Here is a 144,179-nt window from a genome sequence, read left to right on the forward strand (position 1 = left end):
CTATCTCCCATAACATAAAAGCCACATCCATACAAATTCCAAGTTGGTGTGTTCTCTAGGCTGAATATTCATAAGTATTCATAGATAACTACATTATCCTAAGATTTGTGTATCCAGTGTGATATACTACAACCATCCCTGTAGTCTTTGAGGAATAAATAGAAAAGGCTTAATAAATAAGTTTTCTAATCAGAGTCAGGATTTATCCCACAGGAAATCACATGACATTATCTTCTCCCTTCCCCACAACTGTACAACTTGAAACTGCTCTTTGAATTGACTACTCTCTTGACAATGATAGGATTTAGACTGTATTTTTATTTATTGTTGACTGTAAGGAATGAGGAATAGAATTAAAAAATATAAATAGTATAAGATAGATATAAATGGTATAGGTTTTGCTTCCTTCTTGAATGCTATTATGAATTCATATGTTACATGGGGTCTTAAACCTGATTGGATTCCATCATTTCCATGCCTGAATATCCATGACTTGAATGACTCTGACAAGGGAATAAAATATTAGATTCATCAGCTAACTGGTAGTAGTATTTCATATGCTTCTGAAGAACTCTAATGATATCAGAAATGAAATAAACAATAAGGATCCTGAATTGCTGTGTAGCCACTGCAACAAAATATTTAATTAAAACCAAAAGTATCCATGCATCACCCCTCTCGATGGAAGGGATGTAATGATGTTACATAGGATGTGTCCCAAAAGTACCACAGAAGCATCCCTGCATTACTACTAATGGGGCAGGAATTTCTATAGTGTTACACACAGGAAATGTCCCTGAAGGGCTGTTTATGGGGAAGGGATATTTAATAGTGCTACACAGGAAGTACCTCTGCACTGCAACTGCTGAGACAATGTCAAAGCACTGCACGATGGGGAATGTTTTCAGCTTGGTGCCAGGCAAAAGATGACTCTTACTGCCAAAAAGAGACTGAAAATACCCTTCCTGCTGCCAGAGTGTGCATAGAATGCTCCAAAATGCAGAGAAAATGCTGACTCTGTCAAAAAGAATGTAAAGAGGAGGGAGCCCTCCTACATGAGAAGAGTTGCAGGGCCAAGCAAATAAACCAAAGTCATTTATGAGGCTAACATGTAAAGCAGGCAGCCAGCATTTTGGTGACCTAAATAAAAATCTCTGCAAAGGTTCAGTGTGAAGTGAACTTTAAGGTTCTGCATATTGGAAGCCTAGAACTATCAATAAGGACCCTGAAATAAGAAACCCACATCCATGTATACAGAAACAAGGCAGGGCATTTGTAGCAAACCAAAGAGGCTCCAAAAAACAGGAACAACAAAAGAGGAGAAGAGTTCAAAGTAAGCCAGCATAGATATCATCCCTCTTTCATGAGAGTTGAGAGATTTTAACAAATCCTTACTGAGGAGGGCATGAAGATGGAAATCTCAACACCACTGTTCTTGATGGTCATTCTATAGTAAAGGCAGTCTCATGGTAACTGAATAGTAAAATACATTTAGTTCCCATTCCAAAGAGTAGATTTAATCCCTCAACAGATCCTTCCATGGTCCTCAAAAACTCCTGGGTTTAAAATCTCCTCCAGGTATTGCAATTGATAGAAATTTAAATAGACTCTATCTGACTATTACAGTTAAGACTCTGTGGACAAAATCAGGCAATCTGCCCTCACCATCCTTTGCAACATAAATTTATCCATGAAAGCAACACAGAAAATGCAACAGGCCAAATGTTCCACTCTATTCAGTCACTGGAGGTTACCTGGACTTTCTTTTCATGGAAGGCAACAAGATTAGTATGAGTCAAGATATTGAATCTCTTGTCTCCTAAAAAGCCCTAGCACACATTTCTGTAGCCTGAAGGATCTATGGCCAGTGAGTCTCTATGATCAGAGGTTAGAAAGTAATTATTAATATTTCTTAAGTCATATGGAGTTGACCTAACAAATATTCTGACAGTAGGACAAATGGTGAGGCTAAATGAATGACTCCTCAGTCCCTCAGTACCCTCTGAATTCCTGATCATTCTTATGCTGCTATACATTTTTCTTTCTTTTACTAAATTTATCATCTTCTTATAAACTACATGATTATTTATTGTATCTATTATAGTTTGTTTGTCCCTGCTTATTGTTGGAATTGATGCCCCAGGCTTGTTCACTGATGCATCTCTACACCCAAAAATGTACCTGGTACAGAGTAATTACTCAAAATATATTTATTAAAAGTGTTGAATGAATAAATGTTATCAACCTCAATATTATATCTCATCCTCTTTGTAAGCCATTTTTATCTAGTTAATTACATTCACATGGACCTAAACCTAATGGATCAATAAATATCTCCTTTTCTTATCAAAACAAGAATGCTTCCCATATTTCTCTATTACATTCTTAGAACAACTCTTTGTAGTCCCTTAGGTTACTACACGTTCATTCATTTCCTGTTCCTCATTTTTCCTCATCCTCTATGTTCATGTCATTCTGTTAACATATCCTACATATTCCTGTTAGCATTCCCACATAATGGCCCCAGTTATGTCATTTCCACATATTATACCATAGTCTAAAACAGGAATAGCATTTAGGCGTCATCCAGCTTGCCAACTTAAATTGCTTGGTAGAGGCTTCCTGGAGAGCTGTGTTGAGAAGGATTCTGATGCCATTCTGAAAGTGTTCTGCTTTGGAATATGGATGCCTGTCATGGAGCAGGTAATGATGGCATATAATCCCTGGTCTAAGCTCTCATCAGCTCATACACTTAATGTAGCAAACTTCTTCACAGTGCCCAAGTTTTAGGTCTTTCCTCTGTAATATCTTTACTATAAAAGTTTTAAACCAATCTTCCTCAAAAATATTTTACCATGTTTCTGTCCCCTCACTCAATAATTTATAATGGTCCCCCCCCTGTTGTCATCAAGTCATATCTTTATATTAAATTCTAGACTTATCATATACTGAAACCCCCATTCTCAGAGATTTAATAATTTTCGATTTACCTACCCAGAATCCTTGCTCTAGCCATAGGATCTGCCTGTTTCCTTGCATGTCTTGCTTGGCACTGTCAAAGTCTACTTACACCATACTGCATGCTGCACCTAAAACGGTTGTTCCCCCTTTCCTTACCAAATACTTCCCTCATCTCTTGGAAAAATGACTTCTTCTAGGCAGTTTTCTATAATTAACCATACCTGACAGGTCACACCTCTACCCCTCCTCGAGACTCCTACATTGAGTTTTACTTTTTTTTTTTTTGACATGATTTTGTACATAAACACATACCTATATCTTAAACAGGCAGGGCTGAACTATACATATAATGTACCTGTGGTTCCTTCCTAGCACGAGGGTCAGGGTTTAGCGTTGAGGGAAATAGCCCACAGTGATTACAGACTAAGCCATACCACTTTCCCCTCTTGCTTGGAGCACTGCAGACATACTCAGTAATGGAGTTCAATGGATTTGCAAGCTGGAAGTAACTGGGGTTGGCAGTGGCCCAACTTCAGGGCCAGGTGTCTGGAAACTACAGTGGTTGTGGGTTAAAGGAGACTTGTATCCATCATTCTCAGATTCTTGGAAATAGTCATAGCCAGGCTGAGAAAAAGAACCATGGGAAATGTCCCAGTACAAATAGTTGGAGCTCAGGTGTCTAAAAATGCTTGAGTTTAAAACACTTGCTCCTTTCTAGAATCCATCCAAATTCTTTTCAAATCTGCCAAAGGTACTTACCCTCTTCATGTACTTGAGCACAGAGTTACTTTGTAGCTGTAAATGGGCCCAGCTGTGGAGTTCAAGATGACAAATCCTGAGCTGAACATAATTTTAGAACCTGAAAACTGGCAGTGTTTTGTGGCTGTTCACCTCAAAAAGGGCTCTCTACTCTTATCTAAAGTACCCTCATCTACTGTCTGCAGCCTTATCATGAAAGCTTCATGGATTTGAGCCCTGAAAGAGTCATTTGGAAAGTACTGAGCACCTACAATATAGTAGCTACGATGCTCAAGGCTCAGGTAATTTAATACTAGATAATTCCTTGGGGGGATTTTGAGTCTAATAGTGAAGACAGGCCTATAATTAGATAATTTCATTTTGATGATCTAGATCTAAGATGAAAATATGAATAAAAGACAAAGAAAAAACACAAAAGAGCACTTGAACAAGCCTTGAAGGTTTAAGAAGGACTTTCTTTAAGAGGTGTATTCAAACTGGGTCTTCCTAATTAAGCAGAAATTCACTAGGTGGAGGAAGGTAGCAGGGTTAGGGGAAGTGTGTTTATTTAGGTTTATTAGGTTTTCATTATGAAGACAGAATGAGAAGTAGGACAAAGGTCTACTTTGCCCTCCACAAGAATGTTAGGGTTATTATGGAGATGGCTGTATCTAGAAATAAATAAATACAAGCGAAAATGCTACAAATAAGAACCGTGGGAGGCAGAAGGGGTGGGGGATTAGGTAAGGGTGTGTCATTAGTGTGACATGTGAGGTAGGTCTTGAAATAAAGACAGAATTGCAGGGTGGAAAAATAGTTGGGGTAGCGTAAGCCAGGGAATGGAGGTAAGAAAGCTCAAGGAATGTATAGGACACATGAAGAGTGCTATTTATTTATTTCTTATTATTATTTCTTTTTGCAGTATGCGGGCCTCTCACTGTTGTGGCCTTTCCTGTTGCGGAACACAGGCTCCGGACACGCAGCCTCAGCGGCCATGGCTCACGGGCCCAGCCGCTCTGCAGCACGTGGGATCTTCCCGGACCAGGGCACGAACCCGTGTCCTCTGCATTGGCAGGCGGACTCTCAACCACTGCGCCACCAGGGAAGCCCAATGCTATTTAAATTGAAATTTAGGATGTCTGAAGGAGAGTAATAGGGGATCAGTTAAAAAAGGCAAGTTGGGCCCAGCTTGTGGGTAATTGTGACTGTCAGGATAAGGTGATTGGACTTTGTCATGTAGACCTCGGAGGACCAGTGAAGGTGTTTGAGCGGGAGAGCAACATGATCAGAGTTACCCATTAGATAGGAGAAACCCATTACACAGGAGAAGTACACCAAATACACTGGAGATAGGGAGAGATGGAATTAAGGAATATGCTTTGAAAGCATTATTTTCCTCTAGGTGAGAAATAACAAAGAGCATGGGCAGTGCAGTAACAATGATAAGAAAATAATGAATTTAAGAAATGTTGCAGTATTGCATTGGTCTCTAGATGGGTGTGTTAATTTAGGGAGGCAGGAGCCCTCTTCTTATCCCTGCACTCCTCTGATTGCACATGGCCCCTAGATCTACTATATAGCAATTATTCAGTTAATAATAAAAGAGCTTCTGATTTACTCATCCCAAAGGTCGGTTTCCAAGTTGCTACTCTACAATTTCAACTTATTTTACACAGACATGATAGAAATCAGATTCCCCCCACCTCCTGTGAGACAACCTCACAGAACTGTTCTGATGAGATAAGAATAAAGTGTGTAGTACATAAAAGACACCTGATACGTACGCATTTATTAGTATTGTCAGCGGACTTCTTGTGTCAGTGGCTACGTATAGGATTCATAAAAGGCCAGTCTCAATAACTGAGATAGGGCTCTTAGCATCATGCCTGCACTTAACTTGGCATACAGAAAAAGGTTGGGGATGGAGACGATGGATGGGCAATTCAGGACACTCCGACTCATCAAATGACACTCAGCTCTGTACTGAGCATGGCAGAACACAAGGAAGATTCCTAAAATGAGTTTGGTCCCCCAAGAGCTTATAACCCACTTGGCAATATAAAATTAATATATGCATGAAGTGACTTTTGACCAAGACCAACCAGGGCTGAAGAACGGGTTTCAGATTTGGAAGCACAAAGACTGATGGAGAAGAAAGTTCATCCTTCTTTGTTTGCCATCTGCTGTAGTTAATCTTTGCCAAAGCTCTGATAAAGCCACCCTCGTTCACAAAGCCTGTTTTGGTTCTAGTTCCCTTCCTTCCATCCCACACTACCCCAATATATTGCCCTTGGCCCTTGGCTTTTCCATTACAGACTCCATGGTGGCTTCACAGAGGTCTGATATTAGTCCGATTCTCCTGGCTAGCATCACTCTTTCTTTATGATATTTGTGAGACTAAAAGATGAACCAGACAGACAAGAACTTTAAACTCTGTTATTGCCCTTCCTTGACACTTCCAACAAGTTAATTGTCTGTTTGCCTTCCTGTAATTACTTTAATTACATGCCATTACTGACCATTAATAAATGCAAGTGTATTTGAGTTTTCACAAATCTTACTTTTCTTACTCTCTGCAGAACTGCATCAAAGCTTTCACATGTGGTCAAAATAGAAAGTGAGGCAACTAAGCACATTCACATTTAACCTTTGGGGCTAAAGTGAAAAATAAAGAATAATTCATGAATGGGCTAATTGTTTTTACCCCGCTTCTGACACTGGCCAGCTTTCTTTCTATAGTGGTTACATATATATGCAGTGTACTCATTTATAAGACAACAAAAGTTAAAAGGGGTTGAGAAATAAAAGCTGCCTAATTGCTGCTATTATCTCAACTCAAGGAGAGAACTGCTGGGTGATATTATGAGGATCGAAAAACCACTGAAGATTTTATTGATGGAACACTTGTGCTCTAACTTCAAGCCACAGAAAATGAAGGTCATAATTTCAGTTTTATGAGCACCTGATTGGGCATTTACATCGAAAGAGCTGAACTAAGAGGAGACTAAGACAATATTCTCTCTGCCACAGTTTACTAGATTACATCACAGTATCTAGTACAAAAACAGTTTCTCTAGTTTTATCTTTTGGTCAGTTTTACCAATGAAGCCAACTGCAAGCTTGAGAAAAATGAAATGTATAGAGAATGGTTAGTTAGATGCTCCTCACTGCATCATTCCATACACACACAAAAATCATTAGTAAAAATACTGAATTCTGTGACTGTTTGGATACTTCCAGCATAATTCGCTTGCTTATTAAAGCATTAAACAGACTAAATTTTTTCATATGATAGCAATATGCTCTTCTCCAAATATAAAATGATGATGTTAATCCCTAATTACTGTAATTTGTGATTTGAGTGTTTTTGTGGTGAAAATGGGTTATGCCAGGTCATTCGCAATCTTTCTCTGCTGTAGACTAATAGCAACACTTGAGAGGAGGCTGGCCAGGGCTGAGCCTGTGGTCTCTCTGTAGCTATGGAAAAGCAATTTAAATGTGTTATCTATTCAGGTGAACTCAAAAAGGTGGCGTCATTAGCACCCAGGTGTTCCTTATTGGATACTCTACCGAGGTTATTAGGACTGATAACATAATTTACATGCTGCTTCCTGTAGGAGTACATGTAGTATTTGAAAACATGCAACTTTTTGCAGAAATAAAAACCCAAACACTATAATTAATTCCAAAAAATGATATATTTTCCTGAAATTTGGGGCATATCTAGTTTGTGAATCTAGTCAGTAAATTTGGGTTAAATAAATTAGGGAAAATAAAATATATTCCACCTTATGAAACATCAGTTTTCTGATTCATCTACATTGTTCCCACACCATGAGCCTTTAATCATACAATATGATCTTTCTACAAGACTGCTTAGCAGCACTGTCTCCTCCTTCTTTGAGTGCCAACATCTTTTTGGATGAAAGATAGATTTGTACCTAAAGAAATCATCTGCCCAAGGCCTCTTGGTAAAGGAGGGAAGTGAGAGTGTGCTAAGAAAATAAATCGACTGGAGTTAGGAAAAAAATCTGAGAAATGGAGCAGGAGTTGTCTTAGGATGGGGTAAATGGGATGAGTTCATGGGCAAAAAATTAAACAACTGACTGAATTAGGTCAGACAGTTTGCTTGAGCACGTTAGCTCTAGTCTGTGTCCACATTTCCTCCATCCCTGTTCCCAGAGTTTGTTTCTAAAATGACTTCAGTTTTGGGGGATTTTTTGTTTTGTTTTGTTTTGTTTATTTAGTTTTTGGGGGAGACAGGAGCATGGGAAAGGTTGTAGATAGGGTAATAGGTAGGTGGAAGAAATACTACCTAACTCAAACTGTTTCTAAGCTCCACCATTGATTTATGTTTAATTGAACTTGAAAATAATGTGTATTGGACTTCCCTGGTGGCAAAGTGGTTAAGAATCTGCCTGCCATTGCAGGGAACACAGGTTCGAGACCTGGTCTGGTAAGATCCCACATGCCGCGTGGCAGCTAAGCCTGTGCACCACAACTACTGAAGCCTGGCGCACCTAGAGCCGCCCTGCGCAACAAGAGAAGCCACTGCAATGAGAAGCCCACACACCGTAACGAAGAGTAGCCCCTGCTCACAACTAGAGAAAGCCCACGCGCAGCAACAAAGACCCAATGGAGCCTCCCCCCAAAATAAAATAAAATTAAAAATTAAAATTAAAAAAAGAAAATAATGTGTATCAAATTCTCAGATTCTTCACATACATAAAATGAGTATAATAATTAAGTCCATCTCCTTTCATCAAATAAAAGCTTATATTTAAAGGTTGTAAACATCATTTAGAATTCTCCATAAATGGAATGAGATAAAGCCTCTCCCAACCTGATTTTAATAACTTTTATAGTTTATTTCTCTACCAATTCCTCTGTGAAATCTATGTTTAAACTAATCACCAGTCTTGAGAGTAGAGCTAAATGAATGAATGAATAAAGTGTCAAGATCTCAAATGTAGAACCTTTTTCTATCTGCCTTTGCTTAGAATGCCCTACCTATCTCCTCTGCTTGGAACATGCCCAGGTCTCCTTCACGACCTAGGATAAATGTCACCTCTTCTGTGGTACAGGTCTTCCCCCCAACAATTCTCTTTGTTCTACCATACTCTGCACAAACTCTCACTAGACCACTAGAGCCCCACCATTTAGCAGCATCACTGTGAACAACTTGAGGGAAGTGCTCACTACTGGCTTGGTACTTGTATTAGTCAGGACAAGCTCCATTATGCAAGTCACAAACTGACTGCCAAATCTCAGTGACTTAAAATGACAAAATCCTATTTCTTGCTCATATTTTATGTCCAATGTGGGGTCAGTAGAGACTCTATTCACATAGTCACTCAGGGATCCTAGTTGAAGGACACTCCATCATCCTGTAGCTATATCATCTAGAACACGTGTCTCCTTGATTGCCATAAAATCATACCATAAAATTATGAAAAACTGTATATGTGCTTTCATTTCCTCAGTCTGGAAGTGACACACTCATCACTTCCACTCATGGTCACAGCACCCTGCCTAATTGCAAAAGGATCAAGAAATATAGGGGAACAAAGGGAATATTTGCTGAGCATTACTGTCTTTCCCTCAATACTCTATTAAAGTATTGTTGAAATGTTCACACTCCCCAAAGCAATCTACAGATTAAATGCTATTCCTATCAAAATCCCAATGGCACTTTTTACATACATAAGAAAACCAATCTTAAAATTCATATAGAAACACAAAAGACCCAGAATAGCCAAAGCAATTTTAATAGAAAAGAATAAAGCTGGAGGTACCATGTCCTAATTTCAAAATATACTGCAAAGCTTTAGTAATTAAAACAGTATGGTACTGGTATCAATAAAGATATAAAGATTCAATGGAACAGAACAGAGTTCAGAAAGAAACCCACAAATATGTGGTCAACTGATTTTTGACAAGGGAAACAAGAAAACACAATGGGGAAAGAAATGTCTCATCAATAAACTGTGTTGGAAAAACTGGATATCTGCATACAAAAGAATGAAATTGGACCCTTATATTATACCATACTTAAACTCAAAATGGATTAAAGACTTAAATGTATGACCCAAAACTATAAAACCCTTAGAACAAACATAGGAAAAAAGCTTCATGGCACTGGTCTTGGCATTGATTTTTTTGGATATGACCAGAAGCATAGGCAACAAAAGCAAAAATAAACAAACATAAGCTACATCAAACTGAGAAACTTCTATGCAGCAAATGTAACAATCAACAGAGTGAAAAGTCACCTTATAGAACAGGAAAAAAATAATTGTAAGCTATATATCTGACAAAGGATTAATTTCCAAAACACATAAGGAGCTCCTACAACTCAATAGCAAACAAAAAAACAAAACAAACAAACAAACAAACAATCACCCAATTAGAAAATAGGCAAAGGATTTGCATAGACATTTCTCCAAAGAAGACATACAAATGGCCAACCAATATATGGAAAGATGCTCAAGATTACTAATCATCAGGGAAATGCACATCAAAAACACAATGAGATATCACTTCACACCTGTTAGAATGGCTGTCATCAAAAATAAATAAACAAACAAATAAATAAATAACAGGTGTTGGTGAGGTTCTGGAGAAATTGGAACCCTTGTTCACTTTTGGTGGGAATGTAAAATGGAGCAGCTGCTGTGAAAAACATTATGGAGTTTCCTCAAAAAATTAAAAATAGAACTATGATATGACCCAGCAATCCCACATCTAGGTATACAACCAAAAGAATTGAAATCAAGATCACAAAAAGATTTTCACTCCCTTGTTCACTGAAGCATTATTTACAATAGCCAAGATATGGGAGCAACCTAAATGTTCATCAACAGATGAATGGGTATAGAGAATGTGGTGTATTCACACACTGGAATATTATTCAGCCCTTAAAAAGAAAGAAATCTTACCATTTGTAATACTATGGATGGACCTGGAAGAGATTATGCTAAGTGGAATAAGTCAGTAACAGAATGACAGATACTGCATGATTCCACTTACATTAGTTAGTTACCTTAGTCAAATTTATAGAAGAAGAAAATAGAATGGTGGCTGCCAGGGGGGGTGGGGGGAGGAAATAGGCAATTGTTCAATGGGTATAAATTTATAGTTATACAAGGTGAATAAGTTCTACAGAGCTGCTGTACAACAGTGGCTATTGCTAACAATACAGTATTGCACACTTAAAAATTTAAGAGGGTAGATTTCTTGTTAAGTGTTCTTACTACGAAACAAAAACAGAAAATAAAAAACGAAGTGACACCAGATAACTTTTGGACGTGACAGATATTTGTATTACTTTGGTTGTGGTGATAGTATCACAGGTGCTTGAATATGTCCCAAATCATCAAACTGTATACATTAAAAACATGCAGTTTTTTGACTATCAGTTATATTTCAATAAAGCTGTAAATACTCTATCAAGCACTAGGGAAACAAAAATGATTAAGACTTAGTGCCTTCTTGCTTGTAGCACTTTGGCATAGATACTGAATGGTTTTAATAAAGCCAGTACCTACTAGAGTAATGTTGCATAAATGAGCATTTCATTGAGATCACACAGTCCCTTTGAGAAGAATCATATTTTAAGATGACTCTTTGGAGTCATGTAACAGTTGCTGCAAAAATATACTCAAAAGTTTAAGACTTAATGCCACGTACACTTTGATACATGCAATTAAGTTAGGGATGCTTAGAAATAAAAGTGTTTGTAATTTATGTTTATGGTAATTTCATGGGAAAATAGAAAAGATCCCCAATGTATTGAGCAAACATTCCACAACTAATTAGGCCATTTACTCCTCAATCCACTTCTCCTCTAAACTGAAAGGAGAGAGGCTTCTGGCTAAGAGATTCTGACCCCTGTGGCGACAGGGAGGGTCTGCCTTCCTCTAGGCTCAGTTGTAAGCCTGTCTCAGGCAGCTCTCAGGCTTCTTCCGGACTCAGTTCACTCCACAAGCCCACAAACAAGGCAACAAGCTGACAGGAACTAAGCCAGGATTCTTGGCCTTCTATTCTCCCTCATGTGCCAAAGGGAAAGGAGGCCACCTTCCAATATCCAGCCAGCTAGGAATTATGCCTCCTCCTCCTCCCCTCTTCCTTTACCCTCGCCAGACAGCCTGTGGACAGCCTTCTCAGGCTTCCGGCTCTCCTAGCCAACTGGGAAAGGAACGGCCTTTCCAGACCCTGTGAGCTCGCCAATAAACCCTTTTTTTCTACTCAAGAGCCAGAACTGGGAGATTACAAAGCCACTGTCACAAAATGGTCACTAATAGGGGTTTTAAGAGACCAAGGGAAAGAAAGAATTTCTGGGTCAAAGAAAAAGAAAGACAGTGGCGAGTTTCTAGCACTGCAGTCATGGTTTTCTATAGTTTGCTGATAAGCAGAGGAAACCTTTTCCTTCCAAGAGACCCCAGGCAGGCTGGAAGATGTATTTCTGAAATCTGTTCAAAGCCACATTTCATTAGTTTTATTTTATGAGAAGCTTTCTTTTTGCGCATTAACCCCAATTCTCTAATGCATGAGAAATTTTTGATACTTTATGAACAGACATAAATGTTGGTACCAGATCTCTGTTTCAGAGGTTGACTTCCTGGGGGCTTGGTGAGAAAGCAGCTAGAGACACCCATTCTTGCAGATTGCATTCCTGTGTGCCAACAGACTCAAGCATGACTACTGAACTGAACCTGTGGTGCAGATCTCCTCCAAGGTTAGCTCTAGTGTTTCCTGGCCCAGGAACTTCCCCAGCCCAGCCATAGACCTCTCTCAAGTGGTGCTGATTCTCTAACTTGGCCTGGTATTATCAGGGATCCACTGGGCTCTACAAATCACAAATCTTCTCCAGGGCCGGTTTTAGATGGGCACCAAAGCTACCTCTGAGGCAGCCAAGGAGAAAGGCCTAGTGAGTAGCAGGTACTGCAGGGCTGTGTGGCCAGTGTGAGACCACCTTACCTTTCTATGGAGGACTGACTGTCTGGCTCCTCTTCTAACCATTTTCCAGGCCACCAACAGTATTAGCAAAATATTTTTTCTCAAGCTGACCCTAAAGAAGAGGTACTGTCTGAATCTGTACTTCCTAGGAAGTTCCCATGATGCTTATGGGAAAAGAGCACTGTCTAACTCCATTTACTTAGTTTCTAATGTAGGTCCTAGACAAGGCAAAAATGTACTCTTAAGCTCTTCTTCCAGAAAAATGGCTTTCTCAGCCCTCTATGTCTACATAACTATTAGCCACCAGGCAAGTAGCTCTTGACAGAACAAAAGCACATTCAACCCTAAAAGTGAATGACCTTCTAACTTAGACAGCAGAAACCAGTTCCAATCATCACATGAACATTTTCCAGCATCAACAATTTAAAATCCACTCTTCGCCCAGCACTCCTTTGTATATATATGTCTCATTTAATCTTCAATACAACTTTACTATATTGATGTTACTCATATTTTTCAGATGAGGAAGATGAAGCTCAAGGAGAAATCAAGTAACAAGATCAGTGTCACACAGATTATAAAAGATGCAGGCAAGATTTGACTGCAGGTATCTTTGGCCACAAAGCTCCTTTTCTTCTATTACATCTAGGCATTCACATTCCTCCAAAACCGTCCTGGAGCCATTTTGGATGGAGTGGGATTGCATGATTGGGAAGCAGGTAACACTATATTCAAGCATTCTCATTATCTCTTCCAAACTTACTTTACCTGCTTTGCATATTGGGTTTTTATAAAAGATTTTCTTTGAAGATAAGAAAAGTTGGACCACAGAACAATACACCATCTGTCCTCCTATTTCAGGCTTTCTGCTTAGGAAAAAATAACAGCTAGAAGAGCAATATATGATTACTGAGGTAACTTGTAAGGATAAGATTTCTGAGAGATCTTATGGCACATTAATCAATTACCATGTTAACTTACTAGACAATCAGATGATACCGCATACTCCCTTGTGGCCCAAATTTTGTCTCATAGACAAAAACTGTAATTAAGGAAAATGAAAATGACTGAATTTCAGACTCATTTAATGTGTTTTAAGTTTGGGAGAAAATATCAAATTTCCCCAGCTCTTCTGATTTGGAAAGGATAGGCTATTGACAATTAGGACAAATGAATTTCTAAACCTAATACTGCCACTAGTTAACTAAGTGACCTTGGTCAAGACATGACACCTCCTGGGCTGCAGTTTTTGAAAATGCCATCCATCTTTAACATTTTCTGGTTTCTCTGTACAATAGGGGGTAAGAGAATGCACAGGATGTTAGAACCCACCCTAGTGTCTAGTATAGTGGCACTTTGGCCTCTTTAAAGAAGGAAGAGACAATGCCAAGACATGTGGCCTCAGAGCTGAGCTGTCATAAGTGGCTCCCCATCAGTCATAATTGCCTTCTGGCTTCTTGCTGATCTCAGTTAGCCTTGCTTTCCAATGATAAAACATGTTTATCCTCTTCTCTTTTCTTGTCTCTTCTCTACTCTTCTCTCCCCTTCTCTTTTTTCGTGTGTGTGTGTGTGTGTGTGTGTGTGTGTGTGTGTGTGTGTGGCAGTCCAGCAGAACTCTGATCATCTGAGGTTGGTATATTTCAGGAACTATCTCCCTTTCTCCTGATTTCTCAACCTCAGATGTTACTATCAGGACTTTACTTAACAGCTGTGCTGAGCACCTACTTCAGAGAGGCACTCCCAGATAGAAACAAAGAACAAAGTCAAAAGCCGCTTACCTTGGTAGTCTAGCTCCTCCCACTAGGCCCAGTCCCCAATCTGGCCCCCAAACCAAGTAATCTGGGCCTGTGTGTCAGGCTGCTCTCTACTGCCATCTCATGGTGAGCCAGCCTTTTTCTGAGAATTAACCTTTCCATTCGTACAGGGCCTCATGGACAAAGCAGACATAAAAATTAGGAAAGGTCCTGTCCACAAGAGCAGCAGTCTTTATTACAGATAGCGTAGGACATGAAGGTTGGAAATAATTAGAGAATGACTGAATGGGTTGTAGTTTAAGCAAGGAGTATATCAGCACTGATTCAAGAAATAAGAAAAAGTTACTTAGAAGAAAAGGGAATCCTGAATATTCTGAGTCCCATCATTTTTTCATGGGAGTGGGAACTTTAAAAATACTAGAATCTTGGAGACCAATTTATAGGGATTAACAGACTTAAAACTGTACCAAGAGTCAACAATGGTTTCAACACCATCACTATTAACAGTCTATCAGTGTCTCCCAGGGTCTGTACAGATGTTCACAGTTACCATGATACTCACTTAGTCACCCTATAACACTGTCACTGTTTGAATAGAACGGCTTACTGCCCTAATCCTGCTCCCTCAAATATTCAGGAGGCAAAATGGTCACATTTCCCAGTCAATTAACAGTCTTTCTTTGGTACTTGATTGCTTCTTCTTGTGTCACTTGGTCATAATCAGGAGTACGTCCCTCTATATACACCACACAACTTGCCCTGCTCCGTCAACTGTCTGACTGACATGGCTGTTACAGTATATACATTTGGTTGTGAAAAGAAAATACTTGACGTTGATTTAAATTTGGAAACGCCCCCGTAAGGCATGTTTGGTGTATGGCATGCAGCAAACTGACCTAGATTATTATTCAAATGGTGTGCTCTGAAGCAGTGCCTCTATTATTTATCTTTATTCTCCTCCTTTTGTGTTTTTCTAAATTGTCAATGCAGGTTTAAAAAATCATGGTAAAACTTGAATTTTGATCTATACTAAATCAAGAATCCAATCTGAAGAGCTAACCCAACCTGACAACTTAGCACTAGTCCAGTGCTAGTATTGAAGCACAAATCCATATTAGATGATAGATATTTCCTTAAGTAGAATAAATCTTCCAAGTTCAAACTTAAATCAAAGAGCAGTATACACATGTGGAAGAGACATAATTACAAAAGACCCATGTCTTACCGTTAGGAGTCTTGGTCTTCCTCAGGATTCCAGGCTGTCAATCTGTGGCCAAGAGATCCAAGGCTCTGCATTCTATAGGAAATAGGAAAAAAAAAAAAAGAAAAGAAAAGAAAAGAAAAGAAAAACAGACATTAAAATAGCTAAAAATGCAGTGAAAATGCATTGCCTGAAGTTTACTAAACAAAGAGAAAATAAATTGGGATTAGGTTTATAATCCCAGTTTATCTAAGCAATTCAAGGCCTTCAACCAAAAAGATTTCTCCATACAGAACCAATATGTGAGCCAACAGCCTTGTACAGGGCCTTAGAAAGCATGCAATGTGGTTACTATAGGTAATAAGACCGTGTTAGGTAGAATAAGGACACGGATGAAATAACACCAAGGCACATATGACAATGTTAATTCCTTTTCAATTAATTCTGCTGAGTTCAAGGAAAAAGTCTTATTTTGATTAAAGTATGTCTCTCATTTTGCTAATCTCTCTTTTAACTAACATAGGTCTTCGCAGACGACAAGATTTAGCTAGTATTTATTAATCATGCTTGCTTGTATTGTATTTATATTTTTCACAAGCCATAGGAGTTTTCATTTACCTACTTGTGGTAGAGATAAAGTGTTTCCTTTTAAGGTGGTTATAAGTTTAAGAGTGAGTCAATTAAAAAAAAAACTTAAGAAAATAATAGTACTTCTGATATACCAATATGGGAAAAATCATGAAGGCAATAAGTAGGCGACTACATTTGTGTACTATTTATTTAAATAAGAGAGGTAAGCATACATGGGAGATCGGAAGCTACATTAAGACAGAGTCAAGTATTTCTTTGTTAACCTTATCTCCAATATCTAGCACAGTACAAGGCATATAGTAGATACTTGATAAATGTTTTTTAAATAAATGAACAAATAGACAAATAGCTTTTGGAGAACGTGGAATACGTTTAGATATCTGAGCTGCTGATGGACATGGAACAGGGCTTGTCTATTAGTATTGTAATTCTAATATCTAGTACGGGTACTTGATCTAACAATACTCTGTGAACCCTTGTTGAATGTATAATTGAACAGGCTTAAGTGTCTTAAGAAAATTCTTCAGAACGAAAAAAACAGTGAACACCATTTTGATGTCCCACTCCCCTCCCCCGCAAAAACAAACAAACAAAAACAACCTTAGAGCAATAGTTCCAAAAGTTGCTGTGTTTAGATGATGGCATTCCAAAGTTCAGGCAATAAGGGGTGCACTGCTCTAAAGAATTTAAAAGCAATAATACATCTACCTAAAAGCATATCTGACTTTTATCATCACCATGCACTGATAATCCTCAACCATATCAATGATAAAATACTCCTCACCAGGCAGGTCGCTCCCATTGTCCCCCACTTCGTATACCACTGGCTTCAGAAAAGATAGGCTATTTACCTAAACTAAGTAAGAAATTATGCTAAGGAATCTGGCAGTGACAGATTTTCTGTATCCAGAGACCTTAAGAGTTCAAGGGTCAATGGTAAGAGGAATCTAGGAAAAGTTTTCTATAGAGAAAATTCTAAGGGATCCTGGACAGGGTGGAGTAGAAAAGGACTTTGTCTTAGGAATCATCCTGAATGGTTTCCCAGTGTGTTGTGAAGGTAAGTGAATATAGCCCAGAGGCAGGACTACTTTGGGTTTGAGTATTACCAGTTGGGGACAATTTCATCTGTGCCATTCAAACCTGGATATTGGATATTGGCAATTGATCTGTGCTTTCTTGATTGCTGTAGAAGATAACCAGAGTGTTGCTTTAATATCTGGACAGCCTATCAACAGCGATAATATAAACTAAGGGGCTGTGATCAGCAGATGGTCTTATGGAAGGTCTTGAAACAGATGCTCTTGATACCTCTCTCTTTGCTCTGAAATTGCTTTCCATAATGTAGCTCACTTCATATCTAGTGTTACCTCTTTCAGGATTATCACCTTAGCTGACCGTGGGCCTTGCTGACTTGTCCTCCTTCTCAGATCCCAGCATTCATTCCCTTAAACTAAGGTTATGAGTCAGATGATTCTTGCTTCTCATTGCCTGCCTCCTAGCTGAGCTAGTGCTCAGGGTTTAAGCCATTTGTCTCTAGACCATTTTATTCCCTGTTCAGTCACAATGGTTGAAGCAGTCTCAACTTCTACTAATGCTGTTAATTCAAGCCAAATCTGCTATCATGAGAGAACTCCAATGATAGAAATCACTGTCAGCTGCACCTGATTTTCAACAAGGAAGAAACACAGATATGAATATATATATGTGTATACACACACACACACACACACACACATACAAATACGTATGTGTATCGGTATACATATATAACTGTATATAGTATCACATATTATTTAAATTAGAAAGGTTGAAATTGCTGATTGCCTTGACTGTATTCTATTTCCAACAAGAATGCAGTGAGATATAATGCAGCAAGTGACAAACAGTGGCACGAGCCTGTTATTTACATAACATGTATACAGGTCTATGCTTCACCAAGCACTGTTATGTAAACTGCCTCATCTGAACCTCAAAACAACCCTGTTGATTTATTTTCCCATACGACAGATGAGAGAAAACTAGGGCACACAGAAACAGAGAAACTTTTTGCAGATCACGTCGCTAATAGAGGATGGGTTTCAAATTTGTCTTCTTTCTACTTGCTGCTCTAGCAGCCACATCTACTAAATGGCATCAATTCTGCTGGGTTAGGTCCTACAGAAACCCATGATGGTAAAGAACTGTATCAATTTTCCCTTAGCATCCTGTTAGAGAAAGCATAGAGACAATACCCTCAGACCAAGCAAAATGCCATGATATGGAAAAGGAATGTGATAACTAGAGCAACAATCCCACCCATTTCCTACAAATCTAGATTGACTCTTACAAGTTTATCCCTAATTAAACAGCCCTCTAAATTCCTCCACCCCTTCCTTTACTTCTAAATCTACCATTTAGCTAACATTTTCAAGTTATTTTTTCCTACAAATTTGCTGGCCTTCTTGCATTGCCAGCCTTCAAACGTTTAATGAGAACACACTGGGCATAAGGCCTTGAGTCAACTCACCTTCGAGGTTGTATTTTCTAGCAAGCATTAGCATAAATACCAGCATATTTACATCATAATTACTTTAATTCCCTTGGCCCCAACAGACCTAGAGTACTGTCAATCCACAATGATTTCAGGGGTAAGGGATGAGTACTGGTCCATGAAAGATAAATTACAATAAATGCTTGGAAACTTGGCACACCACTTCTAAAAGGATCCCAACTTTGCATCAGGAGGCAACAGGGCTTTCTCACTGATGTGAGCAAATCACGATTTTCTAGGTGTTCAGGTTTTCATTTATAAAACAAGGATCAAAATTCTCATCTTTACATTTTCTCCATGAAAATTAAAAATATGAACATTTTGGCATCTGAAAAGTATGTCAAAAGAAAAGCATGTCAGAAAAGTATGTGTCTCCCTGGAGAAAACCACTAAGTAAATATCACTATAAAATTGGCAAGACCCTTTCCTTTCTCTTTTCATAAAAGAGTTTAGCACCACTAGCAATGGTGCAAAGCAAGTGTCTAAGAAGTAAGAATTTTAAATGGCATGTGGACAATTATTTACACACACATGAATGTACAGAGATCTATATTTAGGGACTTATTATTAATAACCAGACAATTAACAGTGGTAGAGGCTAAAGGTAAAGGCCCAGTTTAAGTGATTACAGCTTTATGAGGGATATTTCCCTTTTTTTAATACAATAAAGATCCATATATCATTAGTCAAAGCATATTTATTGATTATTTAACATGTGCAAAGCACTGGGGATATAGGACTGAAGAAGTTCTTGTGTTTATTGAGCACATACCATATTCTACGTGCTGTGCAGGAGCATTTGCTTGTGTACTTGTGAGTAGTGAGGGTTGGCGGGTAGGGACGAAAAAGAAGTATGGGAGAGAGGAACGGAGAATTCTAGCTCGAGTCTCAGTTCTATTCATCACTGGGATTCACACATATCTTGTGGAATTATTTTTCTATTTGCACAAGGGACTTAGGAACTTCTTAAGAGAGTGCTAATTCAGACAAAACCACTTGGTCCATGACAAGACCTCATTTATCAGTGAGATAAGGCAATCCATGGGACTGTCACTTTGTGTTCTGACCTAATTGTGCATGGACCCATGTATGTGGCACTTGTCTATTAAAGAGGTATTTAAATTAAATGTGGGAAAGAGAGAAGAGAGAGTTTTCATTTTGGCAAGGGTGCAGGTTGTTTGTACATATGGAGGACTGCAAAGTATACAATATAACTTTGGCATCTTGAGAGTCTACCATGGCAGCATACCAGTAGCCCCTCAAACAAATAATCTCAGAAAAGTGAAAAGCAGACCTGGCCGTGCAATATACTGCAGGCAGGTCTGGGGGTATCAGGAAGCTTGGCCCTTGGCATGAACCTGGGCATTGGTAGCAGTGGTTTGATATGAAGCAGAGAACACAGGTATATCACCAAAGGCACCTGAAGCAGGAGGGGGTGGGAGGTGCAATGTCTAATGTCATACAATACTGAATGCATACCTTAATGAGTACATATGAGACACCTCTAGGGACACCATGCTACAGGGGCTGAATTTATTAGAATAGCAGTGAGTGGTCTACCTGCACTAATACTTTTTAGTATTTATTATTTATATGACTCTGGAAAACATGTTTTACATGGAAAGTATATTTAACAGCAATAACAATGAAAGCTCATTGTCCTCATCTTACTGATAAAGAATTCTAACCCTCCAAAATGAAATCTCTTGTTAGGGTCACTATATAGGTTGAATGGTGGCCCTTAAAAAGATATGTCCATGTCCTAACCCCTGGAATCTCTGAATATTACCTTATATAGCAACAGATGTGATTAAGTTTAGGATCTTGAGAGGAGGAGTTTATTCTGGATTATTTAGGTGGCTCTTAAATGCAATCGCATGTACCCTTATAAGAGAGAGGCGGAGGGAGTTTTGGAACAGACACACAGAGAAGAAGACACATAGGAGAGAAGGAGGCAATGTGACCACAGAGGTGAAGATTGGAGTGATGCAGTCTCAAGCCTGGAGCCACCAGAAGCTGGAAGAGGCAAGGAACAGGTTCTCCCTAAAACCTCCAGAGGAGTCAGGCTTTGCTGACACCTTGATTTCAGACTTCCACCTTCCACAACTGTGTGTGAGAGAATACATTTCTGTTTTAAGCCACCCAGCCTATGAGAATTTGTTAACAACCGCTACAGGACTAAATACATAGTCACACAATTAACTAGCAAGAGGAAGCAAGATGTTTCAGATCTAAGTTTGTCTGACTTGAAAATCTGTCTCTTTGGGCCCCACTGGGATGCCTCCCTTATGCCACCAACATCTGCTGTGGCCATACGGTTCTTGGGCCTTTCAAGATACTTACTTACCATCTACTTTAGTCAAAACCACTCTCTATCTGGAAATCACTAAAAATTGCTGTATATGTTACGATTTAAACAAAATGTATACGCAGTAAAGGCTGCAGCAGTTGAGACAAGAGAACTTGTTATGGGCAGAGATTATCAGGAAAAATTGTATGAAGGAGAAGGTTTTGAATTATGAGGAAAAGGACACACATAATTGCATAATTGTGAAGGACCAGGTAGAACATTGTGGGGTCTCTGAAGAACAGCTTGAGCAGTATTTCAAGGGGAAAATTACGAGCCCCATTCAGAGTACACTGTGTAAGCCAGCTTGCAATTGAAAGTCTTGTGCTTAAATGAAAAACTAATTAGATTTACATCCTGGTTGTTTCTGTTATTTCTATAATGGGTTGTTACTACCCTTTCTGGAATCTGAGATATTCTTATTTACTTACTGAAGATCCTTCTCTTAAAAAACAATCCTTCCCACATCTGAGGTCATTATTGAATTGGCTTTGTATCTACATCTCTTTATGGTCAGGCATTTTCTTTCTGTCCATGTGCCTCTTTCAATGCCATCTGTTTTGCTAGGGGATTTAGTGAATTACAAGCCAGACCAGCAAAATACAGACCATAAATGCTGGGTTCTTGAAAAACAAGTTTTAGCTTTACTTCAGCCCTTCACCCCCTCCACCAATGGTGAATTAAGTCATCTTCATGAGAGATAAAATTACTTATATTCCTGCCTAACCTTAATAACCAAAAAACGCCTTTTATCTATTAATTGTAAATGAGCAATCACAATTTGCTATGGCTCACAGAAACAGGAAAAACCAGTAACAACAAGCCACCACAACTAATGTGTTTTTCATTTTCCCTGTGAACCTGAACAACTTGGTAGTCTTAACTCTAGTTCATTACTGCCAATGATTTAATCTCTATGGCAGAGAAGCAAGAAATATGTTCACGTCCAGGGTAGTAACAGCGTCACTAAGATCAATACTCACAGGTACTGTAGGAAACAGGTTTAGTTTTTGCAAAAACACCTATATGCTTCCCACCTGAGAAGACCAAGGCTGAGATGGGGCATTTGGGGTGTGGCTTTCACCCTCTAGAGCTATTGGTCAGGCAACATACAGTAGCACTTTCTTGCTACATAAGGCACAGAGCTAGGGAATGTGGGGAATAAAAAAGGTTTAAAGTGTCATCTCTGCCCTAAAATTCTAGTTGGGGAGATGAGAAACAATGTCTTATTATTTTAACAGTCCCAAACAATCAAAACCAAAAGAACCTCAAATAAGAGTTCAAGACAACAAAAATAGCACAAGATGGGACACATTTAATTATCAATAATTGCTACAGGATGTCAGAGAGAGAGAACATATCATACTGGAGTGGTCTGGAAAAACTCCATGGCAGTACCAAGATTCAAAATGAATTATGCTCGATGGATATAAAAGGCCACAAACAATCAATATCTAGAATCACCAAATGGTACCTTTATGAATATTCAATATACTCTGGTAATGCACGAGGAATGTGTTTCTCATGTTGGCAGGGTCAAATCTGCTGTGAACTAACTTGAACCAGTGCACATCTGTAGCCTTTTTCTTCTAACACAGTATAAATATGAGTATGCAAATAGACACATACATTGCCTTTACCTATTATACAAATGTGTCCTGCAAGTGGAAGTTCTAATCTTATGGATTTTATCCCTTTGGAACTATGTGTGTGTTTGTATTGACCTTAGTTCATCCTTCTTAAATTAACATAGGAGGACCAGATTTTCCATTCCAAATAGAATGACTCATCTAAGTAGACAAAGCAATAAAATTTCCAAGAAGGAGCCTCTTCCTAACATCCTGTACGCCTCACTTCATCAATAAGAATTTACTTGGAGATATTAGGAGTGGTAGTAGTAGCACTACTACTACTAATTTTAATGATGGAAAGATTCTGGTCCCATGCCATCTATTATATTTTCATACAATTATCAAGTCAGACAGACAAACCTCAGATTCTTGTTCTACCAGATTCAACTTAACTATTTATCTGACAAATATTACAGAATGCCTTCTTTATACTAAGCAATGTTTCAGGAACGGCAGTTACAATGGTAGTGGCGGGGAAGGTAAAAGGTCTGCGTGTTCGTGGAGTTTACATTCAAGTGTGTGTGTGTGTGTGTGTGTGTGTGTGTGTGTGTGTTGGGGGGGGAGACAGACAATAAACAAGTGGTACAGTCACTAAAGGTAATTCAGATTGTGAAGTATCTGCTATGTGGAAATAACGGTGATGTGATGAGATGGTGAGTGACTGTTGGGGGAGGTGGAAGTGGGAGTGCAGTTACTTTAGATGGTGTAGTCACCAAAGGCCTCTCCGAGAAGGTCACATTCAAATTAATAACTGAATGAAGGGAAGAGTGGTCCAGGTAGGGAAAAGAGCAAGTACGAAGGCCCTAGGGTGGAAGTGAGCTTGTTCAAGGATAAGCAAGAAGATCAGCAGGGCTGAAGCAGGGTGAGAGAGGGGGAGTGCTGGGAAGAAGCAGGAAGAGGAAGTAGGCAGGAGTTAGACCAGATGGGGCCTTGTGGACCATGGAAAGGATTCAATATGCCTTCTTAGGGCAAATACTAATAGTAATTTCATAAGATCAAGGCAAATTTAGTTGAATTCACTTCTAAGTTATTATATCTGCTGTTGTATATTAAGATACTCATTGGTAACAAACATTTTAGATATTTATTTGAACATTTACTAAAAACATAACATTTACCAAAACTGAGATTTGTTGTTTACATAGTTTGATGACCCTATTTCAGCTTAAATAAAAATTATGGGATTTTTGCAATACATTTCAGTGCTCCCCATCCTCATCTCACAAAATTATATACATAAAAGGATAACGTAACACTAACAAATCACCTATTTTCAGTTGTCTTTGCTCCTTCTTATACTCTGTCTTCAAGCATACACCATCATGATGTAGTTTTTGGGTTTTTTGGGGTTTTTTTACATCTTTATTGGAGTATAATTGCTTTACAATGGTGTCTTAGTTTCTGCTTTATAACAAAGTGAATCAATTATACATATACATCTGTTCCCATATCTCTTCCCTCTTGCATCTCCCTCCCTCCCACCCTCCCTATCCCACCCCTCTAGGTGGTCACAAAGCACCGAGTTGATCTCCCTGTGCTATGCGGCTGCTTCCCAGTAGCTATCTATTTTACGTTTGGTAGTGTATATATGTCCATGCCACTCTCTCGCTTTGTCACAGCTTACCCTTCCCCCTCCGCATATCCTCAAGTCCATTCTCTAGTAGGTCTGTGTCTTTATTCCTGTCTTACCCCTATGTTCTTCATGACATTTTTTTTTCTTAAATTCCATATATATGTGTTAGTATTCGGTATTTGTCTTTCTCTTTCTGACTTACTTCACTCTGTATGACAGACTCTAGGCCCATCCACCTCATTACAAATAGCTCAATTTCATTTCTTTTTATGGCTGAGTAATATTCCATTGTATATATGTGCCACATCTTCTTTATCCATTCATCCGATGATGGACACTTAGGTTGTTTCCATCACCGGGCTATTGTAAATAGAGCTGCAATGAACATTTTGGTACATGACTATTTTTGAATTATGGTTTTCTCAGGGTATATGCCCAGTAGTGGGATTGCTGGGTCATATGGTAGTTCTATTTGTAGTTTTTTAAGGAACTTCCATGCTGTTCTCCATAGTGGCTGTACCAATGGCCATGGCCGCTGAGCCTGCACGTCCGGAGCCTGTGCTCCGCAACGGGAGAGGCCACAACAGTGAGAGGCCCGCGTACCGCAAATTATGCCATGATGTAGTTTTAATCACAACAGATATATGATTTTCCTCCAGTGCTTTCAAAGCACATTTAGATTAGGGTACTTATTATTTTGTAAGATTTGGTCATTGGCAAGAAGATTTCTCAGCAACTCTAAATAAGCTTGGTTAACTGGACTTCATTGATCACTCCTTGCAATGATTTTTCCCCTCTCTTTGATGCAAATCTTCACTTCTTATCAAAATTGCTATTTCAGGGTAAAAAAGCACTTCAGACGAAAAGTAATTTCTGATAAGCAGTAATAAGTCTGACTTCCTCCTACTAGGCTCCCTGGGTATAAAAATTAGATTCTAAGTAATTTCTAAATAATTTCTAAGAATTCACAGGAGGAGAATTCCTCCTTTTAGCTGAGTGCCATTTGTTTGCAAATGAGAAGACACAGCTGTGGGATGGCTAATTAGAAGACTTTAACCTCACCTAACTATGTCTTAACAAAACCTAGAAAATAGACTTTTTTCTTAGTCTCTGTGTAAGATTTTTAAACTCTCTGACTTGGGGATTTGAATATAGGGATCTAGAGAGCTTGAAAAGTCAATGGAGGAATTAGTGGAATTGATTTTTAGGAATGGATTTTATTTCATAAATTCATGTGTTACCTAGAAAATTGAAGTAAAAGGACCAAATACAGTATATTCTATACTACTCCACATTTTCCCTCAGATAGTTATCTCTGGTATTGCCACAAAGATGAAATCCTTTTCAATAGAATTTAAGAGTTTTCTCTATTGCTAATAAAATCTAGTATTGGTTTAAGTAAAAGGCTATAGGGAAAAATAAGAAAATCTCTCATTTGTTTTGTGGTTATTTTACAAGTTTTAATTTCCCTTTCAGGTATCACAGGTATCTCAAACTTAATATAGTCAATACAGAAATCTTGATTCCCATACTCACTATCCCATCTATTAGTCCATGGTCTTTCCTACTAGTCACCATACGCCCAGTGCCAAATCAAGCTAGGTTGTTCTTCATTCTCTTCTTTCTCAGACCCTCCTTCAACTCCATCCACGTCCAGTTCATCTGCAAGTTCTATTAACATAGTCCACAAAATATATCACAAGGCTTCAATCAAGGAATTGCTGGGCTGTGTTCTTATCTGGGGGCTCAACTGAAAAGAATCTGGTTTCAAGCTTATTCAGGTTATTGGCAGAATTCAGTTTCTTACAACTGTTTAACTGAGGGGACTGGCTTTTTGCTGGAGGTTGGCTAAGACTGCTTTCACGTCACTGTGGCCACAAGAAGTTCCTAAAGGCTGTCTATATGTCCTTTCCACATGGGTTTCTCCAACATAGCCACTTACTCCATCGAGCCTATGAGAAGAGTCTCTGGTTTGAGTAGGCTAAGACAGAGTTTTATATAATGTAACATTATGATGAGAGTTGTTCCCTATCATCTTTGCCATATAATATAACCTTATTACAGGAGTGATATACCAACACCTTTACCATATTTAATTGGTTAGAAACAAGTCACAGCTTCCACCTACACTCAAGGGGAGGAGGATACACAAAGGCTTGAACACAAGAAGGTGGGAATCACTGGGGCTTACCTTAAGGTCTTCCTGCCAGATTATAACTGATATTATTTATTACAGTTTTAAAATTTTATTGTTCTTGGCTCATGTTCTTACTATTTCCTTTCTTTTGCTTACTTTGGTTTAAATTGCTTTTCAGTTCAAAGTGCATTCTGATTTTCTTTTTGATCTTTTCTTTGATACACAGGTTAATTAGCAGTGTGTTAGTTTCCAAATACTTGGGTATTTTCAAGATATCTTTCTGTTATTGATTTCTAACTTAACTCCCTTGTGGTCAGGGAATATACTTTAAATATCTAGAATCCTTTTTAAATTCACGAGACTTGTTTTATGGTCAGAATATTGTCTATCTTGGTAAATGTTCCATGAGTGCTTGAAAAACAATACGTATCCTTTTATAATTGGGTACAGTCTTCCATAAATGTCAATTAGGGAAAATTGGTTGATAGTGTTAAGTCTTCTATAGCTTTATTTAATGTACATTTTCTATTGCTATTGAAAGAAGGTTGTTGAAATCTCCAACTATGATTGTCAATTTGTCTAATTCTCCTTTTACTGCTATCAGTTTTTGCTTCATGCATTTGGAAGCTTTGTTTTAAGTGCATAAATATTAAGAATTGTTATATTCTCTTGATGAATTGACTTCTTTATCATTATGAAATGATGCTCTTTATCTCTGGTCATATTCTTTTTCTGTTATCAATATAGCTACTCAACTTTCTTTTAAATAGTGTTATGGTATAATTTCTTGTATCATTTTACTTTTAACCAATTTTTATATTTCAAGTTAGTTTCTTGTGAGCAACATATCTTGGTTCTTAGTTTTTTATTCAGTCTGACAATCTCTCATTTTTAATTTGGTGTTTAAACCATTTACATTTAAAGTAATTATTGGCATCAGTCCCCAACCTTGTTGGCACCAGGGACCGGTTTCGTGGAAGACAATTTTTCCATGGATGGGACGGGTGGGGGGAGGGATGGTTCAGGCAGTAATGTGAGTGATAGGGAGCGAATGGGAGGTAGCAGATGAAGCTTTGCTTGGTAGCCCACCACTCACTTCCGGCTGTGCAGCCCAGTTCCTAACAGGCTGCAGACTGCTACCAGTCCGCGGCCTGGGGGGTTAGGAGCCCTTGATTATTGGTATCATTGTATTTAAATCTGCCAGGCTGGTCATTGTTTTATACGTGTCTCATCTCTTCCTTATTCCCTTTCTCCCTTTATTACAGATTGAATGTGCACCCCCCACCCCCACAATTCAGATGTTGAAGCCTTAACCTACAATGTGATGTATTTGTAGATGGGGCCTTCGGAAAGTAATTAGAGTTAGATTACGTCATGAGGGTGGGGCTCTCATGATGGGATTGGTGGCCTTTTAAGATGAAGAAGAGTGATCTCCCTCCCTCTCTCCACATGTACACACCAAGGAAAGGATATCTGAAGATATAACATTAACGTGGCCATCTTCAAGCCAGGAAGAGAGCTCTCAACAGGAACTGAATCAATCAGCTGGCACTTTGGTTTTGAGTTTCCCAGCTTCCAGAACTGTGAGAAGTAAGTTTCTGTTGTTTAAGGCACCCAGTCTATGGTATTTTATCATGGCACCCTGAGCAGACCAAGACATCCTTTTATTCCTGTTTTCTTTTGAATTAGTGGAATGTATTTTTAAATTATTCTACTTTATATCCTTTGTTAGCCTATTACCTATGTCTCTTTTATATAGTGTTGCTTTAGGTTTTATAGTGCATACATCTTTAAAACAGATCATTTACTTCAAGTAATATTATGTCACTTCATGTAGAGTATGAGACCGTTACAACATCCATTTCTCCTTTCCCATTTTTTTGCTGTTCTTATCATCATGCATTTTACTACTACATATATAATAAATCCCCTCAATATGCTAATATTATTTGTTTTAAATAATCAATTGTATTTTAAAAATAAGAAAAAGTATTTTAATATACACCACATGTTTATCATTTCCAGTGCTTTTCATTCCTTTGTGTAAATTTAGATTTCAGATTTTGTCTGTTTGAAAATATTTTTATTTTGGTTTTCATTTTTGAGAGATATTTCTGCTGAGTATAGATTCTAGGTTGACAATTTTGCTCTTTCAGTACTTTAAAGATGTTGCTTCTCTATCTTCTGGCTTGCATTGTTTTTAATGAGAAGCCTGCAATCGTTCTTATCTTTCTTCCCCTCTATGTACTTTGTCTTTCCTTCTTTGGCTACTTAAAAATTTTTCTTTTTATTACTGGTTTTGGCAATTTATGTTTATGATATGCCTTGATGAAGTTTTCTTCATGTTCTTAGCCTGTTATTCATTGAAATAGTTTCTTGGATCTCTGGGTTTATATTTTTCATCAAATTTATAAAATTTTCACCCTTTATTTCCTCAAATATTTTTTTCTGTAACTCCCTCCCTTTTGAGGACTCCAATAACAAATATATTAGGCTGCTTGAAATTTTCCTGTACCTCACTGATGCTCTCTTCATTTTTTAATTTTTCAGTCTTTTTTTCCTCTGTGTGTTTCATTATGATTATTTTCTATTGCCATGTCTTCAAATTCACTAATCTTTTCTTCTGTAGTGTGCAATCTCATTCTATGTATTTTTAAATCTCAGTTCTTTTTTCATCTCTGTGCTTTATTTGGGTATTTTCAAATATCTTCCATGTCTCTCCTTAACATGCTCATGCTTTCTTTTACTTTTCTGAACACTGGAATATACTTATAATATTATTTTAATATCCTTGTGTGCTAATTCTTTCATTGGTATCATTTCTGAGTCTTTTGTGTTGATTGATCTTTTTTCCTAATAATGGGTGTATTTTACTTCTTTGCAGTAAATTTTTATTGGATGCTTGACACACGAATTTTACTTTTTTGGATGGTGGATATTTTCATATTCTTTTAAATATGTTTGAGTTTTGTTCTGTGACTCAAATAAATTACCTGGTACGCTTTTCCAGGCTTGCCTCCAAGCTTTTTTTTATGGGGGACCAGAGCAGCCTTTTGTTTAAGGCTAATTTTTCAGTGCTACTAAAGCAATACAATTCTGCGTACTCTACCCAAAGCCCTGTGTATTACAAGGTTTTTCCACTCAGGCTGCTAGGAACAAAAATTATTACAAGTGTTGTGTGATCTCTTGGGACTGTTTCACCTGTCCTTTATAAGTCCTTTCTCCGCATATGGTGGTTTCATCACATCCTTGTGCTGAGCAGAATCAAGGAGAACACTTAAGGAGGAAGCTTCAGAGATCTCAGAAGTCCTCCCTGTGTACAGCTCTGTCCTCTCCAGTACTCTGTCCTACAAATTCTAACCTTTTAGGCTTCCCTGAATTCTCAACTCCATCTCTTCAGTTCAGGGAGACTACTGGGATCTGTTTGAGGTCCCCTTTCCTGGAAATTCTTGGGGCAGTAAGCTGAAACAATCACAGGGCTTGCCTCATTTTTTTTTTTTTTTCTTTACATAAGGTATCAATGTATTATACTGTCTATTATCCAATATCTGAAAACTGTTGTTTTGTATATGTTGCCCATTTCTTGTTGTTGAAGGGAGGTGAATAAATGTGGTCTCTGGTCCTCATTCTTACCAGAAGTGGAAGTGAGCAGGTATCCTCAGTCTTTCCATTTTGTGCCATGACCTCTATTAGCAGTCCTGTGGCATCGACTCACTCTTCTCAGAATATTGTTTTACATACATATATACAACTAAAGCATAGGATAACAAAATAAATGAATTATGCTGAAACACATTTATAAAAATATTTTAAAAAATAATTGCATTAAACTAACACACCATTGTAAAGCAATTATACTCCAATAAAGATGTTAAAAAAATAATTGCATTACTGTAATATATGTGCTTCTACATTAAGACATTTAAAAATTCTAGCAGCTGGTCTAATAATTACCAAAATTTGAAGCAGTGTTGAGCATAAATAATATTTCCAGATATCTGCAACTGCGGTATGCCTTATGAAAATATTTTTAATTTCTATTGGTGACAAAATCACAAGAACTGCTAATACTACTGAGGTTTGGATACTGCATCCATAATTGAAGGAATGTTAAATTTCAGTTAGAGGTTAGCGAAAATAAAGATGTATTTTTTTCTTAGCTAAGTTCATGGACTCCTGCATTGTCCATGAATATCATGGAAATCTATGGACCCCATGTTAAGAAATACTGTTGTAGAGAAACCTTCCTGAATCTTTGATCTTGGGGATTAAGTCATGGTTCATAGAATTTGCTGCCTCTAACACCTTGGTTTCTCAAACTTCCTGCTAGTTCTATATCCTCATTGTTAGTGAGAGCCTGAAGAACAGTAGGATTAAATTGGATAGTAGGGGAAGCATTTACCATTGTGTTTGGCACCCAATAAGCCTACATAACATAGCTAGTAATCATCATCACCATCATTATCATGGGGGGACCATTTTTGTTGGGGGGTAGGCTGAAACATATAATATGAGGGCTCTCTTTTAAGGAAACTTAATTAAATATCTTCCTTTTGCCAATTTTATGAAACCTTATGACTATAAGAACCTATTATTAAGGTCTCTCCGAGGGCCTCAAAGTCTCCTGGCCAAGTAAGGATTCTTGAAACTTAAACTTCATTAATTTCATGGTAAGTCTACTTCCAATTGACATTCTCCTTTTCCTCATCTTCATAATTCTTCAGTTATTCATGATGACAGAGTAATCTCTTTGCCCTTGTTAATGAAGAGGTAATGGTATGCGGAAATGTGGAGGGGTGGGGAAGACAGGAGAGAACCACTACCGGGCCTACCCTCGATCTTTGGAGCCCTAGCCTGAGTGTTTGACTCCGGGAAGAATTTATTTTCCATGTTCCCAACAACAGGTGTATTAGAGTGGACCAGTGACAGAGAATATACGGAAGGGAGCACCCCACCTAATTTACTTCTTACTCCATTGCCATCACCTAGCAAAGTAATAGCACATAGTGGATGCTCCATGCAAATGTATCAAAGCAATGAATGAACGTTGTTTTCTTTTCTAAGAATCTTTTGAAAATAAAAATGAAGTAAAAAGGAAGAAGGAAAGAAAATACTAAATCCAGATATTGCTACAAATTTTTAAATTTTAACCATTGAATCAAATACTTCTCATGCTGGGATGTAGGTAAGTGAAGTGTATTGGGGTGAAGAGGGAAACTGATCTGTTTAGTTTTTCTTTAGTGCCTTTCCAACTGCCCTACCAACCGCTGTCACCCTTTCTCTAAGCATGTCTTCCTAACCCTCTCTACTTCTAGTGTGTTATTTCTACTAATCTCTGGTTCCAACTGAGATGCGTATGGATAATTAATGATGATGATAATGATGATGATGATGTTGATGATTATAATAATAATAACTAACAATAATGATAACATGTATTGAGTAGTACTATGTGCCGGGTTCTGGGCTGTTTTTTAACAGTATCATCTCAATCAACCCTTACACAATCACAATAAAAGTATTATCATCACCCCCATTTCACAAATTGGGAAACTGATGTTCACAGGTAATGTGTTCAGTGTCACACAATTAGTGAGTAGTGAAGCCAAGACTCAAACTTGGGCATTCTGACTCCAGAGCTTGGGCTTAAAACCATTTACTCATCATGCCACCCTACTGTAGTAGGAATAAAATTCACGGGTGATTCATTCAGCGAGCATCTGCATTTTAGAAAGCGTCACTGTATAGTGAAAAGCCTTCAACAATCAAAGAAATATAAATAAAAGGGCATATTAAGTGGTTGAGGTAAACAAAAATCATATCATACAAACATCAGCATGTCCTGTGTGTAAATAATAGAATAAAAAGCTGTGTGTGTGTGTGTGTGAAAGAGAGAGAGTATGCAGGCATGGTGAACTCTCTTAAGGCATAGCCCTCAAAGTCCCACCATTGCTTTCTTGCTGGTTAGTCTTCACAGCACAACAGGCAGTCTTCTGGGGCAGGGATCTATCTATTGCCCCCAAATTATTGGAATGAAGAAATTGTATTCTGGTACCAGAGAAACTGAACCAGAGAACATCAAATGACAAGTGCAAAATTACCTTAGAAATTAAGCTACATTCAGGGAAAAAGAGCTGCTTTACTCTAGGATCATTAATGGGCAAGAATTCAGTTACCAAAACTAGACCCTAAGTTCTTGAAGTGTATTATAAAACTCTATGAAGGCAGGGATTCATAGCCTGTGATTTATGTTTGAATCTTACTAGCACAGCCTAGTATATAACCACCAGCCTCTCTATTTATGCTCACTAAGTGCATGAAAAAACTGCACTGTTTTAAACTATACGTTCTCCCCTTGATTGCAGCACAGGCCTTGTATTACTTAGAACAGTAGTTGGGTAGCAGCATGCTTTTTGTTCACTTGTTGTTTAGTCCTATGAAGTCCTGGTTGCCACAGTCACTGGGCTGTCAGATACTCATGGCCAAAGAGATCATTAATAGGGAATAAGCTTTATAAAGAGCATGGCTCTCTGGGCCTCATTCAGGAGGGCTCCTATTTCCAACAGGTGTTTGTTTGGGATCACTCTACCTTGCAGCTTCATCTGCAATAGCTTTCAAACTTGTGTGTGGCGTGTCAGAAATTCTGGCCATAGGATGGGACTTCCATGAATTCCTGATTCCCCTTCCTATGTCATCTTTTTGAAAAGAATTGTTAGAAGCAAGATGTGTTGAAATAGATCAAACCAGTGACATTTGATTCTGCCTCTTTGTGGAGCAGGGCTGTTTGTTTTAGTTCACGGAATAAAACTGAAAACTTACAGATGTGCTCTTACTACTTAAAACTGAACTCTTCTCTGAACATGAAATACAGATAGACCCTAAGTACCATTCCCAGCTCTTTCCTCTCAGTAGGATACAAAGCTTTTGTACACATAATGAACTCAGACATTTTAATAGCCGATTTGTACCCTTCAGGCTGCTGTTGTCATAACCTCTACTGACTCACTGAGGATTATGATGTGGGGCTTATCATTGTTGATTTACTTTTTTTCGCATCTGTTCCTAAAGCAATAGATATTGTCACTTCCGTTTAAAACACATTTGTTGAAATGGTGCTTTTTTCTAAAGGGTGCTGAAGTCATTTTTATTTAAAATAAATTAATTAAATTTATCTTCCTCATTTGCCTCTACACAACCTTTTGGGAACTTGGAAATTAAATTTTCTCCTAATATTTTACTTTCCAACTTGGCAAACACTGGCGTTGTTTTAGTTTCTGAACAAAGTTGAAAAAGCACAGATTTCTTTTCAAAAAACACTTCAACTTTGAAACAAGAAATGATAATGATTCTGGAAATTTATCTGCTATGGTATGAGCTTTACTTTTCCTTTTTAAATGAATTACAAAGGAGAAGGTAATGTTTAAGAAATAATGAGATCATTAAAAAATCAACTAAAACAAACAAAAAGCACCCAGGGGGGTGATTTCAACTGTAAATATTTTCATTTAAAAATATAAAAGAGTTCATGTTGCCATTTAATAAATACTATTATTTGATGTTGATAAACATAAGTCACTGACCAGAAACTGAAATACACATTTTTTGAGTAGGCCAAATTAAAACTTTACTAATGGTAATAACACTAAGATCTCCCAAATATGCCAAAATGAAGAAAGAGATCAAACAGAATTTGCTATTTATAACTTAAAATACTTTTTCATGCTATAAAAGTATTCCTGTAGCTTTAGGAAATATTTTTTAAAAAACTGCCACATTAAAGTTCAATAACAGATCCCTTTTCCTTAAATATATCAGTATTTTTAAATGAAAAAATAAAAGATTATTATTAGTAGCTAATTACACACTAGAAAAACACGAATTGCATACAGCCTTATAATTTGTGGAGGTATCTCCATATATATATCTTGAAGAGGTAGATAAGACAAGTATTTGTTATTCCTACATTTAAAGATAGATATGAAATAGAACTCAGAGAAATTAAGTAATTTTCCCCAAAACACAGATTAAGTGTCAAAGCTGGGGCATGACCACAAGTCATTTGCCTTTGAACCCACTTTTTGGTTAATCAAGAAACACACCCTTCTTTAATTTCTGCAAAAACAATGAAGACAGTTTTCTATGTGATTTAGTGACACTGAAGGACTTCCGTCTTTCATTTGCCTCATCATTATTAACAGATATGGGTAATTCCTTAGTGTAGTGCTTACAGCTATGGGCAACCCAGAGAAGAAAGAGTGAGAAGGGCAAGCTGTAGGCCGGGCCCTAAGGAATTCAGAGGCTTATAGCGGAGCAAGCCAGGAAAGAAGTAGTGACAGAAGATCTATGTGTGAACAAGACAAAGTACCAATTCTAAGCACGAGTGGGCTTCACAGAAAGAAGTGATCACCTGGGGACTGAGGTGAACAAGAAACAATTCAATTTTGGGTTTTTGTCCTAAGTCAACCACATTGAGGTATAATTTGCATATAATAAAATGTATCCATTTTCAGTGTGCTGTTCAGTGAACACCACAATCAAGTCCAAGAACATTTTAATCATCTTTAAAGTTCCCTCCAGCCTTTCTGCAATCCCTCCTCCACCCTTGGCCTCATACAACCACCGATCTAGTAAGTTTTTTAAAATTTGGGAAGAGAAGAAAATAAGGGAAACAGTAAGGATAAAGGGAAGACTGAAATCAGATGAAATTTCCCAATTGTTAGAATTCCAGGTTATATGTCTAAGTAAAATTTCCAGGCAAGGAAAGAAAAATGAGCCAGGTTTGTCAGGGAGGGACAGCCACCTGCTCTCCCATGTAACCTTCCTCCTTTCCAACAGTCATTTCCTGGTTTCTCTCTTCCTGTCCCATCACCAACCCCAGGCTCATCCATTGCTTATATTTATAGGATGAAAATGACACCTGCAGAACCCTGCTGTATCGGGAAGCTGCAAACTCCAATCACCATCCCAAATGTCCACAAATCCTAACCAAGATTCTACTCAAGTAGTTCTTAAACTTCTGGGGGATCACAGGTCTCTTTGAAGAAGGTTTTGATCCTCTCCTCAAAAACATGCACCTCAACAAACAATTTTGCATTCAATTTCAGGTGGTCCACAGGGCCCGCAGAATCCATCTGTGGTATCCAAAGAGTGTCCTTGGTGTTCAGGGTAAAAGCTTCCCATTATCTTGCATTTTTCTGCATCTTCCTGCACTGGGCATACCAGGGAGAAATATCTCACACTGTGCAAAAGGAACCAGGAAAGCCTCTGCATCACCAATTTTAAGTCCTACATTAGCACTTTCTCTGCAAAACATTTTAGGAACTTTTGTAATACCTTATGGTTCCTTGTGCTGGACTTGGAGATTTTCCACCACGTTACACATGGAAATAAGGTTCAGAAGAAAGACATGTGGGGAATGGAGTGATGTGTGGTCTGTTGAGAAGCAATGCAGCAAAGGGTGGAGAGAACACAAGACATGCTAGGGTTCCCCTTAGTCCTGTTTTTGCCCCAGTAGCTATGGGTATTATGTTGAGAAAGTCAAAAAACCTCTCTGGGTAGTCCCAATATGCCCATCTTTCAAATGAGAAGGGACTGGATTGGATAGTGCTTTAAGGTCTAGGATTTCATATCCCATACCTTCTTCCCTTAAGTCAAACTACCCTTTCCCTTTTATAATTGAAATTAAAATATGCTGGACACTGAGGTCACCATATAAGATATCCAGCATACACACACAAAACATCCAGACATTTGAAAAGCCCATAAAACTGAGAAGTTATCTGGAATGGCCAGGAGGACCCAATTTCTGAGAAGAGAATCCACTACATTTAAGCCATTTCCTCACAGACGACCCCTTCCTCAGGGGCTCACAGAAAAGCAGTGCTCTGCTTTAGACTGTAAACACACTAACAAGGTGACTCACAAGCACAGTGACATCCATGACCATCATACTTAGGTGGGTGGTGGGGGCTATGCTGAGGAGCATCATACCCAATATCATCTAGCACATTCTAGGGAATCAGTAAATAAACGTGGCTTGAATGAATACATGAAGAGAGGGAAATTCTGTTACATGAACTGGAAACAGAAGGCAGAACAGGGAGTGAATGAGTTAAATATTTTGGTTCATTTTAACTGGGATTATCTGGTTTATTAAACGTGTTTTTAAGGTAAGCTTGCCTTGGGAGGTTCTTATCCTGTGCAATGGGCACCAAATTTGTTTTATTTGCCTTATTTCTAACCCTATTTTTTAAAAGACAATTAAAATGGTGCCAAATAGTCCCTTATGCGCCAAGAGATCAGCCATTCTCAAAACAGCTTTCTCTGGCTTCCTAGTTGTGGAGCCTGTGATATGTCTCTGGGAGTTTCCCTAATTCTTTGTAACATTTTAAAATAAGTACTCTGGGACAGCTAAACATAGAACTTGTCATCTAAATATGCATTTAGAGACTTCTAATACATATTATAAATATGTATTTAGGGATTTTCTTACAAGGAATAAAGAGCTTTATAATAACTCCTTTGGAAGGATTGTGCTCAATTGCATTATATGTGTTCAGTCTCTTAAAAAATTCATGATATTTTCCTGATAGACCAGGATGTCTGATAAGAAATGGTAATGAGACACTGTCAGTGAGGCATGGAGAATCTCAAATTCCACATATGATGAGAAGCCTCATTCTTCATAAAGACAAGGTATGTGGTGAGGAGCTCAGGATACTTTGTTTTTTCTAATAAATAATGCAATACACTTTCTCACATGTCAGCCCATAAATGGGCAAACACAATCTACATGAACTGGGTCATCCAGGTTCAAGGCAATTTGTGAGAGAAAGGCTTCCCACAATTCTAAGTGGGAGATGGAACCTGCTTTTAGATGTAGATGGATGAATGCACCAAATTCCTACATAAGATCCTGCAGTCCCTTCCCCAGTCAGATCCTTTTGGGTCCGCACACATACACCTCACTACTATCTAGAACAGTGGACATTTTTGTTCTGTTTTTGATCATACGCTCCATTAATAAAATATTTTTGTATTTTACTCCAGTATATGTATATTCATCAACTCATAAACTATATATCTTGAATATAAGTAAAGCTTAATTTATGTTTTTTTTTTAAGTAAAACATTGAATATACGTGCTAATATTTTTCCCCACACCTCAATAAATCTCCAGGTTCCTGGTTTTGGAGAAGCCAGCCCAGACTGGGAAGCATGCTCACTCACTATGTCCTGTCTAGGACCTTTCTTGCTTCACAACAGTCTCTTTAAAATATGCATAGGGCTTCCCTGGTGGCGCAGTGGTCGAGAGTCCGCCTGCCGATGCAGGGGACACAGGTTCGTGCCCTGGTCCGGGAAGATCCCACATGCTGCGGAGCGGCTGGGCCCGTGAGCCATGGACGTTGAGCCTGTGCGTCCGGAGCCTGTGCTCCTCAATGGGAGAGGCCACAACAGTGAGAGGCCCACATACCAGAAAAAAAAAAAAAATGCATAGAAGGGAGTCAAAGCCTGTAGCCATAGCAGCACACAGTAGCAATTGTCTGACTACAAGTGAAGGTATGAATGGGGCAGAGGGTGAGTTTTCATCTGTTTGTTTGCTAGAATGAGATTCTGGATGGACAAAGCACCATGACCCTCAGAAAGATTTGGACAGAGTGGAAGGATGAAGAGGATTTGTCACGCCCTCCTTGCTTGAGTCACTGGCAGGGGCTGTTTCAGAACAAAGGTAAAGACTCCAGTCCTCTCACTGGAGGAAGGTGTCAACCTCGGTTGCTTCTGCAGGCAGAACAGGTCCTTTTACCACAAGCAGCCTCTTGTGAACGGAACAAAACGCTAAAGCAGGGCTCTTCCTTCAGCCCTATTTGCTTCTTTCTCTTCCCCTCTCTGTTCACCACATTAAGTCCCCGTGGCCCTCTTTCGCCAGTGAGGCCCTGCTACCAGGAAAATACAGTGATAAAGATTCATCCATCCTTTCATGTGACAAATGTTATTGAGCTCCATCAATGTGCCAGGTTGAGAAACAAGTGATTGACCAGGCATTACTCCTTGGAGGGCTATCTGCTTAAAGAGTGTGCCCTACTGCTAACAGTTCAGGTGCCAGTAACCAGACCTCCAAGCACTGCCAAGGCCATGCCACAGGCCACTGAGGCCTCCCAGCATAGCCTCCACCCACAGCCTGGCCCATCAGCTGAGTCCAGATCGTACTCAGGTTATTTTCCTGGAAAATAGCCAGCTCTTCTCCATTCAGTTGTCACACAGACATGAACAAAGATCCTGGCCCAAGGTTCATGATACACTGGGATTTCTTCCTGGGTTGAGGATATGTAGAAAGGAGTGCAGAATCATAGGAGGGGGCAGGTGTGTACAGAGCAGCACAGTAAGACAATATCAGCAAGGCGGGCTTCATGAAGCTAATGTTGATACCTCTACAACACGGATAGCTTCTGTGTCCCTCAAAAGCACAGCGTAGCTGGGTTGATTTCTTGGTTTCTCTGAAAGTGTCTTATAGTTTTACCCCCACCTCGAGAGGACATTGGTCACACTCTTTTGGAGAAGGAAGTGTTCCATGTAGCTTGGAAAGGGTGGGTGTGGGGGTCATTCTACCTAAGTGGCCATTGGCTTTAAGATTCAGCTAAGTTGCCAGGTCATTCATTCATTCATCAAACATTCATTAGGGGATTCTATGAACCATGAACAGCACCAGAGGCCTGCAGCAAATAAGGTACAGGTTCTGCCTACAAGAAGTTTGCAATAATTGAAGGGTGATAGAAGTTTAAATTCATAATAATAGAGAAGTGCAAAAGCAGATGTATGCCATGTTCAGTAGAGGTACGTGTGAAAAAGGGGTCAATTCTGCTGGATGAGAAGGCTTCAAAAAGGAAATGCTGACAGAGCTGAGAGGGCCTTGAAGGATGAATGGCAGTGCCAGCACATGAAAGGAGGTGAGACACTCCAGTAGAGGAAACAACATGTCAAATCTCATGGCAGAAATGGAGACCTGGGTGTTGTTCAGTACGGTTGTAGCAAGGGGTGTCTGTGGGGATACAGCTGGAGAAAGAGGTCAGGCATGTAGGCAAGGAAAAGACCATGGAAGGCCTTGTGCGTCATGCTGAGATTTCTGGGCTTTACCCTGTATGCAAGTGGAAATTTCTGAAAGTTTTTAAGAAGTGAAATGTATTTTAGAATGGACTAGGCCTGTTGAACTCCTTATCACTTTGCTTGGTATTTCAAAACAGGAGTTCTCAAAATCTCTACAACACACATGACATATGATATTCCCACTTGCAGCATGCTTCCATGGAACATTGTTATAAGTAAGGTAGGGATGTTATGTTTAATTTGGCACACCGGCTGCAACTCCATTGCTTTCTCTCTCTTTCAGGAGGAAGCTTGCTGGATTTCAAGCAAAGGAGAGTGGATTTATTTATAAAGATAATATTGAAAAGAAAAATGAACTGTGTGTAAAGTTCATTACTAAATTACTTATGAGTAACTAAACACCTGTTCTACAATAGATTGAGGCTTGTCAGCGAGTTATGACAATGAGTGACCACCACTGTTTTAAACAGATATTTGCATTAGTAATTCCTATCTTAAAAAAGCCTAAACACCCATTTTGTTAATTGAAGAATTGAAGTGTATGCATAATTTATCTATATAGTGTACACATACAACTTAGCAATGCAATTACAGTAATTGAAGAATTGAAGTGTGTGCATAATTTATCTATATAGTGTACACATACAACTTAGCAATGCAATTACAGACCATAAGAATATGTATACTAACACAAATACACTCATGTTCACCCCTGGGACCCACAAAGAACAAATCATCCCATGGACACCCCCAGTGGTACAGGCTGGCATCCCCTGAGGCCAGTGAGCTCTTTCTCTCAGATCACCCTCAGATCACAGGGGCCAAGGAGGAGTCCTTCCTCTCCTGGAAATTATCAGTGCCTCCCTGTTCCACTTAGCAGGGATTAGGGAGGACAGGCTGTCAGGGAGAAGGAGACCATTAAGGCTGATCACCCAGGGGCACGTGGAGAGTATGAGTAGCAGAGGATGGGTGAGGAATGGAGAAAATTTTCATGTAGGAAAGAAAACATTTGTGCACAGATATTTTCTCTTGCACAAGGATTACCTATTTTCCTTTGGGGGAGGGAAGAGGGAGGTGATCACTGTGCATTCTTTGTGAGTCTAAACTACTTTTATGTTTAACGCTCATCTCCCAAGTCTGTATCGTGTTGCCAGATATTCTTGATGTAACTTGTGTCAGAGGTGAGCCGTCTCACCCTTTGAACATAACCTTTTGAAACTGATATTTGTCAAGTATATGGAGCTTGAATGGGGGACATGAACGTATGCCAAAGGGGAGGAGGACATTCCTTGACTTCTGAAATGCCATCTGTTTTTTCTTTTTAAGTTGTAAATTTGAATCAGAAGAGTAAAAATTAAAAAGTGAAAAAAATAACCCTCTGACTAAACTGGAAACAATGTAAACATCCTACAAAAGAGAAATGGCTCAATAATAGGTAACACATAGAAAGAAGGAATATTATGCAGATACTAAATTAGTACTAAGAGATTAAGTACTATGCTAAATTAACAAGTATAGAAGACAAACGGGTATATACCATAATTACCAACATGAAAAACAGAGCCAAGAATGGGTATGCCCTGAGCAGAGAGGGACATGAAAGAGTTGACATATAACTGTGGTGGAAGATGAGTGAGTTTTACTTACTTTCTCTTTTTCCTATTTTCCACAAGTTTTCTTTGATGACAGTATAGAAACATAATGATAATATGACCATAGCGCAACATAAAAATTTAAATATTTTAAAAATCTGAGATACAAATAAGAATTTTGTCTGACTCTGGTAATTTTGTACTTCTCCCAACAAATAAACTAGTCCAGCTCATTCTGGAGGCAACTGAGCATCTACCCCATTGTCTCTGTGATGACATGTACTTCTGACACTTAAAGGACAGAGATTGGAGAAGCAGCCTTCCAATCTTGACAGCTTATCCTGGAGTCATGGGAATTATCTTAGTTTAGTTAAAGGAAATCAGCTAACCGTACACTCTCAGCTGTTCTTCATTCGCCAGCACTTTATTGAAGGCTTATATATTCCACCTCCACTGACAAGCCATCCTTACTCATTCTAGCTAACACGAACCTTCTCCTTTTTGAACATCCATAGCCTAACTATCAATACTACTTATTTGGGAATCATAATGTGTATTGCTGGTAACTCCGTTTGTGTATGTGTGTGTGTGTGTGTGTGTGTGTGTGTGTGTGTGTGTGTGTGTGTGTGTGTGTGTGTGTTGATTATAAATTCCATGAGAGTTTGTTATTCTCCTGCACATAGCAAGTAGGCATGGGGGAAAGTTCCAAGATACAATCACTGGTGAGCAAGACAGCAGCACACTCAGTCACATCTCAGCCAGGTGCAGATCACATCCAGAATGGGGGTTGTAGATGACTCTAAAAGGTAAGTGAGCCTCTCTACTCTGTTCTCTGTATCTATGTGTTAGTTTGCATTTGGTTTGGTTTGAGGTGGTGGGGAGGGTGTAATGGGTAAAGGGGATCAAAGGTATGGTGGCAGATGGAAACAAAATTTTTGGTGGTTAGCACACTATAGGGTATACAGAAGTAGAAATATAATATTGTATACATAAAACCTATATACTTTATAAACCAATGCCACCTCAATAAAAAAATAAATTAAAATAAAGTGAGCCTTCAAAACTGGGATTCTGCCACATCCCAAAGACACTGTGATTTTCTAGATCATTCTTTTGTTTGTCATCCTTATTTACTCTGTTTGCACTAACTGTGGTCTAGAAACAGTGGGCTATTAGTAAAGATAACGTTCTTAGATGTCCTGAGAAGACAAATATCAATGGTAGGTAGCCATACTAATTAATTTCCTAAAACCACCAGATGTGTGAATGTACCCCTTTACCTTAAAAAAACTGCAGGACTTCCAAAGTTGCTAACGAAGTTTCCTTTAAGGTTTTAACCAAAAAATTAGCATAAATGTTAATATCTTCCCAGTGTCTTCTAGTTATTTATTACTGCAAAAAATCACCCCAAAATTTAGAGGTTTAAAACAATAACAATTTTATTATCTCCCATGGATTTGGAAAAGGCTCAGCTGGTTGGTTTGGCTGGGTCTCTTGTGAGGTTGCAGTCAGATGGTGACTGGAGCTGGGACAACAGATGCTAGAGCAGCTAGGAGCTGGTGGGGCATCATTCTGTTCATGGAGTCTCAGGACCTCTCCATGTGGTCACTCCATGTGGGCTAGTTTGGGCTTCCTCACAGCATGGCAGCTTTAGAGCCAGACTGTTTGAATGGTAGCCAAAGGCTCTAAAAGAATTACTTCCACTGAGCTAAGTGGAAGCTACATTGCCTTTTACAACTTGGCTTCAAAGGTCATTTTAACTGTTCTCTCTTGGCCAACACAGTCATGACAGCTTGCCAAGTTTCAAGGGGAGGGGGCACAACATAGACCCCACCTCTCAATGGGAGGACGGTTGGGATGGGAGATATGGTTGTGACAATCTCTGGAAATGCCATCTGCCACAAGGTGACATATCTGTCATTGCATTCCATGCAATTAGCAATCACCTTAATTTGCTGAATTGGAACGCAGTTTTCTACCATCACTGGCAGAAGAAAGCTAATTTTCTAGTCATTGAACTCTCGTAAAAATCAGAAACTACACTTAGTTAGAGTAGGATTAGCCTACCTGTTTCAGTTTTGGAGAATGTTATTCTATCTGGTACACTCACAAAAGGCTTAGAGGAAAGGGACGATAAATAATAACTCTAGTCCATTTGGAATTCTTAGAGATTTATAGGTTTTAGGGTTCTGCTGTATAAAAGCAGCATTTTCCCTATTTTATAGCAAAGCTTTTTCTATACAAAGAATCAACATCCAGAAAAAGTGGCTCTGTCACGTTGCAGCAGAGGACCAAGGCAAATGCACTGCTAGTCCTGGCATTTCTGATCTAGCTGATAACAGTAATGTAGACTTATATAGCACTTTCCTCCCTGGAAGGTGGCTAAAACAATGTCAACTTTTAACATTTAAAACTTTAAACTTTTCGTAGCACTTTCACAGATTTTTAAAATAATCTGTGGGCAGATTTACTCTCATTTGAATGATGAGAAAACAGAGAGGCACACGGAGATCAAGCGGCACAGGTCACATGGCTAACTGGTGGCAGACAGCAGAAATATGAATTCAGGACCACCAAATTCAGGTTAGGGTTTCTTCCTGCTCAGGGTTGTGGGGTAGGACAGGTATAAAATTTTCTGTGGCTAAAGAGACATAAGAGGAAGTCACTGAGTCTCCCTTTTCTGTACATCATAAAGGGTATCCTTTGAAAGTGTGGCTATAGCCCACTCCTCTGATAGGAAGAGGAAGGGAAGGGGAAATCTTGGGTTTCTAAGTGTTTCAAAGAATGTCAGGAAGGTCACAAACCTTGGAAACGTTGTTGATTCTCAGATTTTGATGTGTACTATATATAAAATGCTACTAATTGGTTGTAACCAAACTTCAGTGGAAATATTGTCAATGTATTGTGAATACAAGGTTTGCTAGTCATTCAGGATCTCTTTCCAAGCTATTTACTCTAATTATAATATACTGTATGAAATTAGGAGGAATTTTAGCTGCTTTCATAATGCTAGAAATTGTACATGAGAGAGGCGTGTAAACTTGCTAGAAAGTGCTCATAATTTATGAGTTAAAAACTTGGTTAGTTATCTTATTTAGTTATATTAATATCAATAATAAACTAAGGAATTCGTGGTCGTAAGTGATCTCTCAGTGTAGAGATGTAGCAGTCCCACTCCTGTATTCCATCCCTCCCAACCAAAAGAACCATACAGAAATCAGCCTTACACAGGCTTCAAATGCTTTCTCTCCTTCTTTCTTTGAATTGAAAAGTTTTGTATTAACAGATATTCATAATATATCATGGTTTGGAATACATTCAAGTCAATTTATTAAAATATAACGTGTATTGGCTGTGCTTCCGTAAAACAATTCAGCATATGTACTCTTCTAAGGCCAGTTTTGTTCAGTCAACTGGGATCTGCTGTTGCCAAAAACCATGCAACATCTAAGGTTGAAAAGGCAGCTATGTATTTTGAAACTCCTGCCCCTAAACATTTAAAAGACAAATGGTATATCAAGCTATTAAATAAATGACATTGTGTCTACATTCTTTTACAGTAATAAACATATCATTTATCTTGCTTGTTGCAACAAGAACATTCCATTTTGTTTTTGCATTGGTCATTTCGCACTATACCTTGCTCCCATCCTCCCCATCTGCATATTACAATTTTTTTTTTTTTACGTCTGACTTTTGTCCACTCTAGTTTATTTCCAGCATTATTTGCTCGGTATTTCCCTTCTCTGTTTAACTTGTCTTTCACTTTCCAGATTATTATTTTTTCATTACATGTTAATTACAAGGTAAAAAACGTATTTTGGGGATTAGTAATGATTGCCCCAAAAATAGAGACATTTGTCTTGAAGAGCATGTGATCTACTTAGGTGACATCACTCATTTATACATAAGAAGGACCAAAAGAGACTTGTAAAGAGATACAAAGTAGCGTTATGTAAAGTGAATGTCTAAAAGCTAACAGGAGATTATTTATGATTAACCTCACAAGGCTGTCATGAAAAGGTAAGTGTCAAGCAGAGTGTCAGAGGATGGTGGCATTTTAAAGGCAAAAGGAAGAAGGAACAAGTAACATACAAGATGATGACAAATAGATAGCCTGGTTGTCATGTTTGGTCTCCTAAAGGTCAACAAAAGAATTATAAATGGGAGTGCCAGGTTCTCCTGAAGTTTCCATAAAAATTTGTCACAATTCTCACCTTCTTTTTCTTTTTTCTTTTTATATGTTAAGCTATCCAAATGCATATGCTCTAAATTGCCTTCATGTCCTCACCACTAATGTCTTTCATCCCAGACAGTCTGGCTGCATTTCAGTTTGATTAACAAAAAGTTCACAGAGGTCCCCGATGACCTGACCTATTTGCCTATTCTGTTTTTGAGCTAAGCCCCTCTTATCTTAGACATCATTCAACACCATCTCCTTGACTTTATCTTCAGAAACATTGTACCATTGCTTTCCCTTCCAATTTGATGCCTGCCAAAGTCATTCTTACAAAGTGGTCCTTCCATCTCCCTCATGCACGAATGGCTGTTCTCTTCTCAAGTTTAGTTTCCGTCTTGTACTTTTTCCTCAGTGCTCTGTTCCTTTCCAGCCAACAATTCCCACAATCCCACCCAATACATGTTTGCATCTGACTCTCCCAATGAAACCCTCAGCCCAGTATTTCTTATTGGCTATAGTTTGTCGTCACACAGATTTCTTGCCAATAACAAGTGAGATGTAACCACGGCCAAGTTCGTTATAAAATCCCTATTCCCTACAGCAAACACCCACTTTCACGTCTTTGGCTTTATTGATGATGAGGATAATCTCTTGCCTCTCTGTGTCCTTACTCATGGGAGGCCATCTTTAAGTTCTCATTTTCATTTCTCCATTCTGCCAAGTCTCTATATTTTTATCTCCCTCCTAGGTCTTAGACATGTTCCCTTCTCTATTTCTGAAACCACTGTCTTCATCCAATCTCTAACAAACTCACAACTATTCTACCATATTGACCACTGCCCTGGTTTCCACCCCTCCTTTTGTTCTCCCAAGTTCAGCTTACTCACATCTCAGCAACTTGCTTTTATGTAACTCTCCAGACTGGTCATAAAGTGTGTGCTCAATAAATGTTGGAGGCTGACATTTCCTGTCACTTGAGACTACATCTTGGATGCACTGTATTTTTTCCCTCTTTTTCATTAGTGCCTGGAATGCTTTTTTCAAATGAAACTGCCATCCTCTTTGTATTGAAATTCCTCTTGGCAACTGAGATCTTTTGGGAAAAAAAAATTTTAGTAGTATCTTGGTAAAGAAATTTTAGAGATTTAAGTGAGTCTGTTTTTTTTGAGACCTCACAGTTACCTTTTATCTGGTTTTTATTGTCTGTTTAACTTGGCCTCTAAACCCACAGGGCAGAAATTAGGTATAAGGTGTTCAGTTGTGTGAACAGCACTGGCGCTTAGTCAATAATGCACTGTCTACTTTTAGCTCTGCCTTTGCAAAGTGAATGAGAAATCCCGCATGGAAAAGCCTGTAATGAAAAGATACACCATGGCCAAGAGGATATTGTGCAGATTGTATCATCACTTAGGTCACATGATAAATTCTCTCTGCAAAGGAGAGTTCACACATTCAGAGAAGAAAGTACAGCCAAAATTGTAGTGTTGGCACAGCTCAGGCCTAATTCTATTGGTTGTTTCTAGTAACTATATAAACAGAAGCACAGAATCTTGAGCAGCTTATAATTAAAGACTTCTAAAGAACTGATCTGTATAAATACAGAGACTGTAAGTGTTCAGTTTATATAGATTTTTAAAATAGAAGTGAGCTGACTCACAAACATCATTAAATGTGTACACAAACTACTCACTTCTTGATATGTAGCTATTATTTGATTACAAAAATAAAACACTGCTAATGCAATACTTTCCAGAGTATATGCTCAAATTAATTGACACAGTGCTTTAACTATACCATGCAAAGAATACAACGTGATTCCCCTCTTTCATTGCAAAAAAATCAGAAATTAAAAATTTGCAACAGCTCTAGCTTTCAGGTGACTTTTCAGCTTCTCTCTTCAAATTGGTAGACTCAAATGTTTTTATTCTCTCCCCTTCCACTCTTCCCTAAAATGTCACCCTACTGCTCTCACTGCTTACCTACTGCAAAGTACTGCTGGGCAACAGTCCCATATCAAACGCATTCACTAAATATTACTGCACATCTACTGTGTAACAGGTAATGTACTAGGCATTTGAGATACAACAGTGAGACAAATCAACAAAAATCCTCTCCCACGTGGAGTTTACGCTCTAGAGGAGGAACGCTAACAACAAATGAAAAGAAGGAGAAAATTAAGTGGATAAGCAGAATTAGGGACTCTCAGGGTGAGGACAATGGCAAACGATCACAGTGGGCCTCATGAAGGCGATATCTGAGCAGGCTTGAAGAAGGTGAAGGACTTAGCCCTCTGTAGAAAGAACATACCTGGTAGAAGAACAGCAAGTACGAAGGACTGGGGGCAGGAGCATGTAAAGAGGGTTTCAGGAACAGGAAGGAGACCAGTGTGGCTGGAGCACCATGAGCAAGGACATAGAGGAGATTTTATGAGAGGAGAGGAGAGATGTAAGAAAGAGTCAAATCCCATAAGAAGTCATAGGCTATTATAAGGATTTTGGCTTTGACTGTGTGTGAGATGAAAATCTATTATGGCATTTTGAGCAGAGGAGTGACAGGGTCTTAACTACATTTTAAAAGATCACTCTTACTGCTGTGTTGAGATAGGATCTAAGAAATCAAGAGAGGAAGCAGAGAGACCAGTCAGGAGGCTACTGCAGTCAAGAGATGATGGAAGTTTGTACCACAGTGGTAGCAATGAAGGTAGTGAGAAGGGTAGGATTAAGGATATATTCTGAATATAGAGTCAACAGGATTTTCTGAAAGATTATATGTACAAGAGAGAAGGACAGGATAACCCCAAGATGCTTTGGTCTGAGCAACTGACATGGGGAAGACTGCAAGTTGAATGAATTTGGGAGTAAAGATTGGAAATTCACTTTAGGATATGTGATGTCAGACAATTCATTCACACTATCCAAATTTGGTAGCAGTCATACATTAGAAGTCCCAAGAATGAGACAGCTTTTACAAGCCACCCCCTAACTCATCCCAGATTTTGGTAGAAGCTTAAGTCACAACAAGGGCACAGAGAGAGAAAGAGAACTACAGTAGGCTCATGAGTCAAAGAGATTTTTAGGGTGTTATTTTTGGTGGCTTCAAGGCAAACAGTAGAAAGGTGGAAATGTTGAAAAAAAACCAAAACAGGCCCAAGGTTTTTATTTTGTCTCACCTCTAAGAAAAAAGAAAATTTGTAATTATAGCAAAGTGGCGGGATCATTTGCATTGGACTCTGACTCAGACAAATCAGTGCTGTACAGGCCTCTTGAAGATAGCTCTCCTTTAGTCAGAGGGAATGAAAGTGATTAAGAGCCAGCCTGTCAGCGAGGTTGGTATCCAACGTGGGAGATCACTTCTTTTTCCATTTAAACTACTAGACACGGCTTAGTTCCTTTGTTAATTTCAGACTGTGTGGGTGGGGAATAATTTAGAATGAAGGAATAGAATTAATATTATGTAGGCAAATGTGCAAAGGGAAGCTTGTACAATCTATTTTCAGTTAGGCTGGAACTGATTATTCAACAATTTTTCTGACATGCTTGTAGATAACTAATAATTTGGACACGTTGATTCATTCAACAGTAAACATTTAATATTGCTCCCTAGGACCATGGATTGTATTAGTGGTGGGGGTAAAAACATAGTAAGGCATGATCTTGCCCTCAAGATCACTGTAGGCCTTCCAAGCCTATAAGAAGGCTAGATTTTCCTTACAATAATCTGAATGAGCACAGGACACAATTTGGAATGGCCACGAGGCAGCAGTTGGCTAACTAGGTGTTTGACTAAAGGAACCACTGAAAATTCCTCTTTTAGGGTGAGGAAAGGAATACTCTTTTAAGTGTTAGTGAGGGACAGACAACCAAACCAACCATTTTTAATGCTGGTTCCAAGCAATCATTTTTCCACAGCATTTTTCTACATCATAGGATTGAAAAGATTACATTTCCACTTTAGATAAATATTTTAAAAATATATTAATCATTTAGAGTATTTTAAAGCATCACAAATGGTTATTATCTGTATTAGTCAGGTCAGGCTAACAATGATATGGTAACAAACAGCCCCCAAACTCAGTGCCTTAATGTAGGAAATGAAGTTTTTATTTGCACTACTCTCTAATATGGTGGAGGCTCTCCTCTCTAGAGTTAATCAGAGACCAAAGTGCTGGAATACTCAGCCTAGGCCCTCAGGGGATGAAAGACTGGTTAATTGAGCATGGGTTTCTCAATGACTCATGCCACTCCCTTCACAGCCCTTAGGCCAAAGCTAATCATATCATTTCTACTAAATTGCAAGGATACATACTGGGAAATATAAAGAGTATTTGGTGAGTTCTTTTCTTTTCCATCCCTCCTTTTTTTTAAAAGTTGTTTGTTATTATTATTATTATTATTATTATTATTATTATTATTGGCCATGCCACACGGCTTGTGGGATCTTAGTTTCCCAACCACGGATTGAACCTGGGCCCTTGGCAGTGAGAGCACAGAGTCCTAACCTGTAGACCACCAGGGAATTCCCCCCATGCCGTCTTCCTGTTTATTTGAAAAACCCAGAGCATGATTCTTCTCTAAGATGTACATAGAAGTTGGTTGAAAACTATTTTTAAAAACCTTTCAAATTTCTTAACAAAAATCAGATGAAGGGATCAATTTATTCCAGTCAGTAGTGCTTCTATCTAGAAAGAGCTCAGTATGAATCTTGCCTCTCTCAAGAGGCAGGTCAGAACAAGGCAAACTGAGCCAGAGCATTCTGAGGGTCCAGCAGACACCAGCCTCAGCACTTCCCTTAGCTAAAGTGCTCAGAAGGAATGAATCTGGCCCAACTGAAGAGGGAGCCACGTATCTTCATACTTGCCATATGCAGTTCATTGTTTCTCATCAGGGCCTTTTAGTGTGTATATTACAGGACACAAGGTACATGTGGTAAACAGAGCTTCTACCATACAGCCAAATTTTTATCATGAAAGATGGAGACAGAGTAGAGGGAGAAAATCTATGTTACTAATGGTTTGAAGGGTTATGGAATCAAAGACAGGGACTGATTGTTTTATAAACCAGGCTGCCTCTACTGTAGGAATCTCACAGAAACTTCAGACTGCTGTTTAGAATATCTTCTTCCTCATTCGGGAAAACAGTCTTTCCAAGTATAACCTTCTAAGAAGCCCCGCTTCCTTACCACGTACAGCTAACCACAAAATCTGCGAAGAATAAGGCGAAGTATAAAAAGGGACTGAAACTTGAACATGGTGTTTCCAAAACAGTTAAGTTTAAAATCTGGCCATTCTCCACTAACTTGCAAGCCAGTGGTTTATTTTTAACATTTATTATCTTTCTTTGGAATCAAGATAAAGCTGTCGAAGAACTGTAGTCTATGTGTGTATCTCGGTGTGTGTGTTGTTTCTGATGACCAGCTGTGTTTAGTCCCTCTTAAAGGTCAAAGGAAGGCTCCTTTTTCTTCCCATCTGGCATATTTCTTACAAAGAACACACTGATATAAACACACATACTCCTCTTGTGCACTAGGTCTTGCCCTTGGATTGATTCCGGGTTAGTCAATGGACCCTCACATATGATTCAGAGGGAGTTATGACATGTGGGACCACACTATCCATTTGTAGAATGAATTCTATATGCCAGACACTATTTATGTGCTGTATAGGATACAAAGTTGGATCAAACAGAGATTTGACTCATGAATTAGCTTCAATCCAACAGTCTGTCACCTGCTTTTAGTTAATCTTTCTGAAGACTGAGGAAAACGAAGTTGTATTTCTATATCACTCGCTCATGGAGGCAGTCAAAATAAGAAAAACAGCAGAAAATTATCAGGATGGCATGTAGCAAGAAGAGACAGAGGGACAGAAGACAGAAAAAGAAAAACTATCTGCTTTGATTCAGGTTACCTTTAGAGCCAAAGCCGTTCTCCTTCGGCTTCAGTGCCTCGTCACCATCAGCCTTTGGGGCATGTCAACCTGGGCGATCCAGAACATGCGCATTTCAACAGGATTAAACCCCTATTCTCAAACTGCTTCCTCCAACAGAGTTATCTTGTTTCTCCTCTTCTCTTTCAGCCCCCAAACCTAATTACTCTGCCCAAGATTACCACACAACGTTTCTCCCTTTCCCTTAACAATGCAGCATCTTAACTGACGCCTCATCCTTGCAAACCTAGATGGTTGTCATTGTTTCATACTTGGCTATCTCACATTTAGTCTGCCACCTCCACACCACCATTTATGATTTTAGGTGACATTTTGGCGATGTTGGAATTTATTGAGATGATAATAATTTATGTCCTTGCTAAAAATCTTAACGTTCAGAATTTTGATGTAACTACTGAATGCCCATCTCATAGTTTACATTTTCAAAAGCATAAGAGAGCTCTGGACAGAATGTGACTATCACAGTACCAATGATCTCTTTCTCTTAATCTTTTCCACGTCTTATAACTGAATTAATTTTGACAGCTAAGCCATATTTTATACTTAGTCCATTATGCTTTGGAGAGAGACTAAGAGTTATCCGTGGATTCCAAGGTTATGAAGGTGTACCTCTATCTCTGTAAATCAGGCTCTCCCATGCTCCAAAACTTCAGTGAGTTCTTTTTCTAATTAATCATTAATCTCAACTAAAACTGAGTCCCAGAATGTGTAATCCATGAAATACTGAATTGCAGTGTTTGACAGAAAAAAATTCTGGCAAAATTAAGTCAAAGATTCATTAAATTCAGTAATCACATAAATATCTATAAAACGGGTCCATTATTATTAAAATCTAAACCATGGTATCATGAGGCAAAAATCATCATTTTAGCTGGAGAAACTGACTGGTTAATAAAAAGCCACTAAAGTCTCCATTTTACTTTTATTGCTGTTATTCTGTATGACAAGCTGTTGTTTAGAAGGCACACTTTACAATGGTAAGATACTTGGACATATATCTAAAAATCAAGAAATGTACTACCTTTTATTAGTAGTCCAGCAATGTAAATAACTCAAGGGCCTGACTTAAACTTATATTTGCACTGTCCTTGAAAAGAGCTTAGCAAAAGAAATTAAGAGTATATTTAAGATGGAAGTGATAATATCTAAAATACTAAAGAACAGACAGCATTTATCACAATTGATAATTATAGATTAGAGTTTGTTTATAGCTTATAAATAGTGCTTTGCCACTAGATCTCAGCACTTAGCCCACTGTCTGGTACAAAGACTCAGAAAATTTTTGTGGAATGAATGAATTTTTTTGAGTACCCTACAAACATTGGAAGGATCCATTCACAAGTAATAAATTAATCATTTTACCCACTCTTTAAAAATAGCTCATTAAGTTTTTGACAAATCACTGATGGCCTAGTTTATTTCATGGTTTTAAAAATAATTTTTCACATCTTAAAAATTCATACTTCTCACCAAAGCAAAAGGTGAGATTTTACATTTGATCATTCAGATTTTTAGTTTTTCTAAGCTGAATTGTTTTAATTTGGAAAACACAGTAGTTCTCACAAGGGATGCACAGACCAACTCATAATTTGGAGTGGTTAGTTTTAGAGCTGCTTTTTCATCTCAAGTGTGGTCACATGATCTCTTCAGCACATTTGCCTATTATGTTTCCTCTTGGACAAAGCCAAGTCACTTGGCCTCTTTTATTCTTTTTTTTGGCTGATTACTTACTAATTCTGTGTGTGGATGTATACACATATTTGCACATATGTATATGTACAAATATATGTATACATGTACATTACATATATATAAGTGTGTATATGTATATGTTTGTGTGTGGGGGTGTGTGTGTGTATAAAAAAAGGGGGAATGAGAGAATGAATCAGAAAACTGTCAGTTTTTAATAAAAGATTCTTCCCCCCTTCCAAAATTCACCACCCTAAACATAAATTGCTCTTTATTAGTTTCTATTGATCTATATTTATAAGCCATATTTATTCAGGGATATATGTCCCTACCCTCTCTCTCTTTTTTTTTTTTTGTGGCCGTGCTACGCGGCTCCCAACCAGGTATCAAACTCGTGCCCCCCTGCAGTGGAAGCACGGAGTCCTAACCACTGGACTACCAGGGAATTCCCCTTTCTTTTCTTATCTCTATGCTATAACGATAGAGGATGTAAGAATCAAACCTATATAGTTTCATAGAGTAGACACTGGCTCTTCCGCCAGTTGTCTTCAGTTAGGGCATTACTCTTGGCTCTTCTGGATTCATTAATGATTTTGTGAACACACAGCTCTCCTCTGAAAGGAGAAAACATCTTTTAGGGCTCAACAGTCTCAGCCAGTGCTCAATGCACTGGAAACTCACCCCAGTAGAGCCATGTCTCATTGATGATGGTTGGGGTGAATATTTAAAAGAATAAAAAGGAGCCACTGATACTCTTAACAGATTTCAAGGTCGTCTCAATGAATACGTAAAGTCTTGTGCATACACAGATTTATGTAATAAATAAGAGGCTTATGTATAATTATTATCCTTGTTTCAACAGGAACACTAAGATACCTTTTAGTCACGTAAGACATGTCTTGCTGTCAGATGCATTTTCAACTGCACTGTATCTGAAGTCTAAACTGTTCAGTTCTTTTGTGCATGTGAGTCAACAGGCGGTATTGAGAACATCACACAAGAAGCATTTTTGTGGGTGCCCTTGGAATCGAGGTCAGCATGATTCATTCACATTTACATGCTGGACCTTGAGGCACAATGACAAAACTATCCCTGCTGTCCATAGTGGTAATGCTGCCAGCCAGCCCTATGTCCAGCCTACAGCTCCATCCAGCCAACCAGGAAGCTGTGCTTAGTGGGCAATCTGGGACCACCATGGGAGGATACAGGTTTGCTGAACAGTGGGAAGAGGAGCAGAGGAAGAATTGTGTTCATACTGAGGATAAAGAGCAAGGAGTGGAGATGTGGACTTGGAACCATTTAGGCTGTAAGCAACGTTAGAAGGGGAGAAGGATCGTGTTTCAACTGGTGTTATGCTCAAATTGTGCTTTTAAATGTTAGTTTGAAGGGTATCCTTCTAAATAAAATTTTAGTTTATTATTTATTTTAGTAATTTAATAATAAAGTAAATAATAATGATGATGATGATAATAATACCCAATTATATGGTAAAAGCCTCAGAAATCAAAGATTTTAAAGAGAAGGCTTAAGACTCACATCACAAAATGTCTTACACATTAATTAATAGCCATCCATCCTCACAAGAGAGGCCTAGAATGAGGCAGTGGAAAAAGTGATGCCCAAACCTCACAGCCATGGGTACCTCTTCAGACGAGAAAGTTACTACTGCCAGGTGTTCACATCATGAACCCAGTATGTTTCATCTGTGTTCTTCAAGGAAAGAAAAAAAAAAGTAAAAACTTCGTTCAACCAAGATGAAGAAAAATCACATTTTGAGCCCTAAACAGAATCTAATCTCTCTAGAGGTCATTGGTTCTTTAATAGCTACAGAAATGACCATCATCTATGATCCGCAGGACTTGCCCGTGTAACTTGCTTCACAAGAAGACTCACTGGCTGGGGCTCCTAACCAGGAGAGCTTTGCCTGGCCTGGCTTAGGTTTCCCAGGCAAGAGCTCTCAGTCCTGCAATTTAGCACCCCTGCCTCCACCCCATCCAAGAGGCCACACTGCTGAAATGGCAGAGGGATGGTCAAGACTGAGGAAAGGTGGTAGCATTTGACAAGGTCTTGGTAGTCTTCTCAAGAGACTGGCATTTACTACTTTTCTATGCTTTTCTTTCTTTCTTAAAAAAACAAAAACAACAACAACAAAAACCCAAAAAACTTGCATTTTTATAGACAGCAAACAAACAGAATGTGTATATAGCTGTCTTCATATCTTATCAATGTTCATCTGGACTTTGAGACATTATCTTGGGCTTGTGGGAGGCTGGGGTGAAGCAAATTATGACCTTGAAAGGACACGTAGGTTCTTCCTTTTCCAGCATTTTACATGTTGTCTCCTTGTCTCTCTTCTCTGCTTTAGCATTTCCAGGCACAGACACTGAACTCTGACCTGCCAAATGGGAGACCCAGCTCCTGTTAGTCCGTCTCTGTCCCAAGCTTTCTACCCTTCCATCTGCCTCATTAAAAATTATACATATTTTAGGGCTTCCCTGGTGGCGCAGTGGTTGAGAGTCCGCCTGCCGATGCAGGGGACGCGGGTTTGTGCCCCGGTCCGGGAGGATCCCACATGCTGCGGAGCGGCTGGGCCCGTGAGCCATGGCTGCTGGGCCTGCACGTCCGGAGCCTGTGCTCCGCGGCGGGAGAAGCCACAGCGGTGAGAGGCCCGCATACCGCAAAAAAACAAAACAAAACATATTTTATACTGGAGTAGGCACAATTAACTTGCTTTTCCCAGACCAGCCCCTGCCAAAGAGAGAAAAGCACTTCCTGGATGATCACAGACAACAAGCACACACATACCAAGGAAGTGAAAGTTGGCAGTAATCGTGCAAGAAAAAAACGGGCCTCCAGGCAAAGTGTTCCCCTCCTCCTTAGCCGCAGGCTTCTAAGCTAGCAAAACGAATTCTCTTTCTTTCTCTCTGTAGCAGGGGAAATGGTTTGGCATGCCAAGGAGGAGATTCTTTGGAGAATGGGGTAAAGCGGGAACGAAGGAGGAGGAAGAATTTAATGCTAAAATCAGAGTAGCTGGTGCAGGCACACTGTACCTTTGTTACTTTTCCTCCCTGATTAAAGTCTGGCCCCTCCAGGTACCCAGGAGAGTGGTTGTTGAATCAGGTCAGAAAGCATATGAGCTCACCATAGGAGCCTCTCACTGTCAGATTCAGCCGTATGAGTCCCTTATAGCGACTGGCTCCAAACCAACATACAAAATGCTTTGGCTGTTATATCATTTAAAGGTGCAAAAAAGTAAGCAAAACTTTCATGGATGTCTGCTCAGTTACCACTAGGTCCCCATACTGTAATTTTCTAATCACTGGGAAGGTCAATGGGTTGGTCACAAAAATCTGACAGCTTTAAAACTCCCAAGGACAAGAACAGACATCTGAAAAAAAAAATCCTCTTAAAGCCATTTTAGTTATTGATGGACTTTGACAAGACCAAGCATAGTGGTCTTGACCATAAAATACTCAGAAGAGTACCATCTGCCCTACTGTATTCCTTCCCAGGCAGGTGTTTCTTGTAGAGCCAAGTATACAATTTTGTTAGTGCCCTATTGACTTACCAAGAAATACGAAGTAGAGTAATAGCACAACACTCCCACAGATATTGCAAATCTATGTCAAATAAAATCCCTCAGAAATTCACACCAGATCTTTGAAGGACTGGCTAGATTGGATATTTCATGACCTCTTGCAGTTTCATCTCACTTCCATACATAATAGCAATACTATCTCGCAGTTGTCTAACATTTTACTAATGAACTCCCCATACCTTTATTTAATTCTTACAAGAACCCTGACAAGAAAGCACATTATTGTGTAAGACAATGCAGAAGATTTAAGAGGCTTACCTGAGGTCACACAGGTAGGGAGTGGCAGAGGCAGGAACTGACCAGCTCACAGTTTCTAATGATAACTTGGGTACTGTCTACACTGTAAAACAGCTACTTCTGGCTTGCCTGCTCCTAGGAGTTGGGCAGGCCTCGGGCTTACACATCCTCTACAGGAGGCCTCACATACACCAGTACTTGCTCTACATCTTAGAGAGCAGGAATGCCCTATTTTACTGGAACTGTTCTCCATCTGTCCCTCCCTCTTCCCTCCTCCCCTCCCTCTCTCCTTTCTTCTTCCCATCCTCTTGTCTATTCACCCAATTATGTAACACATCTGTACTGAGTATCTGAGTACCTACAGTACACAATGTACACAGATACCAAAGTGATGGGGAGACAAGAATCATGACACCCACCTTACCCATTTTAGGGGCCAACTTAAGCTTAAATCTGTACCTGAAGACTTTTCTGCCTCTTTATTCTTAAAACTCCTTTTGCTCTTGTAACTGCAGCATGCAGTTGTAACGGGAAATATTTTGGTTTTCTGCAAAGCTGGGATTGACTGATCTCTATTTACACCATGTGTTCATAATAGCTCCACAGTGGAAATGTAAGATTTTTGATTAACATGCACACATCACACTATTCTTTTTACTCCCACAGGGCTGAGCATTTTATATTACATAATATGTGCTAAATAAATTCTCAGTGGTTAACTTATTGTTGTTCTCTTTAAGTCTGTTGCAATATGGGCAGGTAGATGAACCATTTTACATCTAAATTCACCTACGTATTGTGGTTATTAATAATGCTCAACTGCTTCTCTCTTTTTCTATATTTTTTTAGCTTAAGTCTCTTGTGCAACCTGATAAAAACAACTGAATCTTGTACTTCTGGGGAGCTAACGATTTCAAAGTAATTTATCTGAAAGCAATTTATTTGATTATCCTATTTCATATACCCCATTCCGTTTCTCTTTTTCCCTAAGAAGAATATACAATTTCCCTTAGCCTCCTCAGAGAGGGTTGAGAGGAAAGTTTAGGGAATCAGAAAGGGCTCCCGTAGGATAAGTAATAATTTCTTGACTAGTTCTGAGGCATAGCTCTTAAAGATAGTAACAGTAGCAGTAGTAGTGGTAGTAGTAGTGAGATGTAAGTGAGAGCACTACTTCTTTCAGAATTTGGATCCAGTAGCACCCTGTGAGTTAGAGATGAGAACACTATTCCTATTTCATAGCAAGCTTAAATAATATCCCTAGGGTCATATATTTAGCAAAGAGCAGGCAGGAATCTAACACAGATTTTCTAATATCACAACCAGTGTCCTTTCTCATGTGTATATTTCTTCTCTTTTTAAAATAAATTCATTCATAATACGAAAAAGAGAGTATTACTGAGACCAATGTTTTCCATGGAACCAAAATTCCATGGGATATTTTAAGATGTGACAGAAACAAAAGAAGTCCAATAAGTCTGGGAAACAATAGGCTAAAAATGTTAAACTGCAATATTTCTCAGGGCATTTAACCAACCATTGCGCATTGTTGTGTGTTGTGATTCTCCATGAGTGTGCAGCATTTCCCAGACCTTTTGGACTGTGGAACACACAGTACATGGCAGGTATGTGTACAGTGTTTCTCAAACTTATATAACCAAGGGATCATTATATTGCCCAACATCTCCTGAGATCTGTGTCCCAGAACATATGTTTTGGGCAATTCTGATCTCCATCAATGCCTCTTTTCTCCCTACTAAAGTGTTTCATATTGTGGATTCTTGCTATGTCATGTCTTTGAATTAAAGGAAATGACGCTATAGCCAAAAAATGGATCATACTTCAATAAGATCACAAAAGAAAATGCAAATATGTCTTATTACACCCTACTGCCATTTGAAATTGCATTTGGTCCCTCAGTTATTAATTTCTTTTTACAATAGTTTAACCTGTATAAAGAAGCATGTGATTTCTACCATTTAAACCCTATCAGTAAAATGATCGTTATGTCTTTTTAACAGAAAATATCCTCTTCAGATTTATGAGGTGCATCTGGCAGAGAAAAACTGTGTAATTTGCACAGTTCATTACCACAGTGGTAACAAGAATAAGAATCACAGCAGCCCTTAGGATATTATAAAACAAATCTGAAACTAGTCCTTGCTAGTGTTGGGCTCCATTTGGGGAAAAATACTTGGTATTTTATAGGTGTGTAGAAGAGAGAATTTGAGTTTCTATACCCTGTAGGAAGCACACATCAGAGATGTGCTTTTATATGTTAAAGAAAATGTTAACAGAAGACCAAAATCTATCTTCAAATACTTCCTTCTGTATCTCCATGCCTTTTAACTTGGGAAAAAAGATTTTACAAGCAATGGCCCTAAGGCCTTATCTTTCTCTATATACAGACCACATCCTCATGTGTCTCACATGACAGGGTCAGAATGGAGCTGGTTCAATTAATCCAAATACTTCCATACAGGGTACTGATTATCAAAACTGAATCCACTGTGTTTTCCTCTGCATCAGAAGCTCTGCAAGTTCTTGTGAAAAATGGGGAATTGCTAGACAGCAAGATCAAATAAAACAGAAAAAAAACAATTAAAACTCTTGTACTAAGCTATCTCAGGTCTTAGGTAATAGAAAATCAGTGTGTATATGTTTCTGGAATTTGGGAACATAGCAAAAAATTGCAGAAGGGCTTTCAAGGGATGAGACAAGTAGACAAAGTAGCATTTATTAGTACATAATAGCATAAACACAGAGACTCTTATAGTTTTTTTTCCCCAATTATTATGGAACACCTGTCAATAGCCAATATACACACAAAAATCTCCAGCAGAGAATAAGAGTAATTAGAACAGGTGTTTATTGGGCTGGGAAATTAGAAGGGAGACTTCAGATTACACACTGAAGAGAAGCCCCAGAAGTGCCCTTGGATTCTGTGAAAACTTGTAAGTGGAAGAAAAGGCCCCCTTACTATTTAAGTCCAGTGAAACAAATTCCTGTAGCATTCAAGGGGAAGGTGAGGGATATCAAACCACACCAGTACTATTCCAAGGGGTAAAAGGGCTAAAGCACAGTACAAGGAATTAGCATTCCTTATTGGGAGGGGGACTCCGTTAGCCCATTAGCCTTTTAGGCCAACATAGAAGTTAAAGATAGAATTCATCCATCTTATTCAGATTTATTCTGCCTATGTCACAGAGCAACAGTACCAATCTTCCAAGGGATGAGAAAGTTTAACATTAACTAATATTGTTGAAGGGCATCTCTCATATGCAAACGCTTTTTTAAAACTGATGCCTGTGTTTAAGAAGTCAGGTTACAGCTTACAGTAATCTTTCTACTTAGAAATTGGTCCCAGTAAGAATAAAGGACTAACACTTCATCCTGACCTCTTCTTACAAGATTTATTCATTCATTGTTTAATGGTTTATAGTCTCCTCTCTCTCCCATTCAGATGAGAGCAGTAGGATCCATCTCTGCTTTTTATTTCAGGTCTCTCAAGCTCTACCACTTGCCTTGTTCCAAAAAGTATACAGTACACGGTCAGTGGTCAGTGAATAAATGGATGAATACATAAATTTAAAAATAAATACACTGAGGATATAGTATCTCAGACATTTATTCTGAACAAATGTTCTAAGTAATTATAAACTGATAGGCTCTGATTTAACCAAGATTTATGGTAGGTAAAAATTTTATTCCATTAAAAGTTGTTTTATTTCATCATGAATGATCTCTAGAAGCAACTGAAAGCACAGTGCATTTTTAAATTTTCAAAATGAATTAATTTTTTATTACTTAGAACGTATGCAGTAATTTATTTATTTATTTATTTATTTATTTATTTATTTATTTATTTTGTGGTACGTGGGCCTCTCACTGCTGTGGCCTCTCCCGTTGCGGAGCACAGGCTCCGGATGCGTAGGCTCAGCGGCCATGGCTCACGGGCCTAGCCGCTCCGCGGCATGCAGGATCTTCGCGGACCGGGGTATGAACCCATGTTCCCTTCATTGGCAGGTGGGCTCTCAACCACTGCACCACCAGGGAAGCCCTGTATGCAGTATTTTAAAGCTCCATATATATTCTAAATTCTTCTCTTTATATTTCCATGGCAGACATCTATTTTTAATTCCCAGCAGGAATTAGAGGTATCGGCAAATAGTCACTACACACTCTTCTATGTACACACGGGATGTATTAAATGCACTTTCCTAGTTAGTAGAGTTACTCTGTAAACAAATACATTGCGTAACACAGCAGTTGAATAATACTCTATGTGCCATGTGCCATTTGGTGTTTCAGATGTTGGCTGCTCTCTAGGCCTTCATTGACCTTCTATTTAAAATTTAGTAAAGTTGCAAAAGTCTGTGAATAAGAATCATTTTACGAGCTTGTTTTATTATATTAGAAACTAGTGGAGACTGTGAGTTTCTTGTTTGTTAATTATGGACAAACACCTTTTTCCTGCTCCCAATGATTGGTATTATTTTTAAATGGTTTTAGTCTTATTTAATACTCAAAGCAACAAGAGAAATTGGAAACAGTAAAGAGTAATGTCAAACACCAGTTAATTTTAGACAACTCCCACCCTCAATGCACAGACAAATACTTGTCCTGGCAAAGCAAGACTGTGAAAGAATAGAATTAGAGTTTGCTTGCTGAACCCCTTAAGTCTGGGGAAAAACCCATACTCTAATTTGTTTATTGCAGTGGTGAGTATTTCATATACATCAAGACACACTATAGTATATCCAAAAAAATGGAGTATAATTTCTCACTTGAGGAAAAAAATTGATTCCTTTATTCTGTGGATTTGTAGTTGTTGTTTTTCTTTAGTTGTCATCTAAGGGTTTGATTGTAGTCATATATGTTTCTTTGATGAGGACTAGAAATTTCATTAGAAAAGGTCCCAAGTGAGCTGTCAAGTATGTTATTAGATGTGTTTTGACTAAGAAAGCAAGAAGGCAGATTCAGAATGAGCATAAACATTCAAATAATTCTTGTAACAAGAAAGGCTAATTATGATTGATCTTTTTTGTTGTTTTAAGAATGGCTGAGAGGAGCTGGTGGTAAAGATCTTTTATCAATGGAGTAAGTCTGAGTTCTAGGCCCCACGGCAACTATATGATCCTTAAATATATAAGCATACTTCTGAGAACTTCCATCTTTGGTCTCCTTCAAAGTAGATGCTGCTTGGGTGGTTCTCTTTTGTCTGAGTGTTCTATCACTGAAAGCCAGAGTTAAATGTTCCCCAAGGATAGAGGTGTGACCCATCATTCTATAATATATGCAGTACAACACACACATTACAGTGACTCAGAGTCAAACGGAAGGAACAGGAACTCAGCTTATAGCTCTTATTTCAGCAAAAGGCCAATCCTCACCTTTCATTTATATATCTCTGTTAAAGGCTCTTTTAGCCCAAGGGTTTTTTCTTCTCTCTCCTACCAATTTCCTTTGAGAGTTGGCCTTCCATTTCAACTGACTTATTTTGTTGATAATGTTTCCTTTAAGATGATTATTTGTTTAAAGTTCAAGCTAATAAAAGTAACTTATCCTATTAAAAATATTCTGGGGAGCAGAACAACATTTTAGGATGTTAATTGCTCATGTTACCAGTCATCCATGAAACATATGTCAAAAATGCTCTAAAAGGTTACAAAATGTCTCCTGCAGCTATAAATCTTTTACAGGTACAATTATGTGGGAACATAAATAAGAAAAAGTGCATCCAACATCTGGAGTCAGATGGTTTACTGAAGTAAAGTTACAAAATTAAATTTAAATGAACTTAATTAAAAAGGGGAGAGGGATCCAATTTAATATGGCCATTCATCATGTCCTCATTGAAGTTTCTTCTAGCACCAGAAAAATACAATAAAGTTGGAATACAAAAGTTGGATAAAGCCTCTAATGGAGTGTGAAAAGATGACCAAAGAGACACAGTCAGGCAGAATATATTCTCTTTTTCTCCCTGCTATTTTAATGACATGGAATACCCAATTGTTTTGAAAAGACAATATCAATCAAGAAAACTGATCTTGGAAACTTATCTGTTTCAACCATGTCTTCTGTTTAGAGTTTCACTGTACATACTTCATCACTTAAGGATGGTGATTACTAGGTTCGGTTTTTAATTCAATGATACATGATTGAAGACTCGAACAATATGCAGCCAAAAATTTTTTTAAAAGGTCCAGATAGGAAAGTGTTCATTTCAAATGACCTACCCTTCCATTTTAATTCTCTAAAAAAAAAAAAAAGGAAGAATCAAAATACTGATCCCTTTAACACTGTGGTACTGAGTTCTGGCTGCTGTTTGATCAGTTTCTGTCTTCTTAGTTCTTAAACATTCTTAAAGCATCTTCTTAATTCTATGCTATGTCTCTGTGCTGAGAAAGACATATTAAGAAATGAAATTGCATGTCTTAAGTGACCTATCCATAATTATATGAAAACAACAGAATTTTATTTTATTAAATTAATTGACTGACAGATTCTAGAAAATATAGTCAATGTTATTCAGCAAATTTTCACTCCTAAGTAGTTCCTACATACTATGGACATTGCTAGATGTTTGGTTTATGAAAACTTTATACCATCAGCTGACACTCAGATTCCCATTATGTCATCTTTCCTTCTTCTCCATATTTAGTTTTGTCATACATGTCATTAGTACCTCACCTTCACATCCTCCTTATCTAAAAGAGAGACTTTTAACCTCTCCCTTTGCAACCATAAAGCTAATCTAATATGGTACAAACTCACCAGTTGAGCAGAAAGCAAAGACAAAAAAATCCTTAAGCAGGGCTTCCCTGGTGACGTAGTGGTTGAGGGTCCACCTGCCGATGCAGGGGACATGGGTTCGTGCCCTGGTCCGGGAGGATCCCACATGCCGCGGAGCGGCTGGGCCCGTGAGCCATGGCCGCTGAGCCTGCGCGTCCGGAGCCTGTGTTCCACAACGGGAGAGGCCACAACAGTGAGAGGCCCACGTACCGCAAAAAAAAAAAAAATCCTTAAGCAGAAAAAAGGAGTAAACAGTTGAGCAGGCCGGAAAAACATAAAACAGGAAAACTAATACAAGCATCTGAGACTGAAACCAAGGAGCAAATGATAAACGAAGCATTATCAATGCATATTTGTTGAGCACCTACTGTTTATCAGTAATGTACTGAGCACTTTCAAGTATGTTGCAGCCGTTAACATGGTAACCATGTGATAAGAAAGCAGAGGATGATAGCACTTATGTAACTTCCTCAACATTGTACAGCTGGTAAGTAACAAAGCCAGAATTCAAATACCAGCCCTTTGATGCCACATCCCATGCTCCTACCTCTATCACACTGCCTCAGAAACTGTAGGTGGTAGGAACCATATTAAGGGCAATTGAGGAGTATAACAAGATTGAATTTTGGAGAGAGAATTGAGAAATAACCAGTGGTACAGGTGAGAATGAATAATGAATAATTTTAACTGTTAAGAAAAGTTCAATCATCTAAATCACGTGTTCTGCACTGACTCATAGCATTTGCTTCCCATAAAAAGTACAGAAATGTTACACTTTAAAATCCTTGCAATATCTATACATTGCAGGAAAAGAAGAGAAATAGCAATTTTATAATTCATAACAACCCCAATGGTACTGATTGTCTGTGTCACTAATTGTGATCCCATTCTATTTATATCTATTTCATATGTATATACTTTATTTTTTCAGAGAACTGAATAGCTGCTCATAAACAGAAAACAGCTTTGCTTTCAAAGTTATTAAGCCTAAGGCTTTAGATTCCATTACAACTTGTATTTTAGTCCCATAGATTGGCTGAACATCCAAAAACTATTGGACTATTACCATCCTTCCTAAAACGATGTTGGTTTTAGAACTGTCTTAGATGGAAAGAGAAAAAGTTGAGTCATTTATGATTCAGATGCAGTTCTCAAGTCACTGTTGCAAAGACAGAAGGTCAGGACGAAGGGGAGGGTCACAAAGCACATACCTACACTCAGTTCAGAATGCATGGCATCAAGGATGAGCAGAGTGTGAGGTGACCAGCATTTTAGAAAATGTACAGAATGCGAGAATGCTGTACTTCTAAGGAAGAGTGGAAGACAGACATGTGGGCAGTTATTCATTCATTCACTGCATCAAGGAATGGAACAGGTTGGGGGAGAAAAATCGGGAGGTGAGGAAGGGTTTAAGTAAGCTGGTGGGAAAAAGCTGGAGCAAAGATGACAAGAGAAGGCCACTAAAGTGCAATAATGAATTCCACAGGTGAGCCTGAATCTGATGGGCCAAATAGTAAAATATTCTTCTGATAAAAGGAATTAACAGGGTATTCTGATTAAAGATGATGAACGAACCACTGGGTTCTGTAATGATGAATTCAGAGGGAACTAACCCACTTCATGTAAGACCACCTCACTGAAGACCACCCTTTGGTTCAAGGCAAAAGAGTTTCTGTGTGTTTGTTCTGAGTCATCCCACTCTTCTCAAGGACAACTGTCTCCTTAGCAACAGTAAAGTGGGAACCTCAGAACTCTTCATGTTCTTGGAAAGGTCTGTCTCACCATCCTTGAATCTTGTACTCAACACTCCCCTTAGTGAGATCTTAGTGCCCACTCACGATCACTCTCTCTATTACTACTCCTATTCAATTTTTAGTCATTTCTGTATCCAATGGGATGATCCTTCCACTATCCTGTCCCCTCAGTTCCTGGACTTCCTCTCTTCCAAAGATTTCATCAGCCATCATTCCTAAGCCACTCACTTCCATAGTCACACCCTTCACTTTGTTGTTACCAATAACTGCAGCCCTTGCAAAACCTCAATTTCAAATATTCCCTTCCATGATCATAACTTCTTATCTTTCCTGCTCACTCCCTCTAACACCCCAAATCCTACAATTCTACAACCCCACCAGGACCTAAAATCCACACTCTCAGTGTCCCTGAGATATCTCCCCCATGATATCCTCTCTTGCCTCCTCCTTTCCAGCTTAAGTTCCATAGATAATCATTAAAATTACATCTTAGCTCCTTCTCTGCTTTAGTGAACTTTCCTGATGAAATCTTAGGAAATCATTTTCTCGTTGAAGTCACTCTGGCAACCACTCAATGCCTACACTCATGAAGTCTGCTGGGCCTGTTACCTGGTAGATAATCAAGAGAGAACTTGTTCTCTTGTCTCAGAGCCTTTGCACTAACTGTTCTCACTGCCTAGAAAACTCTTCCCCCAGATACCAGCGTGGTTTGCTACCTCATTTCCTTTGCCTTATTTCAAAAAGTCTACACAGAAAAGCTTTACTAGGCCTGTCTACCTACAATTCAAACCCTCACCACCACCTTGTGACATTTCATACCTCCTTCTCTACTTTACGTTCCCTCTTTAGCACTCATCTATATATAAAATACACATCAGAGAATAAAATATATAAACACCATATCTTTTAGATTTCTATCTTGCTTACTGCTCATCTCCTCTACTAGAAGGATATCCATGAAGACAAGGATTTTTATCTGTTGGGTTCACTTCAGTATCCCCAGTACACAAAACAATGCCTATTAAATACCTACTTGGTGATCAATAAATATCTGTTCAATGAGTGAGTCCACAAATAAATGGATATATGAATGACTAGGGAAAGAGAAAACATAAAGTTATAAATGTTTTTCACATGGAAATTAATATTTAGAGATGCCTATTTTTACTATGATATTTCCTGTTCATGAAATCAGGATTTCAGTGGGATCCTAGGATACAGTAGTTGTCATAGTGGTGCCATGACAATATAACAATATAGCTTATTGAACAATATAAAAACACCAAGACTTAAAGCAAATCCTTGAACAATTCTAAAATTACCGTGTTTAATCTTAGCAGTAATAGTCAGTCCTTGAGGAAAGAGATATTTGGTAGATCTTGCCCTTTCAGGTAACCTATGGAAGTGTCACTTTTGGAAGTTTCACTTTTGATGACATCTACTTTCTACTTGCTAAGACATTTCTCCCTCTTCCTCTTCCTCTTCCTTCCCCCCCCAACCCCCACAGCACATAAGTAGATAGAGTCTAAAAGCTGATGTGCATGACCAAAGGACGGGATGTCAAAGCATGTCTTCTTGCCTGATATGAGGATGCAATCATAGTATGCTTATACACTTATGTTCTCAGCTCTCCTTGCCCTCTACATTCCCAAAGAAAATTTATAACGTTTTAAAAGGTTTTCCAGGATCATATTTGTGCCTTTACAATGTATTTTTATAATGTATATTTAGATAATTAATTAGAATTTTTTACAGATGTTTGATAGGACATCAGAGAACATATTATTAAAAACGATTTCTCTCCTTCTCCCTCAATTCAGTGATACAAAGATTGCCTTTTATCAGAGGCTCTCAATCTATCCCAATTTTCCATAAGTCACCGTGCTGTAATGACATTTTGTCAGATGCAAAAGTTGAAAATAAAAGGAGAAAATTCACTTTCGACTCTATTACACCAAAAATGTCTGAATGATAGATGAGACCACTGCAGATATGGTGGTTGTCTGGTTCCTATTGTTAGTCATGGGTTATTTTGATCAGCTGCAAAGTTTTAGTGGGTGACTAGAATAGAAAATATTTGCTGTTTTCTGGAGCTTCAGTGAAATGCTAATGAAAGTAGCTGAGATTTTAAAAACTCTACTTGAATTTCTATCAGTTTCCATTGTTTCATGATCCTGTTACTGAGAAGGGACCTTAGGATCCCTTTTTGCTGATTATATCTCACCTCCATTTTGACTTTGGGGAGAAGCAGAGGTCAATGATTGAAAAGAGAAATTACCTTTTAGTTGGGAACACTGGAAATAATAGTATCCAGATCAGCCAGATCGCAAGGAAGTTAGTTCACTGAGTTGTCAGTAGTATGGTCTACTGTGATGAATAAAAACTATAATTTTCAGGCTAATTGGGTTAGCTATAAACACATGGAAATCCGGATAGAGTATCTTGAGAAAACTTTTCCCATACTTAACTTTATTCCTATCTTAATTCTCTTTGGTTACTTTCCCAGATTAGTCACAAAATTTTGTGACCCAAAGAAAGTTGAAACTAAGTTCTAACATGAGGATGGAATGGACCATACCCAGGCTTAAAGTTCTGTTTTCTTTGGAGAATAAATTGGTATGAATGAGGGTGGATTTAATAGTCAGAGAAGGTAAAAATGATGCTTCCATGTAGTTGGGGGGTCTTGAGATGAGGGAAGAAAATGGTACCACACATAGGTGAGCATCTCCATCTTGGTTAACTTTGGATGGTGTTCAAATTTTATCCATAAAAAAACTAAATGGGGGCTTCCCTGGTGGCACAGTGGTTCAGAGTCTGCCTGCCGATGCAGGGGACACGGGTTCGTGCCCCGGTCCAGGAAGATCCCACATGACACGGAGCGGCTGGGCCTGTGAGCCATGGCCGCTGAGCCTGCGCATCCGGAGGCTGTGCTCCGCAACGGGAGAGGCCACAACAGTGAGAGGCCCGCATACCGCAAAAACAAACAAACAAAAAACAAAACCTAAATGGATGATACTCTTGGTTGGTATTTCATATGTCAGCCAATTTCTCTGACCCACATTCATTACGTTAATGTTCTTTTCTAGCACTCTGGATAAAAAATTTGGACCACTCTGTTTTTTGGGGTTTTTTTAAATATCCTTATTGGAGTATAATTGCTTTACACTGGTGTGTTAGTTTCTGCTTTATAACAAAGTGAATCAGCTATACATATACATACATCCCCATATCTCCTCCCTCTTGCATCTCCCTCCCATCCACCCTATCCCACCCCTCTAGGTGGTCACAAAGCACCGAGCTGATCTCCCTGTTCTATGCAGCTGCTTCCTACTAGCTATCTATTTTACATTTTGGACCACTATGTTTAACTTCATCCATTATTCATAGTCCTTGATTGCTTTTAACATTAGTACATGAACTGGGAGCTCTGGAAGATTTTCTATAACATGTGTAACTGTTGGAATTTCCTGTTTATTATCTAGGTGACATTTTCCAATAATTATGGTTTTATTCTTAAAGGACATGTGATCAACAGTTCTTTTCGGGGCAAAGACTATGGTATGTTCAAGCAAATTGTGTTGTTTTTGACCCAAGACATTCCCACCCCCCACACCCAGTTCATATTGATTGTCTACAATGCTTGTAATGAAACAGAGTCAGAGAGTAAACTCAGGGCTGTGTGGGTATATTTGTCTTAGAGATCAAACACTTAAAGCAGGATTTATGGAAGCAGAGGGCTGTGGGTCAATAGCTAAAAAAACCCCTGGACTGTAAACAAGTAAAGGACTTTCTGAGGTGTGAAGGAGAGGAGAAAGGAGACTGGAGCGGGTGGAAAGGAAGATAAGGGGAGGAAGATAAGCAGAGAATCTGGCTCAGTAAAAAGTATACATCTGAAAAGAATTAGAGGGAGGGAGGTCTAAGAAAGGCTGATTCACTTTATGGATCAACCCGAGACCCATTCCCTCCCATCTTGCTGACAGGGATCGTATTCTAAACATTTCTTCCATTCTCTCCCATGCTCTCTATCTGGAGTGATTCTAGGACACTGAAATTTAAGATCAGTGCAGCATAATCACCAGAGACAGGTTCAGACACAAGTCAGACACAATTTACACAACTGACTCTTGTTGCTATCATAATTTAATACAAAAAAACAAGTAGATTAGAACTCAGAACAACTGTTAGCCTTTGTTCAATGTGAAGACACCTATGAAAATCTATGAAGATGTTTTTTTAATATAACTCTCAAATCAGACAAGTGCTATAAATAAGGAATCAACTTTCTAGCAATATAAAATTCTTTGTCGTGATTTTAAGTTCCTCAAAGTGTTTCCTATTTATTATTTTATCCTTGGATAAATCTACAGAGGAGTAAGTACAGTGAATATTAACCTCATTTTATAGATTAAAAATTAAAACCCAACAGTTAAGTGACTATTTAAGATCTCAGAGGCAAAAAAAGAAAAACACTTCTCTAGCTAAATCAGCTATGGTGTTAGGATTAGGATTTAGGTGCACCGATTGCTAAATCATGGCTCTTTTTACCATGCCACTTTGTGTCAATGTATCTTTTCTCAAACAAGCCTATCTGGTCAACAGAGTGTTCTCATATTGCAGAAGTGGCACAGGATTCAGTATCACCTGGTTCCCTACGGAGATTAGGAGCTTCGAGGCTAGCTTCAAGAAAACCTTCCCATATCCCAAATGACACAAGTCATTTTAGCATGATCTATTGGGTTTCTTTGTTAGCCTTTCACTCCTGATAACAAGAAGCAGAATTTGATATACAGAACTCAGATGAAACGATGACTTCTGTGGTCCAGAAGTGAGTTATTAGAGGGACCACTTCCACAGAGGTTTATGGTTTCATTAAGGCTAATCACATGCATGTTTCTCTTACTTTATTTTTTTTTTTCTTTCCTCAAATTGCTCAGCTTTGAGGATTTTAAAAAGCCCTGTCTGTTTAACTCTGGCCTTCCTGATATCTGAGATTTAATGACTCTCTAATTAAGATGTTATCTTGAATTCCATGTATATATGAGAAACCATGACTTATGTATGGGAATTTGGGTTTGGTGGCAGTTCCTCAAAAGCACATCTAAATCATGAAATAAAGCATTAAACTCAAGTGCAAAGTAATTTAATTTTTAAGAGGAATGTGCTATTCAGATAAAAGAAACCATAATGGTATGATCATTTACTTTTATATGTATAAACATGTGAAGCTGTGCTGTCAGTTCCAGGTATCAGTTTAAGTAATGCATCTTCCAGACTGTTTCACAATCATTCTTCCATTGTTCCATAAATAGATTATGCAAATACAAGCTGTTAAACTAAAAGTTGTTGCAATAATATAACTGAATAAATCAGCAGGGCAATGTGAGAGGAATATACTTAGAAGACTAAGTATGAATGCTGAATTACCAAAATACATCCTTTGAAAATTCACAGATTTAAGATATCTAGTACTAAAAAAATGGACAAATAAGTTGGCTAAAAGTCAAATTTTGTTCAATGTACCATGGACCTGCTAAAAGGCCACATGAAAATGGAGACCTGAACATTTGTAGAAAATATACTAGAATGGAAGCCCTCAGAGAATTAAAGGTGCTGAATATAGTCTCACTCTATGATGATCTGACTCAACTTGAAGGTGGTAATGAAATGAGTATTATTACTGAATTTAATCCATTAAATTCAACAAGTCAGGGTCCAAAGAATCTACCTGGGGCCTACATGATCTTGTTTAACTCCAGTAAACCACATCGTGGTACATTTTTTACTCTACATTGGAAATGTGTCCAGAGACTCTGTTCTCTCCCATTAAAGATGGAATGCTTAATTACTACTTAAATCAATATTATATTTTGGCCTCAGATCTAAGACTCCTCTTTTCAAAATAATCTTCTAATAACACAATTTGCTATCCATCTGCCAATATCTTCACCATTATGCCTCTCTTTTTAAGAAACATCATATAGTTGTGCCTTTGATGCCAACAAGCATCCAGTGCATACCACACCATCAGCATCAGGCAGTCTTCATTTTCAAGCAATCTCTTAATTGACTACAGATTTGGTTCCTTTAGAAATCCAATCTCTGGAACCATATTAAGGGTATGACTGCCCCCTGAGGTATTGAAAACTGAATTATTTACCTTTCTTTCTCCACAATGATCTTAAATGTTGTATCCCTTTGTGCTCTGAGAATCATATCTCTTCGGAGTAGACATAGTTTCATTGTTCAAAAGGGAGACCATTTACCTCACTTGGTCCAAGTGTACAGAAATAAAGAAATCTGATATTGCTTAGTTTCCCTATTTTTCACCAATACCAATAATACTAAGTTCAACATTTATAGACTATAGATTTTCCCTGTTTTTACTGTGGTTTTGCAAGGTAATCGAATAGAGACCTGTATGGGTCCAAAAATTACACCTAAACAACGTTAGTTTCATATCTAGTACAAACAGCCAGGTTCCAGTAATATTTAATGCCCTTCATTGTTATATCTTTAAATCTTACCACTGCAAGGAAATGTGAAAATCCTTAAACTGCTGGCCTCAGTGTTCCCATGTCAACTGGCATATGCTCAGGTTGGAGATCCTGCCAAAAGTCAAAGGAAACATTTATGAGACAGAGCCTGATAGACGATTATTTTAATCCTGCATGTCCAGCATTGCCTGCATGCTTGGTTTATGAATGCCTGCTGCTGCTTTAATGATAAGACCTCTTCAACACAGCTGAATGCAGTGAGTGCACAAATGGATTTTTTTTCTTTTTTTTTTTTCCCTACCGTAACTAAGAGACCGATTATTGATCTCCACCTGGATGTTCCTATTGAGAACAGGCCATTCATGAATACAAGCAGGAAGAATAATGGTGCTCTGCATGGGCAGTTTTAATAAACTGCAATAGGGACACAGTCTCTGTGGGAAAAAAAAGAACCAATCCAATCTTAATGTAGCATGTGCTTACATGACTAGAAATTCTGTGGGCATTCTATAGGCCAAGCATCAGAGAGTCCAGAGCTCCTGGGCTTTGACTCAGTGCCACGTCAGAGTGAGTATAAGACCCCAAGGACACCCTATATGTCTACTCAAGGGAAGCTTCTAAGTTCTCTCTATTGCCCTCAGAACAGAAGCTTTGAAGGCTGGAATGGATGGATCTGACCACACAACTGGAACAGAGGGATCTGAAGCCAGATGTGGCTATACAGAAACACAAGGGATGTGAGCCCACTGGGAGACTCGAAAATCCAAAACCTGAAGTCAAGAGGGTGAAAAGTAGATGAAAAAAAGAACTAATTAGTACAGGCCACCTTCAGACTCAGCTAATGAGAAAACCTTTTCTGTTTTAGCCAGCCCCTTCTTGTGTTATCTGGCTACAGCTGACATAAGTCAAGCACTGAATTTAGCAGAAGTATATGCAAGAGGAACAACAGCTGTGATATTTAAAAGGGGAACTGGCTTTTTAAAGATCAGAAACTGCCATCAACAAAGCAAGTGAGTAAGGCTTGTTTGGAGGGCAGATATAAACCCAAACTTGTTCCAGTTGTGTTGAGATGCTTTCTGCACAAATGAAGTTATTAAACCAAAAAAGCCAAAGGCACGCTTTCCAACACATATACTTATGTTTCTTTTTAACACCTGATTCCAACACCTACTTAGAGTGTTAAAGTGTAGCATAAAGGCTTTAAACCTGAAATCCAAGAACCTCTCCCCTTAAAATAGTTTGCAAATTTTACGTGTTTTGTTTGTGAAGTATTTGCCCTCATCCCATCTCCCACTCCCAGAAGGTCCATAGCTTTCATCGGATTTTTAAGGTGGACTCTGACGCATAAAAGGTTAAGAACCTTTGGATTGGCAGTCTGAGGATGTTGGTTCTAATCTTAGCTCAGCTTCTAACTGGTTTTGTGGCTTTCAGCAAATGGCTTCCCCTCACTACACCTCAGTTTTCTTATCTGTGAAATGAGAAAGCTGAACTAGAGAAATCCAAATACTCTTCCAGGTCAACAGATCTAGGAAATGCCCATAAAATTGGGAGGATCGAACTGGAAGATATCTTGCTGTGTCTGTTGGCCTAACCTCCTTATTTATGGGGGAGAAAATGAAGCCCAGAGAGGTTTTCATACAATACTTATGATGAAGAGCAAGGATTAAACCCAGAATTTCCAACTCATACACCGATTCACTCTTCATTCTAACACACACAATGTTTGTAAAGCTCTATTCCCAGCTCACAGTTTTACTTATTGGCCGAGGGAGCATTTCAGGCAGGCTTTCCCTGTCTTGGCTGGGATAGGGGTACAGTGTGTCCTTCGGGGTTCTCTCCCAGATTTTCTCAGGGAGAGCACATATGCTCAGGCCCCAGATAATTGTGCTTTCACACTCACAGCTGCAAGACAGACAAGAAAAAGCTGTCCACAAAAAAATAATCAGCATTTGCAAAAGTGCTCTGGGGTAGGTTCAGGAAGTGTTCCAGGAAAATTGCTATTATAAAAAGATCACTAGGTTCTCTCCTCCTGGATCCTATTCCACACTCAGACATTAATGTTTTAGGTACATTGGTGATACTCATTTACTCATCCAAAGTTCAACAATCAGCAAGTACGTCTGGCAACAACAGACTGAGTCCTTGCTTTCATGCAGATTACTGTCCAGCAAGGAACAATGGCCTCCTGGAATGTAGGCTGCAATCCTGCCTGTGTGCACCGAGAGCCAGGGGCAAGCACCGCCTCCCCAAGAGAGGGCTCATGCTTCCTTTGAGTTGCCCTTTCTCAAATTTATAAACACAGCTCAAGAGAATCTCTATTACTTTACTGTGAACCAGTTTATCCAAATACCTTTTGTTAAACCCAATAAAGCATGAGACTCTGTACAGTCTTTCCTTATTCTGTCAATTCCTATTTGCTTATCAAAATCCTACATATTCAAAAACACCTAGATCAAATTCTTCCTTCTCAATCTACCAGTATGACTTTATTACAGCTACCTAAGAACGTACAGAGCAACTTCATTTATTCTTCTCGTACAGCACTTGAAGTACAGAAATGCTAGACCTTCACAAGTACACAGGAATTTTAAATCACTGAGTTCATTTTATCCATAAAGAAAGAGTGGTCTAGAAACACAAAGTTGCCAAGTTAATTGTGCATGAATTATTACAAATCAAAGGGAAAGAACAGGAGAGTCCATTTTTGTTTAGCATTTGCTCTGTGCTATGTTCTTTGTAAGATGTTTTAAATACATGATTTCATCTAATTCTCAGAAATATCTTGCTCAGTGGATCTATTATTATCCCCATTTACAGATGCAGTAAGCAAGTCTCAGAGGGAATAAAGAACTTAAACCAGGTCAGACAGCTGCCAAGTGGTAGCTGGCAGAGGTGGGTTCAAACTCAGCTCTGTCTGAGGATGCCAGACCATGCCAAAGGCAGTTCTTGTCCCCCCCACCCCCTCCGCCCTCTCCACTTCCACATGAGGGGATGAGAAGAGAAAGTGGTGGAATTTACTAAGAAAGGGGATTCGGGCAGCAGCCCCAGTGATAAACAGCAAGTTCCTGACAGCTTGGTCAAGGGCCCAATCTACTGACTACTTCTGAGATCCACCCACCCTCCCCTACAAAGTGGCAGTGCGGATGGAGAAAGGCATGAGAGCACCATCTTTGTGGGAAGGAAAGCAATGAAGACTAGCAAAATCTGAAAGTACCTGAGCTTCTGGCTGCTTATCAATCAAATGGGCTCTGGCAATCCTGTTCAATCTTTAAGCTCCAGGGATGATAATAGTTCAGTAGTTGTAAAATATAAAACACTGTAGGATTCCACCGTGTACACATCACTTTCAAAGGGAAGAGAGAAGCTCCCAGTCCTTATTTCCAAATACTATCTACCTTCTACACACACGAGGTATTGTACAGTTTTTCACACCAAATGGTGGACAAGAATGGGGCTTAATGGGTGAATGCAGCTATTCCTCTGTGGATCAGTACCTTGAAGTATATCTACTTCAGGTGGACTTTCCCCAAATAGTCTTGTAACTGTGACAGCCTAAGTACCTCTAAAATGATGAGAATAACCACACTTTCTGGATATTTGGAATTTTTCACTGTACAAAGTATCTTTACATGCACTATTATTTAATTTCCACAGAAACTATATAAAGTGAATAGGACAGTCATTATTAGTCCAGCTTTAGACATAAGGAAGTTGAAGTGAAGTAATGTATAATTACAGAATCAAGATAATGTGTTAACAATGTAAAAACAATACAATTTGTACTTATTGAGGGCCTGCTAGGTGCCACACACCACTGCAAAGATTGTTTAAATCTCCTCACTTAATCTTCATAACCACTCCATGACATAGATATTATCATCTTCAGACAAAGGATTAAAGAGGGTAAAATGGTTTTCCTAAGGTCATACAGCAAGTTAATACCAGAGCTAGGATTCAAATCCATGTTTAAGTCAAAGCCCAGCATCTCAACCCAAATCTGACTGTGAGTCTAAATAAGGCAACCTACTTTCCAGAAATGTTCTTATTGCCTGAGTATACAGATTCACTAGCCTGTCATGCCTTGCCTTTCTTCGACATTCTGTGTCCACTTTGTCACACTTTAAGACACAGAAAAATTCAAGTCATTGGTAACTTGCAGTCAAAATTCTTTAGTATTACTCTCCATAATCCAGGTAGTTGAGACAAAATGATCTATTTCAGAGTAGTCTAGCTACCTCATTTGGTTTCCCTTGCTATGTTCTTGAAGACTTCGTTGCTCTTCTCACTTTCCCCTTAAGCTACTGATGGTTACCTGCCTACGTATGTGCAAAGCTGTATATAGCACATAATGAGAACACTCAGAAAACATTTTCCTTACCCCTTTCAAGGGTTCAGAAAAAAAAAAATTAAACTGACAAACTGTAGCAAGAAGATAGAAAAGATATGCGAAAGCACTTTCCTTTCAAAGAGCGATTGGTTCTCAGGTCCCCTTGCATATGGCGCCAGTGTGAGTGAAAATGTGGCAATACTTTAGAAATGCTGTAGGGCAGGTGTCTCTGCATACATATGCATAATGTCCTTTTCACACTTTGGAGCTGCCAGATGCCTAGTTCTGCTTGGAAGGGGCCTGGTAACCCACTTGAAATCATGAGGACTCATAATTCATTTATGCAAGCTGCAAAACCCCTCTAGATGACATCTCCTGCCCTGAAGAATGACTGAATGATGTAATAGAGCCGAAAATGACAATGAAATATTAGCAGTGCAGCAGAGTTTATATGAGGCCCCCAGCTAGATGAGGGAATTATGCAAGTCAAAAGAAGAGCCTTCAGGAAACGAGAGGCAAAAACAAAGAAAGAATGTCTAGGTGTCAAAGACTAATTTTGTTGCTATGGGGAAGGTCCTGAGGCATTGACTCATTTTATAGGCAGGTATGCAGCCCTCTACCTTGAATTCTCCAAGTGCTGGGCAAAATTACTCCTTCACTTACATTTGACCTCTAAAATTACTTGGTGCTCTGAAGAAGTGTTTCAGGGTGAAGGTGGGTAGTTAGGATGGACCCAGGCTCTGCCTGAGGTGGAACTTTAGGCTCTGATCCTGTTTTCTCCTGGCACCATCCACCTCCAATCAAATCCTTCCCCATTTGCTCTCAAAATTTTTTTCTGAAACACCAAGCTCTTGCCATCTCCCTCCTCTCTCTTACCTGCCCCCCACTCAGGGGTGAGATCCCTGCTCCTTAGAAGAGAATACAAAGCTCTTTAAAATCCTGCCCTGCTTTTTCATTTCTTGCCACGTGGAGCTTCCTGCATCTCCTAAAATGCTTTCAGTTTACTGTGCTTTTGTCCTGCTGTCCCCTCCTCCTGGAACGCCTTCCTCACTTCTCCACTGGGCATACCGCCGACTCATTCTCTAAGAAACAGCTGCCACATAACTAGCTGGGTGAAGACTTTCTCAGCCTCTAGGAAGGAGCTAGTCATTCCCTCTGCTGTATTCTCATGATACCTGGCACTCACCTCTACTTGACCACTTTTCACTCTCCACTAGAATTATAGTTTACAAGGTTTAGGCTGCACAAAACTATGGATTTCTGGAGGGCAAGAGCAATGCCTATAAATACACCTTTTTATCCTTTATACAGAGCAAGTGCCTGAAATATATTTGCTTAAGAAATATGTGTTGATTGGAAAAAAAAAAAGAATGAATGGTTCCCTCATTTCCCTCCTATGTGCTTTTAATGATTCAGCATGTGATTCTTTTCTTTAAATTAAAAAAAATATTTATTTATTTATTTATTAACATCTTTATTGGAGTATAATTGCTTTACAATGGTGTGTTAGTTTCTGCTGTATAACAAAGTGAATCAGCTATACGTACACATAATATCCCCATATCTCCTCCCTCTTGCGTCTCCCTCCCACCCTCCTTATCCCACCCCTCTAGGTGGTCACAAAGCACAGAGCTGATCTCTCTGTGCTATGTGGCTGCTTCCCACTAGCTATCTATTTTACATTTGGTAGTGTATATATGTCCATGCCACTTACTTTTGAAACACTCCAGTGGTGATACTGGAGAATAAAGGCAACTACAGAAGGCAACAGATCAGAGTACTGCCTTGGCATCTTTGTTCTGAAATCTATCTCTTTGGCCAATTTCTTCTTTCCTATAAGTGACGCCCCTCTATTATGATGCTAGGGTTTTCTCAGGTCACAGTATTAAAGCTCCCAGACAGAGTTAGTACTGTATGCTGCAAAGAGCTGGAGCTTTGCGATCAGATAGTTCTTGGCTCAAATCCAGGTGTGGTCTTCAGTAGTAATGCGAGCTGGAGCAAGGTTCAGAATCTAGCTGAATTTCAGGCCCCCCCTTGGTAAAATGAGGATGAATTCCTACCCTATAAGGCTGTTGTGAAGATCAAATTAAATTGTAGCTGTCAAAAACATGGCTCACTGTACACTCTTAATAAATAGTAACATTTATTTTTACATCTTCGGCCTCTAGAATAGAGATTATCCTTTATGGGGCGGTTAGAAGGTGGTTTATATACTAGAATCATCTGGGATGACTTTCCAAACTACATCCCCACTTTCCTTTCTAGAAACACTCGTGTGGTATACTATCACAACTACAGATTGAAGTATGTTTTCTTTCTCAGGAGTTATCAGACAGAAAGGAGATTGAGAATCACTTCTCTAGAACATACCGTGGAAAGTTTTGCTCTTTACTTCACAGCTATAACTCTAACTGGGACCCTAAACCTCTCACCCTGAAACTGTTATAATATCTTCCTAGCTGACCTTTTAATTTAGACATTTTCCTCTTGTCAATTCACCGTATGTATAATAGCAAACATAATGTCTCAAACTCCAGAAAGGCAGAGCAATCTTTTGATGAAATGGACACCTCAGGAGTCCCCACTGGGAGAGGCAGGCACCTTTCCCCCAAACACCCCCTACATGCTCTTTCATACCTTTGTGACTTTGCCTATGGTCTTGCTTCCAACTGAAGGGTCCTTCCCTTCCCTTCCTAGTCTCTGCTCCCCCAAGTTGTAGAGCTAAATAATTTCTACACATTGTGTAAGACAAACTCAAGTAGAGCTAACAGTCCCCTCCTTTGTGCCACCACAGGACCTAGCACACCTCTCTTATTGCATTCATCACACTCTGTTACTAGTTATTAGTTCACAATTTGTTTTGCTGTACAAGATTGTGAATTCTTTAAAGGAAGAAACTGCATCTTAATTATTCATGTATCTCCCCATAAAGTAGATACTCACTAAATTTTTATTGAACTGAATTAAATTGAACTGAGATGAATCCCTGTTCATGCTCCATTTAAGCATTTAACTTGCTACTGCCAACTGCTAAGCTGTATATATGTGTGCATGTATATCTGCATTTCTGGTGTTTTCTCATCACTTTCATGTTTTTCCCTAGGGGATTCTCAAACAAAGATTATGTAAAAAAGAAGAGTTGCACATTTACTGGTCAATTTCATTTCAGAACCCAGGGAGGCTGGGCAAACTCTCCAGCCAACATGGGGATTGTAAAAAAAAGGCTTTGTTAAAACGTCTTGTTGCTTCCTCTTCACTAAATCCAAACTCCCTCAGGTAGACAGCGAGATGGCACTGCCAACCTGACTGAAACTCCACCCAATCTAACTGCCTGGACTGGCCTAGAATGCATAATTGTTTCTCTCTGTGACTGTCCTGCAAACAGGACAGGATTCTGTTCTCACATGTCTCCCTCTCTAGTGGGTGACACTGCTGCAGGCTGGTTTTCCTGTGTATTCATTATTTTGTGATGAATGTGTTAGGCCTCTTGGAGTCCCAAAATCAAGCTTATTCCTTGACTCAATGTTCATTCATTCATTCATCAAACATTTACTGATCCTCTTCCTTTTGTCACATGCAGTGGTAAGTCCTAGGGAAATAAAGAGGCATACGAAAAAGTTATCTAGGATGGGGAGAAGACAGAACATGAACAAATAATGACAGTAAAATAAGACAAATGGAAAATAGATACTTGTGCATAATGTCAAAGGGGCCCAGTGAAAGTAGATAAAGAGAGGCTGATGTCTTTTCCCACTTGTAAACTCTGCAAAGAACCTGAGTGCACCCAACACAGACATCTTACTCAGTCCCTGAACATTCCCCATGAACCCAAAGACTGAGGAGAAGAGTGCTAACCCTTTGACAGAAATTCCTGGGTGGCTCTAAGAGCCCAAATTTCCCCTCTGAAGAGCTATCATCCCATCCTCAGAGAGACCTGTATTGTGCTAACAGAAGAGTGGTGCTGTCACATTGCAGCATCTTAAAACCTCTGTTCTCCAATATATGTAACTTCATGACTTTGACCAAGTATGAGATGCAGAATGTAACTAAGAAGGAAATACTGTTAAGGCATATTCCAGAATAACCTTCAATAAAATCCTACTCCAGGTCTAACTCTACAACTGTGCTGTCCAGTACATTAGTCACTAGCCACATGTAGCTCCTTAAATTTAGATGATCTAAAATTCAATAGAATTAAACTTACAGTTCTGCAATTGATCAGTCACATGCCATGATTTCAACAAGCACATGTGACTAGTGGCTACCATACTGGACAGATATTGAACACTTTGATCATCACAATTATTTTGTAAAGGACAGTGCATCTCTAGAAAATGATTTGAATTTTTTATTCATTGATTCATTTATTTTATAATTTTATGACTTGCTTACTTTGTAAAAGACTCAATTCTGAGTTCTGGAGCAGGCAAAGATAAAAAGTAAAAGTTTTCTATTGTTGAAAAGCTAACAGTTTGGTGGTAAAGACAAATATTTAGTAGAAAGAAAACAACTGGATATTGTGCAATGGGGGATATGAGGGCACAGAGACAAAACAGCCTAATCTTGCCTAAAGTAAGAGGAGACCTCAGAGAGAGGTGACAGGATGTGATTCTCAGGGGATGAGTAGTTACCTTCCTAATTTACAAAGTGGAAAGGGCACTGGAGATGGTGACAACAGTATATGCAGAGTCACAAGGCATGGAAGAGCTTAGCATGCTGCAGGTGTTTAGTATTCCTGAAGTAGAGTGTAAACTTTTGGAAAGGTGGGTGAGAACAGGCTGGCAAGGTAGATGCCACAGTGTGCTAAGAGGTTTTGGGTGAGCAGGTGGTGGGAGGATGGGAGGTCACAGACTATATACACAGTAACTAAGAACACTGAAGTTATATAAAGCTGGATTATACTCAAAATTTGCCACTTTTAGCTTTATTTGGCAAGTTTTAAAATCTCATTGAATCCCATCTTTCTGTAAAACGGTGTTACTAACACTGCCAACCTTTTATGATTTTTGTGTGGATTAAATGAGACCATGTGCTTATCACAGTGTGTGTGGCACATGTTAAATAATCAAAAATGAAAATTATTGTAATTTATTCTATAAGGAACATGGAATCAACAAAGCATCTGAGCAGAAGTATAAAATGATGATACTGTATAGAGAAACGACACGACAATCAGCAATATCAATAATAATTTTAAAATGGCTAATATTTACAGAGTATTTTACTACATGTAAAAGTGTGATTCCAAGTGCTTTAAATAAGTTAATTTATTTAAATCCTCTCAACAACCCTATGAGGTAGGCTACCATTACTTGCTCCCTTTTACAGATGAAAAAACAAAGGCACAAGGTTGTTAAATATTTGTCACACAACTACTAAGTGACAGGCCGGGATTCAAACCCAGATATCAGGCTCTTGAATCTATACATTCGGCTTCTGGGTTCTGCTTCTGTTAGAAATTCTTTGACAAAAGTCTGCCTGATTTTATATCGAATTATTTCCCACCACAGCATGGCCTCAAAATAATTTTATTGAAGTACAGATCTTTAAAAACTTTCTCGGGCTTCCCTGGTGGCGCGGTGGTTGGGGGTCCGCCTGCTGATGCAGGGGACGCGGGTTCGTGTCCCGGTCCGGGAGGATCCCACATGCCGTGGAGTGGCTGGGCCCGTGAGCCATGGCCGCTGAGCCTGTGCATCTGGAGCCTGTGCTCCGCAACGGGAGAGGCCGCAGCAGTGAGAGGCCCGTGTACCGAAAAAAAAAAAAAAATTTCTCACACCATGAAAACCAGAAGCCAGTATATGTGTTCTAGAAATATTCCATAGATGATCATCTGGATAGAAATGGGCAAATGCTTGATAAAGTGTGTATCATTAGAAAGGTAGGTTCAAAATCTCCTTGGATAATCAAGACTTGACTATAATTCAGAGCATTCTCATCAACAGTGAGCCTGTAACAACTCTTCATAAAAGTCAGCTTCCGTTTTAGAAAATGGGGCTAATGTGTGCCTCAGAGGTTTGTAAGAAATATTAAGTAAGAGAATGTGTAGAAAGGATTTTGTACTGTGTGTGGCACACAGAAATAGTTCATTCAGAAGTAGCTTTTGCTGCTACAATTTTTGTTCTTTTAATTAAAGTGTCATCTTCTAATACAAGGTCTGCTGAGTCTTGAAAAGCCTTTCCTAAGATTCACTTGAACTCTCTTAAACATCTTAAGGATGGACAGAAGGGTATCATAGATATGAAATTCTTCAAAACAAACACATCCCAGTCTATGACCTAAATTCCAACTCTCCTTATTTAAAACCTTCTCTGATTCAGTTTCAGCAACACTTTTCAAAACGACCCTGTTTTTACCCAAACTGAGCCCAGAGGAGCCCAAAACAACAATATTTTCATTGACTGACCTCACCAAAGGCCTCATCTCTCAGGGAAGTTCTTCCAAATGTCTTCTGATATTCTGTCCTTTAGTTTGACATTCATCCTCATATAATTCCACTTTAATGAGTGAGATGATATAATTATCCTTCTAATTTGTTTCACTCATTTAGAGCCCAGCCTCTCCCCATGGGGCCTTGTCTAGCATGACCATGCTTCTCCCAGTATAAGGCACTGGCCTGGGTCTCAGCATCGGTCAAGAGGGCATGTTCTTCCCTGTTGATGATGGCAAGCAATAATTCTTGGAAGCACATATCCTCAAACCACCAAAAGCAAATTGTTCTTTTTTTGGTCTTAGAAATTTGGTAGAATCAGAAAGCAGATGTAGGGCATCATCCAGGAAGCCAGAGGAGTTGAAATCCAGGAGGTCAGGATTTGGGAAGAGAAGAGGTTCAGGTGGCTGACTGATATATAGTTACCAAACCTTGAGTTAATTCTTGGAGAGATTCAGCAGAAGGGCTGGTAAGAGAACCAGGAAGTTGAATGTTGCTTTGGCACTTGATTAAAAGCAGATTGTTGGGAGCTGAGTTGTCATGGGAATCTCACTGGACTAGAAAGCTCACTGTGGGTTTGCAGCCTAGAATTATCAGCTATGTGACCTTGAGCAAATCATTCAACCTCTTTTATTCCCTGTTGTTTTTTCACCACAAAAATGCAGATAATAATTGAAAATAATAGAAACTGCAAAGAGGTTTTCTTTTTTTAACTGAGAAAATGTAACAGTTGATATTTTTTTAAAGTGTCTATAAATGTACACACTATTCTCACAAAAAGAATTTATGTGGTTATGTTTGGCAAGGCTAGTGGCTCAAAAATGTTGACCAAAACATTTTCACACCAATCTTTCAGTGGTATATAGCAATGACCTTTTTTTTTTTTTTGAAGATGTTGGGGGTAGGAGTTTATTAATTAATTAACTTATTTTTGCTGTGTTGGGTCTTCGTTTCTATGCAAGGGCTTTCTCTAGTTGCGGCAAGCGGGGGCCACTCTTCATCACGGTGCGCGGGCCTCTCACTATCACAGCATCTCTTTTTGCGCAGCACAGGCTTCAGACGCGCTAGATCAGTAGTTGTGGCTCATGGGCCCAGTTGCTCCACGGCATGTGGGATCCTCCCAGACCAGGGCTCGAACCCATGTCCCCTGCATTAGCAGGCAGATTCTCAACCGCTGCGCCACCAGGGAAGCCCCAGCAATGGCCATTTTTAAAGCTCAAAGAGGTTCAGTATCTTGGTCAAGGTTATACTACTGGTAAGTTTAGCCATGGAGTGTGGCTCCTGAGCCAGTGCCCCTAATCATGAGAGTGTAGTTCCTCCCTAGATGAGGGCCCTTACAGTCACTGTGGTTTATCTGAGTTCCAAGGGCAAAGGTATTAGGTTGGTTCCTGAAAGGTTGATGATAACTACTCAGAGCCATCACCTGATGCCAGAACCCCTACAGCAGTGGCCACAGCATCACCCAACACCACTTCCTTGTTCTCACTTCTGAGTCTTCACACATGCCCTTCCCTGTGTCTAAATTTATGAAGTCTTCCCTCTTCTGTGCCAAGCTATATCTCTCCAATCCTTCAAAATTTAAAACCATAATTTGAAAAGATACATGTACCCCAAGGTTCACTGCAGCACTATTTACAATAGCCAGGACATGGAAGCAACCTAAATGTCCATCAACAGAAGAATGGATAAAGAAGATGTGGGACATATATACATAATGGAATATTACTCAGCCATAAAAAAGAACAAAATAATGCCATTTGCAGAAACATGGATGTCCTAGAGATTGTCATAGTGAGTGAAGTAAGTCAGACACAGAAAGAAAAATACCACATGGTATCACTTATATGTGGAATCTAAAAAAAGGGTACAAACGAACTTATTTACAAAACAGAAGTAGAGTCACAGATGTAGAAAACTAACTTATGGTTACCGGGGTATAAGGGGTGGGGATAAACTGGAGATTGGGACTGACATATACACACTACTATCTATAAAACAGATAACTAATAAGAACCTGCTGTAAAGCACAGGGAACTCTACTCAATACTCTGTAATGGCCTATATGGGAAAAGAATCTAAAAAAGAGTGGATGTATGTATATGTATAACTGATTCACTTTGCTGTACACCTGAAACTAACGTAATATTGTAAATCAACTATATTCTAATAATTTTTTTCTTAAATGTTAAGATTTTGGGCTTCCCTGGTGGCGCAGTGGTTGAGAGTCCGCCTGCCGATGCAGGGGACACGGGTTCGTGCCCTGGTCCGGGAAGATCCCACATGCCATGGAGCGGCTGGGCCCATGAGCCATGGCCGCTGAGCCTGCGCGTCCGGAGCCTGTGCTCTGCATCAGGAGAGGCCAGAACAGTGAGAGGCCCGCGTACCACAAAAAATAAAAAAAAATAAAATAAATAAAATTTAAAAAATGTTAAGATTTTATGAAGTCAAATCTGTCAATGTCTTCTTTTGGTTTCTGCATTTCTGTGTCTTAATAAAGGCTTTCTTGTTTAGGGACAAAACAACATTTTTATTTTCTTTCAATGATTTTAGTATTTTGTTTGTTCACATTGAGGACTTTGATCCATCTAGAATGTATTTTGAGTAAGCTAAGTGGACAGAATCTTTGTCTCTTTGGATAGTAAACTGATCCAACACCATTTCCTGAATTATTCAGCCTTTCCTCCCCAGATTTATACTCCCTTTACCATACACCAAAGAATGTTCCATTTTTGTAAAGGTTATATATATATGTTTAAAAATAAGGCACATTCTGTAAAATTTTAATTATAAATTTAAAAATTTGAGTATAGCATTTAAATAGTCCTTGTTCACACTGTTGAGTGGATATTCAATAAATATGGCTGTTGATCATAAAAAATAAAATAAGATGAAATAAAATTCTCAGCTGAAGCCTCATGGAAATGGGGAGTAGGAATTATAATGTTTTTCATCAGCATTTCATGATACTGAAAAAACAAACAACAATAACAAAAACCCTTGTTCGTTTTATTGGCATAGACACAGACTCTAGGACCCTTGGTCCTACTCTGAAGATGTACAAAACACAAGCAGAAGTTCAGGGATTTATAGCATCAGAAGTGAGGCATCTGTGACTTTAGATGGTTTGAAAGTATATCTTATCTGATAGTAGCCAATAAAGCAGGAGACAGTGCCAGATCAGATAAGAATAAAGAACATCTCCAGCCAGAATTAAAAAGGCTATTTTGGGATATGTCAAAAGGAGTAAAGCTAGATTGGAAATGACTGCAAAGGTGATTAAATACGTGAGAACAAAGAGAACACTTCCTGAGTTCTGGTTAAGAAGGGGAAAATTCTTAATCATCTTTTAATTGTACCTCATAATTAGCCAAGTCACAAATGCCATGGCTGGGATTAAAAGATTTTTCATAAGGCAGAAACTGTTACGGATTTTTTGCTAGGGAAAGAGCTCATCGTTGGGGGATGGAGTGAGTGCTGAAGGCTTTCAATCTGTGTAACGATTTGAGAAACCAGGTCTTACAAGCATATTTGTTCATAACGCACATTTTGTAAGATACTGTTCTTCTATTTTTGCTTTTTCCCTTTTCCAAAGGAAATGAAAAACAGTGATGGAAATTTTTTCAGGGGAACAAAATCTCAACAAACAGTGAAGCAAATAGCCACTGGAAATTGCTTATGAAGCTCTTAGAGATAATGGATATATGATATCATAGTTATGTTATAGTATCTTCAATGACAAGCGGTAAAGAGTAAGAAAATGCTGAAGTTATATTTGAGTGAGTTATTCCATACTAAATATTCTTAATTAGTATCACAGAAGGCATGGAAAACAGGTTAATGACTTACAGAAATGAAACAATAAAATCACCTCTAACAAGCATGCATATAATATACCAATGTATAATTGGTACAGCCACTATGGAGAATAGTATGGAGGTTCTGTAAAAAACTAAAAAATAGAGCTACCACATGATCCTGCAATCCCACTCCTGGGCATATATTTGGAGAAAAACATGGGGCTTTCCCAAGTATGCTGAGTTTGTCACTGACATGTCCTTTGTGGAGACCCTGGAAATTATGCCTATATTGTTGTTACTACAAGAGATATTGGCTCTTGGGAGCACAAGACTTTGAAGCATCTGCCCAGTATAGACCTTGTCTCCTTACAGCTGACCTGTGCTGCACAGAATTCTGTGACAGCTCCCAGTAGAAGATAAGCGTCTGGGGCTGCCCCTGCTGGCATGCTAGGTTTCCCATCCAGATCCTTCTAAATGAATATGATGTTGAATATCTTCTATGGCAATCTTGTGGGTCTGAATGTTTAGCTGAGCCCAAGAAAACACTCTGAAGACATTGCTGGATATTTCAACTTAGTGTTTTGACCACCAAAGCATATGCTTGAAGGCTAAGAGTATGATAACATTAGAGTAACAAAGGTTCTAGAACAACTGTGACTGCTTATGGAATACCAGAATTCTCTCCTGCTTCTATGTGTTTTCCCATTTCCTTGAGGGAGACATTTCTGCTGCTGATGATTCTTTGGGACTGGTAAAAGTCATTTGTGGAGGCCAGTCAAAGATTTCTTGATTAGAATCAATTCATAAGTGTAGTCTTCTCAATCTGCCATATGCAGATGGCCAAACAGTACAGAAACACAGATCTGCCGGAGAGGAGTTTCTCCCCAGACACACATTCAATGGTCGGCTGAATGGCAAAGGCAACCAGAGATGTTCCTCATTTTCATTAGAAACCTTTGCTTACCCTGGTGGCAACCTGTCTCAACTGGGGTTCTTGGAGAGAATTAAGCTCTAATGCCCTTGAAGAATCTATGTTAGTTCCCTATTGTTGCTGTAACAAATTACCATGAAATTAGTAGCTTAAAACAACATAAATTTATTATCTTACAGTTCTGGAAGTCAGAAATCTGAGATAGGAATCACTGAACTAAAATCAAGGTGTCTGTCAGCAGGGCTGTGTTCCTTCCACTTGCTCTAGGGGGCATCCATTTCCTCTACTGTTCCAAATTCTAGAGGCTGCCTGCATTCCCTGGTTCATGTCCCCTCCTCCATCTTCAAAGACAGCAGCATAACATCGTCACATACATTTCTAACTCTGACACTCCTACCTCCTGTTTTGACTTGCGGGGACCCTCGTGATTATATCAGCTCACCCAGGCAATCTGGGATAATCTCCCCATCTCAGGATCCTTAACATAATAACCTCTGCAAAGTTTCTTTTGCCATGTACAGTAACAGACTCACAGGTTCCAGAGATTAGGGAGTGGACTTCTTTGTGTTGGGGTCATTACTCTGTAACCTTTGTTTATAATAAATTAATTTCTCTCTTATGCAACTAAAATGGCACTAGTTATGTATCATCCTCAGAAGAATTGAGAAAACTGTCACTCAAATCATTTTAGTGATTTAGATGAGGAACTTCCATTGTGAAAGAGTGCTTGGTAAGAATAATGCCTTAAATGAACAGGCAGTGAGACATTTTTAGCGACAGTAGTTTTATAAATTCTTTGAAAATTTGGATAGAGAAGCAGGCAAAGGAGGTAGGCATTGAAAATTAAGTGTGAGCCCAGAAAGCATATGGTAGTGATTTTAAGATGCACTGTTGGGTAAATACATCTACAAAAGAGAGGGATATTGGGGCAACAAGAGTGGAAGAAAACGTGAATATGAATGGTTGATGCCCCTAAATTCCATCTTTTCTAAAAATATGCAAGTTATGAAAGTTGTCTTTCATTTTTAAAAATCTAGCCTTTATTCTAATGACCTCTGCATACTTCAGTGGATACTCCCACAAGAAACATTCAGCAAAACATGCATGTGTATAGACACCACACAATAGCTAGTTTCACTCCTCCCACGAAAAAAGAAAAAAAAAAAATCAGTAGTTGTTTCTGTCCCCAAATTTCATCTTGGGTCTGTTTGTGAAATGTGCAGTTCAATTTAGTGTTGACAGATGAATCCAGTGAGTGTGAGTTTATATACAATTCAGTATTAATTTCCAGTCAACTGTAAACCAAAGCACTCTAGTTAGACAAAATCACCTCTTCCTAGTTGGCTTGACATTATCTTTTAACCAGTAACAGGAGCCAGTGTCTGCGGGATTGACCCTTATGATCATCACATAAGGTCCAGTAGGAAGACTGGAAGACTCATTACTGTAAGTTCTTATTTACAGCTGAGTATAAACTTTTGGTATAAACTTTAGGCTACCTAATCTAGCTGCTAGAATGTTTTCCATCATAAGAAAGAGTTCTGTAGTGGTAGACAGGAGGCCTGGCTGTAGTCGTGGCTCTGCCAGTACCCAGTGTGTATGTGACTGGAGAGCAGTTCAGATAGCAGGGGAGAAGCCAGTTGACTGAGTGGGGTTACTGATGCTTATTTGGGGGAAACTTTTATGAGTAGAAGCAGGAGCTGCTGTCCAGTAGAGGACTTAACAGTACCTCACAATTTAAGAGGAAATACTTTCAGAAGAGAAAGGAGAGCAAAAGGGGTTAACCTGTCAGACTGGTAAACTGAGAAAGCAAGGACCAAATTCAGGAAGAAAAGCTCATGACAGACCCAAGAGTCCTCCTGAGAAGGAGGAGAATAAGAAAAAGAATAGGTCCATAGTAAAATCTGAGCTGTGTATGCACTCTTCGAAACCCTAAACTGCTTCTGACTCATGTCCCCACCCCTACCTCTTGATTATTAATTACAAGGCGAAGCTAACACATCAGACAATATAGAAAATGGAGGAAAAATATCAGTTTAGTAGGGGAGACAGATCCCAAAACCAGTAAAAAGAAAACAAAAATAACAAATTTATATAAATGCTATCAAAGGAGAAGGATACTTAGAGAATCACAGGAGGTTCCTTCCTACTACTGTCTCCAGAATAGACCTTTCTGAGGAATTGATATTTAAGTTAAAATTAGAAAGAACAGCCCTGTAAAGACTTACAGAGCTTGAGGGAACTGTATTTGCAAATGTCCTCAGGCAGGAAAGAGCCTGTCCTGTTTGAAGAACTGGGAAAAAAACAGTGAGGCTAGTTCAAGGTGAATAATTGAGGTGAAGTTAGAAAGGCATATGTGGTAGATTACTCTTAGGCAAATATTCACTTCCTCCCTCGTACCCACTTCCATGGATGAATATACTTGTCTACTTCACTGTTGTTGGACTTGGCCATGGGATTTGCTTTGGCTGCACAGTGAACTCTGCTAACCCTTAACTCTGGCCTCAGCCACCATCACTTCTTTGGTCAAGGGATACTGCAGATATGATGCAAGAAGAGGTTTAAAATAAATGTGTCTGCTCAGTAGGGCTCACTCTGTTGCACTTTTGTCATGTGATGCAAGAACATATCCTAGACAGTCCATTGATAGCAGGTGGATGAGAGACACGCGTGACTGACATGGATCTAACGTGCAGCTTGGAGTCAAGACCAGCTGAGCCAGCCCTACCTAGTTCAGCCAACCTCCAGCTGATCCTGCAGATGCTTGAGTGAGATTAAAGCATAGTTGTTTTAAGGGTGTTTTGTTATTCAGCATTTTTGGGGAATAACTGACAGAGTATAGAAGGGTCATCTTACAGAGCTTATGGGAAAAAAACTGAAGAGTTTTAAATCAAGAGTGATATAATATGAATTATATTTATTGCAGCTCACTTTGGCCCCTGAGAGGCCAGTGAGGAGGAAGCAGTTAGAATAGTCCATTTGGAAAGAATGGTAGCAATGCAGTAAAAGAGAAATGAATTATTTTAAATAAGTCTTGGGTGCAGAATCAACAGTACTGGCTAATTAGTCATATTCAGAGAGAAAGGAAAGTGAAGAACTAAAGAGTGACTCCCAGATTTCCAGTCTGGACAACTGGATAAAGAGTAAAACACTTTTGATTTTCCATATTACTATTTTTTTCACAATAATAATGTAAATGGCTATACAGTCAGTTAGCATACCATAAATTACTTAATCATTATTTTGAACGTTGGTTTGTTTCCAGTTTTATTCTTTCACCAAAAACTCAACACTTAACCTCTAAGTACAGGTAATTCTCATATATTTTAAATGTGGGAGGGGGTGTAGATTCCTAGAAATGGGATAACTGGGTCAAAGCATTCCAGTGGCGTCTTCTTTTTTCTCCAAAGAGTTCATTCCTTCCCATAGACAGGAAGTGAATGGGGAATGTGGAAGAAGCACATCCACAAACAGCAATGAATTTTGCTTTGGTGAAATGTCACAGCCTCCTTGAGGCTTCTAAGAATAGCAATAGCAAACCTTTATAAAATGTTCTGTATGTGCCAGACACTGTTCTATGTACTTTATATGCACTTTATATATACATTAATGGATCTAACCCTCACAACAAGTCTATGATGTAGGTACTAATGTTATTCCCATTTTGCAAATAGGAAACCTGAGGCAGAGATGCTAAATAACTTGCCTCTAAGAGCATAAGCAACAATTCTGCAGAAATCACTGTCTCTGTGGTAAGGATGATGCTGAAACATGTGTTACTTAACCACAGGTACCTTATTTGGACTTGTAGAAGAAATTGCTTCTCACTTTTATACCAAATAATCCTTGTACTTATTCTAAAGAAATGATAATTTTTTTTAATTAATTTTTATTGGAGTATAGTTGCTTTACAATGTTGTGTTAGTTTCTGCTGTAAAGCAAAGTAAATCAGTTATACATATACGTATATCCATGTTTTCTTGTGGATTCTAAAACATGGTACAGGACTTCCCTGGTGGCACAGTGGTTAAGAATTCACCTGTCAATGCAGGGGACACGGGTTCCAGTCCTGGTCCAGGAAGATCCCACATGCCGTGGAGCAGCTAAGCCCATGCGCCACAACTAGTGAGACTGTGCTCTAGAGCCCACAAGCCACAACTACTGAGCCCGTGTGCACAACTACTGAAGCCCGTGCGCCTAGAGCCCATGCTCCGCAACAAGAGAAGCCACTGCAATGAGAAGCCCGCACACTGCAATGAAGAGTAGCCCCCGCTCACCGCAACTAGAGAAAGCCTGCATGCAGCAACAAAGACCCAACGCAGCCAAAAATAAATAAATAAATAAAATTTAAAAAACGGTACAAATGAACCTATTTACAAAACAGAAACAGAGTCACAGATGTAGAAAACAATCTTATGGTTACCAAGGGGGAAGTGGGGGGAGGGATAAATTGGGAGATTGGGATTGACATATATATACTACTATATATAAAATAAATAACTAATAAGAACCTACTGTATAATCAATAAAGTAATGACCTATATGGGCATAGAATCTAAAAAAGGAAATGATAAATTTTTAACTCATGAGTTTTGTACCAAATAATCATGTGTTTCTCTAAAGCAAACGGTAGGTTTTTACTGGACAGACTTGGTTTAGATTTTACCTGGAAAATCTGGAGCCAAATGTCTCGCCCAGTTGTGGCAACTGTCTAGAGCTTTATGCATGTTTATCCCCATTCCTATATCCCTGTTATGCCTCTATCTATCATCTTTTCTCATTTACTTCTAATTTTAATTGATCCCATGATGGTTTTTATTTATCTTGTAAGTTTCCTTAAATCCTTTTTGAAACAAAGAGAAATATAAATAATAAGACACAGATTCAGGCAAGCTTTAAAAAAAGAATGTCAGGGCTTCCCTGGTGGCGCAGTGGTTGACAGTCCGCCTGCCGATGCAGGGGACACGGGTTCGTGCCCCGGTCCGGGAAGATCCCACATGCCACGGAGTGGCTGGGCCCGTGAGCCATGGCCGCTGGGCCTGCACGTCCAGAGCCTGTGCTCCGCAACGGGAGAGGTCACAACAGTGAGAGGCCTGCGTACCGCAAAAAAAAAAAAAAAAAAAAAAAAAGAATGTCAGTATAAAATCAGCTCAAACTACGTCTATAAATTCCACAGGGTCAATTTCACTGATATATGTTGTTTTTTTGTTTGTTTGCTTGCTTTTGATGTTCTTTGGCACTTCCAATTTTTTTAAGTGGTATCTTCAGTGAACTTGATCAGGAAACGCTACCTGAAAGAGTCTTCCCTTTCCAACCCCTCTTCTGTTTGTTCCCTGAGAAACCTGGTGCAACCAAATAATAATAACAATCCTTAAAATACTAATGCAAAATTTTAAATAATAGTAATGATATTTATTAAGTGTTTACTACTATTCTAAGCAGTAGAACTTAGGCAGGCACTGTTCTAAGCACTTTACAACAAATTATGTTATTTACTCCTTACAACAATCCCATGAGGACCTCACTGCCATTATACACAGACTACAGATGAAGACACAGGTTTCAGGAGGTGAAGTAACTTGCCCAATGACACAGAGCTAGCAAATGGCAGATCTTCAGATTGAACGGAGGTTTGTTCAGCAACCAAGCCTGTATTATTAATTATGCAATATTTACATATATGCCTGGGATAATGAGCTCCCAATTTTCTTTAAAATTATTTCTATTTTTCTTTGTAACATTGTCGACCCTGATGTAACATTTATCTGAACCAATCTGTCAATCAATCTGTCAGAGGAAATAAATGAGCATTTTTTGAATCCCTCCTATATGCCAGGTGCGGGACCAGGCACTTTAAACATTGTTCATTAATCCTCACAACAATTTCATGAGGTGGATATTATTATTCATGTTTAAACTTGAACATACTGGGACTCAAAAAGGTTTAAGTTACTCATCCAAGATCACAAAATTAGTAAGGGTCAAAGCTAGGATTGAACCTGAATACCTTGAAATCCATGTTTTGTTTTGTTCTTTCCATGACTTTGGGAAAACTACAACTTTAATGCATCTCAACCTTCTCATCAGTAAAATGGAATAATAAGATTTGCCTTAAATTTCCTGGACAGTGTGCTCCAGGTTGACCATGTATAACAATTAGGTAGGAAAATGCTTTGAAAATTACTTCCCACTGCACTTTCTGGGTTACTATTAATGAAGGATTTCTGGTGTCCTAGAAGACTGCTTACCCCTGGGGATGTGGCCACAAGTCTAAGTGGCCCTGAATTAGTCTGATAAAGGGAAGCAATTGGGAGCAGGATGAACCAGCCAAACAGCAGGGCCTGTGATCAGGCGCAGTAATGGATGGCCTCAAAGTGCACGTGTGCTCATAATGACTGCCTGCAGCGGCAGTGCCACTGCTACTGCTTCCTTACTTCCTTATTCCCACCTCTACTGCATTTGTAAGTAGGTAAAAGACAGAGATAAATGTTCCTGTCTCAATACCCAAGCCCAGCTGGCCTGTAAGATAGTTTGATTCTATGAATTTAATTTGACTCATGATTTCTAGCATTTGTGCCATTGCTTATGAGGTGGCCATAAGAACATACCTTACAGTTCTCCAACTACCGGAAGAGTGATTGACCAGGGTCCCCAGCTGCTGTCCACTGACACCCAGAACAGGCCTGCAAAAGGTCATGCTTCCCACAGGCTACTGCAGGGCTACCGAGACAGGTCCCAGCCTGAGAGACACAGACTCCTCTAACAGTCAACTTTGGCTGTAGAACTCCCCGTCTGAAGGCCTTGTTGCACATTCATTAGACTACAAGACAATCTGGGACCTTCCTTCCCTCTCTCCTTCACTGGGGTCAGTCTTGGAAATTTCAAGGTCTGAAATTTCACCCAGACTCCACTATATCTCTTCATTTTCACTCACAGGCATTTCCCCGAAAAAGAGCCTCATATGTTTAATCCCCCATGGGCGAATGTTTCTTGAAGGACTTGGACTAACACGGTTTACAATGTTTCCTGCTGCTTAATGTTCTCTTAATTCTACCCTTCCGACCATTCCCATGGAGCATTCATTGATTTCCCCCAAGCCCCTATTCCCAGCTGGAAGCTTTTCCTGCTACCACTTATCTTTACCTCTTTTAGGGTGCATAAGTTATTTTACCATAAATTATGGTTATCTATGTAGATATTTTATCTCCTCCACCAGATGTTGAACCCCTGAAAGTAATAGCATCAAAACTTATTGACATATTATATCACTCTATGCCAGGCATTGTACTATGGGCTTTACATACATATCTACTTAATCCTCATCAACACACGTCGAGGTATACATTATCAATTTCATTTTACAGAGAAGAAAATTGAAGCCCAGAGAAATTAAATGACTTATTCAGTGCTGCACAACTAGTTGGTAGTAGACCTTATTTTAAATTTGGGCTTTTAAACTAAATCTTGTGCTCAAATTATTATTCAATCCCTGTCAAAAGCCCTTGCTGATATAAAAAGTGCTAGATAACTAATCCCATTTCTTATCTTAACTCCTAGGAAGCAGAGGGCTAAATTTTATGCCCTGTTGGAGCAGATATACTTTCCTTTGGGTTCAGGTATAGTTATCGTTCCCTAGCCTCAACCTTTATTGTTAGTCCTTTTTTGTTATTGTTGTTAATTGCTGTATTTCTAATGTACATGAATCTTTTTCTTTGGAGGAGTGGCAGGTGTAAAAAGCAAGCAAGAACCTCTGGATCTGTACGCTTTGGGTTCAGGTACATAGGAATATAGAGATACAATTCTCTGACAAAACCAAAACAGGCTATGAAAAGTGATCTCAGAGAAAGTAGAGGCCAGGTGATGCTTTTCTCTGTTAAAACAAAAAGGAATTAATTTTTATAAATTCACACAGCAATTTGCTTATGGAAATTAGAATGGAATTCAGTACTCCCAGTTCCCAGGGCAAAGACCATGTTCATTGTCTTCATAGCAGAAAGGAACAGCGTAATGTCTACTGTGACTATGTAAAAATGTATATCCATGTGTAGTGAGACAAGGTATTGTAAATGGAAACCAGGTCTATGAAGCCCCTTACTTGACTTAATGATACTTATTAGCTCTTGAATTCTTTATTGCAATGTTCTGTTTGTAGTGCAAATTGCGTTATTAAGTATTGACGAAAATTCCTAAAAATACCCCTCTATCTATCCAAAAGATAGATGCAATATTTATATGAGTTATGAAAACTGTTGTATATAATGAGTCGGAGCACTGCCTCGTGAATTCTGTGGTAAAAAGTTACAGTCCAGTTCCATGAATGTAATTATTCAGGCACCCAGTCTGATTTATCATCTTGATGAGAAACTGAGCCATGAAATATCCTCTGCTAGAAATCAGCCTTCACTCATTTTGCAAATACACCCGAGAGAAGCAGGAGGGGTGAGAAAAACAACAAATGATCTGCCAGGACTAGAAGAAACACATTTCTTTTTCTTTAGTTAAAAAAAAAAACAAAACAAAGCTGTAGCAATCAAATGTTAATTTTGAAATAGATAAGTGGGAAAAAACTACACACTCCTGTATATGATTTTGGTAGTGTGAGCCTGACTCAGGGCTAGAGATGTCTGCTTTCACACCACTTAACCAAGATCAAAACCCAGGGATGGTGAGACCCAGAGGGAGGAGCTTCTGAGCAGGAGGCATGGAGGCGCGTGGAGCTCTCCACACAGACATCCTCATGCCACAGTTGGTAGCTAATTAGTCCTTTGCAGGCAGCAGTGTCTCTGCTGGCCTCTGCTCACTGCTCAGTACACAAATTAGTGAAAATGAGTCACAGTGTGTGCAAACGAATGGGTATGATGGAATCTGCAGAGGTCAGCTTGCTGAGAAATCACTGCAAAGGAAAACAGGACCTCCTGACAGATGGAAGAGTGGGAAGCTGATAAGGATGTTTCAGAAAAAGGAAAAGGTGAAGTGGGAAAAGAACCATGCTTCCCAGCTGTGAACAACAAGAGAACTAAAATGCGAACTAAAAATGCAGCAAATATTTTAAATTTGCCCTTTATTTCAGATCTGTTAAAAAGCACCACTTACACATTGCCAAACATGCATACAATGTTTTGGCTTTTCTGTTTTGACACAACTGCTGTCACTTGGAGGAGATGGGGTGGGCATGTGGAAGCTGGTAGTTGCCTATTCTGGTTTGTGGGAACACAAATCCTGCCATTTTGGCCTTAAACCAAAGGTCCCTGGAATTTCAAACATTTAAAAGGCATTTAAAGGCCCAGCCAAAAATGAAATGGGGTATAAGCAATAACTGAGCCTATTACAAATGAGACAGTGGAAACAGACTTTGTGTGTATGTGTGTATATGTGTGAGAATGTGTGTGTTTCAGGGAGTAGGAAGGAGCTTGAACTTGGGTCATGAGATACACAGAGTTGCTTTTGAGAACAAAGGTAATATATTATGAGAAACTGAATGTGTGCTAAAATTCTGTGGCCTACCAGAGACCATTCAGTATAGCTTGATGGTTAAGAGTTCTGCCCCTGGAATTAGAAAGAGCAGGGTTCAAGTACCAATTTTTCCCCTACATCTGTAAACCTGGTCAATTGGCTAATCGCTCTGAGCCTCAATTTTCATTATCTTATATATTTATAATATAAATACATAATATTTAACTCATAGGGTTCTTGTGAAGTAAAGCATTTAGCTCATTGTCTGACACAAGTACTCAACAAAATATTATAGTCTTGTGAGTTCCGAGCCTCTGCCAGTGCCAGATAATAATGGAAGCTTGATTTCAAAAAGGAAGAGTATGCTCCCTTGAGGAATATCAGTGCTGGCAGCTTTAAAAATCAGCTAGTAGCCAGGGGATAGGAGGAGTTAGAGACCCATTACAGTGCTGTTGTCCGTTCCACTCTGCATGGGAGGCACTGTTATCTGACATGTTCTCACATTTTCCATGTGTGCTACCTGAGCTAATGAGTCACCAAGATGAATCAGTCTACAAGTCTTCCCAAATGAGCTGAGGCGTAAATGAAGACACTAGGATCTTGCCTATGTGACCCTAGCGAATAATGATCCTCCACAACCCTGGACGTAGGGGATTGGCTTAAGACCATTTAGTTGCATCAGAGCTGTGGAATACCAGAGGGCTGAGGAAAAATATTGTCCTCCTGAGGACAGGCACAGAGGGAAGTCCCTTGGATCATTTTGAGAGATAAAAGTTAGAACCATGCAAATGTCACCTGTCACCTGTCTTCACCAAATAGTGCCATAAGATTAACAAGCAAGAATTAAGTACAGAGGGCTGTCCTTCTGATTTCATGTTTTTCTATAGTCCTACCTACTAGATGATGGGATCTCTGAGAACAGAAACCATGTCTTAGCCATGTGTGTATTCAACCTGGGTACTTGAGCAGCTCTATAAACCTTTGTTGACTTGGCTCCATTAGCATAAAAATGCCTCAGTATCCCATTTTAAAAGGCTTGATTCATCATGTAATTGTTTATTTGTAAGAGAGCTTATATAATAATACCCTTCCTGTGTTTCTTTTGCTATGTTAATCTACTAATGTTCTACTGAAAACAAGTAGCAGTGATTCGCAACTCTTCTCTCTTTATTTCATCAAATATTTCCTTCCCAAGAAGAAAAGTAACGAAAAATATTCTCAGGGCATTTACAAGGCCTTATTCACCGCTGTTGCCTCTAAACCCAAACACAGTCTCTGGCTCAGAGTAAATATTCAACACATCCTCATTGAATGAATGAATGAAAAAAGGGGGCCAGGTAGGACAAAGATCATTTATAACCATGCGTAAGAGGAGTTAGCTCATATGTTCCCCACTGTTTCATTAGTCACCACTTAGAAAGTTTATTCACAGTGCCTATAAATTCACTGTAAGATGATGAGGTTTACAACTCATTTTCCCCCTAATTTTACATTAATATCACATTACTTTGCCTTTGTATACAATTGTATACTTTTTATTAAGTGTGGTCACAACTATTATTTTGCCTTACTTCTGCTAAAAAACATTTTTATTTATGTATAATAAACTCCATGACACCCTCTTTGATAGGTTACTTTGAAATCTTCAAGAAAGCCCCCAAGTCACCTCTAGTAGAGAAGGATCACCTTCCCAATGCCTTTTATTGGAGTATCCCCAAGGTCATAAATTTGGCTAGTGTGCCCCTGAGTCTGGGGCATGGATTAGATTGGTTTCAGGAACTATCCTGTAGGTGTCACTCCAGAGAGTGATTTGGGTAAGAAAGACCCCCTACAGAATGAGGCCTTTTGGTCAGTCTACAAGGGTGATCAGTGGATGGGCTCTTGCTCAAAAATAGAATTTGCACCTATGGGCTATTTCCAGTAATAAGCTAAAGCCACGAATAGGATACTACCTGTTGGATTGCCCAAGTTTGTGGTGGAACCTGAAACAGCATATTTTGGAGATTATGAATCCACCATAATCCACTGTCATTTTCACCATGTTCTCTACTACAGTAATGTTGAACCAGATGTTCAGAGGGTAAAATCTACTCAAAGAATGTTTGGCGCTAAGCCCAGGAGGCTGGTAGCTTCAGCCTGTTATGTTTCCGAGCCACTGAGATGTTTAACTTGTTTTTTGATTGCAGCTGTTTTAATTTTCTCCTTCTAGCATTTTATTTATCATCACTAGGGGTTAAAGTCATGGGTGATGTATGATGACCTCTAGCTATTTTGACTTCAAGTTCTAGAGTCACTTTTAATTGACTCCTAAATCTAGGCTCATCTTTGAGATTACTCTCATTATTGTATTACAAATAGCTATTTCAACAGAATATCTCTTTGACTGACTTAACATCATTCATTTCTAAAATATAATGAGACCCTCTACATACTGAATTCTCTTGTTCAGCAGGTTATCATTAGTAAGCCCACATACATGCTCATACTTCTTTCTACTCCCATAAAATGAGTTGACTACTTTTTTTTTTTAATATGAAGAAAAGCCATTTTATTCTAAAATACAGCCTGGAGTCCTGTAAAAAGATTCTTGTTTTCTTATAGTATCTAAAACATGTCTTTCTGTAAATTGTTTTCTGGGTTTTTTAAATTTTTATTTATTTATTTTTTAAATTTTATTGAACTATAGTTGATCTACTTTCTGAAAGTCACTTATACATTCCTAAACCCACTAATATAGTTGTTCTTATTACAGCATTTATATAATTGAACTAAAATAACCAATTAAATATGATATTAAAATAAAAAGAATTGTTCTTATTACAGAAATTACATTGATGCTTTCAAAAGATTTTTGAAGGTGTGTCCCCAAAGAATCAGCTTTCAAATTCTGTATAGATGGGATAATTATAAACGTTTTTTTGGGGGGGGGAGCTGCAGCAGGAGACTGTATACTCATATTGGTTAGCAAATGTCTCAAAGTTCCAATCTTGCTTCCAACTGAACTTGGAAATTGAGAATTATACATGTGGGTGTGGTTAATGCATGAGAGTCATTAGAAAAAAGAAAGAATCAACAGAATCCAACTCAAAAGAAAATATCCTGGCATTACGCTGAAAAAATCTGTGGTTGAGTATACATTTATAGGCTTTACTTTAAAATAAAATGTTTAGAGTGTATGTGTTCCATATTTTGATTCCCTTTTTAATGTTCTTTTTTGATTAACCAACCAATATATGTCAGATGAAAGGGCTTCTACTACATTTCTAAACATGGTATTTACTCAGGCTAAGAAGATTTCTTATTCTCTGCTCAGAACTTTCTACATCAAGTCTCTAGTTGTGAAGACTACTTATCTCACTTAAAATTTCTCTCCACTAATCTCTTATCAAAATCCTATTCAAAATTCACCTCTTCCATGAAAGCTTCTCTGATTAATTCCATCTGTGTTTTAATTACCTTTACTTTATATCTCCTTATCACATATCTCAATCTACCCACTCAATTGCTTCTTCTTTTTATACTGCCAAGTATTAAACACTTTTCTTATCTGTTAGGCTACTTTTCCTAAATAGATTATAAGTTTTTCCAAAACAATGACTGCTTCTTCTGTTTTGAAATTTCTTTCAGTGTCTTTGACAGTACTCTCTATAGAGTGGGGTTACTCAATATGGCTTAATTGACCTATCATTTAGACATTTAATTGAATGGATTAAATAAATGATATCATATACACAAATATCTTCTTCCTTACAAATCCCAGTTTTGAGGAAGGCATAAGCAGTTCCCCAAGAACATTATTTCTACCCCCAAAGCTGTAGAAATTTGGTGGGAGAAATGTAGAAATTTTGGGTTAATTTATCAGCGAGATAATATGAAAGACAGCTAACTATGTCAATGAAGGATTTACAAATTCAAATGTTCGTAGTTGGGCTGCAAATTATATTTCAGGCTACAGCAGTTACAGAGCCAGAAGGAAGTTTCCAACATAATCCTACCTTTTCTATCTCTGTTTTAAGACAGTCTCTGGTCGTAGAAGGGAACAAATTACATGAGAAAATGCAGTATGTGTCTTCTGGTATACCCTTCACCAAATGACTATAAACTGCTCACCTCGACTGTCAGAGTTAATGTTCTTTCCACAATGTCCAGAGTATGTCTGGAAGTAAGATATATATATTCTGGAAATGGCCCAGTGAGTACCTCATTAAATTTTGTGATGTCAGAGCTGAGTATAATACTAATAGAGCTGTCTGCCACTCCTAGTAATCCCATTTTACAGATTATACAATTGATTCAGATAAATCCGGATTCATTTAGCAGAATCTTATCTTTCCAAGCCACAGGAAGTACTTAATGGAGTAGATGGCAGCATCTAGTAGAAAATAATGTACTTAGGCCAGCTTTGTGCCTTTTGCAATACATTGCACTAACTAAAATAAGCAAGGCATTAAGAATTCTGTCTTGGAAGTAGGCATCAAGTTTGAGGCACAAAGGCTATTCACTGAATTTTTTGATTATCATGAAAATTCTTAGATTGGGAGGAAAGACTGGATTCACCTAAACTTTAAAAGATGTGCAAAAGCACATGTCCCAGTGATAATACACCAAATAATTGGCCAAACATTTCCTCGTGAAGATCCTTTGACCTTTAACATTGAGAACAGGAGTCTAATTTTAAAACAGGGAAGAAGAGGAGAAACAGCATTTCTTTCAGACACAGTATCTTTGGTAGCCACACTTGCTGGGGATATTCTGCTTCTAGAGAGGTGAGAATTGTGCTTCTATTATCACCCTATCAAGATGCAGACCTAGTATGTGTTTTTAAGCATATCTCCCATTAAGGACATTTCCAGTTAATACATTTAATTGAAAGTGACCAGGCAGCATAAACTTTCATCTAAACACTTTAATATAAACATGTAGGAATCTCACTAAGCAGGTAGGTTTTCCAAATCTCAGTCTGAAAGGACAACACCCTCCCACCAAAAAGAAATTAAGAAGCAGTAGCATTGTAATTTGTCTCAACCCCTCTCACCAGCCATAAACACCTTAATAGTCCCCTTAGACCCTTGGGGAAGGGGTTATTAGAGGTCACCTATAAGATTGCACTTAGTTCCTGTATTTCAGATAACTTTTTCAGTTCTATTCTCACTTTACCACTTCAGATTCAGTCACTCCTTCCCTGGCTTATTTTGGGATTGACTCCATACTAGTTAGGACTATAGGACATCTGACAATTTCCAACCCTCCCACTATTGAGGAATGCTTTTTCATTTTATGAGAGCTTAATTTCCACATACCCTTTACTACTTCCTTGCAAGGACTCATAGGCTCTGATTCTTAGGTCTCCATAAAACAGTTTTTTTCCCCCTAAGCATTGCCCTCTATTTCTCATCCCTGTAGCCCAGGAGGCACTCAGCAGCAGTGACAGACATAAGTTACTATTTCCATCTGATTGCATTGCTAGGAACTACTGAATTCCCCCATGAGGCCACCTGTACCTATTTCCTGATGGCTCCAAAAATGACAGCCAATCCCTGAAATCATTTCATGTTATTAAGACACAAATTTATTATCACTGAATAAATTATATATTTGATTCAAAATTCAAGCTAAATGGAAGACTTAGATTATTACTATCATCACGCACAGATTTTATTATTAATTTGTTCATTTGAAATTTAATAATTCTAGGCAGGTCAAATAAATGATTTAAAATTGTATTTTGCCCTCAGACACAAATCCAACATATCTTCAGGCATTCAATTACTCATCATATATAGCTCCTTTAGAAGTCAAGATGATGTCTGGCAAATACTTACGGGGGAAAATAGGGTCATTGATCAACTATCAGATGCCAATTATTGATTATTTTAAGGAAAATTAGTTGTTTAAATTATAATTATAATATAAAAACAATAGATAACAATATCCAAATTAAGATTCTGATGTTATCGTGGGAAAAATAAGGGGCTGATCAATTTCCCGGTAACAGATTCATAGAAGGTCAACTCAGGGATCTGTGGAGACTGCTGATATTTAACATATTTTACCCCACAAGAAGGCAATCGCCTTTAAAGCACACATCTCTGCCCATCTCCACAGTAATATGTAACCTAATAAAGAGCCACTGCTCCCCAGCTACCCATTGTCTGGGTAGAGTTGTTTATCTTTCTTTAGCAAGCTCTGCAGAAAGAAGAGCAGTTTTCCAAAACTTAGATGAACAGTCTGGGCTTACAAAATAGCATTTTGGTTTTCTCACAGTAGCAATTTTAGGCGACACTAGTGCTTGGCTAGAAAGCTGAACACAAGTTATAAACAACCATTCACATAACAACCGGGTGGACATTATGATGGAGCCAACTTTTATGTTCAACATCTCCATTGTAAAACCAGTTTGGCACTTGGTTTTGTAAAAGTAGAAGGCAGTTTGTGCAGGGGGTGCTGATGTGGGTTTCTTGCTGTGCTCAGCATCAAGCAGCAGGCTGAATTAGTTATATTCAAATGCCGGTTGTGATAAAGAAAAGAAGTTAAAAGGAGTACCCCCAAAAGACAGATTTGTCAAAGGAAAAGCAGATGGAGATCCGAATAGGAGAACTGCAGCATAGGGAGTGCAAATCAGCTAGGGCAGCACTACTCATCCCTTCCACTGTCTCCTGGAAGTTCTCTCCCTGAAAACAACCAGTCAGGTGTTCAAGAAATGTTTGCTTCTCAAAAAGATTTATAAAACGTTTAAGTTCATTTCAGTGATGTGCACTGTTTGAGGACACAGTGCTAGACCCATTTTAAATAGTTTGCTTTCTTTACATGGGTTAAGCCCTGCAGTTATTAATATAAATAACAGAACTGCAGGCTAAGAACAGGCAATATGAGTGGATTCAAACACAAAGAAATGCACTCAGTTTTAAAATTTTTTCTATATATAAAACACCAGCATTTGACTCATTCATATTTTTCCTATTAATACAATAGAGCATAAATATAAATATATATGTAATGTCCATTATCCTTTAAATTGTTTTCAATGCATTATAAATCCTAATCCACACAATTTATTAGAAGAATAAAATTATATTTACTATGCACCCCTGGTTATTTAATTTTTAACAGACTTCTATAAGTAAATCCACACACTTTTCTTTGTCTTATAAGAATTAGAATTATGACTAGGTCAATAGACCAATTCTTTGCTGAAATGTTGGAAAACTGAATTTGACTTTTTTTTTTTTTTTTTTGCGGTACGCGGCCTCTCACTGTTGTGGCCTCTCCCGTTGCGGAGCACAGGCTCCAGACGCGCAGGCTCAGAGACCATGGCTCACAGGCCCAGCCGCTCCGCGGCACGTGGGATCTTCCCGGACTGGGGCACGAACCCGTGTCCCCTGCATCGGCAGGCGGACTCTCAACCACTGCGCCACCAGGGAAGCCCCCCTGAATTTGGCTTTTTATCTTCTCTAGCTTGGTGTGAAGTCATGCTCTCTGCTCTCCAGACAGTTAAAAAGTAACTAAGATATGCATCAATATTATAATTCAATGGGTATGTGGAATAAAAAATTAAAACAAGTAATTTGCTTTGAAGAAAATAAGAATAAAAGGGGATGAGATGGAGACTTTGAGAAAATAGAGAGATGGAGGTGGAGGGGGAAGGTGAGGGAAGCGACAGGAGCAGAGGGAGGGAAAGGGGAAAGTCAACATGAGGTTCCATGGTTGACAAACAGGCACCTGAAAAACTCTCCACTCAAGGTTTTAGAAGATTCCACACCAACACCATTCCTTCTTTTCTTCTACCCTCTGATTCATACTTCTGCTGCTCCTAGCATCCTCCTGACCCATCTTTCTGGAGCCAGGTAGTTTTTGTTTTTACAGCATCTACAACACCTGGAGACTTCTAGTCTATCAAATGTTAGACTGCTAGTATGGTTAGTCAGCTTTTTCAGATATCTCATAAGGAGCAATACTGACAAAATAAGCAGAATGGCACAGACTGCAAATGGTATTTAAGTATTTAAGTTCAGAGATGAAAAGTTATGAAGTGCCCTCTGGGGAACAGGAAAGAGAGTAGTAAGCAGCTGCTGCAACTTGGCCTCTGTGACAGGTCTACAGCAGAGCTGGCGAAACCAGCCTTGAATCTGATCAGAAAGAGGGAAGACATTGCAGCATTTTTCTATCTTTCCACTCAGCTTCAGGGGCTCAGATCTGGTCCCATATCCAGGTTCCTGAAGCACTGAGATGGCAGGATAAATAAGGCATCTAGCCCAAAGATGGAGACATTTGTACTTTGCCTCTGCTGCTCCTGGCCCTTATTTCTGCACAATAATCCTAAGCCTAGGACAGGTGCTAAGAGGTCTCACTTGATAAAGTGTCCCTCATACGTAGTGAAAGCAGCCAAATCAAGCTTTAAACTCTACTGACAATCAGCCTTTGCAGGTGACTCCCAGACAGAGAAGAAAAGGAAAGTTCTGCCTCGGAAAGCCAAGGGCAGGGGACGAGAAGGGTATGAGACCAGTAGGGTTAAGGAGGCGCTGATTCACCAGCTTGCATTTGGCTTGTCCATGGAAGATAGGCCCATTGCTATTCTTGCTTACTAAAAGGTTCCCCCAACAGAAGGGAGGAAATTCAGCCCTCCCCACAAGAATGAGCTCTGTCACCATTTTCTGCTTGGTTCTTTTCCCTCTCACAGCTGTGAGGAAGAGTAAGCTGAGACTAGAGGACCTCTTTCTAACACCTTTCCCCGACTCCTTCAGTGGGATTCCTTCCACGAGCCAATTTCCTAATTCTGATCCCATTTCTTCCCTCTCAAATGAATGTTCCAGCCCCTTACAGTAATACCCTTCTCATTTATTCTAGAATACAGGCAAGTGGTTATCTATCCTTAACACTGGAAAACAGTGAATGTTTGGAGCTACAATGAATGTTTTCCTTTTTATTTGCTAGCATTCAGCACTTTTTGTCTTAGCACATTTCCAAAATAAGGTTGGTTTCTACCAGCTAATCTTCACATCTGCTGTGGTTCAGTCTGTAGCCATTACACGAACAAAAAGTTATTTACTGCTGAATGGATTTGTGCCATGACCCTGCTCATAGTTGTGCCTAAGAACCTCAATGAAATGAGAGAAACCAATTATTTGCCTTTATCCAATAAAAGATTAGCGCTTCCATTTAGAGCTTTCGTTCAAAAGTCAGGGAAACTTTTACAGTATAGAAAACACAGATTTTGGTAAAAACATTTTTTAAAAACCACACCTGTATGAAACAGAACGTGGAACTTATTAGAAGGCATCATGAATAATAGTAGTTCAATAACCAAGTGCTAAATTCAATAGTAATATTTAGTCACAAGGTTGGGAAATATCCAGTTTATTTATTATCATATATAGAAACGTCATAGTGTTCTTAGCAACTGTACCAAATACAATTCAGTTTACACGTGGACGGCTCTGTCAGAGGAGGGAGGTAGGAGAATACTGTTTTATCCCTTCCTCCCTTTCTCATCCTCTGTGAGGGACATTTCTTTTTACTCCAGGACTCCAGTATCCAAAGCCATTGGGTTCTCGCTTCCCTCTTAAAAAAGGAACTCTCTGAAAATATGGTGATCGTAGTTATGTGTGAGAGTTAATGTATGTCATTGTGTTATTTCAAATATGGAGCATATTTACATCTTAGGATATCTATAACTCCCAACCACGTTTCTTTTAAAAAACACACAAGCACTGGAAAACAAGTGGAGGAGGAGTGGGAGAGGAGGCTTCCTGGCCTATGAAAATCCCACTATCCATGTGACAACCTGCTACAAACACAATAGCACCTAAAATGACATCTCAGAGACACTTGGATCTGATGGGCACCATGAAGTCAGTACAGCTGGTTGATTCAACCCTTCATTCTTGTCAGTGTCCTGGACAGTGAAATGCACAAATCTAGTTTTTAACACTGAGGTTGGAGGTGGCGATGAAGCACTTTGAGGACTAGGCAGGGAAATAGAAGCTGAGATAGATTTCATGCTTATGTGTTTTTGGTAGAATTACTGTTCCATGATCTAAGTTTGGCATTCGGTGACCTTGTCATCAAGGAACTGGAAGTTAGGAATTAAGTTATATTTCTTGTGACACACAATCTGGATTCTATTTCTTTCCTCAAGCCTGAAAATGACCCTGGCCAGTCCTATGATTATCGACTAGAATTAGCAGTGGAGGATGTTCTAGTGAAAACATAGCTCGGGTGGCAGGAGGATAACATTTATAAGTATCCTGGAGGGAGTTGCTAAAGTTTTAGGGGCAAAGTTTAATGTGGCTATTTCTTTCCCTTTTGAAACCTGAGGCCACAAAATAAACAATAATGTAGTTTTATTAAAACACTAAATACATGGTGATTTTCCACTGACATTTACCTAAACATGGGAAAGCGTATACCAAAGGGGCTCAGAGGCCCCTGCAGATTTGTGCTTTGTAAGCTGTAGCATCAGCAAACATTTGCAGCAGAAGTAAGGAGGTGAGCTAAACAGGGAGCTCTCAGGTCGTGTGTATTTTGAGGCTAGCTAAATATGGAGTGGGTTTTTGCTTTGCATCTATTTCTTCAAATCCAGCTCTACCTTTGCAAATAAAAAGAAAGAAGCAATTTCAATGTTTTTCCATCCATCTGTCCAAGCATGCAAAATTTTAGAATTTCTTATTAGAGGGTATCCCAAGGCAGGTATGTCAGGTTTTCTGCTTGCCTGAGGATCAGGGGAGGCCTGGGAGTGGTGCCAATGCAATGACTTGGGGTCCTAGGCCTGACTTTGATCATAGAGTACAGTTATGAAGCCAGAGGCTGGATGCCAACTGCGCAAGAGTTCTAAAGTCAAAATCACTGAAGCCGGTGCTTTAAACAAGTCAAATCAATGAGTTAAGAGCTGAGGAATGGAGATATGGAATCGCTACAGGCAGATAAAGTATACTACAGTGGGTGCCAGCTTAGGGATCAGGACAATGTGGACTTGAATACTGACTCCAGCACTGAACAGCTGTGTGGCCTTGAGCACATTACAGGATATCGCTAAGCTTCCATGTGTAACTGGGGGAAAGCATCACTGCCTATCTCACAGGACTGTTGTCACTATTGATAAAATGTTTGTAAAGCACTCAACACAGTTCCCAATAAGCAATTAAGTACTTAATAAATATTATCTATGATGATGATCATCATCCAACACAAAATAGAGTAAGAGGCAGCAAAGGACCTTGAAATGAGAGGGACTCGAGCATCAGCCTCCAAATGCTTAGGATGTCCAAATATGTTTTTAATGGCTCACCAGTTCTATGGTAATTAGTTTACCATGGTGGACAAGAATCACAGGTGCAGAGAAACAGTGCCCCTGGGGTAGCATCACGGGTACCTAAGGCTCCCATACATGGACAGTGTCTTCCTCCTACTCTTCCTGAAGGTCCTGGCATTCACATCACTTTAAGCAGGATTTTCTTCAAAAGGTATATGATTTCATTGATTTGGGGTAGGATCCTAATTAAAGGAAGAGAGTAGCAAATACATACAAGAAATACATGGTGGTTAGCAGATATACTGGCTTGATTCATTTGTTTGGTTAATTTACAGTAGTTCTTTTTTTTTTTTTTTTTTTTTGCGGTACGCAGGCCTCTCACTGTTGTGGCCTCTCCCATTGCGGAGCACAGGCTCCGGACGCACAGGCTCAGCGGCCATGGCTCACGGGCCCAGCTGCTCTGCAGCATGTGGGATCTTCCCGGACCGGGGCACGAACCCATGTCCCCTGCATCGGCAGGCGTACTCTCAACCACTGCACCACCAGGGAAGCCCTAGTTCATTTATTTTATTCAACAAACTTCTCTGCCTACGTGCAAAACATGGAGATAGGAGTTAAGTGTCTATCATCATCACTTGGCAGAAAGCTGCCCTTTGAGGGCATGTTTGCGATGCATCAGCATTATGGTGAAAAGCAAAAGGTCTCCAGAATGTCATCCTAGGTTAAGAACTTGGTTTAAGGAAACATGTGGATACTGGCTTTTCTTGAACTGTAGCCCTACAGGTGAAGTAAATGGGAGTCCATATTGATTAGGAGGATCCTGGGCCCACTGTGATATTTGGCCATCCATTTTTTCATTTGGTGCTAGACCCAGTGAACAGATCCTGCACAGCGGTGAGCACTAACTGGCATCAAGTTGTATCCAAAGTCTCACCTTCTGCATCAAAGCCCTTTACAAGGCTGCTCTAAGTTACATCATTCCTTTTGCTTCCTCCTGCACTTTCCCCCATTCTTTCCTCTCCATGAACTCAATACTCTCTTTGTATAATCATCGCTACCCTTTAATTTATGAGATTGTCTCCCCATTTTTCTTAACTCAATGCTGCCAAGCCCTCACCATTTTCCATTTAAACTATTTACAAAATACCAGCAGACTTTTTCTAAGCATTAGAGGGTGAAGGAGTGAAATGCTGAGAATGAATTGCTTGCCCTTTACCAGAAGAAGACAGAGCCAAACTGAGTAGGTTTATGTCCTAACTCTGTCTCGAACTGGCTGTATAATAATCTGAGGATCTGAGGCAAGTTACATAACATATGTGTGCCTTATTTTCCTCATCTGTAAAATAGAGATAATAAGAGACCTCTCTCATAGGCTGATAAGTGAGTCATCCCAATGCAATATGCTTAAAACAGTGTCTGATATATAACAAACATTCAATTAATGCAGGCTATTTTCATACTTATTTTGTAATAGGTGGCTCCTGAAATGATGTGAACATTTATTACACTGTATGTAGATTTTCTAGTCAGAATCATAGTGTCTCACTGTTTCAAAATTTTCCTTTCGGTAGAAACTTCCTCTATTCTTATGTCAATAACATATGCTTTAGCAGGGGCTGGTAATCCAACACAATTCTAATGTACTAACCTTTTATGTATATGGTAAAAGACATCAATGATTACTATAATGGTCAGTAAGGTTAAAACATGAATCACATTTCATCATAATCGGTATCTTATAGCAGAAGGAAAAAAGCAGAACAGTTATTTCTGAATTTCAATGGGAGGATTTAAACCATGATAACATATTGGGATTCAAATTTTCACACTAAGCCCAACGCAGTAGATGAAACATCAGCAATAGTGGAAAGATATGGAGGACAATTTTCTAAGATGTTTTTTCTTTTATAAACTATTATTGTGTTTTTTCCCTGAAAATTTCAGTACATTGTAAAGGTGTCAGATAATTCAAAGAAGTTGCTTCAAAACTCTCTGAGCTCTAAGCCTGACGCAACTTTTAGAAATGTTTTTATTGAATTAGAACATACATACAGAAAAGTGCACAAATCATAGGTAAATGATTTGATTAATTTTCACAAACTGAACACTCCCCTGTCCTCAGCTCCAGCTCATGAAACAGAACATGACTAGTACCTTAAAAGCCCCTGGGGCCCCTTTCATTTCCTGTACTCTGAAAATAATCACGACCTTGATTTCTGACACTGTCCATTAGTGTTGCCTACTTTTGAACTTTTATAAATGGAACCAGAGGGTATTTATCTGGCTTCTCTTGCTCCACATGGTTTATGATATTCACCCATATCACTTAGCACCCAAGTTACTCACAGATTAAAGCAGTGATGTAGCTCTCCTGCCAAGAACACACAGATCATTTGGGATGTTTAGTGTGATCCCAGAGGGTCCACAGGGACCAAGAAGCATCTCTAAGGGAGACTGCATCTTTCTCCAGGGGTGATATGAAGAAATGTTAAATGCTGAAAAGTAGCAGAAAGTAGAAGACTTTTGATCAGATGAATCTGGGCTCCAATTCTTACTCTGTTACTCTGGTATGAACTCTGAGCTTCAAGCTATGTAACCGTTAAAATGAAAATGGAAAGGTCTATCAATTAATGCAAGGATCAGGGTAGCATTTATGAAACTCCTACTAGGTGCCTAAAATATAGTGCAGTAAAGTCCAGTTTCCCTGTTTCCCCTGTTAAAAGGGAAAAGACACCCAGAACGGTAGTCTATGGGTGTGAAGTGGACATGTGAGGGGTCAGACAAACCTACTTTTTTGCCTTAATGACGGTGTCGGAGAGTCAGACTTATGAATGATTTCATGGCTAGGAGACTCAAGGCTTCCTAATCACCAGCTAGTGGAGCTGCCTCCATCACCTCCCCCAAGGGGCTTGCTGAGTCACTGTATGGCCAGCTGCTCAGGGCTTGCCAAGGTTGGGGAGCCTGGCACAATCCTGTTGGCTTGCCATATCTTAGAGGTCACTCTTGCAATGGTTTTAGGGTTATGAACACTGGTATCTAATAAAGAAAGATGAAATTGTAAGTGCACCCTTGGAAGGAGATCTGGAAGGCTGGTAAAAGGCTTGTCCCTCTACCATTTTTTGTTGGGCGCAAACATTATGCTCTAGTCACACACCAAATGTTGTTATGAAAAGAAATAGGGAGCATTAAGCTACAGGGGGCCCTTGGTCTCTCAGAAGTGTCCTCATCTTGTCAAAGTTAAACTGAGAGCTTTTGACTATGAGCCAAGGCTTGTCATCAGAAAAGCAGACAGGCTTGCTCCAACATTATTTAATTAAAATGTTAAAGAGATGCCTGTGTTGTCAGCTTAAATACAGGGATTGTAGTATTACTTAATAAAGAAGCCAATGGTATTAATCAATCCCTCTCTCCTTCTCTCTCTCCCTTCCTCCCGCCCTCTCTTTCTCTGTAAGTGTGTGTAGAAGGGGAAGGGGAAAGAAGTCATAATGGCAAAATCCCAGACTAAGGTTTCTCCTTTCCAGAAATTTCTTTTAAAATAATTTAAACTGATTTTTGCTATAGTTTAGGGGAAAAAAAACTAAGGTAAAGCAATGAACAGTAAACAGTTCATATGTCCCATAGTTGAGTATGCTAGAAGACAGTAGAGCTTTAAAATGTGTTATTTGATGTGAGAAGAAAAAATACTTAAGATATACCTGATTTTCTTCCATTTTTAGTGCTGTTAATAGTAAGCAGATACTCAGATGACCTGAGGTTTGCTACCACACAAACTAAACTAGTTATTTATAATCTAGTCAGAGCAGGATTAAGGAGACAATCTGGACTGCGGGCTCCATGAAATTAGCAGTAATAATAATAGTTAATAAGAGTAATTAGAAGAAGAGAAGGAGGGGGAGGGCAAGAGCAGGAAGAAAAGTAGCAGCAGTATAAGAAGATCCACCAACAGTTACTGTGAATTAGTAAATAACAGACACTCTGGCAAATGAATTACATCATAGATTATCTCATGTAAAACCCACACCAACTCTATGAGGCAGATACTATTATGAATCCCCTTTAACAGCTAATGAAACTGATGTGTACAGAGGTTAAATAACTATGAGGGATGGCCCATGCATTCCCATTCCAGAGCCCATGCTCTTACTACCTTGCTGCCTCTACAGGCAAGACAGAGTTTTATTGGCTGTCATTTTTTTCTGATTGGAGCTTAACTGGCCAAGCAGTCAGTACTGAATTCATTTATTGATAAAATTTTATCTTAGATGTCCAAACAGTTGAACAAGGGTCCTCTGTGATCTGGGCCTTTGTGAAAGGCCCACCTTTCTAACTGTATCTTCCATTACACCCCTTCTTGCCTGTACCCACTGTCCCCATTGTTTCCTAGTACTAAAGAATTTCTTGCCTCTAAAAGCTGCACACTTTGGTATCTTATGTCTTTTCACACAATGATTCCTCTGCCTGAAATTCTTTATTCACTCTATATCTACTCATCCCTCAAGACCACAGTCTAATGTCACCTCCTCTGTGAAGTCCCCCTTGATTCCTTCAAGTAGAGTTAATAACTCTCTTCTACGTTTCCCAACAGTACTCTGTACATACCAGAAATATAGTCTTAGGGCATTTTTTATTTCAGTGTAATTTTTCTGTCTTTACATATTTGCCTTTGTCACAGTTCTTTTTGGTAGGCAGGGACTGAACCATCATTTCTGTATTCTTACTCTATGTTATTGAATAGATTAATGCTTTTGTCCCCATAGAACAGATGTACACAGAGCTGTCACATATGACCATGCAGATTTTTAACTGCACAACTCCAGAGGGCACCATCCACAAAAATTACAAATATGAATGACTCGTGAAATCATACAGTACATTCCCTGAACAACTGAACACAACTGCCTATTACTGACAATAAAATATTTAAAAATATGAATGCATATGGTACAAATGCGTTAAAAGCTGTAGCACATGGCTATATATGAATAACCGAGATCAGAGTGTCAGGATTTTGACCTTTAGTCCAAACCTTCTTTACCATTTGTAATCAGTTATATCCCAGTTTGAATAAAACACTGATACTGTAAAGAGGGTAGTCAGCTCCTAACTGACCCAGGTCATACTCTAAATATCTAAATGAAATATGCTCCAGAAAAATCTTGGTGGATTCTGTTTCTAATACTATGTCTAAATTTGTTCAAGCATGGGCAGGCTAGTTTTATCATAAATAAATGGACACTTGACCCAGTCAAGAGATTAGATGCTGATGTTGGACACAAATTCCTAGTAGAGGAAGAGATATTCACAGATGTTATATTGCCATGGTGTAGTTCTTTGGGCTTCAGTGGTGTTAGCTACCTGCAGGAGTCCCTGGGCAGAGCTGCAGGTGCAGGAGGTGAAGATTAGCCATACTTCAACAGCAAAACATCCAACCCCAAGAAGAGGTAAGACTGAATATCCTAAGCAAGGGAGAAATCAATTCTAACAGTGTGCAATGTATAAATGAAATTGGCTTTCCTGTTTTAACTTTGCTTAGCCAGGCTGTCATCTTGAGGCCTGATGATTAGCAGGTTGTCTATTTTGCTGGAGTCTGTTCCTAATAGAGGTTCTGTCTGTGGGATGCCCTCTTGGAGCCTTTTAGGCCCTACCAGGCCAGCTGAAAGGAGAATGATTAGTGGCTGCTTTTAATTTCCCCTGGCTTCCCATTTGTTATCTTACTGCTTGCCATCTCTTAGATGCTTGTACATGACGGATTCTGTGGAGATAAAGATAAGGATAATTTCTTGCCTAGGATGCTTTTCTTTTGATCTTTTGTGGTTTCGTTTTTGCACTTTGGAGTGTGGCACTCCTACTGTGCAGCCAGATGTACCCAGAGCCTATTTGAGATGCAGCCCCGAGCACACAGACCGAAGCAAGACTGTTCTGAGATGGCCAGGATCATTTGTGTCCTGGACCCAGGTACAAGATGGGGAGGGCAGGAGGGGATGGAGGGGGACAGGAAGTGGGTGTGACGCTTAAGGTAGGGAAGGTACTGGAAGAGGAGCAATAAGGGAGGCCCTGGAGTGGAGAGGTGGCCTGCTGCCTGCTCTATTTTGTGTTGGTTATATAGAAAACAAATTACAGCCACTGTATAAAATTCCACATTTGCCATGTAGGGCTATAAATAATGATAATTACGCTGCTCCTTCCCCAGCAACTTGCATGTTGACCCTGAACAGACCCCTGGAGCTAGCTTATTTGAACTAAAAATCCCCTTTAGACCTTTTCTTCTCTGGTCTCTCGCATCTTTAGAATGACTGATTATGAGACAGTTATGTAGGCTGTGGTCATTTTGAAGCTGAGATAATATAATACAGCTGGGCTCCTGTCACACACAGATTCAGTCACAGCTGGGTTTGACCTGTAGCTCCAAAGGTATGAAAATATTCCACACCTACCTGGCTAGGGCTTAGGAACATTTTGGTTTAGAACAAGTGTAACTGAATGACACAGCTAAGGGGCGGGGGATTCAACGCGATGAGCCATCATGCTCACCCGAACCTGGCTCCTGACTCCTTACTGGGAAGTAATGTCTTAATTTTGTAGGTGTGCCCTCCACTTTTTGACTGCATGCTATCTTTCTCACAGATTTCACCTTAAGCACATTCACTCCATTTTCTTTTTACGAATACTCTGTTATTTGCTTTGTACTCTAGGTCTTGTTTTGTTTTGTTTTTCTGGGAGTTGGGGACAGGGCCAGCTTCATAGGATGCCACCTGTTCCTCTTTCAGAAGGATCCCATGTTTGGTTTAATGCTCCATGACTTAACGTCAACATCTGGAACTTCTTCACAATATTTTAAAAAGGGACCCAGCAAGTTATTTACCCAGTGCTGAATGGGGGCATGTATTCCCCCACCCTATCCCACCTCAGAAGTGAACTCAAATTCATAGACCCCCCATAAGGCATACTTTATGCTAGGCCCATAATAGGTATTTAATGGATGTTCCATTTTAGGGGCATGTTCTTAGTAGTGGCTAAGAATCCATACACTGAAGCCAAATGCTTAGGTTCAAATTTCAGATACCACCATTACTGACATTTACTAGCTCTATGGTCTTGGACAGGTTACCTTCTTATGCCTTAGATTTTTCATCTGTAAAACAGAACAATAATAGTACCTGTCTTATAAAGTTTTTGTGAGGATAAACTGAGTAAACATATAAAAGTTCATACAACAGTTTTTGATCATGTAGTAAGTGTTATGTATCAGCTGCTACTATGACTGTTGTTGCTATTGCTTTGTTTGGAGATCTGTTTCTAGTGCATTTGATCCAGGTATTGAAGGGCAGCAATGTTCAGAAGGTTGCCTAAAGAAGCCACCCTGTGTCAGCAGGCTCCCAAGGATCTGGTCATTGACCTGAGAGAGCCTGCATATTTCCCCCAGAGCAAATGAGCAGCATGAGGTCATCACCTCTGGAAGTTCCCACTGGCCCTAATTCAAGAAACTTGGCCACTCTCTTGGCCAGCTCTCCAGTATGGAGGGGGCTCCTCTCCGAGTGGTGAAAACGTCTGTGTACAGGAACAGCAACTCAGAGGCTTGCAACTGCCCCCTCCCTCGCCCTTCCTCTGACCAGCCCCTGTGGGGAATTCATTATGGTTGGCCACAGCCACTGCTCTCCTCTCCAAACTGGTGGTTAGGAGGCTCCAGAGAGGGCCACTCTGCCTTCTCCACACTGATTACTATGATCTCCAAGAAGCTCAGAGCCTAAAGCAGATTGTTTGGGGGGCTGGTAAACCCACACAAGAGCCCAGTGAGGAGTGGGGTCAGCAAGCATCAGTGACTGTGTCGGATGGGGACATCCAGAGGTTAAAGTCATCCTGGTAAGGGGGAGAAGTGAGACCCCAGGGCAGTTCTGCTGGTCAGCCTTTGTTAGGCCAAGGCCAGATTCCAGTATCAAGAAGAAAGATTTTCCTGCCTGGGAAACAAGAATTCCTGTTCTTGCTATGGAATCATGAGGCTCCATATTTATACTGACCCCTCAGCATACTATTTATCCACTCCTCTCCCAGACCAGTATTAATATTCCAACAGCTTCACCAAGGCAGGCGTGTATCTGTTTCCTCATGGTGATTTCCACTTGACTATGTAGCCAGCTTTGTCCCCCGTTCCTCTTTCTTTCTTCTTCATCCTGTGTATTCCCTCTTTGGTTTCCACGGTAGTTGCTTGCTGACATTTCTCCTTGCCAATTAAGACAGTCCACTTAGCTTTCAGTAATTCAGAGAAGGTGACCACAGAAATCAATGTTTTGTAATAAAAGGGGAACACATTTATGAAGCCAAATTTACTCTAACAAGCTCATTTTTTGTTTGTTTGTTTTGGTTTTTTTTGCGGTACGCGGGCCTCTCACTGTTGTGGCCTCTCCCGTTGTGGAGCACAGGCTCAGCGGCCATGGCTCATGGGCCCAGCTGCTCCGCAGCATGTGGGATCCTCCCGGTCTGGGGCACGAACCCGCGTCCCCTGCATCGGCAGGCAGACTCCCAACCACTGCACCACCAGGGAAGCCCTCATTTTTGTTTTAATGTTTTTAAATCTTGGTAATTCTATTAAATTGGAAGTCTTCAAGGATAGTGTTGCAAGGCTAATTACACAGCACAGTTTGTTTTCTAGCCACAGCTACATGGAGAAATCAGAAATGATGGTGTAATGCAAGAGAGCTCCTGAGACTTTCTAAAAAGAAAAGGTACAGCAGTGATGATACCAGAAACAGAAGGGTGCAAGAGGCTGAGCGGAGTGAAGGTAGTGGATGATAGAGACACTGGATCCAGCAGAAAAGCACATACAAGGGAGGCAGGTTACCTCTGCCATCCACTCATCCCACAGACATGCCCTGGGCAGCTACTAAGTGACCGGCACTGTGCTGGACCCTGAGAAATACAGCCGGGAACAGGCAGCCCAAGTCCCTGCCCTCACAAAGTTGCCAGTCTAGCTGGGAGGCAGTTAGTGGCTCTTACTGAAGTTTGAATGGAAAGGAGCAACAAGAGTCTTTCTAGTCCAATCTTTCCATTTTAAAAATGAGGAATTTTACAAATGAGGAATTTTACCATGAGATACAGGATTTGCAGAAATCATTGTCAGCACTGAGACTTACACCCAGATCTTCTGATTTCTACTTTAATACTCTTTACTCCTTTTGACCCAATTCAAGGAATAAAGCTGCCCAAAATTTCTCCATCAGTGCCCTGCCATGGGGTGTGAGCTTCTCACTGCTGCTGCTCCTTTCCAAGGGGAGATGCAGATTTTGACTGAATGAAAGCATGGTATTATCTGAAAGGGTGACTGGTCAGGGGGATGTCACAGAAAGAAAGAGGAGTTTATCTGGCCAGCACAGCTAGATCCTGAAACACAGAGTGGCTGGCTTGAAAGTACCAGGCTCCAGGCTCCAGGATGCAAGGGAGAAAGAAGGCAGAAGAAGTCCCTGAGGAGGAGGTGAGGAAGAAGAGAGGAACTGGGAAAGGGCCTAGTAGTTACCAAGCTCCTATGTGGGGTGAGTTTTGCCCAAGGAGGCCACCATTTGGCAAGAGGCAAAGTTAAGACCCAAATCCAGATTGGCTGGTTTCAAATACATATGTGGATATATATTTCAAATATCCACTCCACAAGCCTGATAAAATTTTCCAGCTTCATAGTTTCTTATGACTTTGTGCTTCATTAAAGCCTTACATTTTACTTTATTTTATATTAATTTATTTTTAACTGCTGTCTAAATGTAATTAAGGATTCATAAACACTTAAAAATCAGTGAAGGTAGCTGAACAGAACCTATTATGAACTGACATTTGAGGAGAATGAAATCTTCCTAAATTATTCTTTTTGTAAGCCTACACTTTCACAGGTTGGATTTTCTTCAAACAGGATATACTTGCTCTTTATTGGAAACTGGTAAATTTTCTTGCTTTATACCTGTAGTCTAGTGCAGCACCATCCAATAGAACTTTCTGCAATAACAGATATGTTTCAAATTTTTGTTGTCTCAATATGGTAGCTGCTAGACACATATGACTACTGAGGACTTGAAATGTGGCTAGTATGACAGAGAAACAGCTTTAAATTTTCCTTAATTTTAATTTAAAATAGGCACATGATGACTAATGGCTAACATATTGAACAGTGCAGGTCTAAAAGGTTCTGTAAATGTAAGTTGCTCACAGAGACCTATACTTATCTGCTAAGCAAGCTCAGCGTGTACTAGGGGAAATTGAAGAATGCTGGTACTCTGATATGAAGACACAAATGTCAGAAGCGATCTAGGATAATAGCTTCAGTAACATCCAGATATCATTAGTGGACTTAAGGATTCATTAAGTTTTAGAATCCCTTCACTGATGAGCAGGATGCACTTGCCTGATACGGCTAGTTGTGTCACATTATTTTACTGGCAGAATGAACATTCTGGAAAATTTATATCCTTGTTTAGAAGGCTAGGAAGGAACAAAAAGAACCTCTCAGCCTGAAGGACCATGACCATGCCAAACACAGCACTTCTGAAGTCCTCTTTGGGCCCAGATCATACCAAGCATTGTCCGTGGGTGTGAGCGCAATCCAGCATTGCTCTGTGTCTTTTAGCCCAACCACATTAGAACCTGCTTAGAGCTTTTATTTTTTTCCTCCCCCAGCTCTATTTGATCGCCTCCAAACTGTGCTAAGCCTCACAATATACCTTGCAAATTTGTCATAAGACTGAAGCAAATTTTAAAAAAGAATCTCTGAATGAAAAGCTATTATAACCTAACTAGAAATGTGATCATCATTTTTTTCTTTTACTCTTTTTATATTTTCATTCTGTCAAGTAGGTACTAATCCCTAGGAAGATATTTCTTTCAGTTGGTATAAACTAAGTATTTGAATGTTTATGATAATTTTCAGCTACATATATAATAAATATGTCTTCTAACTGCATAGCTTCTTCCTCTCAGAAGCTTACGTTTTCATGCTCATTTTGCTTCATTCCCCGAGAGGCGAGGAAAGAGGGAACCCCCCCACCAACACACACTTTCCATATTCCAGGTAAATATCAATTGCCTACTATGTGTCAGGCATTATTCTAAGAACTGCACACGTATTAGGTCATTTGATTCTCACGACAACCCTTATGAAATCACTATTATAGATGAGGAAACTGAGGTACAGAGAGGTTAAGGAGCTTGATGATTCAATAAATATCAATCAGATGTCAGATATACACACATCTAGCACTGTGCTAGGTGCCATAGGAAATACAGCTCTTACTCTCAAGAATGTCCAGTCCAGGGTGGAGAGAAGATATGCATCTGACTTTCTAAGATCCAAAGAGATGACATGATAAATTCTATAAAATGTATTATGGCAATCTGTATGTGTATAGCTGATTCATTTTGTTGTGCAGTGGAGGCTAACACAACGTTGTAAAGCAATCATGCTCCAATAAAAATTAATAAAAAAATTTTTAAAAAGTTATTATGGCAGATCAAGTATAATCAGAACTAAAACTGTTCTTAAATACAAGAGTGAAGTCTCTCTTGTCTTCTGTCTTCCCAGAGCTGTACAGGTCAGAAGAGTTAACTCTCTACTCCCGGGCAATGGGCACCCTAAATTTATATTTAAAACATGAAAATAATTTCATAAAATATTTTACTGCTCTTATGCATAAAGCAGCTATAGCCGTGATTCCCATTGAGGGCCCTGACTCATGGAGTACACAGCTCTCCTGTGAGACTGATGAAATCCAGACCTCCAGCCATGTGGGTGTTGAAAGAGCCTCCTTCACACATTACCACTTCTGCCCAGGAAATCAATTACACCCAGGTGGTCTCCTACCCATTTCAGAAACCAGGAAAGTGGAATATATAAAGATGATCCTTTCACCAGATGACTCGGAAAGTTTCTGGAGGATAAAGGACTAGGAGGCATATTTCCTATCATTCCAGTCCATTCCTTTCCCTCCTCCCCAACAGACCATAATAAGTTCCCCTGTTTATATGGGGATCATCACGAGGAAGCAATTATAGTAAAAAGCTAAACCTGTATGCTGTCACTTTGTTATTACCTTCAAAAATATTTCTCTATAAATAAACTGGGGGTGGGGAGACCAAAGTTACTGTGCAGAAAAGGACAGATTATAAACCAAAAAAGGCCAAGAAATAAATGGTGATTATATAATAGCATCCGTAACTGGTTTTCCATGGGTCATGGTGATCATTCTCCACAGAAAAGTAACTACTAACCAACCAAGGCCACTGACATTATTTTGTTCAAGGATACGGCTGGGAAGGCTCCCTTTCACATGTAGTGGCCACACAATCTTTCAAGAGTCAAAAGAAGAGTTTGGAGAATAGCATCATTTGCCTACAGGGAAAACTCAGAGCCCTGGCATAGAATAAATTGTGGGACTCTGGGGAAATGGTTTTCTAAAAATTCCCGACGTCTACAGAAATATGGAGCTTCTCTTAAACTGAGTTTAAATATGTTTAGTTAGTTTGTAATATATTAGTAAACTTAAACTTTGTAATGATGTGCCTTTCTACTACGGATAATTGTGGAGAGGATTCCCCACCAAAATCATCTTTTGTGTTGAATCAGCTGATGGCATTGCTAATAGCTTTGGAGGGTGGAAAGGTGTCAGTCTCTGATATAACTATGTAAATACAGCAAATGGCTATGTACATATTCAAGTATTTCTCAGTTTCCTCTGGTCTTCTCACTGGGTGGCTGTCTTGGTGTTCTGGGGTTTTGGGTTTTTATTTGTTTTTGTTTTGGAGTGTTTTATCAAAATGTCATGCACAGCCCCCATTTTATCTAAGCATTTAAATCTCTTCACATTCTAATAGAAGGGATTTGAAGATTATCTGCCCTTTTGGCATAATCAACGTCTCTGTTCCCCTCCATGCCTATAAACAACTGAGGTTTGACCCTATTCTCATTCACAAACAAAATGAAATAAAATGGTTTGGGGCGTTATTATAAACGAGCAGTGGACTGAGAAGGGAGCTGCCTCTCCTAACAAACTCTGGGTCCTTCAGGAGGGATGGAAGAGTGGGACCGATGAAGGGGGAGAGGAAGAGATAAATGGATGTGTGGATAGGCCTGACAGATGGATGAATTTCCTGATTAATGGATGCCTTACCTATACATCTGCACTTGAATTTTAATAGAAACTTTGTTCAGTTTTTCTTTATCCTTCTGTGAAATGAGAGATGAAGGCATGGTGCAGCTCTCACATCTTATGATCACACCTTTGTAAAGATTTTTTGTCCCCTTCTCCCCTCTTTACCTTTCCACAGCATGTACCTTGGTGAACTGATCCTTCAAATCTAGGCTCAAATTTTTCTGATTTTCCCAGCATCTCAAATATGCTCCTACATGTCTTCTGAGGCAGTTATCATATTTTAAAATGTTTATTAGATAATCATATAGTCTTCTAGACTGTTGAGTTATTCTGTTCTTCTCTATGGGGAGAGAAGGGACCCTTGCCTACTTTATCTGGAACTGGATGAAAACCTAGGAGGTACTTAATGACATTTGTTGGCATCAATTTTCCTTTTACTTTTAGGATGATCCTCCCTAAAGGATTTAGGTTCATATTCTTTTTTCCCACCTTCTTCCTCTTCTCTGCCTGTCTCTCTCAAATGAACAATAAAAAGGGTGGGGAGGGGAGAAAAGAAAAGGAACATTGACAGAGAGACCAAAAGAAGAGAACTTGGTACAATAGGAAAAACCAACAAGGATTGAGCAGGCTGCCAACTCCCACTGTTTCTCAGAATTTCCCTCTGGGTTAGGCTGTCCCCATTTGGAGCTCTGATATTCTACGGTTTTCCTTCCTCCTCAATGGTATCCAGAGTAGAATGTCACTTTTAACTGTAAAAGTATTTAAGAAATACTGTAAACAGAGACTTGGAAGAACAATTGAAAACAGCAAAATCTTGCCCCTGAAATTGTTTTTGTAATTATAATTTCTGCACTGGGAAAACATGGCCTTCTAATTCACATGCCCTCCTAGAGCGAAGGTCTGATGCACACTGATCTGCAATGTAAATCACAAGAAAGCCCTGCTGGATTTAAGAGAGCAGTTCTCTAACCACACTGTCAAGTGCATTGAGTCCTTTTTTTTCCTTCTCAGAGCTGGTTTAAAAGCTATTTAAGCAGGTAAGCATAATCCTGATAGTAAAGCAAATGGAAAGTAAGGTTACAGGATTTACCAAAATTAAGGAGCTAGAGCAGATGTCTGTCTAAAAAGACTACAATGGTAGATGCATTCCTGAAACTTTTCTCTTTCACACACGCACATACACACAGTCTTTATTCTGACAATTATCTAATCTGAATAATTTTCCACCTCTGCTCTTTGATTCCTGAATATCTTTCTTAGGCAATATCAGTTGCAAGCAAGACATAAAGCTTTTCATTTCTATCTAGAAACAAAAGGAAAACAACAGCTATAATAGAAATTTTTGAGGTGGTAAAGTTATGATCAGCATCTACTATTTTCTTTTTAATTTAATTTTTGTTTCAACATTTCAGAATCTCAGTCCTCTTATCTATATTTAATTGATTGGCAGTTTGGCTTTTGGAATCACTCCTTCATTACTTGTGATCTACAACTACTTCCTCCTCCTTTCTGCCCCCATTTCCTTCTCCAGCCCCTCAGCCTCTTACTCTTCCTCCCCTAACTTGAACACCAAGAAAGACAGAGAGAACAGAGTTTTAAAACATGGAAATTTGGTATACAAAGTTACAGTCTGATGCACAAGAAGGAAAATCCTAAACCCTTGCCATCTTTAATCACATGAATTCAAAAATTCCTTCCTGGCCTCTTAAATCTTCTCCTAAGTTGGTTTCAAATAATATGCAAAAAAATCTGATGAATTCATTGGAACAATTTTACAAATTCTTGAATGATTGTGTCCCCTAGGGCTGGAAACACACATTTTAGGCAGCTTAAAGCTGTTAAATAAGCCCACTTTTCACTTTTGTTTTCCTTCCTGTACTTATGCTGTCAGCAACAGAGACATGATGTGAACTGCAAGGCCTTTTGCTGACCACACAAGTCTCCTCTGTGCAAAGTGGCAAGCAGCCACTTCTAAGCATAACTATTATGTGCCTGTATCACTTCGGGCATCATCCCACTGATTCACCCCTACCCACTCTTCAGTGGAGAGGAGACAGGCTAACTGAAAACTCACAGGGAAAAGGAGATCTTCTCATTCAATGGTAAATCCCAAGTTGCCTTTCCTCTGCCAAGTAACAGTGGACTCCTAATCTTAAATTTCAACCTCAAAAAAGATCAGAAGGGACTAGGGCGAGGGAGGGGTTGGAAAACTGAGCCATAAGAATTGTTCATCGTGATATGTAAAAATTAAACACAAAATATAAAATTAAAAATAAGGGGGGAAATGTCGACCAATTACGTTGTGGGGTAAAAAAACCTTTTCTCTATTTTCTCCATGTGAAGGACTAATAGAACTGAGAATGCTTATCATGGAAAAGAAAATTATAGGAAGGCTTGGGATGTGGTGACAAGGAACCTCAGTTCTCGTTGAATAGCTGAACTACTGCAACTGGAAAGAAGAAACAGGTTCCATGTGTGTGGCCCTAAGGAGAAGAACCAGGTCCAATGGGTGGAAGTTACAGGAAACTAGATTTTGAGAATCATAAGAATATTAGACAGTAAGACCTACCCAGTGATGGAATGGGGCATCTCAGTGGAAGATGGGATAGAGCTTAAAGCTTCTAAGTCTGTTCAAGACTTAGAATAAGTCTAAATAAGCACCAGAGAATCCATTTGAAGCTAGTTCTTCCTTATAGGAACGCAATGGTATGATGGAGGGGAGCACTGGACCAGAAGTCAGGGTCCTTGCTTTGTCACTTAATGGCTAAATGATACTGAGAAAATCAATTAACCCATTTGGACTTTAGTTTTCTCATCTTCAAAATGAGAGACTGAGATATGCTTTTCTCTACAGTCCTTCCAGTTCTCATAATATCCTATTATTATTTCTTTACATTTTTTCCTACTAGTTGTTCACAAGTTGATGAGGTACTTATGTATCATATAGACACAATTCGTGCATACTATTTGGATATACAATTCTCAAATTTCACTCTCACCATACAGAATGCCTGGAAGTATTATGTGTATGCATTGCAGTGAAAATCCCTCTTAACCAGAGGTGCTTGAGGATTTTGGTCAACCTCTGTTTCCTGAAATGGTACAGCTAAATTTGTTCAAGGAGAAGTTGTAAGTAATACAGAGGGGAAAAATGTGGTATACCCAACTAGGATCAGAGCTTACTGGCTTTACTGACGATACATTCTGCTATGTGTTGTTCAATGTAAAATAGAGAACCATGAAAAAGATTCAGGCTATACTCAGCTCTTGCAGGAAGCAAGATAAGGGTTCAGTGAAGCACAGTAGTGTTTTGTTTCCCTAAGACTGAGGAACCGCAGACTGGATACTGGTAAAGGCTCTGCCACAACAGTCAAATGTCAATTATTGCTTTGTGCCCATCCCCGAACTCTCACATTCATCTCATTCTTTGTAACCCATCCACCCCCAACCAGCACAGACACCTGCGTCAAACCATTCAGAAAATATTTCATTAGAAGACATTAGAAGACATTAAGATGGTATAGTTAGGGCTTCCCTGGTGGCGCAGTGGTTGAGAATCTGCCTGCCAATGCAGGGGACACGGGTTCGAGCCCTGGTCTGGGAAGATCCCACATGCCACAAAGCAACTAGGCCTGTGGGCCACAACTAATGAGCCTGCGCATCTGGAGCCTGTGCTCCGCAATGAGAGGCCGTGATAGTGAGAGGCCCACACGCCGCGATGAAGAGTGGCCCCCGCTTGCTGCAACTAGAGAAAGCCCTCGCACAGAAACGAAGACCCAACACAGCCAAAAATAAAAATAAATTAAAAAAAAAAAAGATGGTATAGTTAAATTTAAAGGAAGGGTATTTGTGGCTCTATATTCTTTCTACCCTAGGAAAAGTAGGAATCTGAATCACTAGAATCATGGGCAATACACCTCTGTGTTGAAAACTATTATGACATTCAATGGGGAAGGTGCACTGTTTATATCTCTTTCTATTCTGAAATCACCAAAAGGTATAGTCTCAAAAAAGGGCCTTATAAGAAAAGTACCAGCACATCAAAGACCATGGAATGATGCCAAGATATTAAAAGTTACCTTAGAAACTGAAGGATTAAAAAAGAAAGAGAGCAAGAGTGAGTGCTTATCAGTGGCAAATCCACTGTGGGATTTAAGAATCCCATAGAAAAAGAACTAAATAATATTTTAAATTCTGGTTTCTTGTGAAACGTATTTTTCAAAATCTTGAAAATCTTTCTAACTACTTATCTTAAGATATATCCTTCATAATTGTCTGCATAGTCCTTTTCTCCATGTTAATGGCCTCAATAAAAAAGGAAAAGATTCTGTGTGCAACAATCTCGACAACCTTATCCAATATTTTACACAAACGGTACAAAATTGGCTTCATTATTGTCTTTAGGAAAATGACAATTCACTTGTTCTTTCCTGACAAATATTTACTCCCTACCTTTTTTGGACATTGCCTTATGAGCTGTGGTGGACTCAAAGATGAGATTAGCATGTTCCCTAGCCTCAAGTAATTTATCCTTAAGCTGGGAAGATCAGATGTGTAATAAAATTTAAAATAATATGATAAGGGCTACAAGAGAGTTATAAGTTTAGAGAATGAAGAGATCAATTCTGCTGGACAAAAAGAGAACTCTTCCTGGAGAAGGTAACATATAACTGGGGTGTGACACATTCTCAGTGGAAACAGCAAGGTATCAAGGTAGAAAACACTGGAGATGTGCCTCCTTGTTAGAAGCATAAGGTACAGGGAAAAGAGGGAGAAAAATCCTGATCTACCATTTATTATAGAAAAAGAAATTTTATTTTTATTTGGTTGACTCTAGGAAAGAATCATTGAACTTGCTTAGTATGGTCAGGGACTTCTAAGTGGGATGCAGGTCTAAAGAAATCTAAAGACTCCATTATAAAGACAGAACACAGAACTCTTTAGGAAGTATCAGTGTAATTTGCACCATAAAATTCAGTATCTTTTGTGAGGCTCTTGGGGTAACCTGAAAACGCTGATCATAAAGATTTCCTTATGAACAGAATTTGACAGAAATTAGTATATATATATATTTTATATATGTATATAAATGAATAAACTTGCAGAAGAAAATAAAGCAGCAGTGCTCACTTCGGCAGCACATATACTAAAATTGGAACAATACAGAGAAGATTAGCAGGGCCCCTGTGCAAGGATGACACGCAAATTCGTGAAGCATTCCATATTTTTCACATATGTCGAACCTAGAAAAATGGTACAGATTAACCGGTTTGCAAGGCAGAAATAGAGACACAGATGTAGAGAACAAATGTATGGACACCACGGGGGAAAGCTGGCGGGGGGGGGGGGGTTGGTGGTGGTGGGATGAATTGGGAGATTGGAATTGACATGTATACACTAATATCTATAAAACAGATAACTAATAAGAACCTGCTGTATAATAAATAAATAAATAAAATTACATTTAAAATAAAAAAGAAAGAAAATAAGCAGCAAATCAAGACCTTAAGCGTACCTCTCGTGACATTGTTTAGCTGTATTATTATTTGGCTGTGAAGAGCTTTGCATGGAGGATTACTAGATAGAGACGTTGATATCCCAGTATCCAAACAATATACATCCAACAACTATTTCATGAAAATTCTATCAGCCTCATTATGTCTACATGATGTTAACTATGTATAGGTGGGAAGTAATCAGAATAAATCCTCCTAGGTGACTGGATTTTTGTAGCACAATATAATTAATATTGGGAATATACTTGATGTTCAGGAAGTTTTATAGGACACACTATTCAATTAGACCCTTAAGAATATAATCAAAAACTGTCAATCAACTAGGCTTTCATCCTCATCTCTCTTTTTACCTCATGAATGAACAGGATGGTTGAAGGAAGTCTAAACTCTTTTTAGCATTCATTGTGCAATTGGGGGTGTAAGTTAGGATGACTAAGACAAATGATCCAGAACAGAAGGTTCTTCAATTTTAGAAGGTGAGCTCCTCACAGGTCTATCTGCTACTTCATAAGCCTGGACTGTATTCCATCCTTCTGATGAGACATTTCCTCTCTGAATCAGTCTCAGGACATGATGATGGAAATAGCAGTGTTTATTCAAGGTCACCACTCTCTTGAGCTTCTAAAACAGAGTAGTAAAGATAAGATAGTTCATTAACGACAAAAAGGTTATTAGTCTCCAGATAAGATATCTTATTTTCAACACCTTCTCCTACTTCAGTATTGAAGCTCTGTAAATTTAGTGACAATCATCTTGATGAAAAGCAGTCAGTTATCTATCTGCATGATATAAATATAAATAAAGGGGGAGTTTGGGGGAGAATGGATGCATGTATATGTATGGTTGAGTTTCTTTGCTGTGCACCTGAAACTATAACAGTGTTAAATGACTATACTCCAATATAAAATAAAAAGTTAAAAATATAAATAAATAAATAAATGTTATTATTCCTTTCTCTATTACTTATTAAAATATCATGAATATTAGCTATTGTTTCATTAATATTTCTTTTAGTCAAGTATAATCTCTTTCATTTCAGTGGGAAATAGATTTCCAGATTCCACATTTATGAGTATTACACAGTGACTGTGAAAGTTTAAAGACATTTACTCCTTCAATTAGGTGACTGTCCTTGTTTATTTTCAGATAGACTAGATAATGGATTTAAAATCCCATTTTAATTTTATTCTTTCAGAACATGTCATTTCTTTTGGGCAAAGCTATATTTTCCACTTTATTTTGATGACAGTTAAACATAGTACTTTCCTCTCTCAATAAATCTTCCATGTCAGAGCTATAAAAGAATATATGAAAGGTTCCAAATTTTTCAGTTGTTCTCCAAATAGTTTTGGACCACCCTTACTTTAGTGTGAAACCCTGAGTTCAGTCATGTTTAAAATACCAAGAAGAATCAAACATAATTTTAGCCCTCAAGGAACAACAACTATAGTAATTCAGGTCATAGGTAATTTACACAACAAAGTAGAAAGTGGTAAGTTACAAGCAAAAGGAGGTATAGCTGTGAAGCACAGTCTTGCCTATTGGCTAAGAATAAGGTCTATGAATTAGAATTCCAGGTGTAAAACCAACCACCGGACCTTGGATTAATTATTGCGCCCTCTCTAAGAATTTCTTCCTAAGTGAATTAGGAATAATAATAGCATCATCTCCACTATGGGGTTGTTTTGTGGATTGCATGAGATAATGTACATAATGAACTTTTCATATTATAGAATAAGGTTTAATATTTATCATTATCCTTGTGATTTTGTTCTTATTGGTAGAGTAGAAAAGAAAGCATCACAAAATGAGATCAAAATGATACTTAATATATGAGAGATTTTATAAATGAGAGAGAGTAATCATGTCCAATGTAAGAATCAGGGAATTCTTCAAAAATTTTTGACATTTGAGGTAAAATATTAACGGTAAGTAAGATATAAACACATGGAAATGGGTGGAAAATTTTTTTCTTTAGAAGGAAGAGGATGCACTGAGAGGTAGAACCAAGAAAGCATCAGGTACCAATAAGGAATAAGAGGCTGCTCAGCTCGACGTTTGGGCAGGGTACGTGAAGAGAGAGGTCAAGGTGTACCACTACATCCACGCAGCATAGGAACCCGACCCTGATTCTGTAGGAAATGTACAGCACTTCAGGAGTTCTGATGGTGAATGTTATCATATAACCAAAATAGCGTTAAGTCATAGATGTGATAAGGTTCCACCTCCTACTTGGGACAGAAAATATTATAAACAGAATGGCTTGATGAGCTAAAGTAAAGAAGCCAGTCATGACCCCATTTTCTTTAAAATTTATATTTACACTAAAGTTCAAACTGTTTAGATCTGCAACAGCTGTCCTAAGCTCAGTAGCAATAACTAAAACAGCTACAGTTCTTTTTTAAAATATTAGTTGCCCAATCATTTTAGGTATTTTAATAAAAATGCAAATACTTGAACACAAGTTTCTGCATTGGAAACGTGAATTTTCATCTCCTGTACCCTCCCCCAAATTTTTATGAAAGTGATATAACAAAACAAACACAAGTTATGTTTAAGTGGAATGTCTGGGTCTACCTATGAAGACTAATGGTAATGACTCAGAATGGTCTGTTGTTTGCTGCTATTACTAGAAACATACAGGCCATGTGAAAATAAGCCCTTGCTAACAGAATACCTTGAGTATCAAACCCCTTATATTTGACCTTATATTCAGGGCTACTGTTTGAAATTCAGTTTTCCAACATTTATTTAGTAGCTGCTATATATAAAATACAGGGTTGGTGTATTTAAGCCCCTATTATTGGCTTAGTTTCTGCCCTAGTGATTGCCCCAGTTTAGGAGTCCAGAGCAGGTGTTACAAGAATAAAGGACTAATTTATTAAAAGCCTATTAATCTCCGGTTGTTGTTTTTGATATCCATCCTATGAAATTCTAGATTTTTTAAATCAAGATCAGTGAAATTAGAAACTTGATTTGTGATAAAAGGGCATGACTGGGTTATCATGAAAACATACTTATGTGACCAAATACAGACACACACACACACACACACACACACACACACACACATTTCCTCAGGGATGTTGGAGAAATAAAACGCTCTTTTATTACACTGACTTCTGAAATGAGTAAACTGCTCTGAAGCTGACATGAAATCATTCTCCAATAATAGACCCTACTTTGTTAATCTGTTGTTGTATTGTTATTGTGCACTGCATAGTAATGGTATGAAACCTTCAAGGGTTATTACATCTTCCATGGATGAGGAGTTTATCTCCATGGAGCAATAACCGAGATGAAGCCAGTATTTTATTCTTGAATGTATTAGACAATATTAGCATTGAGACCAAATTTCAATTTACTCCAGGCAGTTACCAAAATCTGTTTTTATATTAGGCCTTATCTCTAAATCCGTATTTTTTTATAATGATCTCAATTACATTTTCCTGCATCTTTTGGTAGTAGCAATGCCTGCTTAAATGCAATTAAAATTCATTGTAACACCTTATTTATACTAGAGCCCCACACAATATTTTCCATGAAAATAGTATTCACGTTTTAAAACAATCAGAAAAAGGCCCTTCAAGCAGCAGAACCACTGGACAATATTCCCTGTCTTTACATTCAAAACATCTTGACACACTGATAAGATGGTGAGGCTTGATCCTGCAAATGTCTCTTCTCTGGGCTTAACCAGATGCACCAACATGCCCGGTGAAGTCATGGACAGTGAGCAAACAAATAAAGTGCCTCTGCCTCATAGAGATGGTAGCCTGCACCTGCAAATCTCAAATAACATCCTCTGATGAGGAAATCAAATCAAATCCACAAAAAGTGCCTTCTGCTTTTCAAAAGAAAGTTATCAATATGCCTAGCAATATTGCTCTTAAGGAGTATGATTCTCTTCTGTGTAGAAGAAGCAGGCTTAGATAAATGACTGTGGGCTGAACCACTCTGTGTTTATAGAGTGGAGAGAATAATAGAGAGAAATGGAGGTCCTTCACCCACAGTCTGCTCTGGTATTACTGTGGAGAATGGAGCTAAGTAGATTCTGCCATCAGATGCCCTGGTCCTTTCCCCAGTCCTCCTATCCCATATCCTTGAAGAACAAATCCACAGGGTTGGTACAGCACCTGCTTGGCAAAGAACAAGGCCAGCCACCAATTTCTCATTTATGTAATCCTGTTGTTTCCTGCATCACAAATGCCTCTTTGCATTCTCTACTGAATAACTCTCATTCTTCCTTCAATACACTGCCTAAACATCACGTCTTCTGAAAGGTTTTCCCTGAGTCCTCCCACAGAATTAGTTACTGGTGGTATGATATAGCAGGAGAAAATACTGTGTGTATGTGTGTGTGGGGGTGTGTGCTCTTGAATCAAGGAGGCCTGGGTTTGAATACTGGCTTAGGCAATTACCAGCTCCATGATCTTGGGCACATTACTTAAAACTCAAAAATTCTGTTACCTTATCTATAAATTATACTTTTCTCATAGATTTTTTTTTGAGACATGAGATTATACATTGTTATGGACTGAATGCTTGTGTCCCTCCAAAAAATTCATACGTTGAAATATTAATTTTCAATGTGATGGTATTTAGAGGTGAGGCCTTTGAGAGGTCATGAGGGTAGCGCCCTCATGTATGAGATTAGTGCCTTTACAAGAAGAGACAGCAGCAGTAGTAGTGATAGCCTATATGTATGGTCCTTATGTGTACAGTGCTCTTCTAAGAGTTTTCACATATTGTCAATAATCCTTACACCAACTCTATGATGAAGCACCAGTGTCTCCATTTTACACATGAGGAAACAGACAAATAGAGATATTAGATAATTTTTCTAAAGTCACACTGCTAGTAACCAACACAGGCTCTATTTAAAACCAGGCAGTTTGGCGCTAGCGCTCATGGTGTGTAATAAGTATTTGTTAAATGAAGTAAAGGAAGAGCAAATAAAAAATGGCAGTAATGTGTATTCTTTCAGCTTTAAACCTAAATATGTGTGCTAGGCATGTTAGGATGCAAAACTTGAAATTATTCTGATTATACAGATTATTGAACTACAATTTTTAAAAAAACACAAAAGATTTTAATGGAAGAAAAGAAGGGCAAAAACCAGGGACTGCCAAAAAACAGAGTATCTAGATTTTTTTTTTTTTTTCGGTATGCGGGCCTCTCACTGTTGTGGCCTCTCCCATTGTGGAGCACAGGCTCCGGACGCGCAGGCTCAGCGGCCATGGCTCACGGGCCCAGCCGCTCCGTGGCATGTGGGATCTTCCCGGACCAGGGCACGAACCCGTGTCCCCTGCATCGGCAGGCAGACTCTCAACCACCGTGCCACCAGGGAAGCCCAGGACCAGAATTTTTGATCAATATTCTCAATTGTTGCTTGGAGGGAAGTAGCTATGTACTTTCTCTTAGAAGAGTCTGCTCCCTTTAATTTTCAACATTGGCTGTGAACAGGTCTTCATTTGTTGGAAGAAACACCAACTATGTTGGGTTGGGTTTTAATTTTTACCAGTTACTCTAAAGCTGTCCCTGACATTCCAAGGTAAATCAGCTTTATGTTAGGAAATATGTTTCACTGGAATCACAAAAGCTATGGTAGGAGCGCAGGTTGTCATCATTTACACAAACGTCAGTTCTGCTAGAGTTGGGTGGGACTCTGACAGTATTAACTTCTTTTTTAATGTTGTAAGAAAAAAATATAAAAATTCACTTAAGACAGAAGCCAGACATCATTCCCAGATGAGAAAATTGTACTTTTAAAACTTTTAAAAATTAAAAATAGAGAAAGAAATCAGCAAATCTTTTATTCAACTCTTACTGTGTCACCTTAGAATATCACTAAAATTATTCTGTTTCTAAATTTGAATTGCCTTTATTTGATTTTTATTTAAAATCATAGAACTCTTCTCTCTTTACTTTGTGCTATCATCTGGTGGTTGAACTTCCAGTCATCTCAGCCCTCTCAAACACAGCTACAACCTGGAGGCAAAATGACAGTCATGGAAGTAGTTTTAGGGATCAAATTTAAGCTCCTTGTTTTCCATATGCAGCCCAGAGACATTAAACGACTTTCTTAGACACACGGAAGAAATGAAGGCAAGGATCCAGGTGATACAGGGCAAAAAACTTGGTCTGCTGACTATTCCACTGCCTTCCAAAACTGCTTTCTGACTTTGAAAGGAACACTTTGAGCAACATGAAAAACTAGTCTCCTAGAGTCCTTCTAACTTTACTTATTAGGAAAGATGGACACATCTGCCAACAGAACTCACTGTTGGAGTACGGGTTAGCAAAATTGAAATTACTAAACTAAGTCTTTGCCTCATCCTTCCTTTGAGAACCTTAAGCTCTGATAACTGGTAGCAACAGTTTCCTGATGGTGGTGTATGCAAGATGATTTTGGGTACTATGTGAACCAACATTTTGTAACAATTATGTATTTAATATTTTTAAAGCTATATGAGGTATAATCAATGTAATAAAATGCCCATATATATATATATATATTTAGGCACACACACAGATTTGCTTTCTATTACAATAGATTAGTTCACATTTCCTAGAACTTCTGTTAAATGTAACAGAGCTGTTAAATGTAATATGATTTTTTTGGGGGTGTAGCTTCCTTAACTTAGTTTTATTACTTTGAGATTCATCCATGTTGTTGCAGGTATCAGTAGTGCATTTTTTTATAATTGCAGCATAGTGCTCCATTGTATAGTTATACCATGTTTGTGTATCCATTCACTTTTTAATGGACATTTGTGTTGTTTCTAGTTTGGGGCTATGACAAATAAATATTAATGTAAATGTAAATAAACTGTAAATATATGAACATTCATGTGCAATTCTTTGTAAGAACACATTATCATTTCTCTTTGGTGAATATCTAGGCATACAATGGATGTGTATTTATTCAACTTTTTAAGAAAATGGCAAATTGTTTTCTCAAATGGTTGTACCACTTCACATTCCCACGAGGACAGTATGAAAGTTCCAGTTATCTAAATCCTTGCCAACACATGGCATGGTCAGTCTTTTAATTTTAGTCATCCTAAGAGATACGTAGTGGTATCTCACTGTGATTTTAGTTTTCATTTCTCTAATAACTAATGATATTGAGCATATTTTGTCAACTTGTATATCTACTTTGATGAAGTGTCTGTTGAAATCTTTAGCCCAATTTTTAATTTGGTTATTTATTATCTTATTATTGATTTTGAGAGTTCTTTTAAGTTCTGGATCTATGCTCTTTATCAGATATATGCTTTATCTGTGTCTTGTCTTTTCATTCCCTTAGCACAGTCTGCTGAAGACTCAAAGTTTTTAATTTTGATAAAAGCCACTTTATCAATTATTTCTTTTATGGATTATGCTTTTGGTTTTGTATCTAAGAAATCTTTGCCTGACCCAAGGAAACAAAGGTTTTCTCTTATGTTTTCTTCTTAAAGTTTTGTAGCTTTGGGTTTTACATTTAGGTCTGTGATCCAAACTCAAGTTAATTTTTTGCATACTGTATACTAGTAATTTTTTTTGTGTATAGTATGAGGTAGGGATCAAAGCTCTTTTTTTTTTTTTTTTTTTTTTTTGCGCATTACGCGGGCCTCTCACTGTTGTGGTCTCTCCCGCCGTGGAGCACAGGCTCCAGACTCACAGGCCCAGCAGCCATGGCCCACGGGCCTAGCCGCTCCGCGGCATGTGGGATCCTCCCGGACCGGGGCACGAACCCATGTCCCCTGCATCGGCAGGCGGACTCTCAACCACTGTGCCACCAGGGAAGCCCCAAAGCTCTTTTTGTTTTTTCATATGGCTATCTATTTGTTCCAGCATCGTTTGTTTAAAACCTTCTCTACAGAAATGCACTTGATTCGGTGTTGTAAATCAACTATATGAGTTGATCTATTTCTACCCTCTTTATTCTGTTCCATTGATCTGTTTGTCTATCTTTATTCCAATACTATACTGTCTTGATTACTGCAGGTTTTTTTTTTTTTTTTTTTTTTTTTATGGTACGCGGGCCTCTCACTGCTGTGGCCTCTCCCGTTGTGGAGCACAGGCTCCGGACACGCAGGCTCAGCGGCCATGGCTCACGGGCCCAGCCGCTCCGCGGCATGTGGGATCTTCCCGGACCAGGGCACGAACCCGTGTCCCCTGCGTCGGCAGGCGGACTGTCAACCACTGCGCCACCAGGGAAGCCCTACTGCAGGTTTTTAACTCTTACAATCCCATAGTGTTAGTCCTCCAAGTTTATCCTTTTCAAAGTCACTTTGGAATTTTAAGTCATTTGCATTTCCATTATGTATTTTTGAATAAGTTTTCAACTTCTACAAAAATGCCTGCTACAATCTGATTTGGAATTGTGTTTTATCTACAGATAAATATGGGGAGAATTGGGGCTTCCCTGGTGGCGCAGTGGTTGAGAGTCCACCTGCCGATGCAGGGGACACGGGTTCGTGCTCTGGTCCGGGAAGATCCCACATGCCACGGAGCAGCTAGACCCGTGAGCCATGGCCACTGGGCCTGCACGTCCGGAGCCTGTGTTCCGCAAGGGGAGGGGCCACAACAGTGAGAGGCCCGCGTACCGCAAAAAAAAAAAAAAATATGGGGAGAATTGACATCCTAACATATCAAGTCTTCCAACCCATAAACACAGTATGTCAATTCATTTATTTAGGTCTTCTTTAATTTCCTTTAATGATGTTTTATAGTTTTCAGTGTATTAGATCATATTTTTTTGAATATTTATCCGTAAGTACCTCATATTGCTGATGTTATTCTAAATGTCTCTAATTTTTTATTTCAATGAACAAATATTCATTACTGATACATAAAAACACTATTGATTTTTGTCTATCGATCTTACATGTTGTAACCTTGCTAAACTCACTTCTTAGTTTAAGTAGTTTTTTTGTAGATTTCACTAGATTTTCTACTTAGATATTCATGTTGTCTGCAATTAAAAGAGCTTTTACTTATTTTTTCCAATTTAGATGACATTTTTTTCTTGCCATACTTTGCTGCCTAGAATTTCCAGTACGATATTGCATTGATCAGTACTGAACTAAATCCTCAAGGTGGACACTGCAGATCTCCAGAGTTCTCTGTTCATTTCTCTCTTCTCAGGATCTCTGTCCTGAGAACTCTAGCCATCTTGACCTCCTCATGCTCTCAGCTTCATATCTTCAACTCAGGGAGTATATCAGACTGCTCCTTGATTTCCCCTCCTGTACTGTGGCCTGGAAACTCTCCAAAGACAGTAAGTTGGGGCAATCATAATCCCGACTTGTTTTTTTTCCTCATCTCTCAGGAATCACTGTCCTTCCTTGCCTGACATACAATATCTTGAAAACTGTTATTATATACATTTTGTCCATTTTACTGGTTGTTTCAGACAGGAGTATAAATCTGTTCTTTTTTACTTCATCTTGGTTGAAAGTAGAAGTCCTATATATTTATTTTAATGTATGCTAAAACATAACTGACAATTATACTGGTAATGGAAGAGTGACATAATTTTCTTTTAAAATATTTTAAGTAAAAAAAAGCCTATTGTTTTTAAAAGGCATTACATGTATAATAATGCTGATACAATTGATGATGTGGCAGAAAACCTGAAGGTAATACTAAAATTGTTAGTTTATGAAGCAGTATAGCAGGGAGTAAATTAAAAGTAGAGGTGGGTGAGGGCTTACACTTAAAGGAGATCAGCCAGGAAGATACAGGTGACACTAAACAAGGAAGCAAAAAATCTGGATGCCTTGAAAGTAATTTGGGTTTATTTAGTGTAGGGGAAAGGGCCTGCACCCAGCAAGAGTTATTTTACTAATCACTGTACTAAAGAACACTATAACTTTAGCTCCTAAACTATGTTCAGAATACTATGATACAGTAAGCAATCATAATACATTTTAGGAACAATTCAATAAACATCTGTTAAAATTTCTTGCTTGAGGAGACAAGACTTAGCGATTCGCAGAACTTATTCACAGAACATCTTAATGGTGTTTCCTGAAAACTGAAGAACATATGTGATTGTTCATTACTTTTTAGATGATTAAGAGTAAAGTACTTTGGTGTTCTAGGGCCAACAAGGAACAATTTCACTGAATTTCAAAGGTTTAGAGTTGGAGCACCCCAAATGTGTTAGGCATGCAGTGATCTTTCAGATTTGTAGGTGGAAGGAGGGTGGGGAGGGAACAAACATGAACTTAACACTAGCGACACTTTGCTTCCCAGATGTCACAAAAAATATCATGAGCTGAAAAGCAGGGCCCCTGAAGTCCCATAACAATAGATTTGGATTTGTATAACTATTTCTGGAATAGCAAGTACCTCATTCAAATTGTGCATAAAATCACTGCAGAGTGATTCTTTAAATACTACAAAGCTGTTTAATAATATGTCTTTATAATTTTACAGTTAAGAAAGTATCAATACTTGATCACATCTTATCTCAACTTTCATACTCAGGTAAAACTAGAGAGAGAGAGAGAGAGTTACAAATATCCCTATATTATATATTATAGATGAGAAGGTTCTGGGAGAATGTGACCTGTCCAAAATTATACAGTTGTTAAGTGGCAAAACTTGAAAATGAACACATACCTTTCTCTCCCAAGCTCATGCTATTTACAACACACAGAAATAAGTTTGGGTCTCATTTCTAATTCCATTTTTGATCTCTAGTAGCATTAAAAACTTATCCTGAATCCACTGGCCAGCTTGAGAGATCACTAAATCTCCTAAAATGATTTCATATATAAGGACTTTTTTAATGAGTGAAAGAAAGGTCCAAGACTCAAAGACTCAAAATGGGTTAAAAAGTTCTACTTGCTCTAGATAGTTTTGGAATGATCTTTGAAGCTGGAGTTATAAATCTCTCAGCTCTCAACACTCCCAACAGTTCCTCCCATTCCAATGGCATGATAGGATTTTGGAAAATAAATCCGTAAACACCAGAAACCTAAGGGAGGACAGAGTGGTGTTTCAACTTCTATTTGAAACAGTGCTTTCCTACTGCCCACTTCTCTTTTGTTAAGGACAGTTTAAGTAAGCCTGGGGCTACGGCCCTAACAATATGATTTAACTCTGTAGTCTTACATCCGCACAATGTTTCCACCTGCCGACTGAAACCAACTCTAGGGATTCAGCTGAAGGCTTCCAAATCTGAGACCTGAAAAAAAGTAAATATTTTCTAAAAAGAATGATTTTTACTAGAAATGTAAAGCCATAGATACATATTGTTTTCTCCTGACAGCAGTTCACTAACTTCCTAAATGGGGAAACAGCGAGTTGGTAACAATACAGGACTAAGTATAAGGGTAGAGAGTTCTCTGTTCTCCCTAGAGAAAGTTGTAGCAGAATTATCATTCCAGCTATGTATTCTCACAAGCAAATCTTTGACTTTCTTTCTTTTTTTTTTTTTTTTATTAGCACCTAGGTAGGCTGTTTTGCTTAGTTCACAGACATAGCTGATTCTGAGGAATGATTTACTTGGGTCACTGCCATCTCCTCCAATGTTCTCCCTCTTCTTAATTTCGGGGTAATTTCTTCTCCAACAATGTCCTGTCACCAATCAGTGGGCCCCCACCCACCTCTGGAACCTCATCTCCTACAACTGTTTCCTCTGCCCCTCTGCTCCATCCACATATCCTAGCTCTTCTTCAAAACTACTTATATATTTTGGAGATTAATCCTTTGTCCGTAAATTTGTTTGCAAATATTTTCTCCCATTCTGAGAGTTGTCTTTTAGTCTTGTTTATAGTTTCCTTTGCTGTGCAAAAGCTTTCAAGTTTCATTAGGTCCCATTTGTTTATTTTTGTTTTTATTTTCATTAATATAGGGGGTAGGTCAAAAAGGATCTTGCTGTGATTTATGTCAAAGAGTGTTCTTCTTATGTTTTCCTCTAAGAGTTTCATAGTGTCTGGTCTTACATTTAGATCTTTAATCCATTTTGAGTTTATTTTTGCGTATGGTGTTAGGGAGTGTTCTAATTTCATTCTTTTACATGTAGCTGTCCAGTTTTTCCAGGACCACTTATTGAAGAGACTGTTTTTTCCCTGTTGTATATTCTTCCCTCCTTTGTCATAGATTACTTGACCATAGGTGCGTGGGTTTATCTCTGGGCTTTCTATCCTGTTCCATTGATCTATATTTCTGTTTTTGTGCCAGTACCATATTGTCTTGATTACTGTAGCATTGTAGTATAGTCTGAAGTCAGGGTGTCTGATTCCTCCAGCTTCATTTTTTTCCCCCTCAAGATTTCTTTGGCTATTTGGGATCTTGTGCATCTCCATAAAAATTTTAAGATTTTTTGCTCTAGTTCTGTAAAAAATGCCATTGGTAATTTGATAGGGATTGCAGTGAATCTGTAGATCCCTGTGGGTAGTGTAGTCATCTTCACAATATTGATACTTCCAATCCTTGGACATGGTATATCTCTCCATCTGTTTGTGTCAACTTTAATTTCTTTCATCTGTGTTTTATAGTTTTCTGAGTACAGGTCTTTTACTTCCTTAGGTAGGTTTATTCCTAGGTATTTTATTCTTTTTGTTGCAGTGGTGAATGGGGTTGTTTCCTTAATTTCTCTTTCTGATCTTTCATTGTTAGTGTATAGGAATGCAAGAGATTTCTGTGCATTAATTTTGTATCCTGCCACTTTACCAAATACATTGATTAGCTCTAGTACTTTTCTGGTGGCATCTTTAGGATTATCTATGTATAGTATCACATCATATGCAAACAGTGACAGTTTTACTTCTTCTTTTCCAATTTGTGTTTTTTTCTTTCTTTTTCTTCTCTGATTGCTGTGGCAAGGACTTCCAAAACTATGGTGAATAACAGTGGTGAGAGTGGACAACCTTGTCTTGTTCCTGATCTTAAAGGAAATGCTTTCAGTGTTTTACCATTGACAATGATGTTTGCTGTGGGTTTGTCAGATATAGCCCTTATCATTTTGAAGTAGGTTCCCTCTATGCCCACTTTCTGGAGAGGTTTTATCATAAATGGTGTTGAATTTTGTCAAAAGCTTTGTCTGCTTCTATTGAGATGATCATATGGTTTTTATTCTTCGATTTGTTAACATGGTGTATCATGCTGATTGATTTGCATATATTTAAGAATCCTTGCATCCCTGGGATAAATCCCACTTGATCGTGGTGTATGATCCTTTTAATGTGTTGTTGGATTCTGTTTGCTAGTGTTTTGTTGAGGATTTTTGCATCTATATTCATCAGTGATATTGGTCTATAATTTTCTTTTTTTGTAGTACCTTTGTCTGGTTTTGGTATCAGGGTGATGGTGGCCTCGTAGAATGAGTTTGGGAGTGTTCCCTCCTCTGCAAATTTTTGGAAGAGTTTGAGAAGGATGAGTGTTAGCTCTTCTCTAAATGTTTGATAGAATTCACCTGTGAAGCCATCTGGTCCTGGACTTTTGTTTGTTGGAAGGTTTTTAATCACTGTTTCAATTTCATTACTTATGATTGGTCTGTTCATATTTTCTATTTCTTCCTGGTTCTGTCTTGGAAGCTCATACCTTTCTAAGAATTTGTTCATTTCTTCCAGGTTGTCCATTTTATTTGCATAGAGTTGCTTGTAGTAAGTAGTGTCTTAGGATGCTTTGTATTTCTGCAGTGTCCATTGTAAGTCCTCCTTTTTCATTTCTAATTTTATTGATTTGAGTCCTCTCCCTCTTTTTCTTGATGAGTCTGGTCTATCAATTTTGTTTATCTTCTCAAAGAACCAGCTTTTAGTTTTACTGATCTTTGTTATTGTTTAATTGTTTCTATTTCATTTATTTCTGCTCTGTTCTTTATGATTTGTTTCCTTCTACTAACTTTGGGTTTTGTTTGTTCTTCTTTCTCTAGTTCCTTTAGGTATAAGGTTAGATTGTTTGAGATTCTTCTTGTTTCTTGAGGTAGGATTATTTTGCTATAAACTTCCCTCTTAGAACTGCTTTTGCTGCATCCCATAGGTTTTGGATCATCGTGTTTTCATTGTCATTTGTCTCTAGGTATTTATTGACTTCCTCTTTGATTTCTTCAGTGATCTCTTGGTTAGTTAGCAACGTATTGTTTAGCCCTCATATGTTTGTGTTTTTTACGTTTTTTCCACTGTAATTGTTACTAATCTCATAGCGTTGTGGTTGGAAAAGATGTTTGATATAATTTCAATTTTCTATAATGTACTGAGGCTTGTTTTGTGACCCAAGATGTGATCTATCCTGGAGAATGTTCCGTGTGCACTTGAGAAGAAAGTGCAATCTGCTGGAATGTCCTATAAATATCAATTAAATCTATTTAGTGTATTCTGTCATTTAAACCTTGTGTTTCCTTATTAATTTTCTCTCTGATCTTTCCACTGGTGTGAGGTGTTAATGTCCCCCACTATTATTGTGTTACTATTGATTTCCTCTTTTATAGCTGTTAGCATTTGCCTTATGTATTGAGGTGCTCATATGCTGGGTGCATATATATTTATAATTGTTATATCTTCTTCTTGGATTGATCCCTTGATCATTATGTAGTGTCCTTCCTTGTCTCTTGTAACATTCTTTAAAGTGTATTTTATCTGGTATGAGTATTGTTACTCCAGCTTTTTTTTGATTTCCATTTGCATGGAATATCTTTTTCCATCCCCTCACTTTCAGTCTGTATACGTCTCTAGGTCTGAAGTGGGTCTCTTGTAGACAGCATATAAATTGGTCTTGTTTTTGTATCCATTCAGCAAGCCTGTGTCTTTTGGTTGGAGCATTTAATCCATTCACATTTAAGGTAGCTATCAATATTTATGTTCCTATTACCATTTTCTTAATTGTTTTGCATTTGTTTTTGTAAGTCCTTTTTTGCTCTTGTGTTTCCCACTCAGAGAAGATCCTTTAGCATTTGTTGTAGAGCTGGTTTGGTGGTGCTGATTTCTCTTAGCTTTTGTTTGTCTGTAAAGCTTTTGATTTATCCATCAAATCTGAATGAGATTCTTGCCAGGTAGACTAATCTTAGTTGTAGGTTCTTCCCTTTCATCACTTTAACTATATCGTGCCACTCACTTCTGGCTTGTGGAGTTTCTGCTGAGAAATCAGCTGTCAACATTATGGGAGTTCCCTTGTATATTATTTGTTGATTTTCCCTTGTTGTTTGTAATAATTTTTCTTTGTCTTTAATTTTTGTCAGTTTGATTACTATGTGTCTCGGCATGTTTCTCCTTGGGTTTATCCTGCTTGGGAGTCTCTGCACTTCCTGGACTTGGGTGGCTATTTCGTTTCCCATGTTAGGGAAGTTTTCGACTATAATCTCTTCAAATATTTTCTTGGGTCCTTCCTCTTTCTCTTCTCCTTCTGGAACCCCTATAATGCGAATGTTGTTGTGTTTAATGTTGTCGCAGAAGTCTCTTAGGCTGTCTTCATTTCTTTTCATTCTTTTTTCTTGATTCTGTTCCACAGCAGTGAATTCACCATTCTGTCTTCCAGGTCACTTATCCGTGCTTGTGCCTCAGTTATCCTGCTATTAATTCCTTCTAGTGTATTTTTCACTTCAGTTATTGTATTGTTCATCTCTGTTTCTTTGTTCTTTAATTCTTCTAGCTGTTTGTTCTTTAATTCTTCTAGATCTTTGTTAAACATTTCTTGCATCTTATTGATCTTTGCCTCCATTCTTTTTCAAACGTCCTGAATCATCTTGACTAACATTATTTTGAATTATTTTTCTGGAAGGTTGCCTATCTCCACTTCATTTAGTTGTTTTTTGGAGTTTTATGTTGTTCCTTCATCTGGTACATAGTCCTCTGCCTTTTCATTTTGTCTATCTTTCTGTGACAGTGTTTTTTGTTCCACAGGCTGCAGGATTGTAGCTCTTCTTGCTTCTGCTGTCTGCCCTCTGGTGGATGAGGCTATCTAAGAGGCTTGTGCAAGCTCACTGATGGAAGGGACTGGTGATGGGTAGAGCTGGGTGTTGCTCTGGTGGGCAGAGCTCAGTAGTAAAACTTTGGTTGTCTGCTGATGAGTGGGGCTGAGTTCCCTCCCTATTGGCTGTCTGGCCTGAGGGAACCCAGCACTGGAGCCTATGGGCTCTTTGGTGGGGTTAATGGCAGACTCCGGGACGGGTAACACCAAGGAGCACTTCTCAGAACTTCTGCTGCCAGTGTCCTTGTCCCCATGGTGAGCCACAGCCACCCTCTGCCTCTGCAAGAGACCCTCCAACACTAGCAGGTAGGTCTGGTTCAGTCTCCTATGGGGTCACTGCTCCCTCTGGGTCCTGATGTGCACACTACTTTGTGTGTGCCCTCCAAGAGTGGAGTCTGTTTCCCCCAGTCCTGTCGAAGTGCTGCAATCAAATCCCACTAGCCTTCAAAGTATGATTCTCTGGGAATTCTTCCTCCCGTTGCCAGACCCCCAGGTTGGGAAGCCTGATGTGGGGCTCAGAACCTTCACTCCAGTGGGTGGACTTCTGTGGTATAATTGTTCTCCAGTTTGTGAGTCACCCATCCAGCTGTTATGGGATTTCATTATATCGTGATTGCGTCCCTCCTACCATCTCACTGCGGCTTCTTCTTTGTCTTTGGATGTGGCGTATCTTTTCTGGTGAGTTCCAGCGTCTTCCTGTTGATGATTGTTCAGCAGTTAGTTGCAATTCCGGTGCTCCTGCAAGAGGGAGTGAGCACACGTCCTTCTACTGTGCCACCTTGAACCCATCTCTCAATTATTTTTCATTATGACATGCATGTCACAATAATGTGGACTATTATAAACAATAAATATTTACTCATTAAATCTTACTCTATTATCCACAGCTTAATCTAACTGGAGTAAGCCCTGTAAATTTGAATAGAGCATACTTTAAACTCATGAACTTTTAAAGTCATAAGGAACAATCAAAGGTCGCTAAACCCAATCTCCCACCTCACTTAGGAAGTCCTCCCAATAAAAATAATATAAACCACAAAAGTGACAACTTCCATGTATAGAGTTCTTATCTTACTGTTATCGAACTATCTTAGGTTACAGTAAGTGTTTGTTGGAATTTGTTGAGTTGTGACTTCCACCATCTCCTTCCAGAAACAAAGCTTAATAGACATAAAACAGTCATTGGAGTGGCAACACTGTGTAAATGACTGCATACTTGTGCATACGGCTGAATGGTGCCTATGTTTGGGGTATTATATTGTGCATATGTGTAGGTCTGCTCTGTGATTCAGGACCCATCTCAAATAAGGCCTTAATCTACTCCACATTCCTTTATGCAAGAAGCTTGATTATTTTGTGGGAACCCTGGGACCTAACCTGGCAGACGAAGGCTTTTAAGCCTGTGGACAGGCATGTCTTTCTCACGCATATCACTCTTTAAGAATAACTGACCCCACAGCCACAGCTAGATTCCAGAGGGAGAGCTCTGTTCTTGATTTAAAGCTTAAGTGGACTTAGAAAACCATCTTGAGTTTCATCCTAAAGGGGGAAAAAAACACAGCTTGAGTGGTAAAAGAAAAGCTGCCATCTCCCCTTTTTGTGCCACCCAGGGCACATTCCCAAGTTCCTTCTGGTTACTTTTAACCAGAGC

The sequence above is a fragment of the Hyperoodon ampullatus genome (assembly GCF_949752795.1).
Source record: "Hyperoodon ampullatus genome assembly, chromosome: 3".
Classification (NCBI taxonomy): Eukaryota; Metazoa; Chordata; class Mammalia; order Artiodactyla; family Ziphiidae; genus Hyperoodon; species Hyperoodon ampullatus.